General features: G+C 40.5%; 4 protein-coding genes across 4 annotated transcripts in view; all 4 read left to right on the plus strand.

The window, feature by feature from the left end:
* The window catches only part of LOC133991268 (receptor-type tyrosine-protein phosphatase mu-like), a 160752-nt gene extending 138449 nt beyond the window's left edge, over positions 1-22303 (plus strand). Inside the window, exons 25-35 of the mRNA XM_062429790.1 lie at positions 7095-7192; positions 9563-9679; positions 11277-11431; positions 12151-12286; positions 14235-14384; positions 14786-14959; positions 16191-16322; positions 18388-18513; positions 20228-20391; positions 20636-20771; positions 22250-22303. Of these exons, the coding sequence (XP_062285774.1) occupies positions 7095-7192; positions 9563-9679; positions 11277-11431; positions 12151-12286; positions 14235-14384; positions 14786-14959; positions 16191-16322; positions 18388-18513; positions 20228-20391; positions 20636-20771; positions 22250-22303 (1442 nt within the window). The remainder of the gene's footprint in view (positions 1-7094; positions 7193-9562; positions 9680-11276; positions 11432-12150; positions 12287-14234; positions 14385-14785; positions 14960-16190; positions 16323-18387; positions 18514-20227; positions 20392-20635; positions 20772-22249) is intronic.
* Positions 22304-47667: 25364 nt separating this feature from the next.
* LOC133990082 (transmembrane protein 200C) lies at positions 47668-49218 on the plus strand. Its single transcript, XM_062428260.1, has one exon. It carries the CDS (start codon positions 47668-47670, stop codon positions 49216-49218), a length of 1551 nt encoding a protein of 516 aa, XP_062284244.1.
* Positions 49219-53648: 4430 nt separating this feature from the next.
* On the plus strand, positions 53649-107842 carry epb41l3b (erythrocyte membrane protein band 4.1-like 3b). Its single transcript, XM_062429763.1, has 27 exons — positions 53649-53693; positions 72544-72719; positions 80491-80634; positions 86170-86274; positions 87128-87170; positions 87306-87381; positions 87636-87854; positions 89269-89356; positions 90522-90566; positions 91205-91357; positions 91902-91999; positions 92403-92578; positions 93042-93247; positions 93714-94298; positions 95637-95690; positions 96107-96142; positions 96659-96724; positions 97458-97643; positions 98339-98401; positions 98981-99709; positions 100566-100613; positions 100818-100895; positions 102482-102565; positions 103090-103188; positions 103858-103938; positions 104329-104444; positions 106739-107842. The coding sequence occupies exons 2-26, from the start codon at positions 72555-72557 to the stop codon at positions 104437-104439; spliced, it is 3738 nt and encodes a 1245-aa protein (XP_062285747.1). The 5' UTR covers positions 53649-53693; positions 72544-72554; the 3' UTR covers positions 104440-104444; positions 106739-107842.
* Positions 107843-112598: 4756 nt separating this feature from the next.
* LOC133991257 (zinc finger and BTB domain-containing protein 14-like) lies at positions 112599-115280 on the plus strand. The gene is made up of 2 exons (XM_062429764.1): positions 112599-112679; positions 113288-115280. Exon 2 carries the CDS (start codon positions 113309-113311, stop codon positions 114479-114481), a length of 1173 nt encoding a protein of 390 aa, XP_062285748.1. The 5' UTR covers positions 112599-112679; positions 113288-113308; the 3' UTR covers positions 114482-115280.
* The last annotated feature ends 28899 nt before the right edge of the window (positions 115281-144179 follow it).

Below are 144179 nucleotides of genomic sequence, written 5' to 3' on the forward strand. Positions count from 1 at the left end.
TTTATTATTTACAGGTTAACATCTCAAAGCCCACTGGGGGGTAAGGGGTGGGAGATAGAAAAGAGAGAGAGAGAGAGGGAGCAAATCAATGATAAGTGAGTGTACATTATGCCAAAGTCTGCTGCATGTAATATTAATGGGCAAGAGGGGAACACAGCGTATGGGTTTGGCTGCGAGCGTGCATGTGTACACGTTGATTTGGAAGTTTTGCGGCATACCTGGACCGGGGGATTTCTACATCTGTCACACTCGTTGCTTCTGAGGAGGAACAGGCCTACTCCCAAAACACTAGATCGGCTGCAGCAACATTAACTCTCTGACAGCTGAGTGCAAATCTCTTACTGGTGTTCTTCTTCGGTGAAGTGCCTCGACCAAACTTCTCTGACTAAGCTCCTCCTCGCACATCCTACTAGAAACTCAGCTCTCATCTTTTAGTCCCCTAAGTGAGCTCTCTAAGTAATTTCTCTTCGCTAACCTGTGGCTTACATCTGAGACAATAAGCAGCCCCTCAGGAAGGTTCTTCATCAAGGGGACTTGTTTATTTGAAACAGATTTTAAATAGATACATGTGTAAATGTGTTTTGAGTCCTCTTTATCTAACTCTCTAGGACTCATTATTTGCCTTGTGATTTCCATAAATGTACTTTGTATGTTTTATTTTTATTATTAGAATAACTGGAACAAAAATCCATGAGATAATTAGATTATTCAGGCAGAACTCTGTATTTTAAAGGGATTGTTCAACATTTTGTGAAACACTATTCAACCATGGATACTATTTAACAATAACTATGGAGCTTAGTGTAATGATTGAAAGCCAAAAATCTATATCAATATCAATAATGAACACCTGGTAACTCATTTATTTAAAGACTAGATTTACATTTTTAAGTCTTAAAACAACATGCACCCACTTATATATACATTGCATCAGTTTTTTCGCCCCACTGTAATTGTTCCTCCTGTCCGTGGTCGTCAAAAGATCCCTTTCTAATCTGGTGAAAGAAAGAATGCAAACAACAATCTCTAATTTCAAAGTTACGCACTTTGTTGACTTCCTCTTTGCCAACCTCCTCTCTTCAGGAAGCGGGTTTTGGTGCTATCAGAACATTATACTGCTTCTGTCTTTGCTCCTGGCAGACAACAGTAATAATTCACACGCTGAGGTTGTTTTCAGGACAACATACGGTAGTCATAAGTCATTTATGACTTTTGTGTTTGTGTCTTGTGGAGTTTGTATTTTTATTTTTTAGACCTCAGCGGGCCATTTTTTTTGTCATTCTATGATCTGAAGCATTTTCTGAGCAGTCAACAGGACCATTTAACCTGCAATGATCAGGCTTAACTTGCAGCAGTAAACAGTTGGAAGCATGGAGACATAAATCCAAATTTGGGGGTTAAAATGAATTCTGAATGTATTTGAAATCAAGCTATTTTTCTGCAAAGGAAAAAAAAAAAGACAAAACATTGAGCCAAGAACAATTATCCAACTTGTTCATCTAAATTGTTTATGTTTGAGATTGTTTTGTCTTTATACCTATACATCAAGAGCCATACTCACTTCCTCATGAGTGCCATCAAGTTCAGTGCTGCTCAGCATCTCTTTCTCACCTATTCTCTATCTCTGCATGCATATGGAAATATAGATTTGCTGGCTGAAGCTTGGCAAGAGCATCCCATTGGATGATTTACCATATAATGCCAAGTGTTATTGTGTTACTGAAGTCCTACACACCAGCTGTCCTGCTTCTCAGTCTCTCTCTCTCCCAAACTTCCCAGCAGTGTGTATCCTCCCTCAGGGACGAGTGTAGGAGGTAGCAGAGTGGGTGGTTCAATCAGGTTGGGTGGTTATTGGAGAGACTGTAAATGACTGGAATTGGAGATTGAGGTCCTGCAGTTAAAAATCAAGACAAGCCACCGCATGCAAAGCAGAGGAAATGTGGGAATACAAATGGAAGATATTGAGGAGCTTTGGTCCAAATTTCTAGACATCCAGCTGGAATAGAAAAAAGTCAGCAGGAGTAAAAATGTTCTTGTTTTCCAAAGAAAAGCACACGAACAGGCTGGCAGCAGAAACATGGTAACGGAGGTGGTTGTTAATTTAAAATATTTTTAAAATCTCTTTTCAGCAAATACTCAAAATTTCATTGCAGAGTTTTGTGAAAAATAGAAGTGATTTAAACTATGTCACAAGAGGATGTACTGGAGTACAATCAGAGCCAGTAAGTGTTTAGGCACCACATAACGCAGATCAAACATGGCTCGATCAGTCAAGTGACTGAAATGGTTATGACACTTTGTTGATGTCCTTAGGGAAATGAGGTTGTTGCAGAAGACATAAGCCAATAAACAGCACAAACAGTACAATAATGAAAAAGGATGCAGAGGCTGCTGTAACTGGTGAATATGAGCTGCTCCTAGAAGTTAGACACATAAAGGCATACTGTAAGGTAGCCTACGTATGAAATACAACTTTTATTTCATTTTTAATTCATTTTTAAAGGTTTTATTTCTGCCTTTAATTGACAGATGAAAGTACAGAGAGACACTGGGAGTTTTATGACGTGCAACAAGAGTCTGTGGTCAGAATTGAACCACAGATATTAACCAGTAGCCTACCTGAGTGCCCCACAACTTAAGTTTTAACTGTTCATAATCTGAAATAAGGATAAATATTTCTCTTTCATCAAACAGCCAGTGTAAGCTGTGATTCTAGCAATAAGTCGACTGTAGTCAAAAGTGTTTATCCAGGATAAAAAGTCTTGTTCTGGACTGACTTCTGGGAATCATCTTTCTTTTGAGTTTCATATATTTGAAATATATCTTCTTTTTTTTTTCAAGGCACATATCTCTGGGCGGTTTTGGAGCAGGTTGGTGGGTGGATCTCCCTCTTAAAGAGTAATTTACCAAGACACTAAATCCCAAAATGCTTCTACTGTAGTGCCCCAGTCAGCGCCTTGCATGGCCGCTAGTGTGTGAGCTTTGTTCTGCACAGATATAAAAGCGCTATGTGGAGTGCAGTCAGTTTACTAATCGGTAATATTGAGTGTGCGTGCGTCATATTTACGATCGGGGTATCCAGCTGGATTACCAAATTCTGTGATTGTATAATTTCTGTTTGGATTCCTGTCAGGGACCTTTGTTGCATGTTCTGCTCCCTCTCTCTCTCTCTTCCTGTCACCTCTTGAAAAAAAGTGAGTGATACGTGATAGATAAATGATAGATGTCAGTGTTGAATTTCACATAAAAAACTCAAAAGACTGACCAAATGTAAATAGAGTAGACACCAGGAAAAACAATATAACCAAGAAAGGTGACTCAGTTGTTTGTTTTTTTAAATTGCAGGATTATTAATACATTTCAGTGGCCTAAAGGTTGTTCAATTTACTCTGCACATAAATGACAAGAAGAACAATCATATTTAAATGTGTGTCTGTGCCATGTTGTGTCTTGGCTTGTGTCTCTCTCTCTTGTGTGTGTCTGCATAATTCATCATGTCTCCAGGTAATTTGGGGGCGACCGCATGAGAATGCACAACTGCAGAGATTTGCATTCACTAATTAATTTGTCATAATTCTACTTGGTGCTTGATTAAAACTAATATTAATAATTTTAATTAACCAGAATAATAATTAAATTCCTATCAATCCACAATTATTGCTCAGTGAAGTTTTAAATATTGGAGGCACTGAATGGCTCTCTGCTCATTTATTTTGATGCTCAACAGTCACGTTTGGGTCTGATTCGTAGGGAAGGTGGCTGTTGAACAGATGAGGTGGAGTGGTAATTACTTAAAGCTTTGCAACACACAAACACACACACACAAACACACAAGCTTTAGTCTCATCTTTAAAATTTGTGATTTATTTGTACTGTCTTGTTTTCATCTGTATTTAAGCTCTCCGCTGTGGAGTAAGCACTATGCAATGAATCTGTATTGCAGAAAGCACTATAAATAAATCTGACTTGACATGTTTTTCAATGCTTGATCCAAGGAGTGAAAATAGAGGGGAACATTCATTGTTAAACTGCATTGTTGATGTAAGACTGTAATACTGCCAAATCCCCTGTGTTTATATTGTGCGTAAGGTGATCTGACTTTTCCGTCTGCCACTGAAGACACAGAGAGATGCTTTATTAACACCTTCTGATCACAAAACATGTTGCTACAGCGTATATATAAACAGAATAACGTGAATAATACATACAATGACTGCATTTCTTTTTTAAGTAGTGATAAATTGTACATGGAAACAAGGGCTTAGTGGTACAACTTATAAATATATTGAGAGCTACACAGAATAAGAAAAAGGCAGATGGAAAATGGTGCTACTCACCACCCACTGTTCTGCCCATGGGACACTAGCAATATGCATAACTTTCATAAACTTCTAGTACTAGGAAGGTTACATGAATATTAGCATGTAGTACATAAAAAGTATGCAGATACCTCTGTTGATTTTCTATATAGCTCATCATGTGCACAGCCAAACCAACAATGAATTGTGTGTGTAGCCTGATATAGGGCCTAATTTACTAAGATCCCAAATAGTGGGTACTAAATTGCGTGCACGGTGCAATAGATTGCGCGTGCCGTTTGCGTGCGTTTTGCAGGTGATCTACTAAGAATAACTGTAATTGAAAACAGGTGCAACAGGGAGGAGACAGCAGTATTTAAATGAGGGTTTTGTGTCTGAATGGAGAGTTTGGACGAGCAGAAAGCTGCAAGCGCAAAATGAAATGTGATCAGGTTCTAGTGGAAGAGGTTAACAAATATATTGAGTTATAAAAACAAATATTACCATAGAAACCCACATATGGGAGAATATTAGTGACAAAGTCAATGTTAGTAGAACCAAGAATATTCCACTCCAAAATTATTAACACAGGTGGAAAAACTCCGTCCTGTGCGTATTCTGTCATTGTGCCTCCGTCTCCTCGTCTCCATAGTAACAGCCGGTTAATACCTGCCCTTCAAAGATATTATTTATAGTCGCAGTTAGCGTCAGAAATAATACCTTCAGGTTTGGTAAATCACAATGCGCGTGCTAAATAACATATTTGCATTTTCTCCTCCCTGTATTTTGCACACTGGGGTTGAAACGCCTCATATTACATTCATTATGGTAAACTACTAATATTACAGTCATTACGGTAAACTACTAATATTACAGTCATTACGGTAAACTACTAATATTACATTCATTACGGTAAACTACTAATATTACATTCATTATGGTAAACTACTAAATGGACAGCGCGTACTATCTTGCACAGTTGAAAGACGCAAACCTCAGTGCCGCTGTGTTAGTAGATCAGCTTGCACATTTTTTGCAGGTGATGTCAAGTTTGCACACGTTTCTACACACGCAAACCTTTAGTAAATCAGGCCCATAATGTATACCTCTGTGCTGTAGACCGCACTGTTGCTCTGGGTGATATGTTACTTACAGAGCTTTGCTAGCTTGTTGTGCTACATATCACAATATCTTGACTTTTTACTACATCTCATATTGTAAATAACGTTAGTATAAAGTCTTGGAAAGCTTGGAAAGCACTGAAAATGAAACTGGGTTATCACAATTGCACAGTGGCATCTGCCTTACTACTGTCCAGTGACTGTAAATGTTGTCATTATTAGTCTTTGTAGCTAACAGGCGACTAAAGCTCAGGGTAAATGTAAATGTAATGGAGGTCTATGATACAGAGGAATAAGAAATATCAGGCTTCGGATACACACTCACACACACACACACACACACACACACACACACACACACACACAATACTCGTAAGTAGGATCAATTCATTGTTGGTTTGTCTCTGCACATGAGATTTATTGACAATAAGAAAAAAATGAAGATTGCCAGCCACATTCAAATAAAGCAAATCGTAATGCTTCAACGCAATATTGTGCTTCCAGTTCGGGAAAGTTTTTCTTTTGTTTCAACCAGGCGAGGAGTTCTGGTCCTCTGAAATGATGCCAACGCGGAATTACTTAAAACTGCATTCTATCAAAAGGCCACCAGGGGGCGACCATTTTGGTGTCAAAAGGACTTCCGTCTCTATACAAGTCAATGGAGAATTCACCAACTTCTCACTTGATTTCTAACCTCAGTAAACGTTTTCAAAATGTGTTTATGGTCTCAATCGCTAGTTTAAAGCCTTCTTCAATGCAGTATGATGTTCATTTGGGACATTTTGACCTCCCTGATTTTATATGTGACGATAAAGCAGGGTATGCATTAGGGCGTGGCTACGTCGTGATTGACAGGTTGATTGGTTCACAGGTTCAGGAGGGCGCCTCATGCTCCTCCTGATGCCCATATAAGTAGAATCCGTGTTTGTTTTTTACCCAGCATGCAACGGAAATTTTCAAGATGGCGCTGCTCAGATCCGAAACTATTCGCTTCCAAGTAGCAGTCCACAAACCAATGGGTGACATCATGGATGTTACGTCCATTTTATATACAGTCTACGGTTTCAACATGACAGCTTCCCAAAGCCAGCCACAAGAAAAGGCTTCTTCTGAGTTTAGTGTGAATAACTTGACTGACCTGCAGAGAGCCTTGACCTCAACCCCAGTCCAACACCTTTGGGAAGAACACTGACTACATGCCAGACCTTATCACTCAACATCAGCTCCAACATCATGACTGTTGTGGCTGAATGGGAGCAAATCTCTGCAGCCAGGTCCCAAAAAATCTTGCTGTTTGGATATTCACATACTTTTGACCATATAGTGTATCAAATAGATAAGACTCATCTTATTGGTCTATAGTGGTCACTTTCAAAACTCAAACTAAAGAAGTCTGACAATATAGTATTTCTTGATACTATATCCTTGAAAACTTTATTCAACACAAGGCTCTAACAATCAAAAACAGTTTTAATCTAGTTATTACTCAAGGGATGAAAAGGAAAAGCTTCCAAAAAAACATGTCTTGTTAAGCATTTATATATTCCCCTGCCAGCTCTGCCATACAAACAGTTTCACCAAGGACAGAGTAAGCTCTTCTCTGGGGGTTCTTGTAAATGTATTTTATATATCATTTCTTAAATATATCCCTTCTCTCTCTCTCTCCATCCCCAAGGCCCCATGCAAGAGACGGTCTTCGACTTCTGGAGGATGGTCTGGCAGGAGAACACGGCAGCTATCGTCATGGTGACCAACTTGGTGGAAGTGGGCAGGGTGGGTATTAATTACATGTTCACTCGTTAACCATAGATCTCAAATAGGATTACCTTGCCCCCCAGTTGAGTGATAGCTTGATTGTATCTCAAGGCAAACGGAGCCATCTTTTTTTAGTGCCAGTGTGTCTTTGAACATCAGTGCCCAGGTGTGTGTGTGTGTATATGTATGTGTGCTCACGCTGGCTTAGTGAGGCATGGGTCTCGCGTGCCGCCAGCTCTTTTTCCCATCTATCTGATCAGTGAGAAGTGAGAAGAAACTGATTGATAGCCTTCATTACCAGAGAGGCATCCAGGCGACTGACTACTGTTTCATCTGAGTGGCTCTATAACAGGAGATTATAACTGCTGCATAGCCGCCAGCTCCTACCAGGCTCCTCCGAGCAGAAACATCTTTTAATGTTGTCCTCATTGGACAACGAGGACTGTTATTGAGTGGGCAGAATGGTTCATAATGTTCAAACTAATGGTGGAGCCTTGACTATTTTTTTGTTCACTACAGCATGTGGCCTGACTCCGAAAAAAAAAAAACACAGAGCCCTACTTCAGTCCTAATTTGTTCCACTTAACTCGCACTGTAGTTCCTTCTGGTTAGGTTATAATCAAGAGAAAATGAAGGTCTTAATGTACAGTGTAAAGCTTACACTGCCAGGGGATTTTCTCCAAGAATTTTAACCACATTCACACTGAAAGGCCCTTAAACACAGGCACACCTTGATTTTGCTGATATGCATTTTTTTCGTGGGACTTAAATGTAGCAGAGCTGATAATGATTCATGGGCCCATCTCTAGGTACCTCATTAGACCGTTCCTCCACAGTGGCTGAGCCCAGCCAGCCCCGCCCCACACCTTCTCCACACCTGCTTAGCTGCGGTGCCGTCCTCGGCGGGCCCGAGCCCCCAAACCGTCTGTTATATGATCCTTGTCCAATGGCGGGCGGTAGGCACAGTTGGTCACAGTGACGGAGGCTCCGTAGAGGGCCCCATAAAATCACTCCGCCATATCACAGTGGGCCATCTGCTCGGCACAGTTGCTGATGAACTCTGGGAAAACCTGGCACGCACACAGACGTGCACACACAGCCTCTGTCCCACTGGTTTCACACGCAGGGGCGGTGCTCGGCATACTTTGATGTATGAGAAATTTGGTTTGGAAGGCAGTCTGCTGTGTGTGATGAGTTGATGCTACGTGTGCTTCTTTTCCATACACTTTATCCATATGAGCGATTGAGTTAAAGTGCTGTATACACACAGTCACACACTCATAAATGTGCCCACGCAAAAGCACATCTGTGTGTATGCAGGCATAATTTAGCCCAAAGGCTAATTCCCCAACCCCCCCCCCCCCCCCCCCCCCCAAACCAGGCGCCTGATTCAGTGTGATCTAATAAGGTAATGCCTTTTGCCTAATTCAATCTGGCTGGAAGCGGACGGTGGATTTGTGATTGTCATCGGGGATTAGTCATCAGGGGTGTCAGAGAGAGGGACCTGAAAGTCCCCCTCTGTCTGTGTCACTCCACAAACCAAAATCTCATTTCGTTCCTAATCACCGCATAGACTCCAGAAATGAAAATTGAATCTAGTTGTGGCTGATGTTGCGTTTATCCCTCATCAAAAATTATCATTCTCTGATATACCTCCATGATCTCAATCTCTTTTACTAGCCTTGCTCCCTCAGTATCAACAGTTTAATTGAACGGGGGGGGGGGAAAGGAGGAGGAGGGGGGTAATTTGGCACTCTTAATGATACCTAATACAAGTAATATTTCCAGGGGGGTGTTTTAGATTTCTGTTGGGAAATTTGTTTTAAACAGCTGAGGGTTTATTATTTCATATCATTATTGGATTGTCATTTTACCTCCCTCATCTAATTGTAATACACCATTTTTTTTAAATATTTTGCCCTATTTCTCTGCACTGATAGTCAAAAATTTAAGGTGGAGAAATCTGAACCCCCCCCACAGTGCTTGCCTTGCCGTGTTCAAGCTTTCTTTACAGTCTACCTTTAGACTCATTTCCACATTATCGATGAGCGAATGAAAAAGCAATAAAGTGAGAATGAGCTTTCCATCGATACATAAGATTCCCATTTACAGCAGACCCTTGACCGGGGGGCTGAAACTAATATGAAACAAATTTCTTTTCTGACTTAAAAGTAATGCTTCAGAATCTGATATATCAGGTAGCAAATGGGAGGTAATGTTATGTGACAATTATCTATATTGGAAAAAATGATGGCCCAGCACCTACAGACATTGTAATAATGTGTGTGTGGGCAGTGTAATCTAGGCTAGCGCTGTGTGTGTGCAAATGTAAATGAATTGCATTTAACACATACAGTACATCTCATGTTTCTTCTTGTCGCTTTACAGGTGAAGTGTTGTAAATACTGGCCTGACGACACAGAGATCTACAGAGACATCAAGGTGACGCTCATAGAGACGGAGCTGCTGTCGGAGTATGTCATCAGGACTTTTGCTGTAGAGAAGGTAAACTTTTTAACCTTTCTTTTTCCATTGAAAGATTTGAAACAACACTTATACTTTTCAGATTTTCAGTACTTTACATCAACTTTTGGCCATTGAGCAACTCATCTGAAGAAGTTATGAGTTATGTGCTTTGCTTATGAGCTACTCAAAAGTGGTTTCTGAGTGGTCCTAGAGAGAAAAGGCCCTGAAAACACTTTTCAAAGTCAGTTGTTATGAGTTATCAGGGCCGACAAGAACATGAACATTTCTGCAAAAACACTGGATATTTTACAGGATTTTTGTCTGTTCTCTCCTCACTGATATGAAATGAAAGTGGCTTAACCCGTGAAAGACGACCACACGCTTTGCACTAATCAGGATTTACTAACTAATCTAATCGAACCACACCCACACAGTCTTGATAAAGCTCAGTTTTTGAGTATTACACCCTTAAAACACAACTAGGATATGTTTTCTAAACGTTTTTATTGTTGCTTATTTCATGAATATTTAATATTATTGAGAAATACTCGCATTTTTATCAAAAACAACTTAATCTCACCCTATGTCACCCTTTATTTAAGACAACTTCATTAAGGTCTTAATGTGCCTCAACTTCTTTCATCTAGTTCAGCCCTGCTGGACATAATGTTCCATAATGTTTTGCTTTTCTCTTCCTTTTCACGAAAATATACTTTAAAAGAATAACAACTGAAACATTTTTTGTGTAACATGTAAACATTTTAAAGCCACTATTTGTAGGATTTTGAATGGCATTGGTTGTGGAATTGATTGGTTGCGCTACAGATGCACTCTACACACCCCACGCATCCCACAGCCTCCACACCAAGGATTTCACTTGGTGACACTAAGATTAAATGTCTGCCTTATGCCATCAAAATAATTTTAAGGGTGCTATATTTATTGAATTCTACACGTAGTATATTTAAAAACTCACAACTCTCTATTACATAGAGAAAATAAACAGAAACAAGTGTAATCATTACTAATGCATTTCGCAGTAGCACATTAACCTCTAATGAAAAATAGCATGTGCTGTTCACTTCATCTAATGAAAGTTTTTCCATTGGGACCCACGGAGACCCTCTCCAACCATTCAGCTCCAGCAGCTACAAATGTTGTTTAAATAATGCTGAAGAACACACAGTAATTTGTAATTTAGGTTAGTCATATTTTAAGAGTTGTGACAAGTATAACCCAAAGAAACAGGTAATGAGTCCACTTATAGAATAAACAAAAAGTAACAAATTCCAGCTAGATAAAACTGCAAAAAATAATGCTAATGTTAAATCCACAGTGTCCAGATCATTAAACATATAGAGTTATCTTTTGCCTGAAAGGAACATAACTGCGAAGGGCTACATAAAGAAGTAAGGCCACAGCGGCCTTGAGCATCTTTGCTGCTAGATAATGAAAACTTTGCTCAGCCTCTTCTTTACTTTGTCCATGAAGTGTGTGTTTGTATTCAATCCAACTCTGTGTTTGCTTTAGAAGGACCTCTCACGTTGTCTGTACACAGTATCCTCTGGCGTTGTACCACATCCCTGCCGTCTTCCGCTGTGCTCTGTGTGTTTAACATGATGACTTTGTTCCTCAGAGAGGGGCTCACGAGATCCGGGAGATCCGACAGTTTCACTTCACGGGCTGGCCGGACCACGGCGTGCCCTATCACGCCACAGGCCTGCTGGGGTTTATTAGGAGAGTCAAGTCCAAGACCCTGACCAATGCTGGGCCAATGGTGGTTCACTGCAGGTTGGTGTGCATTAAAACATGCTACTTGTGCTTCGGCTCCGTCTACCCAGTCAGTGTGTACTTGTATATACCTGTTCTTCTTTATCAGATAGTTAATAGTTTTCTCCACAGCTTATTTCAGTCTGTAGATTGAAAACTAGCACCGCTTAGTATCCTTGAGAGTAGAGCAATGCGAGACTATATAGACAAATCAGAACATAAACTACAGAATCTAGAGGGCATTATTCTTTTTTTCGATATGAGAGTAACATGTTTGGCTCGCTGTCTGTAGGAAAAGAACAAAACACATTTTGTCATTCAAAGAGCGTTTGTCCTTAAAGGGTCAGTTCACCTAAATTACAAAAACACCATGATCACTTTACCGTGTTGTATCTAGCCATGCAGAAAGTGTTGGAATTGCTTGCCCAGGTTTCAGATATCCTTGTCTGAGAAGAGTTTGTAACTACAGTCTACCAATGAAAGACAAGTCTGTGGATTATCCAGAGCAAACAGGGACACCGATTCTTGAAAAGGCATGTTGTTAAATATACATTTTTATTATTAACACCACAAAAGAAATAACATGCGTCTCTGTTGTATTTAAGCAGAAATATTACAGTCAAACAAATTTTAATTATGCTATAATTTAAATGTCAAACTTTACCTGTCTTACTCCTCGGAATAAAAGCAGCACTTTCTATTGCACCTGTGAGGTTTCTGATTTGCGTGTCTATCTGCAGTGCCGGGGCCGGTCGGACAGGTTGCTTCATCGTCATCGACATCATGCTGGACATGGCAGAGCGAGAAGGTGTGGTGGACATTTACAACTGCGTGAGGGAGCTGCGCTCGCGGAGGGTCAACATGGTCCAGACTGAGGTACGGTAAATCTGGTCCCCCCACTGGCTTCAGCAGAGCTGGGCTTGCCCATAGAGACTCATCATTAAAAATGGAGGAGCGGAAATGCTGCTTGACAGGCTGTTGCTATCAAAAGTGGATTAACTGGAATCTGCAAGTAATTCTAAGCATAAGCCCCACTCCTCTGGCGCTCCAAAACAAATGTTCACAATTAATACCAACGAAAGGAGCCCTTTTACAAACATGTTATGTTGTGGAAAAAAATAAATAATTACCTGACATTTGTCAATAATTCTGCAGCATAAGTGAGTCAGTGAGGTGACTTATTGTTCCTATTTTCGTTGAAAATGCAGCATAATTAGTGCTAATTTATTGTAGTCTGTCACTTTCAAGTGCCAGCTCAAGTGTCAGTAATTAACCTCGGTCTGATGACTGTAAATCAAGTGCTCTTCAGCACTTGTTTTAACCTGCTTGAAATGTCAGGCGAACAGTGTTAATATTTACAGCAGATATATTTATGGCTACACGCGGAAGCAGTTTTTATTGTACCTTTACATATGTGAGGATCATTTCTCACAAAAGGCATTTATTGGAGCACACACCCTAACTATTTCCCAGGGTGTTAAGCGCATGTGCATGGTAATACTGGCTATAATAAAAGGGTTTAAAGGCTTGTAACCGAGAGCATTTAGCTCATATTGATGGCTGAAAACTTCCCTGGCTCATCCTCCAGCTTTATGCCATTGTGGGCTACCAACGGACTGTGCGCTTTCCTGAACACTGGCCATCTGGAGGTGTCCATAGTCTCGTTGAATGCATCATTTCACTGTAATTCCCTTTAAATCACAAGCATCATTGGACTTAATGGGCAAATGTTTCATCGCTGACGTCCGAATTGGGATTTGAGTAACAGGAGACCAAATGTTGTTCACCCCGAGTCGCTCTCCTCAAGTTCAGTGACCTTCAGAGTGTGTGTTTTCCCTCGTAGGTGTTCACGCTCATTGGCACAGCTCCTTAGCCCTCAGCCAGACACTAACTCTGCAACGTGGTTTAATCTGTCCATGGAAATGAAAATCCTTGTTGTTGTTTATAGTATATCAACTCAGATAAGCTCAGCCAATCTGTGGATTCTGGTTTTTCGCAGCGAATCACCAATAACCCGCCGATCCAGCCCGAGCTAGTCAAACTCTCGGGTCAACAGTTCACACTCTGCACAAGACTTAACAAATGGCAACACATGTTTCTCTGTAAATCAGTGACCCCCTGTGCATGTGTGCGGATTTTGGTCCGAAGTGACAAGGAAGTGTCAGCTGAAAATGTCACTTCAGAATAGATTTACATCAAGCCTCAAGCCGTGTCACCATGCCGACTGCTTGACTGACTGACGTGAGGAGGAGCGGTGTCGCGATTTCTTGGTTTTTTTCTCTGCATGACATTAAAGAAAGTTGGATTTATTTTTGTGACTTCAACCGTGTTCACGTTGCAATCAGGCCAATAAGGATGATGAAATCTACAACTTGCTCAGGCCACCGAAGTTGATAGAGTCATGGAAAACCTGAAAAGGTCAAGGCATTGAAGAGAATACCTTCTTCCAGGCTTCTAAATATTTTTAAGTTTTTCTAAAAATGTCATAAAATTCCTGAATTTCTTCTGGGAATAAAATCAGCTATTTACCCCAAAAAAATGCAAAAATATGTAATGTAACCTTTGAATACAGACAATGACAAATATTAGTCATAGGAACAGCCTGAGGGGTAAAGAATAATCGTGGTAAAGTCGTGAAAAGGTCACTGAATTCTTCTAGCAAAAATTCAGGGAACACTGGCTCAGGCATTTCTGCTGCTGGTAAAAAATTACAGCAACAAAAAAAAAAAAAAACGTGTCTCATGGCTGTTTTCTGCAAATGTTGTCCATTGTTACGAGTCATACGAGTTTGATAGATCCGCAATGAGGATGCTGTTTTTTGCAGGAGCAGTATGTTTTTATCCATGATGCCATCTTGGAGGCATGTCTCTGTGGCGACACCACCATCCCCGCCAGCCAGCTACGCTCTGTCTACTACGACATGAACCGCCTGGACCCGCAGACCAACTCCAGCCCCATTAAGGAGGAGTTCAGAGTAAGGAGCTTTTAACATAACAAGACAAATATGAAACAGTGTATGTATATCATTAATAAAGCATTAACTCAACTGCAGGACAAGTTCAAAACAACAGTAAACATGTTGGCTCTTGATGAATGGCACTTCCCCCCTCCTGGGCCAATCAGTAACAAATATATCACATTGCTTTAATCTACAATAGTAGCACCCCTCCTTGGACCAATCAGTGTTATGAGATGTATTGTCCCCCTAAGTTTCATCACAGTCGCAACAGGGGAGTCAGAGCTATCGCTAATGTAACTGATTAAAGAATTGCATTGTTAATTACCATATTGGGAGATAATTAACACACTCAAGACCTAAGTGCCTACCTTCCTGCGTCGTGTATTAAAGCGTGTAATCCTGCTTCAACCTGACAGACCCTGAATATGGTGACTCCCACGCTGCGGGTGGAAGACTGCAGCATCGCCCTGCTGCCAAGGAACCACGAGAAGAACCGCTGCATGGACGTCCTGCCTCCAGACCGCTGCCTCCCTTTCTTGATCACCATCGACGGGGAGAGCTCCAATTACATCAACGCTGCCCTTATGGATGTAAGAGTTAAACATAAACAAGAACATTTTAAACTTTTAGGCGTATTTCCTGTGTTTCCAGTCCAATGTGGCTTAAAGGAGCGTTCTAGCTTTATTGGAATTCTTGCTTATTGCATCACTGTAATTTTAAAGTGGTAAATTGAGTCACAAGGCAGGTAATTACAACTGCCCCTTCCCCTGTAAACTGAAACATCCCCACACTTTGCTTTTTTTTTTATCACGTTAATTAATGTCAAAGCGAGTATTTTGCCTGTTGGTCTACACCCTGTGCTCTGAAAGTTAGTTATAAGATTGCTAATGTTAATAATTAATTTTTAAATACCTGAAAATAGATCACTGCAAATCTATGGTTGCTCAGCTGGATATATCTTAATGCAGAGCTATAGAGTTGATACTTTGACCAGAGGTGGACTTTAAAAAATGTGACCTGGCATCAGCTGGTCATATAATTGACTTAATTAACTGAAAGCAAAAAAACATTTGAGTCTCTGTTTTTTACCTGATAAAAATCAGACAAACCAATTCAAACAACAGGGAGACCTTGAATACCCACATACCTTGAATACTCCACTTGATTTCGGCTATATTACAGATTTGAGATATGAAAGAGAAAATGTTCAAATAGCTTGTATTTTAATGGTCAGCTGAAAGACTCTCATCTTGACTTTCACTTGAACGAATTTGCTTTTGCAAACTTGACCATGACCAGACTTGGACTTGTTCTAACTCACATGATTTGGACCCCAAATTACATAAAACCGTTGTCTTAAGGTGACATCAAATTATCTGTGGTCTGTGAATCTGTAATAACTCAAATTCACTGCAAAGAAAAATAAACTCAGAAATGTAATTTGTAGCATTTTTCTAGTGTTAAATGTATTCAGGGGTGGACCTGATAAAGAACAGCTTGACAGAGCACGTGTCTGATGATGGACTTTTTGGCTCTTGCCCGACTTGAGCAGGTGACCTTATAGGTGCAGTCACCACTGGGCTACCTTTGGGAGCCAGAAACCACATTAAAAGTGCAGCGTCCTAATATAATCTCCCTAGACATGGAATCTCCATTAGAAAAACAACGCTCAATGAGAGGCGGGTCAAAGGATGGAGGTCATTTTAAAAATGGTCACAGGTTTATTCTTTATTCATTATTTAATATTCCGAGAATATACGATAGGCGAATGTTATATTCAGCGGGCGGATTCTCAACTTCTCCCCTCTACCTCTTCTCCAGAGTTACAAGCAGCCTTCCGCATTCATCGTGACCCAGCACCCGTTGCCAAACACAGTGAAGGACTTCTGGAGATTGGTGCTGGACTACCACTGCACATCCATAGTAATGCTCAACGACGTAGACCCAGCCCAGGTAAACCCGACCTGATACGTATGCACAAACACACACACTGTACAAACAACACACAGTATAATACACAAATGATATTGCTAGAAGTGCAATCACAAATAGATGACAGATGAAGCAGCACCTTTCATCTGTGGGAACTAAATTCAGAAAAAGATTGTTTTTTTTTTTTCTTGTTTTCTTCCAATATGAACCCAGGGATGTGTCTGGGCTGGCAAGCACATATATATATGCGTATACAGAATATGTTTGAAATGAGGCAGATGCTGCAGAGTGAAAGAGGACTTGGCATGAAAGCGCAGGTAGATGGAGAGACAGGCCTGTGGAAGAGACTCTCCAGATTTCTCAGCCCGAGGCTCTGTCATAACACCCGGGGATCAAAGCCTGAAGCCAGGCTGCTCTCCCCATCCAAATCCCCTTTCCCTAGGTGACTGACTGACTGGCTGGATAGAAAAGGCCTTTCATTCAATATTCTCACTGTAGCCAGCCAGTCAGCCAGCCAAGGAAGCAGCACAGGTGGGAAGGGAGGAAGGGGGAGGCGTGGATGGAAGCGAGGGAGATGGAGGTTCACTGTGTTTCTCCATCAGCATCTTTATTTTTGCATCTGTTGAATTTGTCAAGTTTTGACAGGCTCTCAAAGGAAGCTAGGAAGTGGTGCTTTTACTGCCACACACACACACACATACAGTATGTGTTTGTGCTGTTTTGTGTGTAAGAGGGAAAAAAAGTGAGTCCATCTGTGTATGCGGTGTGTGAGCGTGCATACTCAGGCCTGTTTGTGTATTTTGCATTCTTCTCAGGTAGTCTTTTTTTTCTTGTTTGCTCATGACTGTGTGACTCTGCATGGAGGCTTGTGTGTCGGTGTACAATCTGTCCGTCTGTGTATGTGTGTGTATGCTTCCACCAGTCTGATTCAGTGCTGCGAGGATGGTGGTGTGCTCTGCAGGTGCACGTCCTTAACTGGGCTTTCTCTCCTGAGGAGCGGAAATAGGGGAGATTTGGAGGTTCTTACAAGGGGTTTATTACTCTGCCTGTACTTATGAACACTATTTCAAAGGAGTCAATAACACTGTTTTATCAATGACTGCTTCTTAGTACCTATGATTATTTTTAATTTAAATTAATCTGTATCTTCTTTTATAATTAATTGACTGTTTAATCTTTAAAATGTCACAAAATATAGTTTCACAAGTTCCCTTAATTCAAAGGTGATATCTTTAAGGAACTTATTTTGTCTGCCCAACACTTCAAAAGTGTTCAATTGCCAGTAATTTAACATCTACACATTCAAAAATCTCTAAACAGCTCTTAATTCGAGTGATTAACTATTATCGAAATAGTTGATTCTTTTTAATCAGCTCGTCTTATGATTACATTTTTCCTCACAAAGAGGAAGAAGAGCCTGAAAAAATAAGCAAAAACAGCTTTTATAACAGAAAGAACATGTGTGTTTCTTTCTGAAGAGCTCAGAACAATTTGCCAAGGCTTTCTGGAGAATTTCTTTTTGATTTTCTGAAGTACGGGTCAGTTGATTAGGAGAAGGCTCTCTTACATCTCACTTCTGTGTTTAGTGTTCAGTCTATCTGAAATATATTCCAGCTTTTGTCTGAAGGTTTTTCCACTGGAGAGGCAATTCATATTTTTTCTTAAGGAAGTACTTAGAATTTATTCACCTTCTATGTCTGTGCCTTTTGTTCCTTATCATTCATTTCTCAAACTGTTTAATCCCACATAAATCTCTCTGAACATCGACACTACGTGTAAGAAATAAAAAATCTGTGTCACTGGCTTCAGTCAGTATGTTTTTTTTATTCCAAAGCTAATGAATCTTCTTCCTTTTCTTTGTTTTCTTTGTGGTGTGTGTGTGTGTGTGTGTGTGTGTGTGTGTGTGTGTGTGTGTGTGTGTGTGTGTGTGTGTGTGTGTGTGTGTGTGTGTGTGTGTGTGTGTGTGTGTGTGTGTGTGTGTGTGTGTGTGTGTGTGTGTGTGCTTGTGTTTGTGTACCTGCATTTCTCTGTGTGTGTGAATCTGTGTGTGTGTGTGTGTGTGTGTGTCCATGCCTATTTTTTTTAGTTGTGCCCACAGTACTGGCCAGAAAACGGAGTCCACCGCCACGGACCTATCCAGGTGGAGTTTGTCTCTGCGGACTTGGAGGAGGATATCATCAGCAGAATATTCCGGATCTATAATGCAGCGCGGGTACGGTGACACGGGAGGGTCATATACACAGAAAATCCTTTATTTTTTTTTAGGGAAAAAGAACAAACAATACATTTAAGTTAGCAAGTTCAAATGTAGTTTTTCTTCAGTGCGGTGTTTATTCTCTGACTATACACCTCACACATCCCACTCTTTCTCTAGCCTGCCATTCAAGCTGTGCAGAGGCAGAGTCATTCTGTTCTTTAACTGTGCCACAGCACCAGTGATTGGACCGAGGTGTGATTATCCGAGTCACATGTCTTTTAGGCAGCTTGAGAAATTTTCACACGTAGTTAAAAAAGGTAGAAACCAAGTTGAACTGCCTGTTGACTGTTCCTTCAATCAACACCTTTTGGGGTAGAACATGTGTCTGTCTTAAAGGGTCAGTTCACCCAAATTACAAAAAAAAAACACATTTTCTCACTTGCAATGAGTCATATCTAGCCGTGTAAATAGGTTTGATTTTATTCGTGTGGGTTTTGGGATATACACCTGTGAGATGGAGCACTGAAAAATCAACAGCTGCTTGTTTTTTCAGAAATTGAGCATGGTCCACTTATGACTCCACATAATAGTTATGTCTGTAGTGTTGACAGGACCGGTGGAGCAGCTCAACCAAAGAGTACTTTTTACCTCTCAGCTTAATTCTTTATTTTAATGACATTTAGGGGGCGAAAAAGGAGATCAAAGTATCCATTATTTCAAAAGAAAAAAATCAAATCAACCTAAATTTTTAATTCCATTGCTGTGAGCAGTTCTTTCACCTGAACTGGAGTGCAGAAAGAAATCTTACAGACTGATACCACGAATAACATCAAATCTGCTTAAGTTGACAGTATGGTAAGGGACTAGACAAAAATGATTGGTGTGGCAAGGGCGGCTTTGGAACCTCCCCCTGACATAGGAAAGAAAACGTAATATCCTCTCCCACTATCTCAAAATAATATATTTAGGAAAACATAAAAGAGCTACTATACAGTTAGGCCAATAACAGCCACCACATGAGTGAACCAGACCATCACAGTTGTTGCTGATGGATTTGAGCAACACAATATTTTCACCCCAGAATATGAACATATTTAAATCTGGGTTGAGGAAAAGTTCAAACACCCTAGACGAAAAAAATTCAAACATACACAACCCTCCTTTTCTAACCCTCTTGCCCACACTGATCAATTTTATACGGCCCCTTAATTTGAGCAAGTTGACCCTTTAAACTTTGAGCTACCACACATATCTGCAACAGACGCCTGCGTCGACTGTGTCACCTGCAGTCACCTGCGTAAGCCTCTTACCCCAACAGTCTGCCCCAGGTTGTCAATAATCGTGCCTCATATTAACATGTTATAACAGCCTCTGGCCGACAGAGGCACCAAGTGGAATACAATCTAATCGCACATGATCACTGACAAGTGTTATTGATCAATATGTCTGGGTGTGATTTAGAGTGTCTGTATCTTAGATTGCTTAGCTATCTGTCTCCAGCAGTAACTGTGCTCATCTATCAACCCGTCTATCTGCACACTCATCTCTCCAATGACTCCTCATGCCCTTATCCATCTCTTGTCCTGCTTGCCACCATTGAGGCTTGGCTTAGCCTTGCATCTTTACAGTCTGATTACATCTTTGCACAGAAGCGATTAACCCCCACCCCCCCCCACCCCCCCACCTCATGTGTTAACCTGGGATAACTGGCGTGTCCTTCCCCTTCCAGCCTCAGGACGGCTACCGGATGGTGCAGCAGTTCCAGTTCCTGGGCTGGCCCATGTACAGAGACACGCCCATGTCCAAACGCTCCTTCCTCAAGCTGATTCGACAGGTGGACAAGTGGCAGGAGGAGTACGACGGGGGCGAGGGACGCACTGTGGTCCACTGTCTGTAAGTTTCCTCAAGACTCAGTGAAGTTCATTCAGCTCTAGCATTAAAGATGAAACATCTCCATCTACTGACCGAAGAGCTGTACTGCATCAATAAAAAAACTAAACTGAAACTCCTTAGCACACTGGGAGCTTCATCATGAACCCTAAAGTTTCTCTATCAAGACTACATTTTGTTTTATTCACTTAATTTATACACATTATATTTCATGTTGTAATACCTGGCTGCTTTATTACATCTATAGGAACGGAGGCGGTCGCAGCGGGACATTCTGTGCCATCAGCATTGTGTGTGAGATGCTTCAACATCAGCGATCTGTGGATGTTTTCCATGCTGTCAAAACACTGAGGAACAATAAACCCAATATGGTGGACTTACTGGTGAGGAGCCCTGCCGAACACTTTAATCCAACAAAAATATTGTGCTTGTAAATCCCTTTTTCATCAGTTTGTTGTAACTTGCAAGCAAGTCACTTAATTCTAATTTCTTGTGGTCAGTAAGTTACCTAATAATGATGTTGTTGCCCAAACCATCTAGTGATTAGATTTAATCAATTAAAAATTATATTATGGACAGTGTTTGACTATTTTACTTATTAAAATCAAATGTTTGTTATCAATATGGTATCCTATCTGATTTAAGCATGTGAATCTCATAATATTTAACTTAATATTCATAAAGAAAGAAATAGTGTTGCATTTGACTGAAATTATGATTAAAAAGCTATCTGTGGGGCATCCTGGTGGTACAGTATATGGGGTTAAGGTGCAGACCCTACATTGAAATATCTTTGCTGAATGTCTCAACCCCCCCATACCACATTTCCTGTTTACTTTTTATTCTTTCCAATTAAAAATACAGAAAATGCTGGAATAAATGCTTTTATAAAAGGTATCTGAAAGTCTTCAAAAATCCAGTAATGCTAATAATTAGTCAAGGGCAGTTGATTCTTTCTTTCTTTCTTATAAGTCTGTGCCTGTATTATCAAAGCCTTCACTGTCTGGTAAATGTTTTGTGGTAACTTTAGTAATAGTGCACCACTGAAGGGCCATAAGGCGGCTGTTGCCTCTTCACTACAATGGGGTCTTGTATTTAACCCTCCTGTTGCCCTTGAGTCAAGGAAGGAAGGGAGGAAGAAGGAAGGAAAGGAGGGAGGAAGGAAGGAAGAAGGAAGGAAAGGAGGGAGGAAGGAAGGAAGGAAGGAAGAAGGAAGGAAAGGAGGAAGGAGGAAGGAAGGAAAGGAGGGAGGAACGAAGGAAGGAAAGGAGGGAGGGAGGAAAGAAGGAGGGAGAAAGGAATAGAGGAAGGGAGAAAGGAAGGAAAGAAGGACAGAGGAAAGAAGGAAGGGGAGGAAGGTAGGGGGAAGGAAAGAAAGAGAAGGAGGGAGGGAGGAAATAAGCAAGGGAGGAAGGAAAGAAGGAATGAAGGAAGGAAGGAAGGAAGGAGGGAAGGAAAGAAGGAGGGAGGGAGGAAGGAAAGGAAGGGAGGAGGGAATGAAAGAAGCAGGGAGGGAGGAAGGAAATAAGGCAGGGAGGAAGGAAAGGAAAGAAGGGAGGGAGGAAAGAAGGAACAGTCAAAACAGATGATGGAAGACGACACAAAGGTTAAAAGGAGTCAATTTAAAAGGGCTCCTTTGTCACCTTTTATGATTTCAATTTACTTCATGTTTACATGGTTTATATTTGTGTTGGATCAATTACCATCTGGGGCTGGATAATATGTCGGTGCACAGTAGGGGGGTGAAAACACCAACAAGGGGAGGTTAATAGGGGCACAGCTGCTAATTAGGGTCCCGACCAAGTTAATTCAACCATGTACATCTCTCTAATGTGTTGTCTATTTCATTTTTGTCTCCTAGGACCAGTACAAGTTTTGTTATGAAGTGGCGCTGGAGTACTTGAACTCTGGGTAACTCAGAGCTACTGTACCAACCAGAGACTTAAAGTTTGGGACATTACAGAAGACTACAACTCACATGTGTGCATTGTGCTAAGTGTGTGTGTGTGTGTGTGTGAGTCACCGACCGGACGGGAGCGAGGTACACACACACAACCATACATGCAGCTCCTTTGACCAGCTCTCTCTTCTTCTTCTTTTTCTTCTGATCTTCAGTTGGTCTGAATGGGAATGGTAGGCAGGAGTTGTACAGTGTTCAGTATCGCAGCCTGTTTCTGTCAGTACAGGCTAAGGAAGCCAGCAGGAGCACAAAGAGCTTTTTTTTATTTTTTTCCTCTGCAGTGAGTCGCCTCCTCTCTGGATCCCTCTTTCCATCCATCTCTATCTCTCTCTCAGCCGCCCGTAGTACTGTGGTTGTTGCCTTGATCCTCATTGGACGACAAACATTAAATACTGTCCGGTTTTCTGTGGAATGCGATACACTGTACATAATGTAATGTGTTCATTTTATTCTCTCCCATTTCTGTTTTTTGCTCAGCTCATGATTAAAAGTCACTAAATTACAGCTGCTCAAAGCTAAATGTTACTAAATGTCCTGTAAATTTATGACTTCTAGATTATTATTGCTTCATACTGTATGCTCGGGGCAGCTGGCAAAGTCTACATCTGCTTACCTTAGTTCCTGTACAGGGATCCAAAGCTTTATTTGCACTTCCATTGAATTCTTGTTGTGCATATTGTACAGATTTCTGTAGATTATTTATTCACAGTATGTACTTTTTTTGTGACTCTCAGTAAGTGACAATCATATGTTATATAGGTTTGGTTTATTGACTGTATTGTGTGCTTTTTTTGTCATTCTGTATGACAGATCAGTTCCATTGTAAAGAAAACAGATATATAAATGTATCTACAATATAAACATTGTATTATGTGTCTGTTTCTTTTTGAATGGAGCTGGATAAGATGACATTAGGGGGACATCTGCTGGAGAGACGAGGTATTACACAATCACTTACGCTATACTTACTATTACTGAGTCTTCACTTATACTGTGTTGTAAAGATGGATTACAATTATTTTACAAAAGATTAAGTCAGTTTTAAAGAATATTTGTTTGAATGAATTTAAACCTAAAGTTCTCCCAGTCAGAAAAGTGACAATATTGGTCCATAACTTAACAACATCTCTAGTTTAGTTAAGTTAAACTCTGATGAGCAGTTACAATTCTGTGTTATTCTTGTCTTATTTTAACTTTAATTAGACCAAAAATGTATGTGTTGTGATGATATGTCATTTGCTATCATCATAATTTAACAGCTTGAAACATAAACAGGGTCAAATTCAAACGATTCTTTCTTTCAGCATCTCCGATCATATACTATATGTATATAAAAAAGCATTATTTGAGATTCCATAATTGGGTCAAATCCACTTTAACCCTTAAACAGGCAATGTGCACCAGGAGATACAGACTCTTTAACACGCTGTTAGGTGCATGATTAGTTAAGGTGGTTATTCAATTGTATGTGCCTTGAATTGGTAGGAATATATTGGTAGAATTGAAGTTTTTTGGTCGGTTTATACTTTAATAGAAATGATTATACTCAGTTTAAAAACTAGTATGTTATATTAATAACCAGAGAAAGCAAGCATGTATCACTTCTCTTTATCAAATGAAGCATGCAATTGTTATTGTTATTGCCATTATGACCATTTTTATAACTTTATTGGAACAACGTATCTTGGAGGAGATACAACTCATTAAAAAAATATATTTATGGAATCTCATTTTCCACTCCAGTCTGTTTAAGGGTTAAATCCGTTTAAACAGTTTTTATTCAGAGTTATTATGACATAAATTGGATGTATTCATCATAAAAAGTCATATGAAATTAATTTAGTTTACTGTCAAATGACAATCCTCAAATGAAAGCTGTAGTATACGAACATTTAGAGGGTGGACAAAATAACACCAACACCTGTAAGAATCTAGTGCAATCTCAGCTGCAGCCCGACCATAAATATTACTTATGTAAAGCTCATATTCTTTTCTTCATACTGTGTCAGAAAGTTATTGATTTGACTTTTTGGTATCGGGATGCACTATATTGTCAAGTTGTTCCCTGTAATTTGATGTGGTGTATTTCAAAATCCATAACCATGACAACCTTGAGGTAATATTGAGTCACATTTGATCAAGGCTTTTGGCATACTCTTATTCAAGTTCCAGATTTAACATAACTTTATAGTGACTTCAAAAACAAAGAAGTTCTTGAATGTTTTTCTGTTTGTTTATTCATTTTTTTTTTTTTTTTTTTTTTTTTTAATCTTTCTACCGACTGATTAACAGAAGTACACCAAAGCTTGTTTTCCAGGTTAAAACAAAGATGCATCTCTAAAAAGCTTATCAAGGACTTGCAGAACATAATTTATTATACACAGATGGGTGATCTGCAAATTATCTTAGTAAGTGTACTGTTGAGTGAAGAGAAGGTCAAACTGTCTGGTTTGTGGTGGATAATTAAATACCTACTGGGTGATATTTAGTGTGGTCTCAAGAGAAACTGTTTGTCTTTTACATATTTGATCCCCCAGTTTGACAACAGCTCAGACGCACATTGTCTCTCAGCTCCAGATTATATGGCATGTACAGCAGAGTTTGAGGAAAATTATGAATAAATGATATAATCATAAAGTTCAGTATGCATATTAAATCTGCTTGATTATATTTTCATGGTTGTTAAAATGTAATATTATAGTCTAGAAACATTATTGTCTCACAATGCATGGATGAGGCAGGCGGGGAGTTCCGGTCCTCTGAAATGATGCGAACGAGGAAGTAACTTAAAACTGCATTCTATCAAAAGGCCACCAGGGGGCGACCGTTTTGGTGTCAAAAGGACTTCGTCTACATGTAGTATAACTGGGCCAATATAAGTGAAACCTAGCATTTCCAAAAATGCCAGGTTTTGAAATTAGAGCTCTGTCATTTGTTTGGGTTTTTCTCCCCCTGGTGGTTTCCATGGGTACAGTTTCCACATCTTTTCCTAGAATATCTAATGCATTGAGTTTTTTTAGAGAGGTAATTCAGTGTCAGGGGTGGCACATGGCACAGGGCAGGGCACCAAATAAGGGAAGGGGCACCAAATGAGTGGGATGTATTTTTTTCCCCATATGGACTGGTATGCTTGCTTCTATATAGCTTTTGGAAATATGCCACTGCATGGATTTTCATTTGGTTTGATTTTCAAAACCTCACTGGTCAGTTTTTACACCCGACAGCCACCAAACTTAACGTGCTTCTTCAGACCATGCCACCAAACACTCACTGAACGGCACCATAACCTCCACTTGCCTTTTGTCTGGAGGACTGGGAGAATTCGTCGAGGCTGGAGGTACCATTGGTGCTCTTAATTTTAGTGTGAGGTCATTTTTAAAGTAGTTGGACTGGAGGTACTATTGTTTTAACTTTTTTGGGACATCCAATTTAAATCTGACCAAGGGCAACAGCATAGCCATGGCTGGCCCTGTTCACTGTGACATATAATATTTAACATCCTCAGGCTGTGTTTCACTGTTACATGCCAAATCATTCAATAGTAATACTGTAGAAAATGTATTTTTGGATGTAAGCTACTTTTCCCTGCACTGCTGGAGGGGTCAGAAAGTCAAGATAAAACTTAATTATATAAGAATCCTCCAAGGGACAGAAGATATGATCATATCAGCATTAAAACCTGCAGGATTTTCTGCTCCAAAAATAATGAAATAAGAAATCTCTAATAATGTCTTCATATTGCAATTTTTAATAATGGATGCCTCCGTCTTTATTTATCTACTTGCCAATAAAGAAAGGCTATTCCCTGTATGTATGTCAAATAAACACTAGCTAAATTGCAGCTCTGAAATAGTATTTCAGTCATGGTTGTGTGCCACAGTATGACCAAGGCTGTATATATTCATTGCATTACTCTTAATAAACCTAATTATGGGCAGAAGGTTTGTTGGTTATTAATTGAAAAATAAGTTTTATATAATTGCTACACATCATGTGTTTAGGTCCACTAGTACATTATATAAACTAAGCGAATCAGCTGACTGCAGTATGAAAACTGTGCGGCAAAATATCAGCACTTAAATGTCATGTGTCTTTGACAGTTCATGACATCAAACCTTTAAAACTTCAATCTGAGAACATAACATGATTTCCTGATGGTGATTTCTCTTAAATTAAAGTATCTAGACAAACAACTGGTACCTCACCAAAAGTTGAGCATTTATATTATATTACATTGTTGATTCACCTTTCCATATCATAAAGACATATAAAGCTTTATTTATCTCGGCTCAGCTTATTGATAGTCAATGTTTTGTTGTTTGTTTTTCAACCCTCTTCCTCTCACTCTTGCACACTGATTCCAAGCTGGAAGCTCCTTGGTCTTACCAAAATCTCATCTTTTAACCAATGAACAGCTCCTTGATATATTGCTCAAGGGCACATCAATGGAGGTAAATAAGGGAGGAACAGAGACACACAGATTCATCCTGCTCAACTGTGGATTGAATTTGGAGCTACCTGTTGTGATGTTGGAAGCACTAACAGCAATAGAGCAATTCCTGCTCTTTCTGCCATGCACATTTGTGTGTGGGAGCAGCCCATTGCTAACAAAGATTTGTGTAGTTTCCCACTTAGGAGATACTCCAAATGGCTTCATTAAGAGCAGTTCAATCTTACATATGACAAAAAAAATCACTGACTTTCACAGTTGTAGACCAAGGATTTAAACCAGCAAACTTCTAGTCACCTTCATGCATTTAAGCTTTAGACTGCTGCACTTTTAGACTTTAAATAAGGTAAGCATAACCTGTTTAGTTTGGTACTCAATGCAAAGCAAATTCTAACATAACGATGCATTACAACTCCACTTTTTTTTTTTTTTTAAACCACATGCTGACTTTATGATTTCAACCACAAGAGGTCAGTGAAATTATGCTTTTTTTTAGCATACATTTTAAAAAGCTACACTTTTAAAAAAAATAATGAAATGCAGTGTTCTAATTAAGCATACATTATGCAAACACTATGCATCTCTTGGCAGTTCGGTTTTTAATAGTCCAAGATATTAAACCCTGTACTTGGACTCCTAATTAGCAGCACACTATAAACCCAGCATCATTTCAAGGTTTCCCTGCATTACATACTGTGGCTTGAATGAGAGAAACAGCTTACATTCCTAAAACATGTGATGTGTTTTTATTGGCTCTTAATTCTTCGGTCTGTCTCTGCAGACTGCAGCAGTTACTTAAAGTACTCTCTGGAAAGGAAGGAAGGAATATTTGGAACATCTTCATGGAAGCTGAAGGTCTCATCTTTTCCTTTTTGCAGAATGTTCCAGCTGGTCAGAACTACAGGCGCTGTGGCACCAGGGATGGTTTCATATTTCATCGCAAGACTGGTGGTGAATTATTCCTCTGCTCACACACGAAGGCCGGGGGGGGGAGGATGAGTCGGAGCGAGGAAGGGAGGGAGATGGAGGAAGCTGGGAGGTGCTCCTGTTGCTGGGAGAGTCCACACCAGATGTCCAGATGCACAGGGACAACATATGGACACACACACACACACACACACACACACACACACACACACACACACACACATACAGACAAATCAGACCATGGTCACTGTTAGGGACATTACATAGACTTTTCATTTTCTGGATACTTGTCCTAACCATCACCACTACTTAACTACCTAACACTTACCTTTACCACAGTCCCGAAATATCTGCCTTTTACCATTTGGGGACACAACTTTTGTCCCCAATTGTACAAGCCGTCCCCAATTAACTGCTCCTAAGTCTGAAATTTGTCCCCAAATGTACCCTGTGACAGAGCACACACACACACACACACACACACACACACACACACACACACACACACACACACACACACACAAAGACACAAAGTGACACATACTCATTGTAAGAAGAAAATGAAATGAAAAATTAATAGGAAAGAAATTGCAAATACTTGTCAGTGTCTAGCTCATTTATTTGAGCTCAAATAATTAATATAGAAAAATGTGCATAACTATATCAATAGTGATATGAAAAGAAAAGACTATAATGTATCTAAATATAGGAATCGGGACTATGTGCTCAGGTTTACATAATAAATACATAATTTAAATAAATACAAGAATTTAAAAAAAAGTTAATAGACGTTCCAAACTTAATCCTGCAGCTTCAGTGACAATGTGACGGTGACTTTAACTTCCCCAACATCATTTTATGAGAATCAAGTTCCACATTTTCCAAAATGGTAGGCATTACATTAGGGAATGAATTTTTAATGAGCTGCAATGGAGAGGAGCAAGGTTGCTGCAGCTGATTCAGCCTTGAGCACATTGTTTGTGGCATTATATGTCCAGGAGATGGCAGTGTGGAGAAGGAAACACACAAACACACACACAATGTTAGCTGGAGTCGACAGCAGGCAGTGAAGACTGTCTTATAGACTCAATTTACCTTAAATCACTGCTTGTAAGCTCACATTCAAGTCATGGACATATTTCACTGCAAAACAGGATTTCATGAAACGTAGAATTGAAAAATGAGTTATTTAATGTGTAAAGGGACTTAATGATGATATGAGCAGATAGTCTATGTCAGATTTGTATTCATACAGAAAACACATGTATTAAAATGGCAATGATTCAGCAGTTCTGAAGTGTATCATAGTCAGATAGATAGATAAGACAGACAGCATTGGTATATACTATGTGATTATATTTATCTTTGTCTTCATCTTGCATATGCATGTTAAATTCATGAGTATAATATTTTCTCACACCCAGTCTCCTCTGCACTGATGTAACAATGTAATGAATAACCCGATGAATAATTAATCTCTCCGCAATTGCCGATGAAAGATTAAGTGGTGTATTTTCTTATAATCAAGATGCTCGCTGAATCCCAAGCATTCAACAACAAGAACAACAACAGTCCAGTACTCCACATACATCACAGCGGACTCTCACACACGTGCCCACACACACACACGTTCAACACAGATCCACACACAGGTCAAAGGGTAACTGAAGCAACTGGAGCACAGCAGTCTGTTTCCATCTCCAGGGACTGGATTATTCTCTTTCTCCCTGCCTGCCTTCATCTCTTTACCATCTTCTCTCCCCCTCTCTCACTATTCAACCACAAACAATTGCACAGACTGGACTGTAAGTAAATCTGTGTGAGACATCATCTTCATTTGCTTGCACTAATATGGCTCTCTATTCTGCACTCTGTCTATTGTTACAACAGAGTGGGATACATGCAGCTGCAGATTCATCGCCTTTAAATGACCGCTGACATCTCTCAATATGACAAGTTTCGCCTGTGATTTTGAACATTTTAAATCTTCGAATCTTTCCTGTGCCATCCTCGAGAATGATGCAGCAGCTGCTTTGAGCTGACTTCCAATAATTCTGCGTATTTGCTTTCACTTGCAGCCCTGCCATCGAGCGTTTGCCAAGGGGGAGCGAGAGATCAATCAATGGACCAGCTCAACATACAAAAAGCGCCCCTGTCAAGCTCTCACATCTGAGGCAGATCCATATTTCATATTTCCTCCTTTTTTCATGCAGATGGAGGGGAGAGTAAGAATTCTCTGCTCTCCTGACATTGTTTCTATCCCCCTGACAGCTTGATGTGATTGCATTGTCAGCCCGCCGAGTCTGCTGGTGCTCAAATGCTCTTGGATAGAGGCTGGATGTGAGGAGGCAAAAGAAACAGTCTTCCTGGGCACAAACATTGCATACATATTTCAGTAGTTTCAGACTACATATTTTAGAAGTTACAAGCTTAGTGTCAACCCACAAGTGGATAGCCTAGTTTGGTGTATGGCTGGCATATTGCATCACGCTCTCCCTGTTTTTGTCCAGTGAGCACAAATGCATGCTCTCTCTCTCTCTCTCTCTCTCTCTCTCTCTCTCTCTCTCTCTCTCTCTCTCTCTCTCTCTCTCTCTCTCTCTCTCTCTCTCTCTCTCTCTCTCTCTCTCTCTCTCTCTCGCTCTCTCTCTCTTTCACACACACAAACACACACACACACACACACACAAACACAGATGTCAGAACATTCAATCTCCATCATGTCAAAAATCCTCGAGATTCAAACCGATATTGGAACCCGCCTGAGGTCAAGTCCTCATCAAAGTCAATCTAATTTCCTGCAACTCAAGGGGAAAGTGACGACTTGGCCCCCATGTTGCCGTGGCAGCCAACAGCCCATCTCTGCTTATGATCAGTCTGTTGCCATAGCAGCCCCGTGGAGCTTTCCTGCCAGTCAGTCTAGCAAAGAAGACGAGTGAACCAGGGGTGCCCCCATCCAGAGAGGCCTGCATATCTTCATCTGTTGCCATGGCACCGTAATAGCGTTCTGGATAGATCTGGCATGGCAGGGAGTCAGTTCCTTTATCTTCCAACGCATTATATCGAGCTGAGCTTGCCAGTGTTCAGTGCTCACAACATGGTGAGCAGACAAAGGGAGCCAAAAGGGGAGAAGGTGGATATCAAGATAGTGTATCTTTATTCAGATCTAGAGCTGTATGCTCATCTGTTGCTAATTAGGAGGTACATAGAGATGTTGGATGTTAGGGAGACATACCTGACAAAGTAATCTGGAGTGGACTCTCCTGCTGACTCACTTTGTATTAGAATAAGTAGATGTACGCAGTCCTGCAGTGGATTTGTAGTAATGATGTACTGACTCAAATGTGTGCTAGAAAGTTAGAGAGCCAAGCATTTCAGTTCAAGTTCCACTTGATGAATTAAACTGAAGTGGACAATGAAATGAAAGCATTTAAACAATCATTTCACTCCTATTACAAATTTGAATTTCAAAAAAAAAAAAAGAAGAAAAAAAAACTGATGAGATGTTGCTGCTGAATATTTCAAATGTAATTTCAGTGCTTTCAGCTCCACAAATGAAACTGTAGTCGCCTTTGCTGAATTGAGAGGGAGTTTTTGTTTGTTTTTTGTTGCAATTTGAGTGATCTTGAGTGAGTCATCTTCAAAAGCTGTCGATTGAAAGTGATATTCAGTGAAAGATTATACTCATCCAAGTAGCAGTCCATTTTCGGTAGATGTTAGAATATACTTCAAGGTTTCGCTTTTAATTAGTGTTGGACAAAGCATTCAAGGTACATTATATAACTTTTCACTAAAGCGATAAAAAGTGTTGCAAGTTTCTCTCTCTGCTTTCCTCTCCTTCCCTCATCAGATCATCACTCTAACTCAAAAGACATATAAAAAGGCAGTGATAACACCATCACATTGCTGACTTTTCTTTGGATCCGAGGAGGCCATAAACTGACCAGTTAGTGTCTTTTCACTGCTCTGGTTTAAGTCCAGGCGAACTCCACGACAACTACAACAGCTCCAATAGCGACTTTATCAGCTGCCCGTGCTGGTTGGTCTCTGCCAGCACTTCACATGCCAGAGTGTGGGGACTGCCAGGCTTTGCCTCTAGGGACATGATGGAAATGCTGTGACTACATCTATCACTCACACCATTTGGTCACCTCAGCGTGAGGATAGAGAGGTTGTGCTTGGTGACCCATGACAGGCTCCTCTTTCCCTCGCCCAGTCTGACTGCTCCTGCTGCTGCTGTTTGCCCTTTCAGAGCAGGAAGATGAGTCCATGTTGCTCTGGGGCAGCATAGAGTTGTCTTACTTCACTGCGGCAGCATCTCTGTGTCCTCAAATGACGTCTGACTCACTTTGTTGGTGAATTACTTTCTCCACATTACATTTAAAAGTTGTGTCTTAGCTGGCTTGCTAACATTACCCACTAGCGAGGCCGCAGTCAGGAATCACCTGGTTTAGTTTGGAGTTGGAGGGTCCGAGAACAAAGCATCTAATGTTGTCTAACGAGGTAACATTAAGCTAACTGTTAATGATTTGTTAATACCTCCAAACTGTAGGCTGGCTGCTTGTTAAACCACAACATCTCATTTTCTTCCTATACAAGTGTTACACACAGAAGATGATGCATGTGGGTGTGGAGGATTTGAAATGTTTAAAAGGCATCTTGTTTGTATGTAAGAAAAGTAATTAATGTAACTCATTAATGTTGCTGTTGATTAGTTAAAATCACGTATAAGTGATTACATTTTTTTAAGAAACTTGCCCGGCACTGGTGGAAGTGTCATAGCAAAAACCTCTCCATAAGGCTCCTATCTGACTCTTCAAATTTAACTAAAGGGGGAAAACCAAAGCTCAGCACTGAGGCAATGTTTCCCTGCAGACCGCAGTTAGGGGGGTGGGAAATTTTTAAGGAAATTATTCACTATGGCAACTAAAGTGCCAGCCAGTGCTTTAGCGCTGCTCAGTTTCCATGTCTTAAAGATAGATACTATAGGACCCTGTTAAACAAAGACTTTGTGCTTTGACATCTTACATAGTAAGCAAAAGCTCAAATCAACTGTCATCTTCTTTTAGCTGACACTATGCCTCTTTCAGCCCCTTAAGAGAAGCCCCTTTTAGCTCAGGAGCCTGGGGGTGGTTCTTGCCATAGTCGAAAAAGCTGCTATATGCTTTCCCTGCCTTCCATGTGAGCTCCATCTACATGAAAATCTGTCCACTTTGACGACCTGCAGGACTAAAACTAACACATACTACCATGAAATGTATACATCAGCAATCTATTCTCGTCATGTTATGCTTGCAGAGAGCTTGGTCCTCAGCCACTCTGTCTTGAGGCATTTCTTTCCAGATGTTTGGAGGGAACATCTGGTGTTACATTCCTCTGTCTCTCAGTGGGAATTACCTTCAGGAACTCCTTTGAAAGGGGCCATTTAAGCCCTTTAGGAAAATCTGTCACCAATGGATGATGCACAGCGACAGCACTGTTGCTCTCCTTAAGCTACAAACAAGTACATGAGACTACAGTGGCCACACTTTATCACCAAGACTGGACAATTGAGTGGAAAATGTTCGCTGGTTTGATGAATTACAATATAAGTCACAGCCTGTTGATGCGAAGGTCAGAGTATGCTGTTAACAGCGTGGACTGTTGGATCTGTCCAGCCTTGTGTCAGATGTACAGGCTGGTGGCTGTGATATAATAATTCTAACAAGTCTTTTCTTGGCACACAGTGCACCTCTTACTAACTGTACACCATTTAAATGTGCATAGCTTTCATAAACGTTGTTGTTGACTGAAGTAATGGGTCTAGGAACATGACAGTGATTTGATTTCAGTCACAGCTCAATACAGCAAAGCATCTTATTTTAAATTAGTCATGATTCACTCACGATATGTGAAACATTTCAAGCTGTTCTGGATGACAGGAGAATAAAAAGCATCACCTGTGTGATATTGGAGAGGCTGAAAATTAAATGCACTTTTTGTCTGTTATATCACAATCCTAGATGTAGGCTCTATGCCTGATGAGTGTAGGCTTCAGTACCTGTTTACAAAATCCTGGCTCAGTTTCTGTTAAATGCTTGTGAAGGTGCTTTATGTCGTATGTGATGTATGTGCTACATGTATGTGTTGTATGTGCTAATGGCACCGTCTGTGCTTTAGATACGTCTAAGTGCTGTTTTATAGCTGTAATGTCTAAGGAGCAGGACTGCATTCACATTTGGTTTGACATTGATTGACATGTACGGAGGTGTATTATATTTGTTCTTTCGCTCTCATTAAGTTGCCTGTGGTGTTTGTAGTGTCTTGTAAGCCCATGCAGGCTGGGCACCTTTTGTGGCTTTGAATAAATTACCTTATCTGGCTGAGTGTTAGAATTTCATCCATAATACTCTCAGTGCCATTGTGACAGTACTGCAGAACAAATAATATGTCAGTGACAGATTTAAACCATTTTCATAGAGTTGTAGAGTGCAAAGAAACTGTGAGGTCAAAAGCTAAAACATATTGAAGCTTACAGCTGAGCAAAGACAATGATGTGAAAAATTACTTCAGCATATTCTTAAAGATACCCTTCAATTATGTGTTTCCTTGTTATGTTTTTTCCTCAAAAATAGCATAATTACCATGTCAAAATCCTTAAATTTGCATCTACTCCTTCCAGAATCTATGAATATGCTCATTTCAATTTTCCATTTTTTTAATTTATTTGAAATACCTTTATTGACTATGTCACAGAGAGGCAAAGATTGACACTACTCTCATGTCTTTGTGGTATATATGAAGCTACAGCTAGCAGGCAATTAGCTTAGCTTAGCTTAGCTTAGCTGGTGCTGGTGGACAGATCAAGTTCATTGATAGTTCATTCTGACTGTAGCTTCATATTTACTGTGCAGACATGACAGTGGCATTGATCTTCTCATCTAAGTCAAAATGACAATCTGTAATCTTAAATACAGAAGATACATTTTTATGATTAAGTAACATCAAGGGCAGTATGTTCATTAACGGAGTCAGACCACATAAGCAACTGTTAAGCTCTGCTCTGCCTGCATTGATAATGTATTTAAAACAAAAGAGTCAATAGGTCATTGTTCTGCCACACTCCGCTGCTCTAAGTGCAGTTTCAGAAACAGAGGAAAGTGACGAGTAAGCACTCTCACTGGACAGTTTGGTCTTGGGCCAATGTACACCCTCTGTTGTTGTTGCGTTTCCCTTAGTTTTTCTCTCTCTGGCTCTTGTGCTCTCCTCAGCAACAGAAGGTGATAATTGTAGAGCGTACAGCGTGTCTGAGTGGTTTGACACAACATGTTCTGCTGCTGACAGTTGGAAATGTTTACTATCATGACAAGTAATGACTGTGACACTTTTTTTGTTGAGAGGGCTTTGCTTATTTTACGGAAAATATTATAACAACACAGGTCAGAAATCAAAGTGGGCTTTTTGTCACAGATACAAGGTGCAACCAAAATGTATGTAACAGATAGAAGTCCAAATGCTGCAGCCAGAGAGTCCTACAAAGAAAAGAGCGAAGTTGATCACATCACATCTTTCCTTAGATCTCGGCTTCCAGTTTTAGAAGTGATTGTAAAATTTTAGTCCAATGCCGCCTTTCACCACAGTACATCTCTGATCTGTTTATCAAATATGAGTCTGTGAGGCCTCCTAGTTTTTTCCCAAGAGTCAAATCAAAAGATGGTGAAATGTCTTCTGGCTGCTGGAATATATTGCCAGATTGCATTAAATGTGCTTCAATGTTAACCCTCCTGTCGTCCTCCCGGGTCAAATTGACCCCATCTCTTTTGACTGTTCTTTCTTTCCTTCTTTCCTCCCTCTTTCTTTAATTTTTCCTTCAATCTCCTTCTCCCCTTCCATACTTCTTTCCTCACTTCCTTCCTTCCTTCCTCCCTCCCTTCCTTCTCCCCTTCCTTCCTTCTTCTTTTCCTCCCTCCCTCCTTACTCCTTCCTTCCTTCCTCTTTTGCTCCCTCCCTCCTTTCTTTCCTTCCTTCCTTCCTCCTTTCTTTCCTCCCTCCTTCCCTCCTTTCCTTCCTCCCTCCCTCCTTCCTTCCTTCCTTCCTTCCTCTTTTGCTCCCTCCCTCCTTTCTTTCCTTCCTTCCTTCCTCCTTTCTTTCCTCCCTCCTTCCCTCCTTTCCTTCCTCCCTCCCTCCCTCCTTCCTTCCTTCCTTCCTTCCTTCCTTCCTTCCTTCCTTCCTTCCTCCCTCCCTCCCTCCCTCCCTTCCTCCTTACTCCCTTCCTTCCTTCCTTCCTTCCTTCCTTCCTTCCTTCCTTTCTTCTTTACTCCCTTCCTCCTTCCTCCTTTCCTTCCTCCTGTCCTTCCTCGACCTGAGGACAACAGGAGGGTTAATACTACTGCAGAACAAAAACATTGTAGCTCCATAATATCTTAAATAAGTAAAGTTAACTTGTTGCTCTTTGATCAAAACTTCTCTTCTTTGCTTTACGTTGGATTTTTTTCCATCAGTTCGCCTCCTTATTGTCACATTTTAATGCAAGAGATGACTGACAGAGCAGGTTGTGTAACAGTGAGCGCTCTGACTCTTCTCTGAACCTTACAGATATGACACATAGCACATAATTAATACTCATTAGATCTTCATATTATGGCTAGTGTTTTCAACTGAGGTCACACTCATACTCTTAATGGTTTTATTATATTACTCAATGGTGGTTTGTGGTTTAAAAAAAAGGTCTGAATGTAGGTCAACAATGCAATATCAGAGAATAATGTCACCCACTGACCATCCAAATACACTTCTCATATGTCGTTACTCATTTTATATCTTTCCATTTGGAGAGGCAATATCACAATCCCCTGAATCCGTTTGGATAGGGTCGGGTTTTCAACCGTCCTTCCAGCAGTAAAGGTTAATATGCCCGATAACGCAAATGAGTCTGAGCTCTGCAAAGCTTTAATTCATTGGGAAATGTTGATTAAAACATTAGCATATGAAAAGACTAATGACCTCAAAGATGCTCCAGATAAAAGCAGTCAAAAGTGGTTGTGTTAGGTCGACCACCGAGATGAAACCTTTATGATTGAAAATACTTTTTCGGGCAGCTGCTTCACAACTGGGAATGTTTTGATGGCGATAAGTGATTAATGTGCTAAACATATGCATTGAAAAACACTTTATTGTCAGGGGTGGGGGAAAAATCAGTTTTGGACAGAATCCATGTCTTCAAATTTACTGTATGTTCGATTCTCCAAAGACAAAATAAAACAATGTGGTCAGACATCCTGAAAGTCAAACCCACCTATCACTTTCTATTGTTTTTGTGTGACTCACTCAGGTGACTCAGGAGCCTTTTAGGATTATTAAAGAGCTTATCTAAAGACAAAACACTTAGGAGAGTTTGCTTGTTGGTCTCCGATCACACCACTTAGTCTATAAAACCCCCGTGACACAGAGCTGAGGTGACACCATATGTGTCATATAACTGAAAATAGAAATAGGAGTAAAGCTGTGAAAAAGATAAACTGGCCAGTGGCCACATTAGCCTAAAATCCTCTTATAAGATTCAACTGACTTCTTTTGCCATAGCCTGTTTTTAATACACTGTGTTCTTGTTTTGTTTTTTTCTTTTTTCAGACCCAATGTTCTTGTTTTCTCGATTTTCAGTTTTACATTCCTCCATAAATCAAGCAAGTTTTAGCTTTTAATATTTGGAAAGATAACAAAAATGTCAATATCTTTTTTTGATGACAAACAGATGCTTCATCATTCTCCAGCCTTTGACTGTTCTGACAAGCTGGGGCGTAACCGAAGGTCATAAAACCTTGTGCAGCCAATGCCACGACGCCACATTCTTTCCACTTGGTTTACCTGTTCAGGTAATATCATGTGACTGTTGCTGTATCCATGGCAATGAACCCCTACAGATGCCCTCAACCTGGGCTCCTCTGATGGACTGATTAGCATGCATGGATGAGGCCTGAGCTCTTCCCTGATTGGTCCTGTCAGCTCCTGGCATGGGCTCTGGCTCACCCCTGCAGAAAACCCAGCTGGCTATGTGCTCCCCTCCCATCATGCTCACGCCTGCTGTATTCCGCATGACTAGACTCGGACTCTAGGTCCCAGAGACCATGCTCCTACACACTGAACGTCAGTGCCACAATGTATCACACATGCAGTGATCTCCCTATGTAGTTGCCACATTTTTTTAAAATATAAAAAATATTAAGCTGCAGCAGCAGAATCCATGAATCTGCAAACAGAAGACGTTTTTCTTGGACGTTTGGCCTTGCTGCAGAAAACTGACATGCTCTTATATCCGTGTTTCATCAGTTTCTCAGGATGAGTTCAGGATGGGGGTCTGTCATTGACTTTTAGGGAGAAATTTCAGACTTTAGGACCTTCAGGACCAGTTGACTGAGGACAACTTGTTCAATTGGTGACAAATATGTGTCTCCAGTTGGGAACGGGTGGTGGCATGTTAATATGTACAATACAAGATATGCTCTATCTCCTCTCCCCAGGCATATTTGTAATTTTAAGAGGCATTAAACTCTTTGAAATCTTCAATTACAGAGTTAAACTTCACTGAATGTGCATCTGTGTCTCAGCCTCACCTGTCGAACAGTGACCATGTATTCTGTTTTTTCTTCTGATTGCTGTGAATTTTTGTGTCATCTTTTTTCGATTTCCAATGTGTGGTCACTGAGCCTGTACTTGGTTAGGATCTAGCTCTGCTTTCTATCTCTGACAGTAGAGAGATATCCTGCCAAATCTATAATTTGGCTTCCAGTTTCTTCTTTCCAATGTTCCAGATAGGTTTCTTTACATTGCATTATAATTTGGTTTACTCTGATTGGTGTTTGGAAAGCAGTGCTGGTGTGAAACCGGTCACAGTGTGTCTGATAGGGGACAGTTAGTCTCAGCACTAAGCCTTTCAATTGTGAGGGCTTTGAATTGGAGGGTGTCTGGTGGGGCCGGATTTAACATTATTAAATGTTTGAGTCCTCTCTTTTGAATGCTAATTATCAGTTGGTATCTGCCTAATTCTGCTCTCCATGCATTTTTTTGGTGTTTTTCTGTGTATGTGTAAAATGTATCTTCAGAATACTGCATGTGACTGAGTGCACCACATACTTCACTTCCAGACAGCACAAGTAATACAATGAAATATTTTTCTCTTAATTGCATTTAGAGCTCTTCAAGCTTTTTCTTTTAGTGCATTCACTGCCAAGTTGTAACTCCATGATGCTGTTATGTTTATACCAAGATATAACTCACAGTATGCTCAATGATATGATTATTTATGGTAAAGAAATGGTATTTGCTCTCCTGACATCTGGGGTTTGTTATTTTTTTCATATTTACTGCCAGGGCCTTGTTCTGACAGTACTTTTTTTACTATGTCCAGCTTCACCTTTCTAGGAGGGAGACACCAAGAAAAGCACAGTGATCCAGCTGAACAGCTAGTTCATTTATATACACATTAAATAAAGTTGGATGTAAATTGCAACTTTGACAAACACCTCTTCTCTTGGTGAAGAATTTAGCACAACTATTTTCCAAATACACTGATTCAACCAGCTCATACATTTTGGCCTTATAACACAATGTAGGAGTCTGTTATAGAGCCCTCCATGTCAAATAAAGTCAATAAAACAATTGAATATATTAGCATTTTTTATTTGGTGTGCGTGTTTGTTAATTCAAGTGTGAAGGGTATATACATGGTCAGTGGTGCAGTGCTTTCAGAGGAAGCTAATTTGGGTTTTAATCTAGATGTGCCTGTGAAGGAAATCTAATATTTGTTTATTTAGAATATTACAGAGTAATGAACCTAGACAACTGCTGACACAGATGCCACAGTAGTTATTAGAGTCTGATTTGTCCGCACTCATGAATTGGGGAATCGGGAAGCCCTTTGCACCAGATGACAGGAAAACATCCTAACTAAAATATGATATTAAACAACATAAACACTGCACCCCGGATCTCTGGGCTGCTGCAGTTGAGCATTTCATTTTTAATGCTGTCCTAAGCTTTCCTTGGCCGGAGAGATTTTGTCTGTGTGGGCAATTCTTCCCAATTAATTGGGATTCTTCCCAATTAATGGGAAGAATCTTTAATTGTTTCTTCTAAAGTTTGGAGTTGTTTGTTTATGTTACATTGATCTGAATTAATTAGATTTATTGATATTCTTTTCATTATTTGCCCTATCCGTTGCCTTTTTGCAAGTCACCATCTGAGGGGGGCGACAAACAAAGACGTCGACTGAGGAATATTCTTTGTACATCCCGTCAGCTGTCACTTTTGCCCACTCGTTTGATTCTCTGCTGCCTCTGTCCCAGCCCTCCAGCCCAGATAAAAAGGAACCTCTTCTAAGGTGTTTTGCGAGGCATTATAAAATGGTTGCCATGGATACCCAGTCTGAACAGGCTCCACATACAGGCAGCAGAATAGGAAATGACAGATGCAATATTTCACATTTCAAAAATTCCTCTTTCTCTCGCAGCACAGGCTGATGGACCGTTGTGTTAAAAATGCCAACGATCAAGACCCTGAGAATAGGTCTGTAAGGCTATTAGTTGTGGTCCGTAAAGCTGCATTTGAGGGGCTATTTGTTTCTTGCTCCACAGAGGTGGGTTGAATGGTATTTTCCGCCTCATTTGGTCTTTGTTGTTTCTCCCTGAAGAGATGACCTATATTATCTAGGATGGCAGATCAAAGAAGGCTTTCTCACTGTGATCCCATGAAGCTTGCATCTTACAAGCCCAGAGAAACATCCCTGATTGCACAACTGCCTCGCTGCACGGTGTAAAAAAATCGCCATGAAGCGTAACAGTAGAAAAACACCTTCTTTGCAGCTGCTCAGCCTACAGGGTCCGTGATCCTGCAATTTAGGAGAAATCGAGCTTTTGATGTTGAGGACCCTAATTACTGCCTTTCCTTAAGATATTGCACCCTCTGCACGCTGTTTTTATTATCCCCTTTATAAGCATGTTCAGAGGCATTGGTGGAGAAGAATTTTCTTCTGGCAAACTTTTGGCACAGTTCCTGAAAATTCTGTCTTAAAAGAGTTGTCTGTACTCCGTATCTAGGGCTGTCTTCCATTAGAAGAATATTTAATGTAACCTCCCTACTTTGGCCATGAATTCCCATTAGTGCTGCTAGCAGATGATATGTGAGCTAATGCTGGCCTCTATTCATGTTGAGGGCTCCGGTTGCCTATTCATCAGCCATTTATAGTGTGGAAATCATACGAGGTCACCAGTGGGAACCAGCTACCTGCTGGGAGCAAATGTTCACCTGCTGCTCTCCACTCCCACCCTCCACCCCAACTGTGCTCCCATGATCCTTTCTCCTTAGCAACCCAACCACTGGTTCCTCTACTGGGTGTCTCGTTCCATTTCCAGTGCTCCCAATAATGTCAGAGACACATGGATTCTGAACATAGAAACAGAAAGGAGCAGAAATGCCCATATGTCTCCATGACCTGTATCAGTCGCTACATCCTCACGCATCTCATTAGCCACAACCGAGAGCTGCAGATGGGCCCTAATGGTCATTCATCAAAGAAAGATGTTCTCCCTACAGTACCTGAGCAGACAATGGTGCAGATGCTGGTTACTGTGGTAATACTGGTGTGATTTATGAGGAGGTTTTTCCACTCCTATGGATTGACATTGTACAAGTTAATTAACGTAGTAGCCTGAATCCAAAAATGAAGGTCAACAGATTGATGTGGTTGCATTTAATGAATTAATATTGATATCATTTTGGTTTGGTGAAGAGGAATACTTTGGATTTCAAACCTATGTTTTCTTCTTGGCTCTATATTGTACCATGAGAACACCTGTAAGGATTTACACATGAAGATGTTTGAGTCTGATAGTGTGCATTAATGCATTAATAGGTTCTAATGGATGATCCAGGTTATATAATGTATCACGTGTAAAAAAAAAAAAAAAAGAAAAAAAAGAAAAAGAAGAAGTGTTTTATACTTGAAGAATTTGTCTGATAGTCTATATTTTTCTTATTACAAACAAATCATATGAAAAGGCCATAACCAGCCATAAGCTGCTCATACTAACAAGTACCACACACACTATCCTGGTGCTGTAAATGTGTATTAATCCGCAGATGAAAATAGTCCCCAACAAATTCACAGTTTACACCTGCTTAAGTAACATTTGCTACTGTAAAAATAAAAAAAACTACAAAGTTGTTTTAGTAGATGACTTTGGTTTCATTGAAAGTCAAACTACAATATTTAAGACCCTGTTTTTTAATCTTCATAAATAACCAATGGGCTTGGGGTTGACTGCCACAGACAGTGTAGGGAGATAATAGTATAACATCATAATAATTATACCAGCTTTATCCTTTCAAGAGGCAAGAATCTTCAGTCCTGCGACAACTCAGACCAGAGAGGTTGTTTTCTGTTTAATCAATGCCTGCATCATCTCCCTCAGATCTCTAAATGCTCTGAGCTACTACGTCTGTATTTCTATGGCCTCAGAAGGGAGTTCGGCTTTCATCCCTCCAACTGCGAAGCTCTACCGACTTCCGCGGCAACGAAAGCATTAATGATGACAATGTCTCTTGAAGGGAGTCGATTTCTCACTGAGCCTGCATTCCAAGTTTCCACATTCCTGATTAGCCAGTAGAGCCTGGGCTTTAAGAAATGAACCCCCCGTTGCAGCTCCTGATGATGCTTTGAGATATCTCGTAGCTGCTAACCATCACATTACAGGCAGAAATAATGTCTAAAGGAGTGCAGGGAGCTAGAGGACGGAGTGAAATGACATGACTGTCTCCTCTGTGCAGATAACAAAGCCGGTTAGATTTCAAAGTGTAGAAAACGGAGATCCACTGGAACTATTTTTGACACTACAGTATATGTGAGTCCTACGGTGGTGCATCATCTCCTCGGATGCATGGATGTGTGAGGGATGATCTATTTTTTGATAAGCATCAGAAAATGGTATGAGTCGATCTGATACAGCTGGGATAGAACTGTGAATAGGACACACATCATTCAAGGTGGACAGGACAGGAGAATGGTGTCTTAAATAACCGTGACAGACATGATATGATCTCTGAGGAATAAATTGAATTATTGAATTACTGCTGCACTGTGGATGGGAATGTCCCTCCCAAAGATGAAATCCCCAGTATTAAATTTGCTCAGCGTCTCTTTTTCTTCTGTCATATCCCTCTTTTCTCTCTCTCTCTCTCTCTCTCTCTCTCATATTCCCTGTTTTCTTTCTTTGTGACAGTGAACATCCACTGAAGCCCCTAATTCATCAACATGCTCTAGGTGGGTTTAATTACAGTACCTGGGGATGTCTTGATAATAAATGATTAAGTGTGTAAGAGTAAAGTAATTAGTGAGAGTTGGAAAGTCTGCAGCAATAATGTAAATGGCTTTGGAGTTTCTGCAAGAGTCTGCAATCTGTTATGCTTTCATCTGTAGGTCACAGAAACGATGTTCCCCATAACAATGAGACAATACAACAACCTGGATATTTCTCAATATCAGCATCATAGCCGAGAACCCAAATATTTCTCAAAAGCCCCACACTGTGTAAATGACTTTAAGCTTTTCCTCTACTTTAAAATATTGAATTAACTAAGCAGATCAGGTGCTGGAATGTTTTTTTGGCACAGAGCACATTAGCCATTGTCAACAAAGATGCATTTGGGGGTTCATCAGTGAATCCCAGAGCTCATTTGATGGGTAGCAGAGCTAAAGACAGTACAGAGGAAGCATGAAATGTGTCAGTCTAAACTTTAGATGTAAATCTGAGACTGTGCTCTCAGGCTGATTGCTGATTGAAATCAAGATCCACTGAGTAATCTCTTGAACAGGAGGTATTAACGGAGAGATTGATGTGTTGCTGATGCTGATGATTGAACGAGGCTGTGGACTTGCAGTGTGGTTTTTGTTGGATTCTGCAGTGGAAGTTACTTCCAAATTGATATATAAAAAGTCAAAATATAGTACTATATTGATGGCATTTTTGTGCAAAGCTGCTTATCTACAGCTACTTAACAGATAAGGGCAATGGGACGCTTGGTCAGGCTGGTGTGACTTCCACCTGAGCTACTGCAGTGAGATGAACTTGCCAACAAGAATCAGCCATATGGATGTAAAACCTAACTCTGTGTATTAAGTATTGTCCAGAATACTAAATTATTCCTACAGACTTGTGACAAATTAAAGGACAAACCAACAGAATGTGTTTAGTTAGTGGAGGCTGTAGACTATGATTTGCATTATTTTAATACTCATCAATCTATTCATCTGTGATCCTTCATGCCTTGTATTGATTATGTGTTGTTATGTCTCTCCACTCATTTGTTGTCAAAATGTATTTCTGCAGAATTATTGTTTAAAAGATTAATTTCAGATGCTAATTTTGTAAGAGTTGCTCTCTTTCTCATTTGGATAACTTGGAGCAATGTACTTTGGAAAATGTGTTCACTGTGACAGTTTTAAGATGTTGTAAGCCTCTGTCAGAACCTCAAACATCTGTTGTGTGACACTGCATCTTCCTATATTACACAAGCTTAAAGCTATACTGAAAGCTGCTGCAGACCTCCAGACCTACACAGCAGCATGGATTAAAGACAGCTCTTTAAAACCCTCTGGATTATTTCCTATATCCGTATATTTTGACTCAAACTGCAGCATGCACAGTATGTGTTTTCTCTGTTCCTTACACTAATTTATGCTATAAACACATTTCTGGACCATACATTCCCTCCCTTCTACCCAGTGTAGTTGCTACCTCTGTCTCCAAGCTCACATCACTGAAACACATCTGGACTGTCATTTTTCATTTTGTTAAACATGCAGACGCAAAATACAAGCAATTATAGGAGTGTAGCCCAAAGGAATAGGGGAGATGCGGTACATGATGTAAAAGATGATACATTTGGTGCATTTAAATGTGCCTTTCTCTGACCTCACCTGAGCTGTGTGCAAATTGAAAGCCATAGAATAGTAATGTATTCATGCATTGTGTTTTTCATCTATTTCTCAGAGGTATGCATGCATATGTAAATAAGCTTCTGCCTGTCATTTGTCATTGCTGGCATAAACATTCCCATTGTGCAAAAAAAACGTATATGGCAAAAACGCAACTGGCATCTGTATGATAGCCAGTGAAGTTTAATTCCGCAGGCTACTGCATTTTCTGTCCAGAGAGGAAAGAAAACCTTGAAAAAACAATCTGTAGCTCTGTAGGTGTTTGTAGTATAATACACTGTAAGATAAATGTGCTGAGCAGCCCTCGTTCCTCACGTTGCCCAATAATCACCACCAATGGAAATGCAGTTGGCCCGCCCCTGCCGGTCTATTGTGAATGCGCGTTCAACTGGAAACCACTCTTCCAGCTTTGGCACCAAAGTGGCGCACCACGACATGCACAGCTGAACGAGGAGGGCGCCTTTGAAGATGCTTCATTGTCGAGCCACAATTTCTGGTAAGACACGCGATGGGGTTTTTTTGTTTTTTTTTCTCCTATGGCCACCAGTTTCCTGTGCGTTTACCTTCAGCTGAATATCCGTGCTTCTTTTGTGTTTTACAGTCGCATCTGATTCCACATTGGCTCCTATCAGGCTGTATCGAGGTGGAACGGGGTTTGATGAGTCTTTTAATTTGGTCACAGATTGGTTTAGTTGGGGAGAATCTTCGATCTTGGATAAATCGACGGACAAGAGTTTGTTGTCAGGAAGGCGTTGGACTTGGAGCAATGCGCACTACAGTCGGTTCACTTTTATTCGTGTGATGATTTTGTTGCAATTTGATAATGCATATTTCGGTTTGCCTTACATTTGTGACGCCTCATCTGTCAAACATGCGCAAGACATGCGTAAAAAAAGGTTATTAAGCCAAACAAAAAATACGAATTTATCCAGTTAAACTTTTTTGTGGCTGTAATATTTTCATTAAATACCGATTTCTAATAAGTTGGCAAGACAAAGCAGTCGAGAGTGGCATCATTCGTTTATAAAGGGTATCATTATTATAAAGCTCTGAGTTGTAGTGGTAGTTATGAAAGCATGGGCTTCGTCAGGCCGTGGAAGAGGTGTGGATGTTTGTCATTCTGTCTGCACCTTGTGAGCCCAAATATTCAGTGTTTAGCTTTGCGTTGGAGCGAGATTTGTCGCTGTGGCTCTGGACATTTTCAGGGCAACTCAAGCCTCACAGCAGCTCATATTTGCTTCACGGGCTTTCCAGCAGAAGGGAAACAGATGCGCCGTAATGTCAACAGTCGATTACTCATGCAACATTGCGCGAAAATATGAGCCCCCGCAGCTCGGACGGAGCTTCAAACCCACTCTCCTCTGCATCCTGCTAGACGAGCATCTTCTAGACAAACCGAGGACTTGGCAGCTTCCGTTCAGCACCGCAGACAGAGACACAATCCGACTTGTCCACACCCACTTCTGGTCCACGTTACCGCTGCCCTTTTCTCCCCAAACGTAGAGAGAGGTCCGCCTACGCGTTATCAGTTTTAGTGCAGGTTGACTTGCTTTTGCCCAGGAGGCATTGGAGAGGATATTGGATGTGATGTAGAAAGAACAGCAGCTGAGTACCCGCGTGTTGTTTGCTGAGGCTCAGGTGCAGAGCTCTGTGTTCTACTTTCCGTGGGAACTGCCTGTGATAACTTGGATCATAAAGGTATTTTAAAGGCCTTCATCATTACGATTTTGACTGTTAAAATTGGGAGGCCATCACCAAAAAGTATCCTTTTGAAAACGTCATATTAATTGCTGGTCTGAAAAGAATTTGTGGAATAAGTTATTCATGAACCAAAGCCCTAAGTCACAATTACGCGTGATTAATCTAGCTGCAGCGCAATCAAGGAGGCAATGCTAGAGTCGAATTAATCAGCCTTATCCTCCAATTATTATTCACCCCATGTGGCTGAAATTCATCAGCAGATGTCTGGTATCAAGATAAGTGTTGGTGGCTTTGTTACCCTTTGGACCAGGGCAGGATTATCCCAAAAAACCAAACACAAATGCAAACATCTTATGAGGCAAAGAATGTGTTTGGTGTGTGTAAACAAATGGCTAAAAGCTGATATTTGCCTTTGTGATGTGCTGTTTGTGAAGGATGCTGTCATCTTGAAGCACAGTTGCGTTGGTGCATGTTGAAATGGATTTGGGCAAAAAAGCAAGAGGGAGAGAGTCCGTAGGAGAGATTGGTGGGAGAGAGCAAAGCCAGAAAGCGAGTAAGGAGGAGAGAGTGAGGTAGATAGAACATGCCTGCTGGCCTCCTGTCTGGACACATTACATTTTCATAGGCTGATATTGTACCGGCACTGCTGAATATAGACAAATAGCACTCCTTGTTCTTCGCTGTCAACTTAGGTATTTGTCTCTGTTTGGCTTACATCATCATATTTATAGATTCAACACTAGCGGATGGATGTTAGCTGTCGATTTTGTGTCCATCTGATGACTAACGTTGGATCTGCATTTAGCTGCACCCATGCCGAAAAGCAGTGTACAGTATATTCTACCTGTAGGATCATCTTTGATAATCTTTGGCTGCTACTTGACTCAAGGGCAAACATGATCCATGGCCCCTCATTAAACCCCCTCTCCCCTTTTTCTTCTACATATTTTGACCAGTATTCCTAGTTCTATATCTCGTGACGAATTCAGATTTAATCACATTACAGTAAAGTAGTTGCCACAGAGTGAACCTGGGGCCTTTCCCTGAACATCTGTGGTGCTGGGGTAGATGCCTGTTTTCCCAGTTGGTAATCCAGCCCTGCATGGGTGATAAATCTGGATTACATGTATAATCTCTTAGTGAAATGAACATATTTACTGGAGCTGTTCTAAATGTCTAAACCTTCTGCTTATCATGCATATCATGAACCTAATGTTCTCTCTCATCTCTTTTGCATCCTGCTAGGTTGAGTGACAAGCCTGCTGTCCAACTGCCACCATGATAGCCACAGGTGGGCTGCTGCGCATGAACAGGCGCCAGGATTCACTCCGGTCCAAAAACCGAGCGGAAAACAAACGGAAGCGGAAATCCAAGAAAAAGAAGAAGAACGATGTGGTAGTGGTTAAGGGGAAGCTCAATTTGTGCTCCCCAGCTGGTTTGGTGGCTGGTGTTGGAGTTGTAGTTCTCATGGTTGGGATTTCCATGGCCGTGCTGGGCTACTGGCCTAGCCAGAACCAACATGAGTACCAGGAGCGCCGCAGAACTGGAGCATACCACCCCAACAGGATGAGTTATTCCAAAAGCCCACCTGTTTCCTCCAACACCACCAATGATAAGACTCCTTCTGGCCAGACACAATTATTAAATCATAGCCATTCTAACAGCAGTGTCCCCGACCCCGCTCCTCACTGTGGCTTCCTCTGTGACTTTATGAATAATTACCTGTACTCAGACAATCTGAAAGTCTTCGGACCACTGGTAATGGGAATTGGCATTTTCCTCTTTATCTGCGCCAATGCAGTCCTCCACGAAAACCGAGACAAGAAAACGAAAATCATCAACCTGAGGGATATCTATTCCACAGTTATAGATCTACACAGCATACGGTCAAAAGAGTACTCACCTCTAAACGGTTTAGTGAACTACACCCAGTCAAGAAGTGCTGAGGGCCCATCGGGCTCGTTCCCTGCAAGTGGGATGCTCACTCGCAGTTCCTGGCCTTCCACTGGACTCGGTTTCCAGAGCGAGTTAGGTGGTGATGAGGTGTTCAGACGTCCGTCGCTGGCCAGCAGGCCACGCAGCTGGTCCAGAGATGTCCAGACCTTCACAGACACTGTCTACAGCATCTACAAAGACTACAGCAATAGCAGCGAGCAGGCCCCACAGCCCCGACAGTGGGAGACCACCTCCATCGTCACCTCCTCTGTGAACGCTTTCACCCTCCCTGTCATCAAACTGAATAACTGTGAAGTGGAGGAGTCTCAGAGAGCGGAGGCAGAGGGGCGCTCAGAGGAAGGGGTTGTTATTGAGGCAGCTGCTGAAGACATTAGAGAGGAAGGACAGGCCAGCAGCAGCCAGATTGACGAGACAGACAGGAAGGAGAAGGACGTTTCAATGACGGATTCACCCCCGCCCCAGCAGAGCCATGAGGATATATCCACAGACACAGCTGACCAACAGGAGGCGCAGCAGGCCCAGACACAGCTCCAGTGGACCCCACTGTTTCCTCCATCACCTGTTGCCAGGGCAATGGGGTCACGGCTGTCACTCAACTCCCTCACAGATCAACCCAGGTCTGCACGCCGCTGCAGCCTGTCCGTGTCTGTGTGTCGTCAAGGCGACAGAGCCAGGCGCTTCAGCTGCCCTCGTCTGGAGCGCACCAACAGTAAGGGCTACATCAAGCTGACTGACCTGGGGGGCGAATCCTTCGAAGCCCCTGACACAGACACTTCTTTAGTGACCACTGAACAGAAAGTAGCAAAGGACACAGCAGCAGAAGCTCAGGGAGAGGAAGACTTGGTGTTACCCGGCACCTCTGCAGAATCCTAGACTAATTTTTTGCTGATGAGCCTCTGAAAACTCTTTGATGTCTTGTTCTTTGCTTCATACCTTCTTCTGAGGTTGCTGATGTGAGGCTTGCCATTACAGAAGAAAGGAAATGCGGAGAGTAAGCAGCTAAGGACTATTGAAACATAGCCATGAACACTCAAGAGCAAGGCTCTTTATAAATAAAACCACATCCACAGCTCAATATTCAGATGTAATTTTTCTATTTTTTCAATGTAGCAAGAGCAATACTAAAGACTTGTAAGGAGTTTTAGTAATGATTTGTAAAAAAGAAAAAAACCTAGACCAGATCAGATTTGAAAACAAAGTTGAGGTTTAGCTTTTTTTTTTTTGTATAAGAGTACGGCAAACATTGTAGCTTGTAGAATTGCCAAAAAAGTCACTGAAAACTACTGTACCACCTGTCGTACTGTAGCATTAATATATGCCACAGAAACCTAAATAGTCTAGATTTGTTTCGCTAAGTCGTTATGTGAATACCACGTGAATAGGTGAACTGAATTGAATCTCAGGTAGACATTTGGTTTAGGATCGGGACCTTGAAGATGAGGTCATCCCTATGTGCACACTTGTTCATATGAAAATCCATGGTTGAATAAACTTGACTGTAACACCTCTGTCGGGTCTAATAGGTATCCTTGTGTGATTAGATTTAAAAGCAGGGAATGCAAAGTAGATTGTTTGCTCCAAATAGTTTTACTTGCTTTGAGAAAAATTAAAAAGATGAAACACTGAAACAAATCGGTCTACAAGTGATTGAGTGTGTTTCAAGCCTACAGACTGTAACCTGTTATCCTGCGCTTTAGCTGCACCTCTCCTTATTGGGAAATACCGCAGTGGTATTGATGTTACATTATCTGTGCTGAACTGAGACCAGCAACCTATAACTGACCTTTACAACCTTTCCTTAAATAGCTGCCTTCAGTATTTAACCCTCATGTTGCCCTCGAGTCAAGGAAGGAAGGGAGGAAGAAGGAAGGAAAGGAGGGAGGAAGGAAGGAAAGGAGGGAGGAAAGGAAAGAAGGAAGGGAGGAAGGAAAGGATGGAGGAAAGAAGGAAGGAAGGGAGGAAGGAAGGAAAGGAGGGAGGAAGGGAGGAAAGGAAAGAAGGAAGGGAGGAAGGAAAGGATGGAGGAAAGAAGGAAGGAAGGAAGGTAGGAGGCAGGAAAGTAAAGAAGGAAGGGAGGAAGGAAAGGAGGGAAGAAAGGACGGAGGAAAGAAGGACAGTAGAAAGAATGAAGGGAGGAAGGAAGGGGGGAGGAAAGAAGGAAGGGAGGAAGGAAAGAAGGAGGGGGGGAGGGAGGAAGGAAGAAAGGAAGGAAGAAAGAATGAAAGGGGGTGGAGGAAGGGAAGAAGGAAAGGAGGAAAGAAAGAGAGAATGAGGGAGGGAGGAAGGATAGACGGAAAGAAGGAACAGTCAAAACAGACGGGGTCAATTTGACCCGGGAGGACGACACAAAGGTTAAAGGGGGGAATTAGCAGAGAGAAATCAGCTGATTTAGATGGGTGCAAATTAAACAACAAAGAATGTGAAGTGTTTTAAAGGCATCGGGTCATGATAAGCCTCCAGAACAACATCAATACTTCTTGGAATTCACAAGTCTGTATGTCTAATACCATTCTTCCTAAAAAATACTCCCTTATTTGGTGCTTTAATTATGGTTGTGGAGAGCAATGTGTTACACGTCAGACCAAAATGTTCCATAGTTGTGCACTTCAGTTGAGCTCCGGTGATTACAAATGCCATACAGTATACTCATGAGCATATGTGTGTGACTCACATCACTTTAGTCAGTAATACTTTGGTTCTTGTATGGAAATGTCTGCATTCATTGTTTCTCTACTCGTGTACTCTGCTTCTGCTTTAATTTGAGCATATTGTAATGGGAATCTTTGGCACTGACTTTGTTTATCTAAACGTGGTCTACGGACCAAGAAAGATCTTTGAGAGGCTTCAAGTGTGGCCGCGGGAATTTGAGTTGTGGTGGAAACTACATTTACTGCACTCAAGTACAATTCGGATCTATGTGTACATGAGTATTTCCATTTTATTCTACTGTATGCATCTACTCCACTACTACATTTGAGGTGGGAGTGTTGTACTTTTTACCCCACATCATTTATTTGACAGCTATATTTACTAGTTATTTCACAGTTTTAGGGTTTTACATATAAGATAATAAAGATATGAGAGATTGTTATTGATTTGAGCTACCCAACTGGGTACAAAACAGCTCAAATTAGCAGTTCCTTGAGCAGCACAAGATTAAACAGCTGCTTACACATTTCATCAGGTAATGATAATCCAATATAAAACAATATAACACTGACAGGAATCATTATGCTGCAAAATGAGTGCTTTAATCTTACTGACAATGCAGGCAGGGAGCAAATTAACCCTCCTGTTGTCCTTGAGTCAAGGATGGAAGGGAGGAAGGAAGGAGGGAAGGAAGGGAGGAAGGAAAGGAGGAAGGAAGAAGGAAAGGAAGGAGGAAGGAAGGAGGGAAGGAAGAAGGAAGGACAGAGGAAAGAAAAAAGGAAGGAAAGGAGGGAGGAAAAAAGGACGGAGGGAGGAAGGAAGGAAGGAAGGAAGGAAGGAAGGTAGGGGGGAGGAAAGAGAGAGAAGGAGTGAGGGAGGAAAAAAGGAAGGAGGGAGAGAGAAAGGTAAAGAGTAAGGGAGGAAGGAAGGAAAGAAGGACAGAGGAAAGAAGGAAGGGAGGAAGGTAGGGGGGAGGAAAGAAAGAGAGAAGGAGGGAGGGAGGACAGACGGGAGGATGGAAGGAAGGAAGGAAGGAAGGAAGGAAGGAAGGAAGGAAGGAAGGAAGGAAGGAAGGAAGGAAGGAAGGAAGGAAGGAAGGAAGGAAGGAAGGAAGGAAGGATAATAAGTATACCAAATGTGGATGCTCTCATACAGGCTACGAGAAAAATCACTGAATGGTTTCATAGGTGTATGAAAATAATGTGAGTCATACTACAGTCACAGTCACCAGATCTCACCCAACTGACCCAATTTGACCACTTATGTGAGATGGTGGAGCTAATGAAAGTGCTCTCCATCATCATCATCATCATCTTAAAAACAGAAAAATGAAGGAGTATATTTTAGAGGAATGAGTAGAGTTCAGACACTTGGAGAATCTATGTCAGGGACCATTCAAACTGTTATTATGGGCTTGTGTGTCTTACTTTAACACATTATGTTGGTTTTTTCCCTTTCATTTATCACCCATCTGTATATATGTATATTTTTCAAAGCTTGAGACTTTGGGCCTCCCCTCAGACAAAGCTTGGAAAAAGGCAGCGTCTCTCCCCCCTTAGTTTACTTGCCTTGTTTTGCTCACTTCCTGGATGCCTAAGGGATCATGATTATATTATTTAATCCCATAGACTCGCAGCAATTTAGCCAAGAAAGCCTGATATTTCTATTTGACATGACTTCAGACTACAGCAAATAAGGTCTGTCATAAAGCATTTATTAGTTTCTGACTCTGATATAGTGGAGAAAAAATGGTAAAACTCCCCAAAACTAGGCCTACTGCATTTCTGAACTATCTCTTTAACCAAATAACACACAGTATATTCTACATCATCTCCTTATATAACTAATGTAATATTTTTCCACTTCCATTCACTGAGCCTCCCCCTGGAACTGTTTGAAGCCCCCTTGGGGACGCCCACCTCCCACTTTGAAAACCCTCTGGTGTGTAGTGTACTTCTATATTTATATTGGAGTATTACTACTGAACACCTCCACTGAATTTCACATGTTCACACTCAAGGTTTCCTTCAAGAACATTGTCCTTGGTTTTGCAGATTTATCATAAACGCATCAAATGAAAGCTCAGCCTAACATGGCCATCTAGTGGTCATGTGATATGGAGATTAATAACACCACTGCCAGCAGGTGGCACTGGAGCCGTGCTGGCTGAGTCGTTATCGTGGGCGTGCCCGTTTAAGAGTACTACGGGGGCCGTTTTAGAAACAGGAGGGGCGGGGTTTACCCAGGCCGTCTCCAGGAAGGTTTGCCAAAACTGGCGCTTACAGGTGTCTGGTCCTTTCCACCCGGACGAGCCCCACGTCGGGATTCCTGCTCCGCGGTTACACTCTCTGAGCTCATCTGGTATTAAAGGAGCTGTCATAAGAATCAGGTAAAGTGCTCTGTGGTGTTTATTATGTTTATTTCACTTTGTTTGTGCGCTGTTAAAAGCCGCAGAAGCTCTTTACACAAAGTATTTAAACTGTTGTTTGACAGTGAATGAAGTGCGCTTTGCGTAATTTACGCAGCATTAACCAAAACTGTGAACATCTGGAAAGGTTATATCCTAAATTATGACATAACGTGTGTCCCGTCAGTAATGTTTTGGGTTTTATTTTTCACTTGTCTTTCTGTGTCAAACACCGGGATCCTCAACACACACTGTGACCTGCTGATCGTCTGCTGACTCGGAATGTGAAACGGTGAGTACCAGCTCATTGACACGAGCGCGAAGTAAACACAACAATTAACATACAGTAGTTTGAGGCAGTCACTGGGTCTCGTGTCTACACCCAGTAGCATAACTACACAAAGCGATATTCATTTCAGCTTTTCCAATTAAGGCTACGGACAGAAGGCCTAAATGTCATTTGAAGGGTTAACAGAGTATCACAACTGTTGCTTCTCCTTAATTTTTTTTAAAATCAGGAAGTTCATACAAAAAGTTGATGTAGCAGCTGTTTTAAAGCTAAAAATCTATCACAATCAATACTTCCTTTGCTTTTCTAGTGTTAAAAATACCAAAACTGACATTTGGTCCCAGTGTGTGTGTGTGTGTGTGTGTTTGTGTGTGTGTGTGCTCTGTCATAGGCTACTTTTGGGGACAAATATCAGGCTTAAGACCAGATAATTGAAGACAGCTCGTCCAATTAGTAAAAAGCTAATTTTTGGTTTAGCTTAGGGCAAGTGTTCGGCTAATGAATGTATGTTATGTCCCCAAAAGTGTCCATTATCTGATATGTGTGTGTGCGTGTGCGTGTGCGTGTGTGTGTGTGTGTGTGTGTGTGTGTATGTGTGTGTGTGTGTGTGTGTGTGTCATGGTGGTCTGTAAAGTGTAAATCAGCATTTTACTCATGCGGTTTCTTAACTGTCCTCATAACTGCTGAGCAAACACAACTAGTTTTTCTTCATACTTCCACACACACACTCTCACACAGACACACACACACACACACACACACACACACCTGATCAGACTGTGCTGGGCACAAGCAGACTGTTCGGAAATGGGAAGTTCTCACAGCATGTGTTTCCGCTTATATCCTCCCCAAAAATAGAAACGTGAATGAATCAAAGAAGGAAAAGCTCTTTGTTTTAATACCCTCTTTCATAGCTGCACATGTAGAGTTGGAGAGGTCCTCCAACACATAAATCAGTCTCCAAATATCATGTCATTCTTCTGTTTATCCGAATTTTACGACATCCGAAAGGTGCTTTCATTAAGACTTAAGTAATATTTAATTATTATAAATCCTCACGTTTTAGGGTGGACTATTGATCTTTATAATGCCACATGCCTGATGCAACAGTTCAGTAGTTTTAACAGGTTTATGAGCTTGAATGATGAAGGTTAATGTACAGGACCAGCGAGATAAGACCGGGCAAAGTCTGTGAGAGTTGTAATGTTCATCAGCTGGTGGCGACGTGTTACTCACGTTTCTCTTTAAGTGTCCCTGAATAGATGATCGAAAAGGATTTGCTGAGCTAGGACTCCTGCAGTCACCATGATTGAGTCAATTATCTTAAAGGAATCCTAGTTTGGAAAATGTCCTTGCTGTGTTTCACACTATATATGCAGGGGGAGGTAATTAGTGTAATTTCCCTTCCATAACTATTTTATATAATTGTTGTATTTTGACTCGGCATCAAAGGTTTAAAAATAGATAATTAAAAAAAAAAGGCAGGAAGAAAACTGATTGATTGCTCCTTGAAAGCGTAATTCTTGAGATATCATAAAATCAGAAAAAACATTTTAAGTCTGAATCGCCTATCTGTAAATATACCATTACAACTATGTGATTTTATCTATTAAATTCAAAATGGAAAGCTGCACTTTCACTTGATAAAACTCAACTATACTGTAAATGACATAACACTAGCTGTAACATGGGAAGGTGTATTTAAATTTCGTGGGTGACCGTGTTTCTTGCCTGTTTTTTCCAAGTCGGACCACTGGAACACAGGAAGGTTGTAATTATGGGCAAGCAGCGGGGAATTTCCAAATTCTGACTCTCACTGGAATGCAGCGAATGCATCGAAAACTGTATTTTTCAGCAGGTATGAAGTCTGAAGATGTTGGTTTGGCATTACAAAAAGCCCGATCTGTTTGACCTGCCGTAGAGAATATTTTGTGATCCCGTTTCATTCCAACACTATCTTTTTAGGCATTTCATACACAATGACTGAACAAGATGATATCTCATTTCTATGGCTCAAGGAAAGAGGCTCTACATGAGTGATTTCCTACGGTTGTTTTGATGTAATATTCCCAGTGATGAAGGCTATCTCCGTCTATTCATCTGAGGAATTTAAATCAATACTACTGTCAGTTCAGTTCATGATCAATAGCACTTGCATTGTGCTTTAGGAGAAGACATTTTACCTGTGACTCTGACAAAATGAAGGGACATAGAAGGGCCGTGTGTGACTCAGAAATAAGGGTTAAAGGTTAAAAGTAATAGTTTGCAAATCACTGTTGCTATCATGATTCAGTGATAAGACATGCAAAGGTTGTAGTAAAGTAATGTCTGTAGGCATTCTTTGGATAAAAAGGGGGCTACGCTAAGTATTGGGTTATTACATTAAAACCACAACCTTCCCACAGTGCACTTATGACCAAGACAGTGCCAACTATTGATTCCTGAGTGAAGGGAGAAATTACATTTTTGATCTCTGTGCTGACAGTAAATGTAAAAATATTCATAACTTTTACATTTTCACTTATTGGATAGCAATATTCATCATTTGGCATACTGTTGTAGTAGCAGGCAAACCAAAAAAACAAACAAAGAGTACAATAATACATAATTATAACAACATTCTCTGTCATTGCAACTAAGTAAAAACTCCTATGACTGTTTAAAAAGTTACATGAGCCCAAAAAATCCTGATTACTTTCCAAAAGATTACACAGATCATGTTTGAACTTGAATTCTTCTGAGTAGTTGTTTATCGAAAACTGAATTACATTAGATTATGATAGAAAACAACATGATTTATTGTGAATTTAAACATGGTGAGAGGTCGTCACACACCAGGCTATAATGCATCTGTAAGCTAAACGACCGAAGTGTCCATCAACACGTCTCGATGAGCAAGACTCTGAACCCGCACACTTGTTATTTTCACTGTGACATTAGGAACCTTAGTTCAAAAAAATGCACATTAAGCCATTAGCACAGATTTTTTTTTTTTGCCCTCAGGTGCACACTTGTTCTCGGTCAGTTAAAGTGAGCTGAGCTCGACACGTGAGTGCAGCACTGCTTACGATCACCAAAGCCTTCGGGGGCTGGGAGAGATAACACGTATGACTCAATCTTGTTGAGTAGAGAGATAAGCTTGTTGGGAGTCTTGTTATCTTCCAGTGTTGCCTGATCACTTGTGAGCGGTATGGGGCTGTCTTTGCCTTATAAAGCTACACTTCCTGGGATGGCACCCTGACAGTTGCCGGGTATTTATAGTGGAAAGCGCAGGGGTTAGCATTGGACTGTGCAGAGTATTATAAACTAGCATTGGGTGTCATTCTTCATTCTTCTTTTTTAGGCTGGATTAGCAAAATACAGGGGGAAAAAATCAGTTTGCATGAAGGAATATAGCAACACTTTGTTTTTAGCCATGCTAGCAGCATGGTTTTAGGGATGCTATGTTTGTCTTGATGGTCAGTTGGTTTTATCACTTCCTGATTGAAATGTTTTTAACAACTATGAGATGGATTTGCATGAAATTCTGCAGAGACATTCATGGTTTTCAGAGGATTAATCCTAATGATGTTCCCCTGACTTTTCTTCTAGCAAATATTTGTAGTTATGAGTGAATTGCCTTGATCACTATTGGATGGATTGCCATCAAAATATGGTACACAGCAATATAATCAAGTCAAACCTTCCACATCGCAAGACTAATCCGACTAATCTGATCAACCCCCCGCTATACATTGTGTTTATAATTACTAAATTTTAGCCTGTTAATATGCTAAACTAACATTTGGTACATGGCATTGTGAGCATGGTAGCAAGCTGACGTTAGCGTTTAGCTCGAGGCGTTGCTGTGCCAAAGTACAGCCTCACAAAGCTACTAGCGTGGCACAGTAATCATTATGTTGTGTGTTACTTTGGCATTAGAACATCAAATTAGATCATTTAAGTTTAAGTGTAGATGAAAACTGTCATATCAATACTTATAGTCGGGTTGACAACATTGTGTTTTTATGTTTTGGACTATGTTGTCAAAGGGAAATCAAATAAGCTTCATGTGTTCATGCTACTACTTGAACACCTTGTCAGCTGTAATCTTTGATGGCATGAGTGATTCCTATTACTACTGCAGTTTTTTTCCCCCCCCTGCCACACACTCCACACGTGCAGCTCCTCCCTTTCTTTTGAAAATGCTTTCACTGCAATCACCTGAAGAGTGCAAAGCTTACCGCTTACCAAAGGTTAAAATTACACATTACATTTATGATTCCTCAAGATAAGACGTGCTTCCTACATGCAAAAAAAAGAAGGGAGTGCTCGCTATTATCTTAATTGCTTTGCTGTATGTTTGTAAAAAAAAAAAGCTTGACTTTATATCCAGTTTCTGTTTTGGGAGACGTAGAGTAACAAGGATGTGCTCAAGGTAGGGGGTTGATTTGGGAGCTTTGGCCCAGTTTGCAGTGTCAAAATCAGACTGTAATTTGGATTGCATGCTTGCTGACCTGCAGCCCTTTGGGAGTCGAGGCATTTACAGCTGAGTAGATCCTGACAGCAGGGGACAGTAGCTTTGGCTGGTTAGAGGTGAAATACAAAGCAGAGCTGGAGCCAGTTCACTTTGAGTTCATTCAGTTCAAATGTCATTTCTAATTACAATTAACGGCGTCACCATGAAGTCATCATCATCATCATCAATAATATATTAAAGATTGGACACTGGAATCTTTTTTTTAACATCAGCTGAGAGTATTAATTTTAGAGCCACGTAGGTTGGCATAAATGCAGCATACATCATCTAGTGCACACCCTGAAGACAGAATGGAAATGTATTTCTGTGTTTGGGCAAAGATCCTTTTTAGTCGAGCAATTATTTTCCACCTGACCCCAGGGATGGCAGTGAATGCTGTGCCTGGACTTGTTTTTTTTTTAAATTGGATCACATGGGTGATTTGACATGTATTGTAAGGGACATGCTTCAATATAATTATATATTGATGAAGTGCCAGGCGGCTTGTTCTGACCGCAGCACTGAAAATTGGATTGCTGTAATTATGTTCATAAGGTGACTGATTATGGAAACTGAGCATATACACATATTTATACACACACCAGGGTTTGCTTCTTAAAATTTGAGGCAAAATGTTCAGCTTGTTGAATCACCTGTAAATGAGAAAGTGATTTGAAATTAATTCATTATATGGACCACAGCAGCAAACAGCTTTAAGTATCATTAGTGTGATACAACTTCCCTCCAATTTAAAGTTTCAAATCAAGCTAAATGAAGGGGGAAGTAGCAGTATTAATAGTTAATGTGCATGAAGGGAAACAAAGTTATGTTCTCCAATTATACAGATACTTTTAAAGATTGTAAAGACACTGGAGGAGTCACTTGGGTGCCGGACAAGATGGCTACACAAACTAGCAGAGTTCTGACCACCCATCCTAAAATTTTGTTAATTGGAACATATTTATTCCACCTTTTCCGGATAAAGCTCTCCCCCTGCAGTTAGAAAACTGTTTATTCAAATCACCAAAAGTGTCAACAACTTTGCAAGATGTTTAAGCCTTCAAAGGGCGCTGCAGCAAACCCGCATGGCTACAAGTCAGAGCCCACTGCCAGAAGAACTTTTTCCTCTTAATTGGGTTACCACATCCAGTAACGCTCCATGATAGGAAATGAACCATTTTCATGTCCTAAATTTCATGCACTCATGCACAAACATACATTTTCCAGAATAGCTGCATCTAAGAAGTAAGTTGCTCTACTCCATCTCCATGTTGAGTTATTACTATTAAATATTGCAAGTGCTGCACATATAAATAATATACTCCACGATGAAGAAATTACATATTCCTGCCAGATGTTTATCAATAAACAAAAATAAACAGGCAGGATTTAACCCCACAAAAGAAAAGGAACATTGTAAGGTCTGTGCTGTGCCAGCTCATAGACCTCAATCTGACCCAGGAATCACCGTCCTGCTCCTCTCAGCACCCTGTCATACCCGAAAACGTATTTCCGCCTGTTATTGCCATCACATCTCGTTTATTCCCCACACTGCTCCTTAATGAATTTCTCTGCTTCTGCTCTGTTGGTATAGAACTTGTTTTTTCTCGTTCCATGTAAAGTGTAGAATAGCTTGATAAGCGAGTGAGTACCTCATGTTGATTTCCTGATTTGTGCAGGAAAAACATTTCAAAGATGTCGCAGTGCTGAAATTTAGAAGATTTTGGGCGGGTCAAGTATTCTGCTCGTCACTTTATAGCAAACAAGATGGAGTAATGATTCTAATTAACACTAAGACTTAGTTTTGTACTGCTTTGGGAGCAATAATTTGTATAGATTCCCTTATTAACAGGGTTAAAGTGGGGCTCTTTAATATGTAAGCAGCTAATAAGGACGATCCTGATTTATCAATGAGCTGAACAATACTTTAGGCACCAAATGACACATTATGTTGGCAGGAGATTTTAATCAAGCGATGGACCCTTTTACAGATAAAAGTACATTTCATTACTGGTACTGAGTGATAGGGCTGCTTAACATATGCTCACAGTGCATTTAGATCTCATTAATATGTGGCGGTAGGGGAATCAAAGTGACAAAGAACGTACAGTACTGTCCTCACTGCCATCAATCCTACTGTAGAATATATTTCTTTATCCAATCCAAATCCATTATTGAACAGGTGATAGATTGTCAAATTGGTCTGATAGCATTTATCTGGTCACAAACCCACTGAAACTCAAGTTGACTTAAATGGTGACAAAGGGAGGAGGGGGAAGATTGTGCATGAACACTATGCTGTATGGAAGATATTAAGGCATATATGAGATGAAAATGAATAGTGCATACAAGGATATAGCATAGACAAGGATAAAAGAAAGTATGGGCCATATAAGAAAGTTGTGAGAAAGTGATATGCCATATCTAGATAGAGCAGATGAAATATAAAATTGTAAGTAAAGTAAATATCTGGACACTGTATTGGTAGTAAATTCAACCGCAGCAATGAATCACTAAATAACCTTTTAATTCAGTACTTCATGTTAACCTCAGGAGGTTCATAATGTTTCAATGTTTTACAAAGTGTTCAAACACCCCACAGGATGAAATATGGCAGAAGGGCCTTGCAATTGACACTGAAGATAATGAATGGTGAGATATTTAAAAAATGGGGGAGAAAAACATCAGAGAAGCTAGAAGGGAAATGTACTCAACACAGGAAAGTACACAGATATTACTGGACAACCAACTAGACTTCAATACTGGAAGTACAAATGCAAGCTGAGCACATATTTGCACATGATCCGGGAGTGCTCACTCATTCTGGTGTAAAATCTCAGCAATACTGGGAAATTTGGCCGGGTTCCACTCTTCCTCTCCACCCACGGTTTTTGTCTCCTTGGTGACAGGACAATGATACCAAATATAACAAATAACACATTCAATATTTCAAAAGTGTGTCTCATCACAGCTGTGTAAGACTTACACTGCAAAACTGGAAGAACCCGCTGTAAAAGGAATGGAATAATGAAATGATTAAGATTTCATCATATGAGGACATGTTACGGAAGAAGTTAATAGTGAAAGTAAAACAACAGAGACACAAGTTCAAGTTAAATACTTAATTAATGACAATACTTTTTTCTTTGGATTCACGGTTACTAAAGGTCAAGGTTAGACTTCATGCACAATCCGAGCAGATGAGCTACACAGGAAGTAAGTGTCTGTACACAGCAGAAAAAAAAGTGAAGACTTAAGCAGCCACATAAGCTAAGTAGAGTCCAGAGATCACATGTTGTCTGTCTTGTGTGGTATTAATCATTCTGCTGACCAAGGGGCTGTTCTGGAGGAGCTGTGAGGAGTCACAGATCTGTACTCACACTTATCTGAGAGTCACTATACATACAGAGACAGAGGACTCATAGACAGTAGAGACTCACTGCGTCACATATCATTGATATTTCTGTCAGGCTTAAGTTGAATTTAATGTAATCTAAACTCCTCGTATCCACTGCCATTATCAATCAATCACAGCTGGTGATAATGCAGTGTGACAAAAAAAAAAAACTTGCTGAGTAAGGGAACAATTGAATATATGATTATTACTCAAATCAGCATGTGATAACAACATTTTATTATAGTTTTTATTACTGTAGTAAAGAAATAGAAATGAAGTATGTTCTGATATGTGTGAGGACTTTTCCTATCTAGAAATCTACTGTGATTTTTCAATGAATTGAAGCGGTAAGCTCAGCCTTCTTTTCAAACGTCATTTTATATATATTAGGGTCAATGACGTATAAGGATGTGCAACAACTCAATTGTAGAATAATAAAAACAAGCATATCTAATGCAGTAGTTCAAACATTCAGAATGTTGTGTACCTGAAAGTTCATATTATGCATATGAAATTAAGTGATTTTAGTGGGTTTTTCAAGATTAATTGGCACTGGCCTTAAAAAAGGTCATGTGGTGCGACCATGATTCATCTTGAAATATCTTATATAAATAAAAGATCATCATTTACAAAAAAAAAAAAAAAAATGCAAATACTTTGTTTCCAAACACTTTATATTACTGAAAACTTGTAAAAAAAAAAAAAAGATGTGAAGCGTGTTAAGTAAATTCATTTATTTCAAGACGAATCATGGTCGCACCACATGACTTTTTTTAAGGCCAGTGCCAATTAATCTTGAAAAACCCACTAAAATCACTTTTAAATTTATAATATGAATTTCCAGGTACACAACATTATGAATGTTTGAACTACTGCATTAGATATGCTTGTTTTTATTATTCTACAATTGAGTTGTTGCAAATCCTTATACGTCATTGACCCATAAACACTGAATCAACTGACTTTTGGTTTTTTGCAAAGCTATGCAAGTCCTGCACTGAAAATTGTCACTTCAACAGCTGTCATCCACTATTAGCTCATTGTTTAAATTCTCCCGACTGACAAAACCAAAACAATGCCATTGATTAAGACTGAACGCAAGAGGTCACACAAGTCAAATGCTCATCAGTACAAAGTGGATTAAAGCTGAAGTAAACAAGTGACTGGTGAAGAAAAATGGAGTGAAAGCAAAGAGAGACACATTTTTTTGTTGTTACTAAGCCAAAAAAAAAGCCAGTGATAAGTACGCTGAAACTTAATAAGTGGATAAAAAGCACTCTCAGGAGATGCACATGCTGCTGTGTTGTTGCCAGATGTTTAAATAGGCAGAAGTTGGTACTTTGACATGTCAATTAGTACCATTAATAATGGCTGTATACTGTTTAGGTGTGCATTCCAGGTCCACAGTGTTGGTGTTTCTGGCTCAGTAATTGCTTAGTGACAGACCTACTATAAATGGGATGGAACCATATTTAATCTTATTAGTTACACCTGTGTTTTGTCTGCTTTAGCGATCAAAATATATGCTGTGAAATGTCACATTTGCCGAGAGAGTTTGTTTCCGGACAGCAATGTTATAACAGGAATATCGACCATTTTTCTCTTAACATGGCTATAATGGTAATGACTTATCTTCAAAGGAGGATGTTACGTTTAATACAGTCAAGTAGCTCAGCAAGGTCTTTCTCCTGTATACTTCCTTGAGTCTTATGCTTTTATTACCTTGTCTTTCATCTGTGAAATACTTTGTTTTTATTAGCTAGAATCAGGTTCAGTGGGTTTAGCTTTGTAAAGCACCTTAAAACATGCTTGTATGATCACCAAAGGATGCAGACACGTACTGTAAGCCACACTGGACTCAGTTGTCTTTAACGATGCAAGTACATAAGCATGGATATATCCTTTGGAGACGGGCCAGTGCGTAACCTCTCACATCCAATTAAAGATTGTTTACTGCTGTTTCAGGTGCACACTCACCACCCACTGGCCAGACAGGCCCTGATGAGCAACGTCTGAGACGCTCAGTCAGGTCATGGTAGTACTGCGCCAGACTCCACCTGCGCTCAGTGTACATAACTATTGTTTTGCTGAACAGAGAATCGACACCCTTGTTAGCAGTGACTACTACTACTGTTGTATATCTTGTAGTAGACCTCAGCGTGGTTGTATCAATTTGTTTTGGTGGTGTAAACCTGAATATCATTACAATAATGTCTGGCCTTTAAAAAACAAGAATTATGGGGAAATGAAAGAGCCTGAATTTGGAAAAAGGGAAGAATCAAAGTATGTACAATGTTCACAACAATCCACATACTATACTTAATGGTGCTTGAAACTGTAAGGCTGTTTTTTCATGCAGTGTCTCACATCATGCTCAGAATGACAGCTCAATAAGTTATTGCACCATCTGAGATCCCAGGTATTATTCTCCTCCCTGCATTGAGGGTTACAGGAATATTTTGTTACATCAATTGTTAAGCTTCTGTAGCTCTGATCCTCGCTCTCCTTACTGCTGTGTGTTGGTAACTTTGGTGTTGTAGGAATTTAAACTGTTGATTAATCACTTTGGATTATGTAATTTGGAATATTTTTCATGTGGAACTGCAGCACCAAAAAAAAATCTCCGAAGCTGTAATGTGCATTCCTGTGTGTTCATATTTGTGTACTGTACAGTAAGTATTGGCATGCAGTATACTACTTGAGCATGAAAGCAATTAAATGAAATAAAAGTCAAATGGGTGACCGACTTGGGTCAAGTTCCCTTTGGGAGGCGGGAGGCAAAAACCACAAATCCCTAGAGGGAACAACCCAGACACTAATTAAAAACTTGCTTTTATGTCTGTATTTGTGCACGCACGACCACATGTACGTACCTAGAGGAGGGCAGCAGATGTGTGTGTGTGTGTGTCAGTGTGTTCATGTGCTCACCATTTGGCTTGTGCTTTTATGTCTTGCGTTGTGTTTTCAATGGGCAGAGTATCATAAACCGCTCCAGACTTTGACCAATCTCAAAGACCAGTCTTTGAGACATCTGTTTGAAACTATTTTAGTATTTTCTGCAATATTCAGTTCCAGATCCAGTAATGGAAAAAAAGATCTAAGTTAAAAAGTACTCATTATGCAGCAGAATAGATTCTGTCAGTATTATAAGATTATACATTATATTACTAGATTATTGTTCATGATGCATTAACTTCTAAACTCCCCCCCCCCCCCCCCCCCCCCCCCCCCCAAATGTTTTGATGTGTCTGCTGGTGAAGAGTGAGCCTGTTTTTTCATGTTAGGCTGTTGGCTAGTTTAAACTACCACACAATGTACCACACGTTTTGCATGCAAGTTTTTTCATCTGTGAACTAATAACTGTTGCTATCAGATAAATGCAGTGAAGTAAAAACTGCTTTATTTCCTTTTGAAATGTAGTGAAGAAGAAAAAAAGGTGCACAGTTGAGAGCTGGTCAGATTGTGTGAGCTGTGTAATGTTGAAAAAGTGGAAAGTGAAATCAGTTGTCTTTTGCACAGTACACAGTAGACCACAACATTTTTTTAATGGCCAATTAATCGTTCTGAGTTACTTTTTAAGGGGGAAAAATGCTCAAATTCTTTAGTTCCAGGTATTTAAATGTGAATTTACTGGTTTCATTACCCCTTTGTGATAGTAAACTGAATGGTATGAGAACTAGACATTCACAATGAATCCTGCAATTTGGGAAATGTTGACATTGTCTAAAGACCAAAGGACTAATTGATTAAGTGATACAAATAATAATAATTAATAGATTAATCTGATGAAAATAGGCTTGAATTGGAATGGCTGTGTAATTTTTTTTGTCTTTAAGTTTGTCGAATTAATTTTGCCTCAAAAGTGTGGGAAAGAAAGCAAGACTCACTTTTATTTATTCAATTTTCTTAGGTTTTTTGTGTGTGTTTGGTAACAATCTACATGCATTCTTGATCTGGCTTTTATGAATTTGCGGTGTTTTTTCACTCTCATAAAGTAGCCTTAATAAGAACTACTTAAGAACAAATACCTCAAAGTTGTACTTGAGTTCATCTAATTACATTTCCTTGTGAATACAGATTACTGGCACTGCCTTTTCCCTGTAAAACAACAAACCTCGTGCTATTAATTGCTGTGTTCCATAGCGCGCGCGCGTGTGTATGTGTGTTGGGTGGATGGGGTGGATGGGGTGGGGGGTGCTGCTAAAATAATACCCCGGCTGTCTTGGTATCCCACAATTCTACTCTGAGCTGCATAGTGGAGTGTGATAGGCTGGCGGGGAGGGGAACTGCAGCAGAGTAGCACCGCTGTCAGGAAACAGGAGCCCACTACGAATGCAACTCGCTTACCCAGCTGAACGAAGGGACGGTCTACCTGGTAATAAAACCTTTCTTTTCTGCTGCTTTCCTCGCATTATCATACACAGAGGTTGTCTTTAAAGAGATGCACACTTCCCTCGGTTCGTACAGCTCTGTTTTACCTCTTTGCATGCCTCAGTCGGGTCGTTTTTTGACCACAACACCCGCGGCCGATGACAGATAATTAACATTTTTAAAAAAAAAATACACTTCCACTGTATCCACTGAGGCGGAAAAGTCGACAGGACGTGGCTAACCGTGTGGGAAGCTTTATCCCGGTGTGGGTTTTTTGCATTGTAACATTTCTGTGTCAATTTGTAGCGATGTGTTTCGTGGTTGTTTTTTGCTGAATGAGCTTCCTACGGCTGTGGTTATTTTTGTAGCTAAAAGTCAGAGCTTTGGACAGGTATTTGAAAGAATGAAACAGCTTAAAGGTATGCTAGCTTGTTCTAGTTTCGAGGCAGAAAGTGTGTTTTAAAAAATGGGTGAGAACAACACGATGGAGACGCTTTCACAACCCCAATTCCTCGCATTTGACATCAGTGAAGGACAGAGCTGAGTCACTTTGCACACACCGGGATTATTTTCGTAGGCAATTAATAGATGAAAACTGCCACATTGTCGGAGGTGAAGACGGTATACTTCGGGGTGTTTTTGATCTGCAGTGCGGTAGGCGTGGTTAAGGGGGGCAGGATGACACAGTCTGGATCCTCTTTTAGCATCTTCAACATCCTTGCAAAGCAGGGATTGCAATGGCCGGAGTCTGACTTGACAATTTAATTGAGATGCACAGTAAGCTTTGCATTAGGAGGCAGCAAACATTGTAGGCCTTTATTTGCATGTTGCATGGTTGTCATAGCCCATTCATTGAAAGTGCACCTCTTGATCACAGCTTTAATTTACTTCAATCTGTGTAAAGTGAGTTAGAGAGCAGCAGTTATCTTGTTGTCCCACTTTTGTTAAAGAAAGCTTATAATGACAATATTTATGTATACTAGCAGGATCAAGTAAGCAAAACATAAAGCCTGTTGGGAAATTGTAGCTCATGTCAGATTTGTTTTTTCTACATCCCCACATCAAGAATTTGTCAAAGTTGTGACACCCCTTTATCCTGAGACTTGTGATTTTGGAAAAGGAAACACCCCACCTATATGATTATGTCACTGTAAACTTTATGTGGAGCACCACAGAGACACAATTGGGTCATGTAAAGGGTTGAAGTAGTAACAGCCTCCTTTCATTGTTTTTGTCAGTTAAAGATAATTTTCATTTTATGCTCATATTTGATATAAACAAGATAGCTTCCTCTCAAACTGTGAGTGTTTTGATGGGGTAGTTTAGGCCCCGACAGCATGCAAAACTCATTTTCAGTTGCATACATTTATATATTTTTGCATTTTTGTGATGATTCAAAACTGGAGCTTCAAAGGCCAAGGGCTTGAATATTTTCACATGAGGAGACACTGTCTAAACCAATTTCAAAAGCACGGTGTAGACCTGGCCCAGCAACACAAAGGCCCCATTTTAACATAATGTTTTTCAGCAGACTTTTATTGGTAATTAAGTCACAGCTGATTTACTGATTAACTATAGCTAATCTCATAAAAAGTTTAATCTCTACTGGCCCCTGTTTAAAAAGTTATTAGCTCCTTATCAAGCTGCGAAGACTTAGTTGTAAGCTTTTACATTAAGAGAGGATTTTCTCTTCTTTTTTTTTAAAGGAGCAGCACAACTTGATTGAGAGCCGTTAACTCTTCACAAACATGTTTTTTTTCTTTTACAATAACCGCTGTCCTTGTCGGCGCCTTTGGGGATGTTCGTTCCAGGCTTTTAAGAAAAAACCAACCTTGGCCTTGAGCAGAGCTACACTGATATCGTCACACAGTGAGGTGTACAATTAAGACGATAAGTAAGTCGGTCTGTCCGTTGCAACCCCCGAAGGTCTAACTGCAAGAGAAGAGAGAGTAATGCTAAGAATGTAAACGCAGCAAGCTGACAGGATTTATGGCGTCCTCAGCGAAATGCTCTAAGCAGAGATTCACCTCCTCGTTACCCCCCCCCCCCCCAAAAAAAAAAAAATACTGCTGAGAAGGTGTGGATCGTTTCGTTCAGTGACCACTTTGAACGTTAAACTTGAATTTTTGGAAGTCCAGATGAAAATGGATGTGCTACAGCGACCAAAACGACCAAATCAAACGTGCAACAAATGTATTGTTTCACCTTTTTTGTGAGATTGTTTGGATGCAAGTGTCAGGAAAGATTTTCTCCATCTGGATGATATGAATCTATGCTGAATGTGTCTTCAGCCCATCACTCTAACAATGATGTGAAAAAGCAGCTCTGGGGGTGTTCTGCTGACTCACTGATGTTATTTGTTTGACATTTGTAACTCGGTAGGAACATTTACATCACACGAAAGGGGGTTGGTTGAATGTCTCTGTAAATAAAATACCAGTCTTGCATTGCCAGAGGTTTTTATCCACACTCAAGTTTGTGCCGCACCAGAGCAAGAGAGAATGTTCTGGCTCAACACACCGAAGAAGAAAACAGATCCGTGTTGTTTGGATTTCTTGAATAGTCGAGGGCCAGGACGACACAGCGCTAAAGCAGTGACCATGTAAAATGTTGTTGAGGAACATTTTCCCACATGTCCAGTACGTCCAGTTCAACCTTTGTCAACAATCCGCTTGTTTAGCTTGATTATCCTAAGTAGAGTCAGACTAACAGGTATTTCCTCATTTTGTGTCATTGGCTTTCAGGTAAAGACACAATGGCCTCTGTTATACTGTCATTTCCTCTGCTGCCCAGTCCAGCTAAATGTAAGCTCTGTCCTCTTCAGTGCTTCTTCTTTTAACTGTTCAAGGTGCTGGAGAGCATATTTGGCACAAGTTTTAAAGGTGTAAAAAATTGTGGGGCTGCAACTAACAATTATTTTCATGATAGATGAATCTGATGATTATTTTCTTGATTATTCAATTCATCGTTAGGCCTATAAATGGTATAAAACAAGCAAAAAAAAGCAGCAAATCCTTACATACAATTTTAAAGGGTCTCAAAAGCAGTACCAACCTCTGTTATCGGGGCAGCACTTCTTCTCACCACTGGTTGCTTCTAGTAGTGGCACTCAATGCATGCTGAGCTGAATCTAATGTTGCATCTATTATAAGTCACTGTTGTAAAGAGTATTCACTGAATGCTTCATATATAATCTAAATGTAAAACAGCAACAAATATCAGAAATTAGTGTTTCTGCCGAAGTTCACGGTTTCAACTTGCAGCTCAACTTTCATGACGAAACATGTCAATAATTTTCCCAGTGTTGTTGTTTGGAAGTCAGAGGAGTTAATAGCACTTTGGGGAGCAGTGGTATCTCATTGGAGTTGCCATACCAGCTACATGGTATCCTGTTACAGTGGTTGGGGTTTGTGTGTGACAGCTGTCAGCCCTGCAGCAATGTAGAGAGAGGCGCATCATATACGGTAGGCCTACTCAGGACGAGCCTTGACGTGTCAAATAAACGACTGCCATGTAACCTCCACAAGCCCCCGGGGAGGGGGGGGCTGTGGGTGTGGGGGCAGGGGTGGCAGGGATGGGCCCAGCTGTGGTGTACTCTGGCTAATAGCACTCAGCACAGATGGCAGTTTTTCATCCTCCTGTGTCAGTATATGGTGTGTGTGTGTATGTGTGTGTGTGTGTGTGTGTGTGACTCCATGTGCACAGGCAACTCTCCAACAGTGTGCATTACAATCACAAATGGACCTTAAAATGGAGGTTGCATGCACGGGACAGCACCAAGGCATTTAGTGTCAGCCATCAATTATGTTATGCAGCCACATACTGATAAGCCTATGCTGAGCTTTTAGCATGGACATGAGTATCCACTGCAGTGAGTGGTCTCACCACTCCATCTGAATGTAATTTGATTTGTGATTTAATTGGTTTACTCAGTAGCAGGACAGCAGGCCTGACTGGTTTGATTGGGGGTTACTTTGGGTTTATATTGGAAACAAAGAAATGAGGAAGTAGACCTAGTGACATAATTGATCTCCTGAGGATGGTTTATTGCACCAGAGGGAGACATGAGTAGATGGATTCTGCCTGCCCTACCTTTCGAAGTCAGATCATTAAGAATATTAGCTTTTATCAGGTGTGACTGAGGAGAATATATCTGCTCTCCATCACATGACACTTAAAGATAAAGAGATGCATTTAATGGCATCTTTGGTGCTTAGGCTCCATTTTTGCTGTTTTTGTTTTGTCAGCATCCTTTTATTTTTGTCAGTGTTGGTGGCTTCCATCGTTCATAACATGTTGCTGATGACAGAAACTTGTGTCTTCATTTACCTGGTTAAAAATGACCAAACACAGAAATGTAAACACTGTCATGACCTGAGAGTTTGAATCTCTGTTACTCAATATTAATCAGCAATAGAGCAGCAGAGCAGATATTCATTCATTCAAGTTGAATCTCTCACTCTTTATGATAAGCCTATACTGGTGCCATCAGCAGCAGCAGCTTCTGTATACAAGCAGAAATCCAAGGGCACTAAATGAGTTGTGAATGCAGCTTTCTGAATGCATAATGTATGTACCAGTCCATGGTGAGAGCCACACACAAGGCCACTGTGTGAGCTGTTGTCTGGCCCCGTGAAGAGCGCCTGTCACCAGTGACTGAACGTATTCTTCCTTCATTTCTATGGTGCTAAGATGTTCCTTTCCTCCCCTCCTACCATAGTTCCTGTTTCACAGGGCGCAAAGAGAAGCAAAGCAAAGGTTAGCTGTGCAGTCATCAACTGTCAGCTGATTGCTGAGGCGCTCTTCAACTCTGCCACACATGACAAAATAAAGAAGTGGAGAGGCTTTGACTGGATTCTGGTTGAATTCGCCTCAGTGGTTGGAGTTACTTATCTCTACTCAGAAAACATCTTAAGAGCTGAGGTTGGAATTTGGGTCTTGTGACTTTATCACTTCATTCAAATTGCTGCTAATCAGACATATAACTGAGATTTGATAATCTACTGTACAATAAATTGACTTTTTATAGCATCTGAAGTTACTGATATTTGAAAGAGTTTAATCAGCGTGTTAAGTGTTTAGTGACCTGTGACGCTTCACCCCGCACTCTTGTTTTATTTCATTTTTCTAAGTCCAGATTTACCGCTGCTGCTGTAAGTCAACCTAATTCTGATCCACTGAAACACTAACAAGTGCTTTTTTTGCTACTTGGCTAAGCTCGATTTGGCTTTGTATTGTAATCTTCTTTCAAGTAATTCCATAGGGATTCAAACCCACTGCTCATTACCAACGAGAAATTACCCTTTGGCGTTCCAAAAATCAATTTCCCATGTAAAAATGGTATTATTCTAAATGATAAAAGGCGGTAATATTATATTAAATGATATTGAATCAAGAGGTTCCTTTTGGTTCATGGAGTCAGGCTAATAATCACACCTTTGGGACTTTCTCTTGAGTGAGCAAAACATTCAGATTGGTTCAGCTTGAGGAAGATAGAAATAACGCGTCTGTCGCTGAGAGCAAGAAGAAGAACAAAACAAGACGGAGGCATGAGCAGGGCATGGTCTCCAGCTGTTAATAATCCAGCTATGTGCCTGCCAGTTCTGTTCACAGCAAGACACGTGGAGTTAGGCATGTGGGTCAAATTTAGTCCTCGCAAAAATCCTCTGTAAATCTAAGTTTTTCTGACGGAGACAGGTTTCGTATTACAAATCGGAAAATATCTTGACCCACAAAATGCTAATTCTAGCATGTGGCATTTCCATATAATCGATACCAGGCGGTTTTCTTTCATGTTTTCTTCTGCCTTGTCTTTTCGGGCACAGCGCCCCATTGTAGTTATTTTGGCGTTTTAGGCACCGTGTCAAAAGTTTTGGGGATCACCTCAGCTCACAGTGTGGGCTTTGTTGATGCAGAGGCTGCTGTCCCCGCGGCTCCGGCTGGAAGTCAGAGATCCTCCCACCCCAGAGTAAACACAGCCCTATAAATAGAGCTCAGGGAGAAGGAGGCCTGCAGCAGAATGACAGGCATCCAGACTACAAACCTTCAGACTCTCTTTAGCAGAGGCCCACTGTCCCACGCACACGCTCCCCTAACCCCACATCCCTAGTGTCAGAGCCTGTGGGTACGGTTAGCACGGGGCCCCCCAATCTGCAATCGGTCCTATCTGTCATCTTTTGTTTGGCAAAGCTGGCCATTAGATGTTTCCTCTAATTACCCAGTTGTAGGCTCTTGGGATCGCATCTGTCACTGGTATGCTGCTATTTACAGAGGGAGAAGGTCATGCTATGAAAGACATTTACTGGCGTGGTTCAGATATGGTAGACGGTTGTGTGTAAACAAAAAAACTGTCAACTATGAAATCTGTTATGTCCAATACTGAGGAAAATGCTACTGTTTTTATTCATAGATCAAGAATAGTTGTAGATAATGAAATGAAGTCATTGTTTGAGTTTTACTTTGAAATCAACTGAAACTAGAGAGGAGCTTATTAAACAGAGCTGAAAGTGACAGTAAATCAATTCATAACAAAGTCAGCTGACTCATCAAGTTTCCCCTCTTCACTCTCCTCTTTCATCGAACTGCAGCGTGATTAACCATGACAACCGAATCAGGCGCCGACTCGGAGGCCAAGCAGCAGCAGGAGAACAAGGAGACGGAGAAGGGGAAAGCTAAAGCAGCAGCTGAACCCGCCTCACCTCAGAACCAGCCGGAGCAACTTCCCGCCGCAGTCGGACACAGCACGCCGGCCAGGAAAGAACAGGTCAGCCTACTCATAACCACATGCTCTCCCTCTGTGTGAAATGGGCCTGCAAAAAGGACTACACAGCTAGTTGTCATGGAAATATTACTTCAAACATATCTTTACAACTCATTCATGTAAAATATTATTTAAAAATGTATCAAAATAGGTTTTTTTTTAGGTGTAAACACTTTACATATCTCTCTAGATAAGGTTTGAATATGAGACAAACATTACACATCATGTGTCATCTCCTGAATGAATTGTGTCTTTGTTTGAAAAATGGAAATGAACATGCAGAGAGAGAGAAAAAAATACAGACAACATGACCAGTGTCCTCAGTGACAGTTACAACCCTGCGTTAGATGTAATCTTGTCTTTATGGGTGCATACATGCTTTTTGTTTTTGCCATCAAGTAAAAACACAGATTTGAGAAACACCTTTACAGAGTGGGGATGTTTTCATTCCTCATTTTATGTCAGCTGACAACACTGATTAGCACGACTTCACATTGCAGTGGCTGTAATGAGCAAGCTGTGTAAGTCAAACCTCTTGGCTTTTAGTAGTTTGTGATTTTAAAGGTGCAGTGTGTAGAATTTATAGGCATCTAATAGTTTCTAATAATACGGACTTGGCATAAATGGAATATAATATTCATAAGTATATTTTAATTAGTGTACAATTAAAATATATCTACATAGGGAGCAGGTCCTCTTTCAGGGACGTTGCTATGTTGTTCCGCCATGTTTCTACAGTATCCCAGAATGGACAAACCAAACACTGACTCTAAAGAGGGTCTTTCTCATCTTTTTTTGCAAGTTTTGCAGCGAGTTTTGCACACTTGGAAGGTGAGGTATTATATTAGTGGTAATCTGCAACCTCACTGCTAGATTCTACACATTGGTCCTTTTAAGGGTTTAGGAAAATAAAATGCCTGATACGTTTGACTCTGTTTGCCCTTGATGAATATATAAAAAAAGCATTTTTTAATATCAGAATTAGATTTTTAAGATTCCCACCACTTTGAAACTTAAACATCTCTCATTAGTTGCAGACCTCATTTTATTAAAGAAAAACATCTACCATGTACGTGTAACATTGTGGACCAAACCACTATTTTCATGTAATGGAAAAAGCCTGCAGCCTGTCTCCTGTTTATGTATTAGACAGTCCAGGTAGCTTCAAAACGTTATCTGAACACTGAGCTGCTTGTGTGCAGATTTCAGCCTAAACAACTTTCTGGACTCACTAATCAATCCGCTGATTGAATTTCCAGTTCTTCCAAGCTGCAGGGAGACTGTCTCACTCTGATTCCTGCTTATTTACTAAATTGTTATTTGCAGGAAAAATTAATATGACTACCTATACATGCATACACATTTTGTCTTTTAATATATGTAGCTTTGGTAGTTACAAATATGTTACTGGCATAGTTCCAGGCTCTGTTTTAAAACAAATTACTTCCATTTGATGTTTATGCACAAGCTTGAAGTCACACTAAACCAGTTGTGACACAAAGAGTTACAGAAATAGGTCGTTAACTCACTGCAGCAGGTTTGAAACCCCCCTTTTCATGTGTGTGTTTTTCATCTGCTACAAGCTAATAAGATGTCCAAATGAACAAAGGTTGAAAGATGTTTGAATGATTTTCTGTGTACAAAAAGTTCCCAGAATGCATTAGTGTATGGGGATTAGCTCTGAGCTGTCATGTCTCATTATTTTAACATCTTTGGTATGTACTAGCTGACAGTCCTACCTGAGAATTTAAAATAACTGCAAAAGCGGATTTAGTTCAAACTTGTAGATTTCTGTCATTTTACAAGCAGATAATATTAAAATAGCCAAAAGGTCAAAATCGCCACAGCCAGACGTAGACATGCAGAAAAAGTGGAGTTGACTCTGAGATTTGTTTTGCCTTCTTATGATCCACCGTGTGTTTGAGCACGTAACTGCAATTTGAGCGTGCACAGGTTCACAAGCCCTCTGACCCAGCAGTGTGGCTTTAATCACAATGTGGGAAAACGGAGTATGGAAATAGGTTGTTTGATGAAGAGAGGAAACAGAGTGTGACTTTATACGTGGTAGGGATGGGAAATCGTCCCTATTTTCAGATCATCCGATCGTAGTCACTGGCGATCGCTGATAGGCGATCCGATCGGCTGAGGGGGCGGGCGCAGTTACGTCAGCTTAAAAAAAAAAAAAGAAAAAAAAAAAAGAAACTCGCCTGGCGCTAACATGGCCGAAAGCAATTTGGTGCCAAAAAAGAACGCGAAATCGGCTATTTGGGCACATTTTAAGTTTTACCCGGATGTCAACGGTGAGCCTAAAGACCTAACGCAACCTATTTGCACAATATGCAAAAAATGTGTGCCTGTGAAGGATAAGCAGACAACAAATTTATTTGGGCACATACGAGTTCATCACCCCTCCGAGGCCGCAAAACTGCCCCCAACCAGCGCTGCTACATCAAGTGCTGCAACCCGATTAAGCACAAATGCGTCTCGGCAGCCCTCAATATCGGCAGCTTTTGCAAAATCAATAAAATACAATCAAGGCAGCGAAAGATGGGCCCAGTGTACAACGGCTGTTGCAAGATATCTGGCGAAGGAGTCCGTCCCATTTCAGACGGTTGAGAGAGAAAGTTTCAAGAATATGCTAGCTACACTGGATGCGCAATATGAGCCGCCTGGCAGGAAATATTTCTCGGAGACCGCAATACCGAAACTATATAATCAGCTGAGAGGGGAAATTACCAGCGAATTAAAAGAGGCCAACTTCGTTGCTCTGACAACCGACATGTGGTCGAGCATAAACATGTCTCCCTATATGTCCATAACCGCTCACTATGTTTCCAAAGATTGGACATTAAAATCCAAATGTCTTGAGACAGCTTTTGCACCGGAGAGTCATACCGCAGCGGTGCTCGCTGAAGCACTCCAGGATGGGTTGCAAGCATGGGGAGTAGGAGAGGAGAAAGTGGCCTGCATCACAAGCGACAACGGAGCCAACATCGTTGCAGCTGTTCGTGATCTGAAGTGGCCATGGATCAGCTGTTTCGGGCATAATTTGAACTTGGCTGTCAACAATGCCTTAAATAAAGAGAAAGCCAAAACGGAGCGGGCTTTTGGCGTGTGTCGCCAAATAAACGGAGCCTTTTCGCACAGCTGGCAAAGGCGGCAACAACTCAGGAAAGAACAAGAGCAACAGGGGATAAAGAAACCGCTTTCTTTGATAACTGTAAGTATAACATAGCCTAAAAAATACAAATACAAACAAAAGTAGCCAAATTGTGGCTTTTACACTGCTACAAACATAGCCGTTTTTTTAAACCAAGCGATAGCAAACTGTTTCCATCTGGTGTTTTTCTGTTTAAAATTATACACCATTGCTCGCCAGCGTGGAGTATTGTCATTCAAAAAATAAAAATAGGCTAATGTAAATGAATAACCAATGATAAAACATATAGGCTATTTTGATCATTATGTCTACGTCTACATACAAAAACAAATAGCTAAAAAACTTTTACACAGGGGACAGGGCATTTAGAAAGTATCAATACGCCTATTTGCTCTTACGTAGCCAATTACCATATTTCCCCATTATGTTTTCCCTTGTAAAACAGGATTGCGCAACGCGCTGGGGCAGCAAGTATGCAATGACAGAGAGGATCCTGGCCCTGCTGCCTTACATCAGAAGGGTTTTTGCCGACGACAGGAGCCGGCGCACACTACCAACCATAAGCTGGCAAGATGTAAGCGTGCTGGAGGCTGTCAAAGAGGGACTGAAGTCTGTATCTGAATTTACAGACATTATGTCGAGTGAGCGTGACGTCACCATTTCATCGTTGCTGCCTCTGCTGCACTTGATGAAAGATACCCTCAAGGAGAAAGACACTGATGTCAAACTGACGGCATATATAAAACGAACAATCCTGGAACAGCTCGACAACAGATACGACAACGACAAGACCATCCAGTTAATGCGCACAGCTAGCCTCCTTGACCCGCGGTACAAGGCCCGTCACATGAGTGCTGCCGACCTGGACTATATCAGATGCCAGCTGGAGGATGAAATGGTGCTGTTCTGGAAGAGGGACACCCCCAGGCCACCTGTGAGAGTCACAGATGAGGAGGATGCAGGAACCACCCAGCCAACCAAAAAGAAAAAAACACTGGGCAGTCTTCTTGGCACAGTCAAGCCTGCTGTCGTTGCAACGCCGGAGCAGCGAGCGCACGCTGAAATGGCAAATTACCTCCAAGAAGAGGTAGCTGATGGAGAAACCAATGCCCTTGAATGGTGGAGGAGGAACGAAAGCCGCTTTCCCTTCATGGCAAAAATGGCACAGAAATATTTGTGCATTCCCGCGACTAGCACGCCTTCGGAGCGCATTTTCAGTAAAGCGGGGAATGTTGTAACCCGGTACCGCAGTCTGCTAAAGCCAGACAAAGTCAACATGCTTGTCTTCTTGTCAAATAATTTGTAAGCAAAAGTAAGCAAAATATATTTTTTATTTTCACTTGTTTTCGTACAGTAGGCTGCAGTGTTTTATTGCTTAATGTTTTGTTTTAAGCTTTAAGTTTGTTCGAAATAATGTCTAATGATAGACAAACCTAAATAGGCCTATTATTTTGGAGTGATTTAATGTTGGTAGCATTTATATTTTTGTAAGACAATCTACCCTTGTGCTGAGCTTTTTTGTTTGCACATTATTTCGTTTATTACAGCCTATTATTTATTTAGAAATATAGACTAAAAGTAGGTTTCGCGCCACAGCCTGTTGGTGAATAATTTCCAGGCTGTAGGCTCTTTATTTTTTTGAAGTGAACTATGTTGACAGCTGTTAGCAGTCGCTTATTTATTTACTTATTTATTAAGTCTATGTAAGACAAAAGTGTCTGTGACTCAAAATTGTATTTTGTTTTGGTTATTTGTGTGAGGAGCATTTCATTTACGCAGGCTGATCTCTCGATTTAAATGTGCCGTGTAAAAGTAAAAGTTACTTGTTGTTCAAATGTACGCGTGAATTATTATATTTTGTGATTAAAAAGAAAGATAATATAGCACACCACTTGTGGCGCACAGAGAAAAGTGTTTGGTAAGCAAGCAAGAATATGAAGAACAGAGGAGACGTGAAAAAGAGAGATGGCGTCCGTGGCGCGGACCTCTGGAAAAAGTGAGAAGGAAAAAAAAGACGCAACAGGGTTGTAATTAAGGGTTTAATATTCAGTCCTCAGTTGCACCGATCAAAGGGCTCTGTATGCAGACGTGTTGCTCCACCAGAAACATTTTCAAGTACACAGTAGGGCGCAGGTTGTAGAAATTATTTCTTTAACATCGAATAGCAGTAAATTATTAAAAGATCGCCATTTGAAAAAAAAAATCACGATCCTCCCTTCGATCGCCGATAGACGATCCGATCGAAAATCACTCCATCCCTAATACGTGGATCATAATGGGGTTTAATGGGAGAGCAGCAGAAATATTCATCATGTCATGACTCTGTTTCCACCTTTAAATCCCGCCTGAAAACGCTCCTATTCAGAGTCTCACACTAACTATGCAATCACGTTATTGCTTATTTATTGTACTGATGCACTTTATAGTCACATTCATATTTATTCTTTATCTTTGCACTAAATGTTACCTGATTTATATTGTTTGATGTACTGTTGTTGTGTTTTATGAGCCTTGTAAGGTGTCCTTGTTTGCTTTGAAAGGTGCCTTTAAATAAAATGCATTATTATTAGTATTATTATTATTATTAATATTATTATTATTATGGGATGGGCAATGTTGCAAAAAAATTATAACAAAATATTAAATGTCTTAATGTGAATTGACAAAGCTGCACCGGGTTGAGAAAGGTCATGATACATAAGCTTGAGATGATTAGAAATGAATCTTTGTCAGAATCACTGCATCACTATGATACTGCATCAAGTACCTTGATGAGTAAAATACTATTATACAATATAATATATGTTTTAATTTCATCTCGTAGTCTCATTGAGATTAAGATCTCCTTTTCAAGAGAGACCTGAGAACACAATCAGCAAACAGAAACAACACAACTAAGGCCAGATAATGACAAAAGACAGAAGAATGATAAAAACAAGATAACAAGAGTCACAAAAACATCAGATAATAAAGCTTTAATATATCTTGGTGGTATGGAAGAGTCTAGGTTTAGGGTTTAGGGCATCATCCCTCTTTAGAAGATACATAGCACCAGACACCAGCTCTGCTAACAAGATATTAGATACAAGATTAAGTTAAGTTCTCACTGGATTATGTTTCTGTAGTTGAGATATTAAAATGAGGTAATTTAGAAGCTTTACAGATGAATATAATGATATGATTATCTCTTTATGTCCAAGCTGGTGATACAGAGAACAAAAGAGGACACATTTGGTCATTAGTGATAAAGCGTAATGTACCATGACCAACCGGGTTAAGCAGCTCAAGCATTGATTTTGTCTGCAGACAGTTTCATAATGTACTGTATGTCATCATTTGTATTGTTAAATGACTTCTACCATGTGTCCATGTTGCATCTAATGAGCTCTTAAATTTAACGTCAGGGCTGCAATTAACCATTTTTTTTTCATTAGCAATTATTCTTTTAATTTATTTCTTGATTGTTTGGCCTATAAAAAGGTAAAATCACTGTTTCCCAAAGCACAAAATGATATCCCTAACAACAGTCAACAATGTTTTTTTCCTGAATAATATCAAAAAAGTAGGCAGTTAATTGATTTTCTCTATTTCTTTCATTCACATTTGCTATTTTTAAGCCATTCGACTGTGCATGCATTCGGCCACATTGCGCAACGCTGATCATGTCACACTGAGGAATGATGGATGACGCACTGCCATTGTCAGAGCTGTGTGAATCGGCAAGAGCAAGGCCGAGAGAAATCGCACCGCTCTGATACGACACCGTCAGCCCTTCCACAGTGCACTCATGAATGAAGCGGCACACATTTACATCTCCTCTACTGTGATTTCAGACATCTGTAGCGCCTGTCTCGATCCGTTAGAACTCATCTGCAGGCTTTGAGGGTTTTTTTGTTTTTTTAAAAACTCGAACTACATCAAATCTAAAAGATTATGCTGTCACTTTCATGTTCTCTAAAAGTGATATTAAGGTGATAATTTTCTGGTATGGTGAAGCACTTTAAATATGTCGACAAGGGGCTACAGTAGACACGAACAATGTGATAAATGTAGCTTGAAGAACCAGATAAGAAATATGTAATATAAGAATAAAAAAGGGTTTTAAATCCACTTTAAAAGAAGGAAAAATGTCTCAGAGCCAAAGCAGAAAGTCACTCAGGAAGAGCTTTGTTTTCAGCGAGGTGGAAAATTGGATTTTCTCTATTTAAGACAAAATGGCGGTGCACCTCTAGCTCTTCTCAGTGGGACCTTATTACATTCACGCAGGGTCTCAGTCTCTATTTATAGGTTTTTAGACATGTGACAGAACTGCTGGTTTTGTCAAAGACGGCTACATTAAGTAACTGAGCTGTAGGGCCGGGGAGACAGTTGGGTAAGAGAGCAGAATGTATTTTTCATTCCTGGATCTCTCTATCAGGATGCCTTCAGTCATCCAGTAAAATGAATGTGCAGGGCTTTATGGTCATAAAAATGCAGAGCAACTTAATAGCTTGCTATAAAGGAAAACGAGTCCTCACATACATTGCAAAGATATAAGAACATGCAGAAAGCAAACTGGTTTATATAGAAATAGAATATATATATATAGCTCATCATTCATTTTTCTGTTGTCAGGAGCAGCAGGAAGAGGACCAGGTATCCCACAGGTCGTCCACCAGTCGTCTCTCCAGGTCTCCTTTGAGAGGAGTGAAGAAGGTGAAAATCATGCAGTGCAAGGTGACACTGCTGGACGGCTCGGACTACACACTCAACGTGGAGGTGAGACGTTGTGGAAGCAGGAACCTGTTGTCATTTTTCATGCACAACATTTTATTTTTGTTTTTTAACGTTCCAGTGGAGCAGAGGTCAACTTTAAAGATGCTGCATTGTAGGATTTAACATCAGTAATGGAGTAAAAAGCAATGAATCCATACTGTAAGTCATTAAGCAGAAAATTCATCTCCAATTATGTTGATATTCATTCTTCAAGTTATTCTACAGGCAAAAACACCAAACCTTCTCTAGTTTTAGCTTCTCAACTGTAAGGATTTTCAGCTTTTCTTCATCTTCATTTCTTCATTTGACAGTAAAATAAATACATTTTGGTTTTGGACAAAATTAGCTGAGACTAATTTGAAGGCCTGAACCTGGTACGGCTTTTAAATTCAGGTTAAAACTGTTTTAAAATGTGCAAATAGTACAATTAAATGTATAATTCTAATTTCTTTCTTATTTAATCTGAATGCATTTATAATATTTAGCTAGTAAAGTAAAACCAGAGGTTGAGAAGGACTCTTGCCTTCTCTTTGCTATCAGTTTGGAGCAGAAAGTTAATTTCATTTTTAGAAACAAAAAAATGCAACGTGGTATAATTCATGCTTTGGTTCCAAAACATTAAATTTATGGTCACAGCAGCTTTTATCGCTGCATTAACTTATTAAAACAAAAAAATCATCCCACCTTCCTGATTTTAAGACTTCTGGATTTCTCTGAGTATTAATCTTGAGCTATTTGGTCTTTTTTTACTAACATAAAATCAAAATGTGCTATATTGACAACGCCTTCTTAGAAGCAGGGATTTCACGGCACATTTACATTTGCATTGTGTCAAACTGCTTTGTGGGATTTGTTTTTTGTCGTGAGAAGGAGAAAAAGAAAATTCATCATAGGACGATTTTTTTTATGTTTTATAGTTCTTACTTCAAAGCTCACCCACCATCCGGAAATAAACCCTGTGAAGAAAAGAGAGGGAGTAATCAGTGAAAAACACGTGTCTTTGTGTTGTGAATGTAAAGCTCATAGCAACCAACTACCCTCGCAGTGTGGCTTTTATCATAATGTGTAAAAAATTAAATATGGTAATGGGATGTTTCGCTGAAGAGGAGAAATACAGCACGAGTTGTTAATCATAAAGCGTTAGAATGAGAGAGGAGGAGGGCGAGGTGTAGGATTCATTATGTTCTCGGCTGAACCGCGTCGAAGAACTTTAATGTCTTCATTTAATCGGCCAAAATAAACTCCCGGGATGAAGCTGTTTCATAAGGAATCAGTTAGTAGGTTAGTAGCACCGTGTAACCTCCAGAGGAACAATAACTCTTATGATCTAAAACTCCTAAACGTCCACTTGGTAGAAATAAACCCACGGATTGAAAATGGATTCCAAGTCAGTCAAGAACATGTGTTGTAGTGTAGAAGCTCCTCCGCAGTATAATAGCTGCTTTCTGCCTTTTAAACAATCATTCTTTCTCTTTTTGAACATTATAAATTCAGGAATAAATCTGAATAGTGAACTCGTTTGACATTTCACCCTTACATATTTTCTTGCTTAACAATACAAAGTTGAGCCTTTTTCTCAAACTTTGGAGCCTTTCAACTTTGTACATTCTTAAAAAAAAAGTGTGCAGGCAGCATGGGTGGGGGGGGGGAGGGAGTACCAGACCCTCCTCCTTCTCCCCAAATCTCCTTTTGAGCAGATTCCTCCCCACCAGGGGCTTTGGATGGAGGGATTAGCCGACTGTTTTTGGAGGTGGTGATGGTGGTGAGATGAAGGGTTCAGACCGTGAAATAGGAGCATTTGTTGGAGGGAATCAGTGTCATTGACTCTGTGTGTTGGCATGGTTTACTCCGTGTCCCACCGCGCCACTGGAAGGATTCTTCAGGACGGCGCTCTGAAAATGGGCGTCTTACCCTTGAGACAGACCTTGAATTTATTTCTGCACTGATGATTATTCAAAAGCATTCCTCCGAGTGATGCAGCCATGCTCTGAAACTGAACTGAACTGACAGCACATTAAGATTTAAACCTAAGAAATAATGATTCTCACATACCTTGCATATTATATGCATAAGAGCGTACTCATTTATCCCAAAAAATAATTAAATCACATAATTAAAACCTGCTGCAGCTCCAGTTGAAAAAAAAAAAAAAAAAGTTCTGCAGTTATCTAAGTGAATATACCGAAAATGTACCATATATGATAAGGACTATGGCATGACATTACATTACATTACATACCCTTAAGTTGAGTGTTTACTGCATCCACAACAACTTTCCTAATTATCACTTAATGTAGTGATTTAGACTTATGTAATTAATTTGACTAATCTGTGTTAGTGTGCAGCTCTTGTAAACATCACTACGCTACGGTGTGTAACAGCAAATGCAGTGTATTGAATGACCACGTCCCATCTGTTTACTATCCTGTAATCTCTGTCCCCCTCCTACCCCCCCTCCTGCCAAGTATCACCCCCACCTCACTATGTCCCAACACCGACACACACTAGATGAGGAGTACTTAGAGCTGATTTTAGATTAGATTGGAGTGTATCAGAGGAAATGTGAGCAAAGAAATAAATAAGAAGGAAAAATGCAGAAATCATTAGGAGTTACCCATCGAAAACATAAATGGTCTCACACAGTGATCTGATGCTGGTGCTGAAACAATTAAGCAGCAATCATTTTGATAATATATAATTTTTTAAGTAATTTATCAAGCAAATATTAAAACGCTTGTTGGTTCCAGCTGCTCAAATATAAGACTTCATCCTCATCAGCATCACAAGTACACAGAGATGAACCTGCAAGTCTCACCGTTTCATATTTGATTAGCTTGCCTTTTACTTCACCTTCATGAGAGGGTTAGACACAGCCAGCACCTTTTGGGGGACTATTTACTCACATGGGTTTGAAATTTGACCTTTTTTTTTTTAACCACATCTGCACATAAGGTTTAAGCAGCATCACTAACAAATTACCATGAAATAATATCACTGTCATGCCGCAGTGTGAAACGCCGCAGTTCATCATGCAAATATTTGATTTAGCATGTTTACTGGAGATCATGAAGAATTATAGAAGTCACCTCTTTTCATTTAAGAGCAATTTTAAGTCATCACTTTAGAAATTGCTCATTATATGCTGACATTATTATTGAGTTAATTGATTAATCGACCAAAAGACTTTTAAAAAATCAATTTTAAATTCTAGTTAGTTGCAGGTCGACTGGGAGCACTTTAGCATGCCTGTTGACTTTAAGTAGCACATCACTTCCCAGAGATGGCAGTCTCTTCTGCTGCTCCATATGGTGCTCACACAATCAGGCACCTTTTTTTTTAGAGCGCTGTCGTACACAACCAAGTGGTGCTAATTGGTACAGCAGTGACACAGTAGTCATGAGTCACACCTGAATCCTGCTACCTGTAATCATAGTAGCAATATCATTACAGATGTTGTGCACATTTTATACAGTAGTCACTAATACAAACTTGAATAAAAGGCAATAGAAAACAAGATAGGTGGATAAATAATAGCTGGTTGAGTCCTACTGTAGCAGCTAAGAGTGAAACACAGCCGACACAAGCCAAGTTAGCTTATGGTGTTTCACACAGTGATGCAATTGAGGTCAGAGGATCCTCAGATAGTTGCCAGGGATTCCTCCTTCCTCCTTCCTCCTCCCAATCCCATTTGAAACCAGTCCAGAATGTCAAGATTTGACATTTTTATCCCCCTGACCTTGTAGTTTTTCCGGCTCAACTCAATTTCCTCCCGAGGGAAAAATGTCCTCAGTAATGGTTCTCTATCATTTTTTCTGCGACATGAAACTGCTGAACCTCCTCCACTTCACTTTAGAGGGTGTTAGGTCTCAGAGGAGGAGGAGGAGGAGGAGGAGGAGGAGGAGGAGGAGGAGGGGGAGGTGGGGGAGGGAGGTCTCACATCAGATTGTCTTTAATATTATAAATGATGAATATAGTTTTAAATAAATACTGTAAATACTTCAAGTTTAGATGCACATATTTTTCTTACCTCATGGAAATGCATACAGTATCTTTTCAATACAAGCGCCAGTTCCTTCATATAATAAAACATCTCCAAAATACAAGCCAGATCAACCGGCGTCATCTTCAGCTCACATTTTTGCTATTTTTTTTTTACATTTGTTTGGCAAAAATGTGATTAATCCTAAAGAGAGGTTTGCAGTTTAAAGCCTTCCTTGTGTGTGTGTGTGTGTGTGTGTGTGTGTGTGTGTGTGTGTGTGTGTGTGTGTGTGTGTGTGTGTGTGTGTGTGTGTGTGTGTGTGTGTGTGTGTGTGTGTGTGTGTGTGTGTGTGTGTGTGTGTGTGTGTGTGTGTGTGTGTGTGTGTGTGGAGGATCTGACAGTAAAGCCAGGGTTAAGTGTTCGTTGAGAAGCTACTGTCACAGCGAGGGAGCGGCAGTCTGACAAGACTCTTGCTAATTCCCTCAGAGATGTTCTGGTGAGGATTAACTCCGCCACCATCGACTTTATTGCTCCGTTAAAATCACCAACCTACTGCACACACTCCAGAGTTTACATTAACAGGATGTGTGGAAGCTTCAAGTGTTTGTGTGGATGCTTTAAACACATACATGTATCCTTGTCGCTACTACTTCTATACACGTGCCAGGTCTCCATGTGTATTATATTGATGCACAGAGCGTGTTATTGGTTTGATTCGTCCTGCTGCTAGAATAGACTGTGGCAGTGGTTTTTCAGCACATCTACACATGAAGAGCTGGCGTTAGCTCTGTGCAGGCCTGGAGGCGTCTGTGTTGTGACAACTCGAGCCTTAAAATATCCCCATCTGAGCTGGTCAAATGAGTCCGTGTAGTCCAGCCTCCTGCAGTGGGCAGATGACTGCGCTCCAGCTGATGACATCCGGCACTCAAGGCAGAGATGTGTCATCGATCGCCCCTCAAATAGCCGACGTTCACCTTGGGCTCAGAATTTGAAGGCGTATTTATACTATCGTGCTTTTTATAGAGGAATTGATCCAGTGTGATCTAGCTGGGTGAGCGTCGCTGCAATACTACGAGGGTTAGATGATGTTAGTTTAATGTGCTGCATCATCATGACGTTTCTCTAACTGGAAAAAGAATTAATTTAATGCTGCTGTTTAATTATCTTAATTTAATTAAAAAGAGAAGAAAGGCAAAAAGGGAGGAGTATAATCCTAAAGCATCACACACAGCCTGGGCCTGAGAATGGTCTTGTTATCTTGTTTTATTTCATTTTAATTGAATTATGTGTTGGTAAATTGTTCAATATAGTGTTCACGAAGCACACATATGTGACTTCCTATAACATCCTCTCTATAATTTCATCATCCATTTACAAGGTGCTAAAATTTAACACTTCTAAATGAATGACACATGGAAAATATCTTGATTAAACAAACCTTTTACATAGTAGTTGCTTGATCACAGGAAGGAAGAACAACCACCTTACCAGCTGCAGTGTACCTATCCGATAACTGTGTTGAATAACACCCCCCCCCCCCCCCCCCCCCCCCCTCACAGAAACGAGCCAGGGGCCACGAGCTGTTTGATAAAGTATGTGATCACCTCAATCTACTGGAGAAGGACTACTACGGCATCACATACCGAGATGTAGAGAATCAAAAGGTAACGGAAAATCATATAATAACAGATGTTAAGTTACACAGTAGATGAATAACGATAGAATTGTCAAAGTGTGAAGCAGAGTTGGGAAACAATCAGATATACGGGTCCATGACGTGACTATGACATTTTCAGTCTAACTGCATTTTTTTCAGTTAGAAAAAGGTTTACATTGATTAAAAAAATACCATATATATGTCCTACCTTTCCTTTATATGTACTCACTTTAACTTTTCAAAAACCCCAAGTTATTAGTAATTTTTCTGTTATTTAAAGTGACAAAATATCATGTGGTGCGACCAATAATACCAATAACTGTATTAAATTCAGAGTAAAATATCACTTTTAATATTAATCACTGATACAGTATGCTTAACTAATTGTATTTTTACATTTTTTTAAAATCATTTTTAAGCAATTTACAGGAAAAATAAGTCTTACATACATTTAAGAAGTCAACTGTGACATTATAGAAACATAAATATGAGATTATTATTTACAAAAACTTAAAAGACATGCAAATAATTTGTTTCTAAACACTTAAATTCATTTATTTTAAGATAGATCACGGTCGCACCACATGACTTTTTTAAGGTCAGTTCTAATTCATCGAGATGGAAAAACACATAAAACACCTAATTTACTATTTTCATATGTATTTATGTATACTCAGCCTTTCTTAATGTTTGAATTACTGCAATAGATATTCCCATATTTATTATTTTTAAATAAATCCTTATACGTCATTGACCCATATGCTATATAAGTGTTGGATTGAATTTCTTGGATTTTAAGGCCAAAAAAATGTGAAAATCCGTGATGATTGATGTTTCCTGTGTGTGGTTGTCTGTCGTAGAATTGGCTGGACCCTACCAAGGAGATGAAGAAGCAGATCAGGAGTAAGTACAGTAATCTAATAAAGCCACTCAAGTATTCTGACTATTCCTGTTTTTTTTAAACGGCTAAATGAAGTGTATGCAGTTATAGAAAAAAGCTGCTTTTGATAATTTAATGTTCTCTCTATGTCTATGCAGCTGGTCCCTGGAACTTTGCTTTCAACGTAAAGTTTTACCCTCCAGACCCCGCCCAGCTGACTGAGGATATCACAAGGTGAGTCGGCATTAATTTAGGCTGATTGCTTTGTGATCATTGGCAGGCATTTGCTTCTTTCATGTTTGATCATGTTAAACTGTTACTTGTGGACTTATAAGATTCACCTCTATTGGTTTGGAATGGACTAAAAGTTTAGTTTTTAAAGGAAAAAGATTATACAGATACAATTATATTAAAAAGCTTTCAAAGAAATAAGAAAGAAAATCCAAATGACTCGATTGTTTATTAATGTCTCTTCCCCGCCCTCTTAGGTACTATCTGTGCCTGCAGCTGAGAGATGATGTGGTTTCAGGCCGTCTGCCCTGCTCCTTTGCCACCCACACAGTCCTGGGCTCGTACACAGTGCAATCTGAACTTGGAGACTACGACCCCGATGAACTGGGCAGCGAGTACATCAGCGAAGTGCGCTTCGCACCTAACCAGACCAAAGAGCTAGAGGAGAAAGTCATGGAACTCCACAAGACCTACAAGTTAGTCTGAGTGTCATTTCTAAAAGTCTTTTATGCTGTAGAGAAGACAGTCATCATACATACAGCTGCCTGATATAAACAATGAATAAACCCCAGAGAATATATAAACTGGGTGCTCTTAAAACTAGTACCTTAACAATCAGTCACAATACATAAAGCTTTTTTAATTCATTAATGGACAAATTGTAGATTGATGATTATTATTTGGATCGAACTGCTTTGGATCTGCTCGGTTTAAATTACATTTTTCATTTCATTTGTTGTTGTTTTTTTAAAGAAAACACTCGTGAGCAGGCTGGCTGATGAAGTGGTGATTAACAGTTATAGACAGAAGACAACGAGATGCCTTAAAGACAATAGCAACACAATGAGTTCTCAAGGCAGTGTAAAAGCCATGCAGAGCAATAGGAAACAGCAACAGTGTCCACTATTCAGTACATGTGGCATTGCAGGCAAGGGAAGGCATGAAACACAACCAAGCAATGCTGATTGTAACCATGCAAACATGCAGAGCAACAATAAGCAATACGAAATTAATAAAATATGATATATATATCTTGATAAATGTTGTAAATGTCCCCCACTGTGGGACTAATAGAGGAATATCTTATCTTATGTTTAAAAAAATGCAGTTGCAATTTAGTAAAAATGTAATATCATACATATCAACACAATCCAGAATTATAATTATCTTAAAATTCAAGGAAAGACTTTTTGCACAAGCACCTGAATGACTTTTATAGTCATTTAAGTGCATTAAAAATATTTTCCTCACAGCTGTATGTTTAGGATAATTTCTGATAGTGTCTTTCAATTTGAAAATGTTCAGTTTTAATATTACAGTTGTAGTTTTTATTATCCAGATGTGCATCTATTCACTTAAGCCCTGAATCTGACAAGTCAGTTGTTCAGGCAACCTGAGCGAATGTTTAAAATCTAGGATAATAATCCATTCGGAAAGGCAACATGTCTCCAGACATTTGATTTATGTTTTCCTATAAATGGATCTAGCTGGCTGTCCTTTGTCTGAGCCTCCCATTCTCTCTGTATTACAATGATTTGTGAGTAATTTAATGCGGTCCTGTCTAGCTCAATGGGCGGAGCCAGACTGTAGCAGTGCCAGGATTAGGTTCTCTCTCTAAAGGCTATCTGTGCTAAAAATTGATGCACTCATGGTACTCTGTGGAGGTTCAGCTAAAAGCAACCATTACAACAAACATGCATCGTTTTGCAGAATCTTGTATGCAGTAAAGCTTTACTGCATTGTCTGTTTTAGTTCTTATTGGTATCAGTTTTACTTCTCCAGTGTTCATATTCACATTGATCGGAAAGCATCAAACCTCCCTTTGCTTTACCTGCTTAACTGCACTTTGTTGACACTGCATGTCTGATCTGTTGCGTCCTGTCCAATCAGGGGGATGACACCAGCTGAAGCAGAGATTCACTTCCTGGAAAATGCTAAGAAGCTGTCCATGTACGGTGTGGACCTTCACCACGCTAAGGTAACAAGTCTTAAAAAATATATATATTAACCTTTTAAAATTATGATCTCAAGTCAAACTATAATTTGCAATAGATTATTTATTAGTATACAACATTTTAATGGAAGCAGCTCATCTCAGCTGTAGAGTCGAGATTGGTTAAAAACTTTTCATCACTCATCTATTAAACATGTGTTACAGTTTGGGAAATGCTCTTATTCACTTTCTTGTTGTGAGGTGGAAGAGGAGATTTAAACCACTTTCATGTGCGTTAAATATGAAGCTGCAGCTGCAGAGTAAACACTGGAAACAAAATCCACCCACCTGTAATGATCCATTATTGACTAATTATATTTAGTTTGTTAAATCAGCACAAAAGCTGACGTAAAAAAGAAAATGGTGGTGGTTTTAAAGGGGTAAGCGTATTTCCCAAAACAACAAAGTAGTCTTACTAATACACTGCTATTGCTTGTAATTAAAAAAAAAAAATGAATCTATGATTGTGCAGGTGATACTTTAAATATAAAAGTCTGTGTTCTCTTTAAGCAGCGAACATATTCCACTCACGCAATCAGTAGTGACGCTTGCTTCCACAACACCACTGCTTCACAAAACCTCATGGCTGCTACAGTAATGCCTCAGTTTAACATGCCACTGCTGCACCGCTGATTGACTGTCATTATGTCACTGCTTCCTCTGTGAATTTGAAAAGGGGTGGAGACGGGGGAAGGGTGGGGTGGAGTGGGGTTGGGTGTCTGGAGCCCAGCTTGATTTTGAATGATTTTCTTGCCATTTGTAATCCACCGGCCAGCTGGGATCAAACGCAACATTATTGCACAGGCATTACAGTAAAGAAAAAAGTGGATTACAACAGCAGGACCACTGTCATCACGAAGGCAAATTACAGTCATCAGTCTTGATATGAATCTAATATCAAAAACGCTTTGAAAGTTTAAAAAAAAAAGGGTGTAGATGCCAGCGATGGAGAGGATATTGCCATCGTGGATTTATACCCATTAGAATGGAGGAGATGACAGAGATGAGGAAGTGGCATTGATCAAAATGAGCAAACATCAATGCTCGCTGGTGGATATGTGAGTCATCGTTTTTATATTAAAGGAAAAAAATGTGGAAATCAGACCAGCATCCCTCTTTTGTCTTCTCTCCTCTCTCATTAAATGCAAAGTTGGTAGGGAGTCTCTATGAATGCTTGGCTCCAGGTGAGGGAGAGGTAAGAGGCTGCCTTCCATGTGCTTACCTGAGTGTACATGTATGTGTGTTATTATGAGTGTGTGCGTGTGTGTGTGGTTGCTACTCGTGCATGGTTTACGTACAACGTTGTCATTTAAACCTCCTACTGTAACTTAAGGCCGGTTCTTCCCGCTTTGGATCAGCACTCCCCTGTCAAATCGTCATTATTGGTTTCACCTGCTCATCTCAGGCTTTGTGCAGTGAAGAGCATCATTTCGTGCTTCATCCACCATTTTCCCCTTGAGACTTCACTGTTGCTTTTGCCATTCAGTGCTCCTCCAGTCATTATTCAACGGCACCGCAAGCTGCATATAGAAGATAAGATTACCATATGCCTGATTCCACTCTCCACCTGCCTGCTTTACCCTGTCATTATCTCAAATTGGGCTCTGCTCAAATCTTCTTTATCCTCCTGTGCACAGACTCCTGAACACCTCCCATAACAGATTGTGCCGTATAGTTTATGACGTTTAAGTTGTGCAGCACACACAATGAAAGAGTGTTGTTGTGCTCAGTCACAGGGACGAAACTAACACTTCATGGAGGAGATTCATTAGACTAATTAATGACTTTTTTTTTCCTTTTTCTGTCATCTCCTGGCGTGTGTCTCGTCCTCAGGACTCTGAGGGAGTGGAGATAATGTTGGGAGTTTGTGCAAGTGGCCTCCTCATCTACAGAGACAGGTTGCGGATCAACAGGTTCGCCTGGCCCAAAATACTCAAGATCTCCTACAAGAGGAACAACTTCTACATCAAAATCCGACCCGGCGAGGTGAAAACAGTAACAGTTATATTTCTTTAAAAATCCCTACTTATATTTATTTTTGGGAACGTCTCAAGTTGATAAGGCTGGATTTGTGTCAATTTGCTAATGAAAGCTTTTTTTTTGGGTGTGTAACAGCTTTAAAAGCCAGTTCCTTGCGGCTTTGATTTTTCCTTTTTGTTGTATCCAGTTGTATTGTAGCCAAATCTGCCTCTAACCAAGCAAGATTTCACAAGTGCACCATGCCTCCAAATTATTGCTGTTGGTTGAAAACAGCATCTGAGCTTCAGTATTTTATTAATGGTGGGAAGGAAAAGAGATTTTCCACATTTTCATTTCATTTCATCAAAGAAAATACAGATATCAAATGGAGACTAAAGTTAAGCAGTTTTCTTAAAGCAAAGCTATTTTAGAAAACGGTGTAACAGCCATTAAAACATTGAAATGCTTATTAATAAAAGAGAGGTTAAAAATAGATCAGTAACGCAGGTCAGAACAAAGGACAAAGTTGGGAAGTATTCAGTGAATCTGACATTATTTGTTTCTATTGCAGTTCGAGCAGTTTGAAAGCACGATCGGTTTCAAACTCCCAAATCACCGGGCTGCCAAACGGCTGTGGAAGGTCTGTGTCGAACACCATACCTTCTTCAGGTAAGAAACAGTAGAGAAGCTTTTACAGGAAGCACCTTTTCAAGCAGATGTAGGCAGATTTGTAAAAAGATATCGTATATCCAAACTAGTCAAACTAAAGAAAATAATCATCATATTTGGATGTTAAGTGATCACAGTCATCCCAGCCTTTACTTTACATGAGTTCTTTGTAGGGAAATAGAAACAGTGATGAGACTGTTAGTCATTGTTGTCATTTGGACAACAAGCAAAGTTGTCTTAAAGCAGAAAATTGTCTATTGGGTTCTTTCAAGTAGTGAGCAAAGCCTCAGGGCTCTCAAGAGAGGATTAAAATGAGAAGGAGTTCTAATGTTTTGTAGCACAAAGCTTTAATCTGTGTTTTATTCCTGCTTTGATTAATGCGAGTGTCTGTAACCTGTGGCAGGCTCGTATCCCCGGAGGCTCCCCCGAAGAAGTTCCTCAGCCTCGGCTCCAAGTTTCGCTACAGCGGCAGAACGCAGGCTCAGACCCGCAGGGCCAGCTCTCAGATCATCAGACCTGCTCCGCTGTTCGAACGCTCCTCCAGCAAACGCTACAACATGTCCCGCAGCTTAGACGGAGGTGAGGAGCACTTAAGGGTTATGATTAATGGCTACAAGTGTTGACACAAGTTAAAATGCTGTCAAACATGGACTCCAGTTTATTTATCCAGTATATTTTAAACTAGGATTATATTTTTAATTGTGTCATGTTGTAGATTCCTTACTTTAAAATATGAAAACAAAAAGTGCTCAGCTGGTTTTACTCAGAAGTCATTTCTGAACTGTTGGGAGGGGGAAAAAAGCAGGTTAGTGTTCCTGTCTTATTTTATTTCAAAAGGGGAAAAAAGTGTTATTGGCAAAGCTACTGACGAATTCCTGGCACATTTGAGCATCACAATGACAATAGGTATCATAACAAAAATGTGCACAAACAAATCATACTCTTTATTGCACTGCTCATATTTCCCCTGTTATTATGATTGTCTATAAACTGACACTGACTCCAGTCCATCATATCCATCATTGTCTTCTGCTTTTTCCAGCTCCAATCACAGAGAACCATGAGACTCTCATGAAAGACAGTTCCGCCGACGGGGCGGCCAAAGTCATCGCCAAGGGAGACATCATCACCACGGTAACGACAGAGAAGAAGGCAGAGGAAGAGAAGGAGGAGCAGGAGGAGGCCCAGATGGATGCCGCAGAGACGCCGGAGCCTGTTGTCACAACACCGCTCAGACAAGACACGAAGGTAAACCGCTGGACACCGTCAGTGCAGTCAAAGCTGCATTTCATGTGGATAGAAGAAGCGTTGGGAAGCTTTCATTGTTTCTTTTGTGTGTGTGTGCTTTAGAGGTAATTTTCATAAATATGCCTTTGGATTGTTGACAAAACGGATCGTGTTTCTTAGAAGCTGCTGCAACTTTATCTTTTGAGTCCGTTTTGTGATTTTAGTTTTGATTTTGTTTTTTTCTTAATGGATTTCTTAATGGCTGATCAAAAAATATCCGAGTTGCTTTCAGCTTAACCCACTGCAATAAATATAGGCCTGAGTGCTTTTCATCTTATGTGCGCTTTACTAATTAGCTTTTCTTTTCTTGTCCTTCCTTTGACCCTACACTATACTCGTGTGTGCTCATGCGTATTCGCCCCCTTCCCCTTCGCTCCTCTCCATTTACACACACGTCATCCCTTCATTGACATTTTCCCTACATCAGTGCTCCCCTAGTGTATATACAACCGACCCCCTCCGTTCAGAGCTCTCACTCCCTTCATCTCCTGTCTCATCAACTAAAGTGCGGCGAAGGCGCAGGGAGAACGCGCGTAAACGGGCCTCATCGGTTAGTCCGGCCAAAAGCATCGCTGGCTGCCGCCGCCGGCAAGCCCGAGCCGACCGAAAGGCCGCCCTGCTGGAGGAGCAGGCGCTGCTGCTCACGGCCCGCAAACAGAGGCTGGAGCAGGGCAAGAGCCGCGGCGGCACACTTTTCTCCTTCTCCCTGCACCTGCCTGACCTGTCCTCCTTCCTGGATGAGGACGGCTACATCACCTTCCCCGATCTGTCAGAGATGCGCTTCCTCCCAGAGTGCGCACATAACTTCCTGCCCATTAAGTCTCCTTCACTCATCCCCTGCTTCCTCTTCATCTTCTTCTTCCTGCTCACCACGTCCTTCTCCGTCCCATACGCTCTCACCCTCTCCTTCCCCCTGGCGCTGTGCCTCTGCTACCTGGAGCCCAAGGCAGCATCCCTGACCGCCTCCATAGCCCAGGGCTACCATGACCATGACAGTTCAGAGGAAGAGGAGGTGTGTGTGTGTACGCCTGTATGTTCCAGTACCCGCCTCTGGCTTAGAATCATTATAATGGTTAACCCCACTTTATCCTGTCCTGTATCTCGCTCTGCTGTTTCACCAGTCCAGAGCCGACCTGGAGACTTGTGTCTGTCCCAGTGTCTTTGTCAGTTCACCTACTTTCAGAACCTCATCTCTGCCCGGTCACACTCTCATCCCGTAGACTTCATCCTCATCAGCATCACAAGTACACAGAGATGAACCTGCAAGTCTCACCGTTTCATATTTGATTAGCTTGCATTTACTTCACCTTCATGAGAGGGTTAGACACAAACAGCCTGCACCTTTTGGGGGACTATTTACTCACATGGGTTTGAAATTTGACTCTTTTTTTTTAACCACATCTGCACATAAGGTTTAAGCAGCATCACTAACAAATTACCATGAAATAACATCACTGTCATGCCGCAGTGTGAAACGCCGCAGTTCATCATGCAAATATTTGATTTAGCATGTTTACTGGAGATCATGAAGAATTATAGAAGTCACCTCTTTTCATTTAGTCACTAATCTTTCACCAAATCCCATTTTTAAACGACAGCTATGTGCCTAACCCATCTCAGTATAAACCCATCGACATTCATTACTGTAGACAGTGAATGCTACAAGACCAGCTGCATGCAAACACATTCATATTCTTCTGAAGCACTCCGTCTCTCTGCATCTCTTTCTGAGAGCTAAAAGCAGCTTACAGCTTTCTGTAGAGTGCCAAGATGTGATTTTTTTCTTTCTACCTCAAGTAACACCCTTTTGAATCCCAAATGATCAGTGTAATGTAATGCAGAGAGACGGCTAAATGCATCAAATCATCCCTAGTGTCAACGTGCATGAAGAGGAGGGGGGAGGGCCTGAAAGTCAGGTTACTGTTTATCAAATTAAATTCTTCGTATCAAGTGTTATATGTTTGCACAGTGACAACACAAACATGTTTTACCCAGAATAGATTTTAGCCTTTCCAAAATCCAAAGCAAATTTCATATTGCGCTTAAATTCCAAAGTGACTGACCGAAGGTTTCAACTTCCTCTGAGTCTGTTTTTGCTTGCTTACTTTTCATTTGCTTTTCTTTCTTTTTTCTCTCTGTGTTGTTATTTTTGCGAGCCTAATCTGTAGTGTTGTCTGATAATGTGTAACTTACCGAAAAACAGCCAGAGCATTTCCATTCGTTCCATTTTTGTGATTTTTGCGAAGAAAATCTCTGTTGATGAGAAATGCATTTTCGAAGGTTTACAAGTTGGGTTTTCTCATTTTCTTGCTTGCCGCTCGGAACGGTTTCGGTCTGTTTGACAAACCAGACTGACAGCGAACAAACCGACTTTGCCTTTGACGGAGAGATGACTGCCACAGAGGTTTGTACATCGAGGAAAGCTGCAGTGTTTAAGGCATGAAAGAAGTAGTGACGGAAAAAGGGAATTAAAATCTCGCTGAATCGTAGGTTCAATGCCCATTTAAATGTTAAGGACAATTTATGCACTTGAAGTTCTGCATGTGATGCATGTATTGCACACTGATGACCTTTTAGACTTTTTACACAGTACTTTTCTGACACAGGTTTTCTACTCTGCCACCCTGTCTGTCATTTCCTCAATATGTCTTTTTCTCTGGCCTAATCCCAATTTCTGTAACGTCTCTTATATCTCTGCTTGCTTCCTCCTTCCCTTCACCTGATTTACCCTCCTCCACATCTCATCTCTTTAATGCCCCCTTTCCTCCTTTGTCCTTGTCTCACACTGTCTCTGTGCTTTCCTCTTTTACTCGCTGTCAGTCGGAAGCCGACGACGACTCTGAGATGCGGACTCAGGTACACTGGGCAAGCTTTGTGGCCCTGCTCAGTGCATCACACCACCACCAGATGCACTGAGCCACTCAGATATCAACCATCAGTCACTTTGTGCCGTCATCTCCTCTTTGGCTTGGCTGCTGCTGCTGTTGGCACGCTCACTATCACACACACACACACACACACACCAGGATGACCATTCAGTCTCGCCTGAATTCACTTCACAGACTGCTGCCGCAAAGCTTCCGCTGCTTCTAAATGTGCCATTCCAGATCATTTCTCAAGTGCTTTTGCTCGTAAATGTTGGAGTCATGTTCAGATTTCTTTTCCTTCTGCAACAGGACTTCAAGTTTTAAAGTCTTGTTTATTTGTTTTTTTCCATCCATTCTTGGTCCAGTGACTTCTCAGTGGCCATCATGTCATGTCACAGACATACGATAGGACAAATCTCCCAATTCCTCCTAACAAGAGTTCAAATTGAACACTCCATAGCACCTTTTTAACTATAAATCCTCTTCCCTTTTTTTGTCTTTACAGTATAGTTTCATAAGACGAGTAAAAGGGGAAAACGTTTTTATCAAGCATAGTAATCTGATGCTAGAGGTTGGTAAGAAAACAAAATGCATGACTGAAATGTGCATGCAGGTGCTTTTGGTATAAAGAGTCCTAACAGGACTGATAACAAATATATCTAACCTGCTAGTGTATCTCCCTCAGTTTTATGTAGTGTTTTTTTATAATTCTGTGTGTGAATTGGAGTCATAGTAACACATATTTTCTAACAGAGTTCTTGCTGTGAGCATCCAAATTAATTTTTGTAAGAAATAAAGCAACAGAAAATAAATCGGTGTCTGTAGAACTCTAACGAGACTTGGGAGTGTTGTGCTGAACTGATGCTGTCAAACTAAATCTGTAAATCGGTGCATGAGACCATTTACTTTCATGCTCGTCCTAAATGCTCTCTTAGCATTTAAGCACGAGTTTTTTGTTGACGTTACTACAGCCGTTATGTGGGTGTACCCGTTTGCTGTTGTGCTGTAGTATATGTGGTGTATGTGCCAAATTCACACTGGTGCACAGGTAGCCTGCAAAGCCTCCTAAACACAACTGTGACCAATCAAAATAAGGAAGCACATAATGCAGTTTATTTAGGTCTGTAACCTTTTACATGTTGGTTCTCAGACCTATTCAGAACTGCATTCATGCTACCCCAATGTATTTTTGTACTGCACTGGATATGCAAGCTACCATTGTGTACGTAAAGCATGGCCGTCGTTCCCTCCGCGCTGCTCCCCGTCCTTCAACTCCTTGTGTCATGGTTGACCGGCTACTGTAGGACACCGAGCCTCCGGCAGAGATGGTCAAACACCAGACCAACATCAGCGAACTGAAGCGCTCCTTCCTGGAGACAGACGCCCACGTGCCAGGATTGACAGAATGGGAGAAGAGACTCTCCTCGTCCCCCGCTCACTCACCCAGAGCGGACGAAGCACCAATGATAGAGCCGCTGGAGCCGCAGGATGTAAGCCGCAGTCCACAGCTGATTAATGACGGCATGTGTGTGTGAAGCATGACATCACCGAGGATTATAGGCATCAATCCGAGGAGTGTTTCTGTGTAATGAGTCGTAGTGCAATAAATTCAATATTCACAATGGCTATAGAGCCATATTGTCTACATCAAAACGAGTCTGCAGCAGTATATTTTATGTCGTTAATTGATTCAGTGCATATTAACGGAGAATATATGCACTTTGATAGAGGAAATGAATCTGCAGAGTCATTCAGAGTTACTGCGCGAATAAAGTTGCACGTAAAATCCAGTGAGTGTGTCTGTCTTTGCTACCATCTCCGTATCTCTTCACCATATCTCATCAGCAATTCGATAACATGAATTTGTCTCAGTAATGGTTGTTTCAGTTATTAATCAGTAGTATGATTGTTGTTCTCAGTGATATTACATGCTTGAGTTAAAAAAAATAATGTTCTTTTGTGTTGCGCAACATAATCTGATGAAGTCACGCAGGACAAACGAGCGGCACTAATTACAGTCTTTGAGGACTAATCACTGACATCAAACATGTCCGACTGGCTGAAATGAAAAGACGATCCTCTGGTGGAGCTCTGGGACATATAACCACACTGGATATCTGTCCTTTCTTGTGTTTGTCTCACTCTGTGTGACCTTTTGTCTTATTTTATTTACTTTCTCCTGCAGATTGAAGATGAGCAGCCTGCGGGTAATGAGACAAAGGAGGAGGTGGAACCTAAAACCACACAGGTAACCTACATCTTGCTTGTTTGACACATTTAAAAGTCAGTTTTTTTGTTGGTGTGGTGTTGTGTTGTGTGTGCTGCCCTTTTGTATTTACCTAGCTCCAGACGTACGTGGACACTGGGACACTCTGCGGTATTTCGGCTCTTACTCTTTTTCTTGCCTTAACCTTTCCTTTTTCTTATCTCTTGGAAAAGAACAACTCTCTTGTTAAGTGCAGCAAAACAACATTTTTATCATGTAAAGTTACACAATATTCTTAATAAAGGAACCACAGTCAGTTTTTATTAGTCAATATCTAATATTACCAGGTGCTCATATTATTTCAGACATCAATTTATCATTTTATATCTGCTATAATAGACAGCACTAAAATATCTTTGCAGAGAAAATCTTCTTTCAAAGCTAAGCTACATCCAAACAGTGCATCTCTGTCCAAGTACTTATGGAGCTCAGTGTGTGTGTGTGTGTGTAATTTGTAGATGAATTGTCTCAAGAGCTTATTCTCACACTATATCGGCTGTCGGATGCCTTCTGTGTATTAACTTGAACGATCCGTTTTCAATAAGCCAAGTGTCTCCCCAGGCGGCAGGATATCTGGTGAAATACGTGGTGGATAGTACCGTAACAGATGGGGCCACGTCCTCAGGGCCACACGGGATTAGCCTGTCAACCACTATGGATGACGACGTCTTCATGGACGGCACCCTCAGGGAGGTTGAGGAGAAAACCCCGGACTCCCAGGAGGAGGTGTCTGAGAAGTCGATGCTGAAGGTCAGCCCCGGATCTGTCAGACAAGAAGTGTCCCAGGCCATCATTGACAAGAAAGGGATGCTCATTATCTTAAAAGAGGCTGATGACAAGCTGGAAACAGAGGGCGAAGAGATGTGTACTTTAGTTGAGAAAGAAGAGCCTCTAGTGTCTGGAATGGCTGAAGATGAGGAGAGCGAGTTGCTGTCTCCCTCTAAAGAGAAAGAAAATCTGAAAGAAGACACCGGTGTTGTCATAGAAGCCAAAACAATAGTTGCCAAGACTTCAAGTCCGAAGACTGATATAAAAACTGATGACAAGACTCAGATTAAAGGTACCGACTCGCCTAAGAAGGCCATGGCTTCGTGGATTTCAGAGGTGGTGAAGACAGAAGCATCGGAGGTCATCAGCGTGTTGACAAAGGAAGTCAAAGAGGCGAAGACTTCTGAGGAGCCACAGCAGATATCTGAAATCTTCACCTTTGAAGAGACCCAAACTGAGCAGTCAAAGTCCAGCGTGAATCAGATTACCATATCTGAATCTTCAACGACATCCTTAGCAGTGGTACTGTATGAAAACTAAAAGCAGCAATTCAGTTTTGGCTACCTCCCTTCACATGTCCACCACCCGCAGCCTTCCCCCATTGCCTTCCCCTCCAGCGGCAGCCCAACCAGTCTAACAACAATGTAACCAACTGCTGTGCATGGCTAACGGTCCCTTAACACCCAACGTTTATTCTCACACTTGCCAAACCGTCGGTTTTCTGTTGCAATCAAGCCTGCCGCTTCTTTTGATACAACTGTTTTGGGTTTGTGTTTGAGTTTGTTGACAGCTAAAACAGTTCGACCGGCCTTAGCAGCTGGCTCCCACAGCTGATAAGGAAAGAAAAGGGGCCTCTGACTGTTTTTTTTTTGTTTGTTTGTTTGTTTTTTTGCTCAGCTGCACCATTCCTTTTTTTCAGCTCTGTTATCAGTTGGCTGAAAGCGGTGACTTCATAGCTCTGGCTCAGTGCCACCGCTGCAGCTTTCCTCACCTCATCCTCCAAAATCCCCCCCCCCTCTCCTGCCCCTGTAACAAGTCCAGAAAAAAATTGTATGGGTCTATCTGAAAAGAGATTTGACAGTTTTTCCACACACAAAAAAACCAGATTAGCTGAAATTTGCTGCTGGTGAATACAACTGTAGAAATAAACTAAACAGATTTCAGGATTTGTTCCACTCTGCACTAATGTGAGCAGATCAGATTAAGTGAGCAACATAAGGGTTTTTCATACAATCCATACAATATATACTTTTCAGACTTTTCATTGTCCACCTCTCTTAATGCCCCTTGTTTGTAGTTGACTTAGAATCCATTTTGACTGTCCTCTCTTTTCCTTTTCTCTCTGTCCTTTTGTCTGTCCATCCTTGTGTCCCATCAGTCTACGCTGGGATGGGTTTCCTCTTCTTTGAGTCCCACCTCTCAAAAGGTGACCGATCCTTTCTGGTCCTCCTGAATTAACTTTAAATACACGCCCTTTTATTATATGCAATTCAATCAGGTTGTATGCAGTGAAACCAACGTAACCTTTTTCCTCTATCAGGTGTGATCTGAAACTGCAATGTGTACTGTGTGGATCATTTTGTAATGGCGATGCAAAAACATAATGTAACGGTACAATTATCATTCACAGGCATCAGCTGATCCGGAGGAGAAGGCGGCGGTTGCCACGGAGACAGAGGCAGCGCCAGCCGAGTCAACAGGGCCTACGGTGAATATCCAGACCACAGAGGCTGCAATGGCCGAACCAGTGCACACCACAGCAGCAGAGCTAGAGCTCACAGTCAAAACAATGACGGCAGGGCCCGCAGAGGGGGGGCTTAACTGGGGGGTAGTGTCACAGGTGGATATACACAGCAATCATTTAGGAGATCAACCAGTTAGTTGTGAAAAATCTAGTATTTCTGACTCTGCTCCATCTGAAGAACAAGTTCAAAAACAGTATGCATCTGTGAAGTTGGTAGCAACAACGTCAGGGTTAGATAAGAGCCTGGCCGACAGCAGTCATTTACCACAGGCTGCAGCAGAAAAGAGATTTGTGGAAGTAATAGATGTGGAGGGAGAGGATGCACCGATGATGGAGGAGAAGCCACTGATGTCAAAAAGAGGAAATTATGATTTCAGATTTACTGTCGCTCCTGCTTACATCAGAGATTGTGAAGAGGAGGAACACGGCGAGGAGGAGAGCAAAGAGCTCACTTTGGAAGAGGAAGTAGCCAATGTAAAAAATGCAAGAGAAAGAAAGCTCTCAGAAGGAGAAGGCAAGAGAGTCCAGTTCTCCAGTGAAGTGCAGTATTTCGAGGTAGACAAGTTTTCCACAGAGTTAGAAGATAGTATCGAAGAGGTGGATGAAGAGGAAGACCAATGTCCACTAGCCTGCAACTCAAAATGTTCACCGTTTGAAAAAGAGAAATACCATTATGTACAGGCGGACAGCTCGGAAGATGAAACAGAGAGAATAGAGGAGGAGGAAGAGACAGAAGGAAAGGAGGAACCAGAGGAAGAGTTTGATAAGAAAGAAAGAAATGTGAAACTGGGAGAAGGCTGTGTTGAAGAAAAAGTTTCAGAGGTGAGAGAAGATGGAAAGAAATCAGAGGAAGAAGAAAAAGGCCGAACTGAAGTGTTAAAGAAAGAGGAAACGGAGGAACCAGACCAGAAGTCCAGCTCACACCATGTGACCCTGACTGAACCCCTTACCCCAGAAGCCCCGCTCACCCTTTCACCTCCAGCCGTGTCTCAGTTGGAGGTAACCCTGCATCAGCTCCAGCAGCCTCGGCCTGGGCCCTGTAACCTCACCTCCACCCTCCCCTTCTGCCGGCACAATCTGCCACTAATAATCAAAGGGCAAAAAACCTCCAACAAAAGCATGGACGTGCGTGTTGACTTGCTAACATCACAGTTTGCCGCTGAGCAGATCGGGGGAACCTTTTTGATATGATGTGGTGCTCACACTTGATCGAAACCTTGTGATTTGCATTCTCCGGTTTCCTCTCCTTCACTGGATTAGGGACTCTAATGCATGACTGCATGCTCGTTTAGAGATTTAAGCCCCTTCAATGACCGTCTTTGGCTTAGTTTATTAGCATGCGACATTTATTTGTGTCAAATTCAATTTCATGTACAACAGCGCTGAGCTATTTTAAGAACAAAGACGTACAGTGAACACCAACAGTAACGCGTTTCAGACGTGTCATCTATCTAGAACACAGATGGTTTTGGTATTGCTGTGCTCTCCCCTCTGCATGTGTTTATTTGTGCAAATTTTACCTTCTTTTTTTTCCTTTTTTTACCCACCAGAGTCCTGAAGTTGCCGAGGTTAGTTCCAAAGAGGTGCCTGTGGTCCACACGGAGACAAAAACTATCACCTATGAGGCTGCAGAGGTATATAAGAACATTTTTGACCCATTTTTACCTGCATTTTAAATCTTGCTCCACTTTAAAATGGGATGAGATGATTTTGAATAAACTTAAAGCTGCATAATCAGTATTTCCTTATGTAACAATGGACCATAACTACATTTATTGTGAAAGTTTTTGCCATCACCTAACTCGGCAGTTTTATGACAGAACATTTTATCTCATTGTGTTTGTTATGCATCCCTCAAACACTGCTATCATAAAGCTCACATTCACCCAGTGGGCCACTGTTTTTAGCCAAGAAAGCTGTGATAAACCCATCGTACCAGCAGCAAACAGCAGATAGGCCAAAACTAAAAGGAAAGTAAATATTAGACTCAGTCGGACACAAATTAAACTCCAAATGAATACTAATGTTGCTCCCTATCGGCCAACTTTGTAAATAAGCATCAGCATCAAATACATACCCGTAACTGTGTTTTTATGGTGATGACGTGTCAGATGTGTCGAACACGAAATGTCAAATGCAGAGTTTTGCTTATCAACAGGTCGACACTAACGGTGACGCAGACCCCGGGGTGTTGCTGAGCGCTCAGACCATCACCTCGGAAACCACCAGCACCACAACAACCACACATATCACAAAGGTCAGGGTTCATCTGTTGTCCCTTTTGGCCTCTCAAACATTTCCACAGCCCCTATGCGAGCCTGTTTTTAGCTGTTCTCTGCTTTCTGCTGAATTTAGAGCATTAAAAAAACTGGTGAAGAGTGGGGGGGAATAGTAGTGCATGTGCCTGTGATTTAAAAGGAAAAAAAAGACGCTGGGAACTAGAAACACTTGTGGTGCTTTTGAGGCTGAAATGTCTCACTCTCCACCCACACACACACACACACACTCACATGCACGCACACACATTTTCACTTCTGTTTTTAGTGATACTAGGTGACGTGTTACTGCATGCAGGAAGCTTTGGTTGATAAATCTGACCACAAATTTGATTGCTTTATTTAAAAAAAAAAAAAAAAAAAAAGGTAAAGAAAGGAAAAGAAGATTATTCTTAATGCTATCGGAGACTGTTAGAGACCTTATTTAGTCCCTGGTTGCTCCCATACGAATGCAGGTAAGATTCCTGCCTTCCCAGTGAAAATAAGCTACAGTAATTGTGAACAGACACATTTCATTACAGCCTCACAGTTTCCTCTCTTCAGGATTTAGGCCGAAACAAAAAGGTACTTTTTAAAAGTACAAACGGGGATGAAAATGGTGTTTGCTGCCGTATGTTTTGTGCAAATACTGACTCACCACTGTTGGTCAGACGGTTAAAGGTGGAGTATCAGAGACGAGAATCGAGAAAAGGATCGTCATCACAGGAGATGCCGACATCGACCACGATCAGGTCTCTCGGAGTTTTTAACTTTTCACCTTGTTTTAGTTTTAGTTTTTTTTTTAAATCCCCATTATACTCATTATTATTTTTGTTTGCTTGTAAAGTCAATAATTGTATTTGAGCAATGGAGAAAAAAAATGGACCTTAACATTTCTCAGCACAGTATAGCCACATGATAGAAAGCGGCTTAGCATGTGACATTTTAAACAAAACATTTACATCTTTTTATTAACTCGTGATGTGACTTTAACAAATACTGAAAGTATGAAAAATGTAACTAATAGTGACTTCCTTGCTGGCATATTGACTTACAATCCAACATCCCCGCTCCCTCCCTGCCCTTCCCCGTTCTCTGTCTCCCCCTGGTGACCCCTCCTGGCACTGCACCCCTGTATATAGGCTCTGGCTCAGGCCATAAAGGAGGCTAAAGAACAGCATCCTGACATGTCAGTGACCAAAGTAGTGGTACATAAAGAGACAGAGATCACGCCAGAGGAGGGGGAGGACTGACCCAGGTAAGCCAAAGAGGTCCCAGTCCTGGTCCTGGCCCTGTCCAGTTTAGTCTAGTCTGGCCTGCTTTTAATTTAGTAGGACTGGGCTTTTTCAAGCTGGTCTCCATTTTCGGGCATGCTGCTTTCCCATCAGCACTTCCTCACAGACAGCCCTGCTTCTGTAGCACCTACAGCTAATGCATCATGCTGTTGTCATTCCAGCTCCCATCCCCCTGCAGGGAAAAGGTCGACTAGTGCGTGTGCACACAAACCGGATATTATAGTCTAAACTCGTAATGACAAGGCTTAAAAACCTTTACAGTAATGCTTCTGGCAGTCTCAGGCAATCTCTTGTAATTTGGTGGCAACGCTCCCCCTGCTGGAAAGAAACCCAATCCCCTTTTTATTAGAGAGCTTCTGTTTGTATATGAATCTGGAAGCTCTCTCTTCAGTTTAATCACACACGTTCGCCTTTTTTTAAAAACTCAAATTGCAGTACCAATCTTTACAAGAACTGCTTTCTAGATAAGAAAATGTGGAGACAGTTTTTATATATTCACAACAAAAACAAGTTATGTTGACATAGTTGTGCCTGCATATACAGCACAGTGCAGTACAGTACAGCGATATATCGTGTTGTCTACATTGTGAAGCCTCACAAAGGACACTGGCAGCGATGAGCGATTAAATACCTGCCGAACTGGCTTCTGCTTCTCAGGGCGCGCTCAAACTGTGGCTGCTTACATATTGACTGAAATCTGATCTCTTGTGTACACAGACATGGTTTAGTCTATTTTCAACTCTGCTCATAAATGAAAAATCAAATACTAAACTGGGTAACTGCTTGTCATCCTGTGACATATTGATAAATAGAAAATTAAGCTTCCAAGAAATATCATGTGACATTTAACCAATATTATGAGAAAAAGTGAATCATTTGCAGAGCTGCATGGAAGATCTCTGTGCAAATAGGATCAGTGTGTTTCTACCTAATATGAACACCAGGATCTTTTTATATAATTAAGACTGATAATAAACTGGTATAAGCAAAAGATCAGTAAATTGCACCAGCTGGTAATCCAACAGTGTAAAATGGGTGTAATGTTCTGATCATTAATGCAACACAAAAGCAAAAATATAAGAATAAAAACAGTGGAAATTTACAGCTTAACTCAGCAGTTATAAAACGAACGAGGTTTTTTCTCCCTGAAATGTTAAAACTGTGTTTCCAGGACGCTCTGTTTCGAGACAACATGTAACATACTGCTCCTTTCAGTTGCACTCTGCGTTCTGTGTTTGTGTGCGCGGGGGGGGGAAATAGGTCAGCAGTCCTTGTTGCAGTATCTCCACAAACTTCACAAAGGCAACGATTTGTGTTTCAACTTGTCCGCTTGTCGGTATTGTGAGGATTATGACAGGTGTGGAGCTGCGTGAGGGAACCTCTCATTCCATTGTACCCACAGCATGTCATCATAACCTCGCCACCTTTTTCTCTCAAACATTTTATGTCTGAAAAACACCCATTCTCCAGTTAATTCTTATTCACCTTTGGGCTCTAAAGCTTATATTATTTCATTAGCTTTTTTTTAGTGAAACGCTCCCAAGGCGCAGGGGTTTGGGGATGAGCAAAGCGTGCATGTGTGTACTTGCGTGACTCACCAGATGGGAATGTTTGGCTTTGTTCTGCTGCCTTGCCCTCTGTCTTCTCTCTGTGTGTGTGTGTGTGTGTGTGTGTGTGTGTGTGAGTGTGTGTCTCTGTGTGTGTGTGAGTGTGCTGTTTAATATCTGTTAGTAAGAACAGCTTTGTTTTACAGCCTTATTAACATGATACTAAATGTTTTCTTCGTGGTGTTTTGGATGCTTTTTCTTTTTCCGCAGTAGATACACACAGAGCCGTGAGGCAAATATAGTATCATGGGGGGGGGGGGGGGAGAGAATTGGAGTAGCTGCATTCATGGGTGTAGAGATTAAAATACAAATCACATCATTACAGATAATGATGGTGTTCTGTTTTTGTGCTGGTCTTCGCCTGCAATAGAATGTAAAATAGGTTGAATTAATTTCTGGGATGCCACTGAGAGCATTGATTGTAAAATACAGCTACTGCCCAAGAAGCCTGTGTGTATCTATGTTACATTTCTGTAGCTCAGTAGTCCTTCTGTGCATCTAGTTACAGAGATAAAACCTGCTGTAACGTTTCTTATCAGGCTCAGTTTCAATCTCTGGCTCCAGTGTCCCGCTGTAAAGCTGGGTGCACTGAAGGTTCAGATGTGATTAAATATACAGGATGTACTAAGTGCTTTCCTCCGCTCTTCCAGGAGTAAAGCTGAGGGCTGTTTTCTGTTCAACCTCCCAGAATCCAACATCCAGAATTCTACATATTACGCCGGGACTCTCAGAAGACTAGAAAAAGGCTCCTACTCTCCAAATGCTGCAGCTCGCCGCCCGTCGCAACCATCACCTGCAAAATAAATAAATGCATTTTTGCATGAGAAGGACGTAATGTTGCATTATCAAACAATTGCAAGATTATACGGAAAATCGTACGATTTTTTAAAAATGGTTCTCGATCCACCTGCACGCCGAATCCCTGTGTGCAGCAAGCAAATCATTTGCTTTCACTGCCTTATGACTTTGATGCATTTTTATGATTGAGAATAATTATTGTAGCAACATTTTATTTATGAAATAAAGCCATCACTCCAGAAACTTAAGATTGCTGTAGGCTGTATATGTTAGAGCATACACTATTTAACCTTGCTGTTAGAAGTGCCAACCTCATTTGCCAGCAAGCATCGCCTCACTCACTCCATCAATCCAATGATTCTCTGTCAGGTATGCCACTACAGATATCACAGCCCAGTACTGTACATATCAAAGCTTTCTTAGGAAAATAGCAAATTATCTTTCACAGTTGATTTTTGTCGTGTCTACTTGAATTGTGTTTTTCCTTTTTATGATTATTTCGGTATTTTATTGCTTTTCATCGATTTGATTCCACCACTGCTTTTTTTGTTTTGTTTCTCTTTTTCTTTGAGAAGGTCTATTTTTGGCAAACGCCAAAGAATCAAGATTTCTGTGCAAGAAATAGATTTATATGTGCCTGCGCAGGATGTGAATGTTCGCCAGGGTAGATGATCGGCTGCAGCACTAGTCCCAGGTTTGTGTGACTGTGAGGCAAAGGGCTCAAACTGCCGAGCTCTGCCCAAAACAAGATGCAAAGCCAGGAGAGATCTGTCCCCCCCCCACTCCCCCCTTACCCACCCACCCATGTCAGCTGTATGCCTCCGTCATCTGTTCAACTATATCTGCATAACCGAGTATTGTTCATGTACAGCGACGTTTTCCTCAAAATGGTGAAATAAAAGTGGCAAATGCATTTTGTTTTAATTTGCTGTTTTCTTCTCAAATAATAAAATGTTGACAACAGTACTGAAACTTGTGTTACCAGCTGATGTCACCTATTGATGAGCACAGAGAGATGGGCTCAGTGTCAAATTACAGGGTCAAGAAAATACTAAATGATAATTCAAGGGTTTTGGATATGGTTTTTTATGGACTAAATTACTTTTAAATGCAGATATATACATACATACACACTAGTTTTTACCATTTAAATAAGAATTCACCCTTAACAGCCTACAAATAATGTAGCCAGTGATACAACATAAATGACACTCAGCTTTAACCCTCCTGTTGTCCTCGAGTCAAGGGAGGAAGAAGGAAGGGAGGGAGGATGGATGGATGGAAGAAGGAAGGAAGGAAAGGAGGGAGGAAGAATAAAGGGAAAGAGTGAGGAAGAGAGGAGGGAGGAAAAAAAGAGAAGGAGGGAGGGAGAAAGGAAAAGAGGAAGGAAGGAAGCTAGGGGGAGGAAAGAAGGACAGAAGGAAGGGAGGAAAGAGAGAGGAAGGAAAGAAAGAGAAGGAGGGAGGGAAGAAGGACAGACTGAAGGAAAGAAGGAACAGTCAAAACAGACGGGGTCAATTTGACCCGGGAGGACAACACTCAGGTTTAAAATAGACTCACCATTTTATGGCTTAAAGCAAAAAATAAATGTGTTGGTCTTATTTTTTTAATATAAAATTGAAAGTAAAGAATATATGCAATAACACACTTTAAGTTAGCAAGCAGTAAAAAGACAAAACAGGTTTCATAACTTGACCTGATGAACAAGGTGTTATTATTATTACTAAAACCATAAAGTTTTTTTTAATAATTCATTATAACAGAATAACCAGCTGCAGCCTATTTATTATTCATTGAGCCAGATGCTGTAAACACTTAATTGATTGGTTAAAATGAATACCGTCGAGCTAATTAAGGCGGGATTTTTATGGCTAAAGGTAATTATGCTGAATCCGCGGGTTGCCCCGCCCCCACGTGGGGTACGTGCCCGTGTGACGAAGAGCAGCACGAGGGTAAGAGGTGTCACTCTGTCTCTGTTGCTGGGGGCTGAGCAGATAAATGCAAACAGCATTACGCCTCATCTAAATAAACTCTAAGTGTTGGGTCTATTTGCTGTTTTCTGTTCTCTAAATAATTACTTTGCAACCACTTTTCTACTTTGGATGTACTTAGTATTACACTTTTACGGCGCTTTCTGTTTCTACTGTGTTAAGTGCATGGGGTAAATATTGTACTATTTACTCTTAAAACAGTTACTTAGACTTTACATACAAAACAAATGAACTAAACATGCATCATTATTGATTGAAGGTCCTTCATAGGCTCACAGGTGTTTTAATTTATGTGGATGATTAGACCGGCTCAGGTCTGATTTATGCAAAGCTCTGCTGGGATTTGTGTGAGCTCCCCAATAATAATAATAATAATAATAAAATTGTAACATGCCCTGCAACAATACGAGCAAATGGCCTCTGACATCATGGAGAAATATTTTATCTTATGCCCATAAGATGAGGATCTTGTGGACTTTGTGATTTAACACTGTGAAAAGTGACTTCATGCATAAATAGATTGAATGTTGTACGTTTTGCATGCTTTCAGAACATAGATACATACACACACATACATGCAGTAGTGTCCTTTCATACTGTACCTGCACACTAATGCAAAGTGTTATCTTGTGATTAATGGCAATGGACGTTTTAAATCACTATAACAGAGGGGATCAAACTTCTGTATCTCCTGTAACTTACCTGTATCTGAGACCAGATAGGAGAAAAGGAATCTCATAATTACTTTTTAATTAATTTACTTTAAAACCGTAAGCACATTTTAATGATATTACTGTTGTACTTTAATCGAATTGAATGCAGAGTATTTTTACAATGTCATACTCCTGTTTTGACATAAGTAGCAAAGTGATCTGAATGTTTTCCACCAGTGTGCATAACCTTAAAACATTAAAAACGTTTTTAATTAAGGTTTAGTCTATTTTCATTTCAATGTTTGGTTTATTTTGTGTTCTTATGTTTGTATGATTGACTTGCATAAATATGAATATAACATTATTACATATTATATGAAATGCTGATATCATGTTATTATGTTAAATGTACAATAAACCTAAAATAGATTATATACACTGTCCATGTGGTCAGTTAACAGTCTAGCAGGAGTTTGAAAGTTTGAAATAAAGATTTTAAATTAAATTAAGTTAAATTAACCTGTTGTTGTCAGACGTTTGGGAAGATGAAGATGATTTACTGATTGAGTAACAATGAATCTGAGAGTTGGTTTCAATATATGACCTGAAATGAGGGGTAAGGGCCACTCTGTCATTTTACAGGTGACAGACACAGATTTCCTCATGTGCTCTGTTGATATATATTAATATGTCAAATTTAACTGTAGCTTTCCTAAAATAAAAAATAATCGAATAGTTGTTTTTTTTAGATGACATAAATTAAATGAAAAAATTAATTAATCTTTAAATTGTTTTATTTCTGAAATAAATTGTGCTATGTCGACTCTTACAGTAGTCATCAACAGTGTTGGAGAGTAACTAGTTACATTTAGTGGCATCCTGTAATTTAATTACAAAATAAATATAACTGTAATCTGTTACAGTTACTGAGAAGAAATGTGTAATTAAATTTAGTTTAATAAAATTAAAATTTTGCATAGGAGGGTTTTTTCCTAATTTTTTAAATATTTAACATGTTACTGAATACATATATTGCTGTTTTTAATTATTTGAAATCAATAATTTTTTAGATAAATTTCATAAATGAATCATGACGTGGTCGTATTTGCAGCACACATGGGCTTAAATGGTGTCACAGTACCAATTAAGCCCATGCCAGACTTTATTTTATATTCCAAAATCTACATGAACTAATGAATACATTTACAAATGAGAGATAAATGTTGCTTTATAAGAAATGATCTCCCTTATAAATAATGTCAGTATCCATGAAAAACACCTGAACTTAGATTTTGGTGTTTAATGGATACACAGTTAGAAAATTAGAAAAGTGACCAAAAAAGTAATTAAATGTAATAAGTTACATTACTTTGATTAAGTAATTGAAATAGTAATATCAATCAATCAATCAAACAAACTTTATTCGTATAGCACTTTTCATACATCGCGAAGCAACACAAAGTGCTTCACATATTCAAAACAAACAAACAAACAAACAAACACAAAGAAAACATCAAACATAAAAACAGGAACTCATTAAAAATAGGAACTCAGGAGATGCTATCATAACTCTCAAGAAACTGCAATGAGGAAACACCAGAGGTAGGATTAAAATGTTAAAATAAATACATAAAAACAGAATAAAATAAAGAGCTAATAAAAGATTAATATAATATAAAAAATATACTAAAGGAAAGAATAGAATGAAGTCACTTTAGAATAAAGTGGGTAAAACCAGAGATGTTAGGAGTAAAAGTAAAGAAGTAAAATAGACATACAAAGTGGGTTATGAAGAAGAAACAATAAAATAGAATAAACAGAATAGTCCAAGTAGTAAAAAAAAAAAAAGAGGCTAAAATAGAAAATAAAAGGCAAAATAATAAATAAATAAAATTCAAATCACTTATTTTATTTTATTTTTACTTTGTCTTTTTTTTCTTTTTATATTCTCATTATCTCCTTACTGTATTCCATTGTCCTCTACCTTCATCTTGTTAATTTCAGTTTTGTTACTGCTAATCTTTATATTTTGCTATTTTAGTATGTATAGTTACCGTATTTAGTATATTGTAGTATATGTATCGCCACTATGTGTCCGTGTAATGCTGCTGCTACACTGTACATTTCCCAGCTTGGGATCAATAAAGTATATCTATCTATCTATCTATCTATCTATCTATCTATCTATCTATCTATCTATCTATCTATCTATCTATCTATCTATCTATCTATCTATCTATCTATCTCTCTCTCTCTCTCTCTCTCTCTCTCTATCTATCTATCTATCTATCTATCTCTCTCTCTCTCTCTCTCTCTCTCTCTCTGTCTGTCTGTCTATCTATCTATCTATCTCTCTCTCTCTCTCTCTCTCTCTCTCTCTCTCTCTCTATCTATCTATCTATCTCTCTCTCTCTCTCTCTCTCTATCTATCTATCTATCTATCTATCTATCTATCTATCTATCTATCTATCTATCTATCTATCCATATATCTATCTATCTATCTATCCATATATCTATCTATCTATCTATCTATCTATCTATCTATCTATCTATCTATCTATCTATCTATCTATCTATCTATCTATCTATCTATCTATTTATCTATCTATCTATTTATCTATCTATCTTTTGCATTGTCTTGTCAAAGCACTTTGTAAACTCTGTTTTTAAAAGGTGCTATATAAATAAATTTATTATTATTATTTCTATTATTATTATTATTATTATCATTATTAGTATTATTATTATTATTATCATTATTATTGTTATTATTATTATTATTATTATTATTATTATTATTATTATTATTATTATTATTATTATTATAACAACAAGTCATCTGTAACCTATTACATTGCCAAAGAACCCTGGTTATAAATAAAATAAATATATTATCCTTCCATCATCACCTCTCTGCTGATTTAACACCTTCGTCCCCCTTTTTCTCTGCAGAGTGACTCCTCTCTCGCCTCCATAGACGATCTGGGTGGCGTACTTGCTCCGGTGCTGTAGGTGGCAGCAGAACAATGCAGCATTTCCTGTGCAGCCCTATAGTCACAACAAGAGGAGGAGGAAGAGGAAAAACGACAGCTCTGGATCGTCGTCGACTACCTTGCGTGACAACACAGGGATCGCGTTCAGGCTTCGGGTATTTAACATTTTTTTTTTATTTTCTCTCTTTGTCACGTTGTTCGCTGCAGAAAAACGACCCGGCGTGTTTTTAGCGAGCGGCTCTCGTGCTGGCCGCCTCGCGCTGCGCTGTTTGTGAAGTGCTTTAAAGACACCGAAACATGCCAATGGAGGCTTGCTGACCAAAATGGCTGGGCGCAGTGAAATGTGAAATATTCTTGCTAAGGTTATCAGGCGAACAACTCGGTAGAAATGCATTGCTCGACATGTAAAAAAAAGTGCGTTAGTGTGTTTATGTTGTTGTTTATGTTTTTATTTGCATTAGTGCGGGTTTTACCTCTAACGGGCCTATCGTGTTTTTTTCTCAAAAACATCTCTGCATGATTGGTTGAGACACTTTCGCTTATTCTCTGTGTTTTTGACGCTCATCTGCAAACAAACGCGTTAGTTGCACGTAAGTCATGTAATTGTGTGTGATTGGATGCTTCATAGTCGACCTGTATTTACTACTGTAAGAGGCATGCAAATAGCGCTCCACCCCTCAGCTGTGCAGATTAAATACATGCCCAGAGGTTTGTTGTGAAAATAAAAAATATGTGACTGGTTTGCTGTTTTTTTTTTCCACAGGTTGCCAATTTGACCTGCAACATGTCAGACTTATTGAGATATATCGACTATGACCACAAAGCCACTTTTCTGAAGATGCTCAACCAACAGAGGATGGAAGGTGAGCACTGCGATGTCGTGGTGGTGGTTGAAAACATCGAGTTCAGGGCTCACCGCTGCGTGCTGGCCGCCTGCAGCAACTACTTCAAAAAGCTCTTCAAGAAGCAGAGCGACGAGGACAACTCCATCGTGGAGTTGGACTTCATCCGCTCCGATATCTTCGAGGAGGTGCTCAATTACATGTACACGGCACGGCTGGCCGTGAGGAAGAAGGACATCAATATGATGATGTCATCCGGCCAAATCCTGGGCATCAACTTCCTGGATAATCTGTGCACCCAGAAACGCGAGCTGACCAACATGAAGACCCGGGAGAACCAGGCACCCGGCGACCACGGGATGCGAGCCCAGGACGCCATCCTGAAGGAGCTGGCCATGGAGGAGGTGAGGAAGAACAGCTTCTATGACCAAGGTATGGACGGTATGGGTCCTGGCGGCTCTCACGTGTCTCAGCCACACAACTACAACACCAACATGAGCAAAGACCCCCACAGCCACGGCTGGGGCTCCTCTTCCTCCAGCGACATGAAGCTGGAGTACCTGCTGTACGGCCACCGCGACCACGGCTCCTGCCAGAGCACAGGTGCGAAGCCCATCGACCACAACGCCAAAAAGGAACGCCTGCTCACCGCCAACCGCCCCTACGGCTGCGAGCACTGCCCCAAAGCCTTCACCACCGCCGCCCACCTCAAAGAGCACCTGAAGATCCACTCCGGCTTCAAGCCGCACCGCTGCGTGGTGTGCGGAAAGGCCTTCATCAGGGGTCCCGACCTCAAGAGGCACGAAAGGGTCCACAGCAACGAGAGGCCCTTCGCCTGCCAAATGTGTGAAAAGGCCTTCAAGCACAAGTCTCACCTGAAAGACCACGAACGGCAGCACCGGGGCGAGCGGCCATTCAACTGCGGCTCCTGCGACAAAGCCTTCATCAAAGCGTCGGATCTGAAGCGCCACTGGAACACCATGCACAGCGGCAACCCCCGCAGACAGATGTCCCTGTCTCCCGCCGCTTCCCAGCACGGCCAACCAGAGGCCGCCGACCAGAGAGACTGGAAAATGGAGACCGGGCCACACTCGCACAACTCGGGGGACTGTTGAAAGCCTGCAGACACACCGAACATAAGCACACATACTGACATACAGACACACTCACACGCATCACGTAAACATGTAAACACACTGACACAACACCCTGTGACGGGCCGATGGGGCCTGACATCACACGGACAATGATCGGAGTGAGTAACGAGAGATCATAGCATGTTCATAAGACTGTTGGGCTGTATTATTATTCTAAAGAGTTATGTCAAAAACGATGTTTTCTTTCCACTTGTAAAATCATGTAAATGTTTAGTTCACTCTACTATACATATATTTTTCACAAAGCATCGTTGCTATCTAGACTGGGGGTTCTCATAACATTATTCTCTTTTACTTTTATGGGATATGTAACATTTAAATGTTTGTTTAACCTTTAATGAATTTTATGGAGATAAAAGAGAGAAACCGTTGGGGGTCGGGGGGGATAAAAAAAGAGTTTCTGCATAACATTTGTTGCATTGAGTATATTCATGTGGATGTTTTTAATGGATGTGTTTAGTTGTATTGATTGATATTACACTGTAAGAGTAAGAGTCACCATTTTGCATTTGACACAGATGATACCAAAGTCTTGGGCCTTTGATGGATTGTCTTTAAACGGCTGTCCTGCCCAAGCAACCGGCCAACTAGATTTACTGTTATACAGTATAACTGTCATCCAGCTATCAACAGTTAATGATAGATGTCTGTATATACTGTAGCTTAGTTTGTTGCACAATTAGAGTACACAATAATGAATTATGCACATATAACATTGTCCTACTCCTACACTTTGACAATAAACACCATTTGCTGTGTTTTATTCCTTTTTCCCAAGTTTGGTTTTTGTCGAGGAGAGCTCGGTGCACACGGGAGTCCTGCAGGTGCTGTCGCTACGCCACGCCCCAAATCAGCCTGAAAGCACCTTAAAACTCCAACATTTCTCCGTCATGTTGAAAATGTGGAACAAAATCAGTAAAAGCAGGGGGGAGGGGTTTTAAAGGGTGTTTGTGGAAATTACAGAAGTGTTCAAATGTGCTATAAATATATTCTGCTGTTACTAATTGGTCATAAGTTAGTCACAAGTGAGGTTTTTTCGGGGGTTTTTTAGAGGTGATCGTAACTTTCCAAAGTGAGCACATTCCTATCGATGTGACATTTGTAGAGAAAGGAAAAAAAATGAAAAGCGACGAGTTGATCTTTAAAATAAAGAAGTACCTGGAGTTTAATTCCACTTGAAACTTAACAGTGAAAGTGGAACAACAATTGACATTTTTGACATGACTCAACCACCAGGACACAAGGGAGCTATTTGAGTCATAGCTGAAAAATGTCAAAGTGTTTAAAGTGAAGCATTTTAAGAGATGAGCTGCTTCTAAAGATGGAGTAATTGGTTTGTCAATTTTACGACTACGTCATAAAAAAAAATCTAACTGGCACAAAAATACTATAACAAGGACGAAATGATGAAATAATTGATTTAAAAGTGAAGTCAACTGATGCTAAATGCTAAATATTCTCTAATTTAAGCTTCTCAAAGGTAAAGGGTTGCTACTTTGTTTTGTGTATTTGCATATTGAGTATTTTAAGGTTTTGAACAATGGTTTTACAAAACAAAAGCTACCTTCTGGGCTTTAGGACACACCTTTTCTGACAATTTATAGATGAAACAATCACAAAAACTACCTGGAGATGTATTAACGACGACAATGATAGTCATAGCTCTGCTTACGATCATGAATCCAGAGTTCAAGTTGAAACTTTCCTCCATCCAGAGATGTAGCAGCGCCTCAGGCTTCGGTTTGTTTATAAGCCCGGCCTATGCAAACAATCACATCTGCTGCCCAACCCCCCCACACCACCCCACCCCACTCCAATACCCCCCACCCCACTCAACCTTGAAGTCCATTGCACTCTGGCAGCCTGTTTTATCCCTATAGTTTGGCACTAAAACTAAACCTCTTAGTGACCTGAGTGTTTCATGAGGGTGACACCAGAGCACGGGACATAAAACCATCAAACACACACTTAACATGGCTGTACTCTCCTAAAAAAAAAAAAAACTTTCCAGCAGTCACTTCCATACTCTGCATGCAACACTAGATGGTGCCCTGTTCATAGTGATTGACCTGTTGCTGCCCAATTTGACCCGCTCCTGTTGACTGTCCAGGCCTAAAAAAAAAGAAGCGCTGAAGACACCGGTGGAAACGGTAGAAAGAGAAGTCACCGGGGTTTGGAAAAGGAAGCTGAGCTCAGTGAAAAACACATATGGCGGCTGTGTGAAATGTATGCGCTCTCACACCTCAGTGTTTTCCATATATTTACATACATCTGACTCCAGTGGTTGGAGTGAGGCCAGTGCAGTATCAGGCTTTCACAGTCGCTGCTCTGTTTGGGTCGACGGTCAGATGGAGATACTCTGCACCTATTTATGACTGTTTGACCACACACTCAGCGGGGGGTGGGGGGGGGGGCGGTGCATCTTTAGCTCCTTAGCAGGGGTCTTGTTCCCAGTATCTATCTTAGATTGATCTATTCTTGGCTGTCAACAGAGGAAGGGTTTAATCGCCTGTAATTTGAGGTGAAACAGTTTTGTGGAAAACTGACATCAGTGTCCAAAGGAAAAGGCGGGCCGTGCCTCACTGATGTCAGCAAATGCCCAAGATCTGTTTTCTGCATTTCCTGGTCCTGCGGTAGTGTGTGTGTGTGTGTGTGTGTGTGTGTGTGTGTGTGTGTGTGTGCATGCATGTGTGCTAAAACTAGAGAATGATGCAGGATATGTTTTGTATCACATTGTTGGACTGATTGGGGCTGGGTGTGTGCCTTTGTGCCGTGACTGCTTGTGCTTGTGCGTGTGTGTGTGTGCGTATTTATAGAGAAGGTTGAAATGTAGTGCGTGCATGAATCGGTGTGTGTGTGCCAAGGGATTTGAGTGATGAGGGCTTATTGTGTGCGTGTATGTGTGTGCTCAAGCATGTGCCTAAGCGCATTTATATGTGTGTGCACGCATGTGTGCGTGTGTATGCATGTGTAATGACTGGGAGAGGGAGGGAGGGAAGGGGGGGGATCGGTATAGAGTGTGAGTGTGCATCCATGCATGTGTGCGTGCGTGCATGCACTGGAGAGTGTTTATGTTTGTGTGTGCTATATGTATCTATAATGAGTTCTGTGTGTACGCACGCACATCAGTATGTGAGTGACAGGCGGGCGAGTGAGTGTGCATTCATGCATGTGTCTCTCTGCGTGTACTCATCCATGCCTGTGCGTGTGGATTGTGCATCAGTATGGAGGAGGTTGCGTGTGTGTGTGTGTCAGTTCTTATTTGTTTTTATGTATGCATGAGCTTGCATTGCATGTATGTGCATGCGAATGCACACATCATCACTATTTGGGGAATTTACATGTCAGCAGGCTGAATTCTATAATGCAGGTAGTCACATGAATGAATATCCATTTGAGTGTGTGTGTGTGTGTGTGTGTGTGTGTGTGTGTGTGTGTGTGTGTGTGTGTGTGTGTGTGTGTGTGTGTGGTGTGTGTGTGTGGTGTGAGGCATACATACATTTGTGGGGGTTGTGCATCGAGATTCATGTCTGCATAAGTTTATGTGGCTTTCTGAGAGTATATGCACTCTTCAGCCTTGGTTTATGTGTGTGTGTGTGTTTGCATGTATGTGTATATGTGTACGGTGAACACCCGGTTTCCATTACCCCGGCCGGCGTGGCTCCCTCAGCCAGACCACAAACCTCCTGTCTCCACTCTGGCTCCACCCAGCGCTGCCACAGGCTTCCCAGAAAAGAACAGCGTCTAATTAAAAAACTTTAATTACATTCATCTCATCTCTCTCTCTCTTTCTCACTCACACACACACACACACACACACACACACACACACACACACACACACACACTTGGGAAGAATAAAACAACTGTATACAAACAATTCGATGTGATAAATGGGCATGAAAGGCAAAGCCAGCACTTTTCTTTCTCCCCCTGAATGGAATAGCTTTTAATCAGAGCTGCTGACATTCATGAGCCATACAGTCCCCTGTGATGTCGTCCTCCACTTGAGCACCATCTGGATTTTTTCCAGTTCTTAAGGACTTCATGATCATGGTGTCTCTCTGTCCTCCGCTGTCTTTCCTTGAGACGTTTTATATCCTTGATCTGATCTCCAAGGCATCTTAAAACTAGAAGAAAAAAAAAGCATAAATCATCTTACAACTGTGTATCTCTCCTGTTACTGTACAAACACACACTTAGGCTATTAAACTGATTTGCGAGGCAGCACTTAGGGTATAACCCAAATGTAAAATAACACTCGATTAATGGCTCATCTTCAGAGTGGATGTCACATTAATGGAAGGAGGATCTCTAAGGAATGTTCCCTGCGGGTCTCACTCATCACCTTGAACACAGGAGCTCTTATCTGACCAGCTTCTTCCTTTCCCATCAGACCACATAGAAGCAAGGTTTATTAAGGGTGACCCGCCGTGTCCACAGACAAGGTACGTCTTTGTGGATCGGCATTGGCGTTGACCCGCAGAGTCAGACCGGTGGAGGTGGGTTATCGGGCCATCTCCGCAGGGCTGAGAGAGGCGGCCGGATCGCTGCGATCTGCCTGCTGGAGCTCATTGTTCAGGGCCGGACCAGATGTTCCAGCTGAGAGATTACCATCGCATCACTCCTCAGTGTGTAGTCCAGGTCAGCTTTTCCTTTACTACGTCACCGTCCCCCTCCTCTTGCCCTTACTCCTCTCCTCTTGTCTTCTTCTTTTTCCCACCTGCTGTTTTCTCTACATCCTGCTCCACTGTCCTTTCCCCCCGCCCATCTTTCCTCTCCTCCTCTGTGTCCCTGTAACTTGTCCTCTACTACCCTCCTCTTCAATTTATCTGCCCTTTCTTTTCCTCCACGTGTGCTCCAGTATTCTTCCCTCACTCCTTTCCATCCATCTTTTTTTCATTCCTCTTTTGCCCTCCTTTACGCTGTTATAATTTTGTTAATGTTGTATTCTGTAATTCGTGTTCTGCTCTGTACACACATCTATTGTACATCTGTCCTTCCTGGAAGAGGGATCCCTTCTCTGCTGCTCTTTCTGAGGTTTTTTCCCTTTTTTTTGCTCATTTAAAAGGTTTTTTTTAAGGCCTTTCCTCATTCGAACCGAGGGTCTAAGGAGACTGTAAAGCCCCCTGAGGCTTTACAGTGATTTGTGATATTGGGCTTTACAAATAAAATTGACTTAACTCCTCTTCTCTCTTCTCCTTCCTCCTCATCATCATTTTTCCATCCTGTTCCCCCGCTCTTCTCTCCTTTTCATCCTTCTCTCTGCTTTGGCTTTTATGTTTATGATCACACTGTCATCAAACCCTATCAGTTAACATAAGACAAAACTTTATTAATCCCCGAAGGAAATTCTTGTGCCAGATATCGCTCAACAATTTCCACATAAGAATATAAACTATAGGGTTATAAATGTAAAGCGCATAAGGAGTCAATGTTAACTCCAGTGCCTTATAGAATAACAATAGAAATAAGATACATATAGTAAATTATAGTAGAAAAGTATTATTACACATGATATTGATATTATTGTCCTTACTGCTGAAGTGGGAGGTACAGTTTAATGGTCACTGGTAGAAAAAAGACCTCCTATGGTGGGTTATAGTGCACCTCTGTGGTCTCAGTCTATGGCTAAAGGTGCTTTGATATGACTCCAGGCATTGTCCATAATACTGAGTAGTTTCCCAGCATCCTCCCTCCTCTCTCTGACACTTCTACCAAAGACTCCAGCTCCACTCCCAGGACAGATGAGCTTATTGAGTCCATTAGCATCAGCTGCCTTTGCTCTGCGGCCCCAGCACACTACAGCATAGAAGATGACCGGCCACCACTGAGTGATTAAACATCTGCAGTATGGATTCTGTAGACATAAAAAAAAATGTCCTGAGAAAATACAGGCAGCTCTGACCTTTCTTGTACAGAGTCTCTGTGCTTTTAGTCCAGTCCATCTTTTTATCTATGTGGACACTCAGGTTCTTGTATTCCTCGACAATGTCCACCTCTGTTCCCCTGGTGCTGTTCAGCTGTAGTGGAAGGATCCTAACTAAAAAGAGGGCACTAGTATTTTTTAAAGATATTGACTTGATTTGACTTAGGTAGCTGAAGTGTTATCTTCAAATAAACTCCAAAACCATTTTTTACAGAGGAGCATTGCATTTTTAAGCATTATGAAGCCATCTATTAATGACCAGTATGGACAATAGGAATGATTACAGCAAGAAAAAACATGTTTCACTGTTCATTTTGGCACCTGACAACTGACCAAGGCAGACTTGAAAAATTGTGAACCTACCCTTTAAAGTCAGGGGTAACGTTAGCTGGTTAGCTAGCTAGCACTGTTGATTATTTAATGTTAAATAATGAATAAAGAGAGCTCACAAACATGCACTGTTTTTACTGACACTGTTTAGTTTTTGACACTATAAAAAATAAAAAAAATCTCCATATGACCGTCCTCTGTTTTGTAGTCAGTGCTGCACATTTTTTTTGACAAAAATGATAATTTAGCTACTATAGCACTAAGGACACTAATGCCAGTTACTTGGCCTACTTGTTGGTTATAGATAAAGTTAAAGTCACTTTAAATAGGGAAATCTTGATGCTCTAAGTAATTCACAAATTCATTAAAGTCATACTACTTGTATGGCATGAGCTGTTAACACAACCACGATTTGCAAAAAGGCTCGCTGATACCGTTAGTGGAGACTGTGTGTAGCATGCAAAATTAAATGCAAATAAAAAATATGTAGAAAAAAGTGAAATTTGTTTATATACTATAAAGTTAAGGCTAATTAAAAACACTTATTGTGAATATAGAATTCAAGAATTCCTTAAGCCACTTCAAATATTTGAAGGGATGCAACACCTCTGTCTCCGCCCTCTGTATTGCTCGAGGTTATGCATGTAACCAATGTTCCCTGAGCAACGGAAATGATCAGTATGGAGACTACATCCTCACAAAACTGACCTGAAGAACATTTTTCAAAATGCTTGTCAAGGCCAATAAGACAAGGGCAGGGTAAGTCCCGCCCTTTCCCCCGGGGCTACAAAAGACCCTGCTCAGTCTCTGCTCCTCAATCTAAGCTGCACTTCACCGAGCCAAATAGGCGGTGAAGGGTGACTTGTGTTGTACCTCGTTTCCCTCCCTGTGGGAACATTGGTTATATGCATAGCTTCCTTTCGGTCGGTCCTCTTGGTAGAACACATCAGTATGGGGATATAGCATCACGCTCCGAAAACGGTCCTCCAGATAGACTAAGATGAGCTGGCCCTGATACAGTGCAGGGGTGACATCACCTTCCTGCTAAGAGCATGGACTGAGTGATATCCTAGGCTGTCACATCCCGGCTATTATATTTTATGAATGTATGTGGAGAAGCCCAGCTCGCAGCAGATCACACATCCTCCACTGAAATCCCCTTAAATTGGGCCCAAGACGCCATACCCCTGGTGGAGACAGGCCCTGGATTTTCTCCAGAGCCTGTCTGAATAAGCTAGCTGGCTCAATGGCTTGCTGGAAAAACTTGGTGCACTGCGTCTCTGGTGTCTCTGGCAAGTGTCCACCGTCTCAGCCTCGCCTTTACCCAGAGTGATGGCCACCATGCTGGAGAGCCCGAGGATGAAATCTGCTGTCCTCTGTGCTTCATCAAGCAGCTTGGCAGGACCCTCCTACTTTGCCAGGGTCTCTTGTCGATCCTGCAGCTTTTCCATTTAATAAGCCTGCAGAATTGAGGCCATGTTTAGTGCACGATCAGCCCCTGTGCATAGTATATTTTGTCGAGCTGAGAGTTGGAGAATCTGCACTGGTTACTGGGAAGAGTGGGTTTGGTGCTTGCGGTGTTAGACTTCGGTGCCAAATTGACAGACTGTGTAAGCTCATACACAAAGTTGGAGAAAACAGGTAATTTATGTCTCACTGCTGAGTTAGCTAATGGCCAAGAGTCTTGGTTGGAAGATCTCCAGCTCCGAGGACCTGGGAAGTCTCCTCTCTATCTCCAATGAAGGATATTATCCATGTGATCTTCCCATGACTGTCATACTCCCTCAACAAAGTTCACACCTTCAGGTTCAAATTTAGCAGAAGACAGGGAGGCTTCAGATAGATTAGGATCTCTGGAGTTGGAAACAGTGCACGAAGGTCTCCAGGTTAGCAAGTGCTGCTTTAGCACGTAACATGCCGAGACACACTGGGCAGGTATTGTGGGTGTCCGTTTCAGATAGAGAAGATCTGCAAGCACTGGGACACGAATGATGTTTTGCATTCACAGCTTTGCTAGACAACCAGGAAGACCTTGCCATCCCACTTGGCAAGTTAGCTAGCTTAACACATTGTCAGCTTGCTAAATAGGTGTGGAAAGCGGTTTTGTTAGTGAGGTTAAAAAGCCGCACATTAGCTGGATTACATGCAGCAAAGAAGCTAAGTTAGCGTACTAAACAAGCTCTGGTAGCAACACCTTGGGCAGGGTGTTAGCTCACCACCAAGCAGGCAGTTAAATCACAAGCAGGGGTCCTACAAGAGTCAGGCTATAAAAGGTGAAGTGCAGAAAGATTGAGCAGCAGAGAGTGTGTGTAGAGTCTTTTATAGCCCTGCCTGCATCAGTCTCACTGGCCTTGACCAACATTTTGAAAAAGGCTCTTGAGGTTGGTCTCACAAAGACACAATCCCCACACTGATGAGTTGTACTGAGTGAAAGGGAACTTCTCTTCTCATCTCCTTTATCTCCCTCATCCTCCCTTATCTTTTCCTCTCCCCTGCCATCTCCTTGTCTCCCCTACTCTCCCCTCCTGGCTCTCCTCCACTTTGTCTCTTTCCTCTCCTCCCCTCTCTTCTCTCACCTGACCTCCCCAGTCTTCTTTCCACCCCTACTCCTCCTCCTCCTCCTCCCTCCTTTCCCTCTCCTCTTTTCCTCCCTTCCCCTCCTCCCCACCCAGTAGAGATAACAACTGAGGGCTGCTTTTGGTCAAACACAGAGCATGCTGTTGTCCTCCGTTTCCCTCCTCACCTCCTCCCTCCTTCACTTCTGCCCTCTCCTGCTGTTATCAGTCTCAGTCATGGAGGTCTCACTCTAATGAAATTCCCCTGCTGATCACACTGACGGATCTAAAGGCAACGTTTGGAGACCACATCTGGGGAGTTGCTGAGGGCATATAAAAGGAAAAAGCAGCTGTAATCTGATATATAAAAAATGTTACCTGTCGCCCCAATCTGGAATCTGTTACTCAGACGAAAACACTGAACCGATTACAAAATATTTGAGTCAAAAGAAGAAGTTACTTGTTGAGTTATTCAGATTACTGTTTTTCTACCTACTGTAAATAACAGCATCATTTTACATTTCTTTTAGATGTTGTGTGGGATTACACATATATTATCATATATTTAATGCTGGCTGTATATCACAGAGTACCTTGAAATTACTTAAAATAAATACTTTGTTTTATGGCAAAGAGCACTGTAGTCAAATGTCATTATTGTAGTAGTTTGCCTGTGATTCAACAGATAATCATTAATCTGTAACATTCGATCAAATCTATAAAATTCAATAAGGGAATGCAGATTGTAGACTGATATGTTGTCAAATAGACCACGTATTACTTTGTTGGAGTTTACTGCACAAGTTAATAAAGTCATTCAAGTTGTTATGTGCAAAAAAGTACACATAATTTAAAGCAGAAATACTCTTCTTCTTTAATTTATAGAGTTTTGAGTTACACAGAGAATAGTGCCAAAACTTAAATGAACAACAGAACAGAATAAAAAACATACAGTATCTAAACATTCAACACAGTCTCATACAAAAACATACATGTTGGGGGGTATTACAGTGTTTCTTAAACTAAATCATATTCAATATGTCCACTACCATAAAACCATGCATCTCCAAAATGTCAACTTTTTCATAAGCTAAGAGAAACAAGTCTGTTTTCAGTTTCGGGGGAATGTAAATGGTTCATTTAGCTTGAGAGGAATTTTTTTTTACAAACTTTGGAGAAACGTGGTTTTCATTGGACAGCAACACAGCAGAGATATTCTTGGGATCAACAGGTAACCCGAACAGGAGAAATCCCTGCAGATATTTTCACATCATATCAGGAAAAACACAGGTGTTGCTAATAACATTAATAACAACTTCATTCCTTGTACGTGTTCCAGTTTCAGGGCCCTGATGTTTGTGCAATGACCAATTATTAATGTTATAAGTAACACCTGTGCTTTTCCTGCTCCCTGCTGTGAAAAAGGTCTGATATCACTTTGAATCTGTTTTAAATGACAAAACAAACAACACTACATGTTCATGACTGATAAAATCAAAAGTTATAGGACTAAACTATCCGACACGTGATTCCTTTCTGGCCTTTAAGTGTGGGTTTATACCAGGCAGGGAGTTCTGGTCCTCTGAAATGATGCGAACGTGGAAGTAACTTAAAACTGCATTCTATCAAAAGGCCACCAGGGGGCGACCGTTTTGGTGTCAAAAGGACTTCCGTCTCTATACAAGTCAATGGAGAATTCACCAACTTTTCACTTGATTTCTAACCTCAGTAAACGTTTTCAAAATGTGTTTATGGTCTCAATCGCTAGTTTAAAGCCTTCTTCAATGCAGTATGATGTTCATTTGTGACATTTTGACCTCCCTGATTTTATATGTGACGATAAAGCAGGGTATGCATTAGGGCGTGGCTACGTCGTGATTGACAGGTTGATTGGTTCACAGGTTCAGGAGGGCGCCTCTTGCTCCTCCTGATGCCCATATAAGTAGAATCCGTGTTTTTATTTTTCCCAGCATGCACCGGAAATTTTCAAGATGGCACTTCTCAGATCTGAAACTATTCGCTTCCAAACAGCAGTCCACAAACCAATGGGTGACGTCAAGGATGTTATGTCCATTTTATATACAGTCTATGGTTTATACTGTATAGTACACTTTTTTCTCAGCCTCACCTAACTAAAACCTACCATCTAGTGTAACTCTACATACCATCTAATCATAGAGAATGCATTTTTCAGTTTTCCCCTATACCTCAACCTGACTCGCTCCATAATTCGCCTAATGAGATGCACCTGTTGTCACTTTCACTGATTAAAGCAGACGATCTGGGAACCAGAGCCTATAGTGAAAACTGGGGAGGTGCACCCTTTTCATACACATCAATGCAAAAACATGAAACAGGTTTTCACATAAAGCCTGCAAACATTAAAGGCAAAGGCTTTATGTATGTATGACTTGCCAACTGGAGACTAGATTGAAGCCTTTACTGTGGTGTACAAAGCCTATAAATTCAGTTAAGATGCTATCTGATTATCAGTAAACTAATGCCTGGAGTGTTTGAGCCATGAATGGTTACACTATGTATTCACTGACTGATGTAATCTGTTTATGTGTTACAGTACAGATCACTGTATATTTGCATCCATGGTTTTAAGATTATTAATTTATATTTGGATCAGTAGATTGATTTTCTGCCAAACAAAAAATTATATCTAACTCTGAACTAATTTACACAAGGATTTGTATACATCTTTAATTTAGATTTAGCTGATAAATGTTGCGTATTACTTAAGAAGTTCATTTTTCAAACGTCTTCCATGTTTGAAATGACCTCTTAGACCAGGTGGTACGTCTCTTAACAATAAACGTACAGCAAAGCATGTTTTCTTTCAGATTTGAGGGTGTGTTTTTTTTTTAAAGCTGTCAAAAGTATTTCAAATAAAACTGAGGAGGAATCAATGATGAATCCCCAATGGAGCATTTAACCAGTCACATAAACACAATGAGTTAAACCTATGAAATGATTTGAATGATTGCCTTTTAACCTCACACTGTAATTTGTTTCGAAAGACGTCCTTGATTTACTTGCGTGACATAGGAAATGATCCAAATTGCATTTCACTTACAAGGTTCTTGGAAGAGTAAGATCCTTTTCCAAATCATCTTCGTAATCGTCTCCAGACACAACTCGGGGTAAAGGCAGCCCACTTTCTGTCTTCCTCCACCTCATGGATCACGACCCCACGATCACAAGTTATTCTGTGGTTTCTCCCTTCGGGGGGAAGAGGTCGCAACTCTTTACAGAAGAAGTGAATCTGTGTGTTATTCTGAACCCGGAGAGTTTACTCTGACGCTCTCTGCTTGAGATGCAGATGTGTGTCTGGCTGTTTTCGAGGAGCACGTCAACCCGAACGACCTCAACAATATTGTCATTAAGGCCTGTCAAAGCAGAGATGGAGGTGAAGCAAACATCTCATACAGCTGAATAATAATTGAATCCTCTATGGTTGCGGTGCAGAGAACAATACCTGCACATACCTGTTGAAATGTTGCTTTATATCCTTTTTCCTCTGCAGGTGGTCAAATATCAATTATCAGTGGTTGTTTCTGCAGTCTGTCGGCAGGAGTCTTTTTTAATTTAGTGTTTAATATGAGGACGCCCCTGCTGAGGCTTCAATCTCTCGTCTGCTTGGCCTCTGTCTGTCTCGTCTATGTCTGAAGATGAAGGGGGAACTTTGATGTCAGCCAGCCACGTTGGGGTCTGGGTTCATGAGAGGGGCCTCTGTTTTCTTCTGCCAGACGCTCAGACCGCAGGACCCTCGCTGGGCAACACACAAGGTTAGAAGGAGTCCCTGAAAACATTGACTCATCACTAGATGTGCACTTTGGTGTAATTTAATATGAAAATACATCTTACGTGCATAATTCTCTGTTTCTTTTTTTAAAGGAGAGAACAGAAAACAATGGGCAACAATAATGACACACAGTTGTACAGTAAGACCAATTTTACTCATTTTCTGGTGACAGTGGCCCCTGCCCTATTTTACCTTGTTTGTGTTCGTGTCTCAAAGGGACACTTTAGTGCCTCATTTTTGCCCTTATGTCACACAAAATGGGCACGTGAACAACCAAAGTGTCTCCTAAATGCTCCTCTGGTCAACTCAAGTGCCACTATGCTGTTATGTAATTGCAAAAATGAACCATAACCCTAAAACCCTACATAGAAAAATGTCCTTTTTGCCTCCTTTACCTCAGAGGGCCCATCACGTAACAGCTACCAAATGCTGTTTTTTTCAGATGTTGAAGAAAGAAAGTTAAGAAGTACAAAGACAATGTGTCTTTTTCATTTGAATACATTTCCATTTAAAACTCTCTCGCATGGATTAGCATGAAACAATGGTGGTTTGATTAATCCTTGGATGAACAGCCAAATAAAAGAGCAGCACACAAAAATCTGAAGCAAAAAGAAAATCCATTAAAAAATCCAATAAAAACAAGCAGTTGATGCAGTGAATAATATATGTTAAAAAAAACAACATACAAACAGACATGATCCTCCCAAAAACAAACAAGAGAAGCCATTTTTCAAGGGTAAATTCAAACTTGCTAGAAGTTTATTGGGCCAGTGTCAAGCCGCAATCACTACAGCTGACTTACCATCTTATGAAGTTGGGGCCAAAACGTTGGCCAATAGTAGCTTATTAACTCATCCAGAAGACAAGAAGCAACCCTACTATTTACTTACAGTCATGTTTATTTCAACCTAATGAATATAAATCCAATATCCACTGGAAAACGGGCTGGAAAACCAAAACCAAAAGAGGCTAAAAAGTTGTGTAAAACTGAAAGGAACTGCAGAGCTAGGTGATGAGTTTGTTACAACTACTAAGTGCCATCTCTCACATTACACATTATGTTCATTTGATCCATTGTTAAAAAAAAGAAGATAAGTGCAGCAATAAATGGTGATTTTGACTTTGTATAATACACCTGTCACACCTGTTGCTCAAAAATGACATGCATGGCATCACTTCCTCACTATCTTACTGCCTGTTTCATAACATTTTGCAACCTTCATCATATTAGAAGCTTTAAAACTAAGAGCTTAAAGAAAGTGAATTTTCCTTTCTGACATTTAAACCATTTAACTTCACAGGAAATGAACTCTCTGCATTAAAAAAACACCCCAAAAAACACCCCAACAATGACCACTATGCTCTGCAGTTGTCACCAAAATCTAAGCAACACAAATCCGGAGACAACCACTTTAAACTTCACCCTGAATGCGTCTGCTTTTATCCCCTCACACATGACTCTAATCAGTCCAGATCCGGCGTTATCAGCAGCTGTAGCCTCCTCTGATCCGCAGAGAGCGGCGCACATGAACAGCGAAGGCCTTGTCTCAAAACCATCACAAGTGGTCAACAGCCAGCACCGCAGCCAAAAGTTTTGAACTCATTATCTGGCAACAACCACCCGACATCATGTAATGTGGTGGCTCAGCAAAGGCGGTTTAGCGGTTATTCAATCAGAGCAATGTTGTGGCTGACATTTTCAAAGGAAATCTCCTAATTTTCTAGGTAGAGCCTTGCCAGCCTGCTAAATGAGGGAAAATAGAACAAAGCGAGCGAGTGGAAAGATATGCAACCGTCAGAAGAGTTTGCAGTTGTTACGCTCACATACTTTCCTAGGAAATCATCTGAAGCCGTGTTTATCACCATCAAACCAAACGACTGAGTTCTTTACACTTGAAGACCCGAACGGGGATTAAAAGCTGGGACATTTATCTGCCATATTCCCACAATCTAAGATTTCAAACCGAGGCTTAGCGGTGGTAGGGGCTCCCGTCGGAGGAATGAAAGGACTGTTTTTACATTTGAGTGTGGGATCAGTGAGGGTCACATAGCTCAAGTGCCTAAAATCCAACCTGCTGTCATAAACACCTCGTATGGGAGAAGGTCAGCCGCCCGCTTTCAGAGGGATTTCAACCCCCTCCAGCCCCAACAGTTGCTGCACAAAATGGACACAGTGTGTGAGGAACAGGTGGAGTGACGATGACGATACCGTTGTGAGAGGTTAAAATAGGGTGTCATGTGCTCAAGAAGGGGTGATCTATTTCTCTACACATCTGCGAGACACTAAAGCTGAAGATAATGCTGCTTCGGAGCAACAAAAGCGAGGGGCGAGGGGACAGTTAGTTTGATTTATACCAACGACACACCAGAAACAGCTTATGGGAGTGGAGCGTGTGAATGTAAACAGGATACTCTAATTCTATACACACACTCACTTAGTGCATGCCTTTCCCCGCAGTGTACACACACCTATGACACGGCCCTGTTGGCTGTCGGGCGGGCTTTCTGAAAAGGTTAAGAAACTCAGATGATTAAATGGCTCCTTAGGTGAATAATTCACCAGCTCGATAAAAAAGTTGATGCGAGCCGAGGGCTTGAAACTCAAGTGCTGGAGGAAAAAAAAAAAAGTGGATAAGCTTTGAACGTGCACTCCCTGCTCAAGCATCACCACCACCTTTCACACACACACACACACACACACACACACACACACACAGATACACAAACGGAGACGTGCACACATAAGTTAAACATGTGCATAGGTGTCTGGCAACGGATCTTATATCTAAAGCACTTTAAACATAAACACGTGATCTCATGTGTTTCCTATCCGTCATGTCATGGACCCAGATGGATGAGGACGGTGGAGGAAGGGTTGTGATTTATCGACAGCTCCTTTATGACTCTCCACACCTTCATTAATTCAAATGTTAGACTGTTATTTTTTTCCCTCCAAGGTAAGGTAAAGGAAAATGTCACTGCAAAGATGAATGAGCTGACACTGACACATTTGTTCCTGTCCCAAGGGAAGATTTGTCATTATTAAGTGAGCTAGTTAATAATTGATTTCATTAGCTCTTTTATCAACCTACCCTCATCCATCACTGCCCATTACCTGAACTAAGTGTAAAACTTCAAATTTAAGCGCTAACTTTTTAAGTTTTTTCCCTTTATATCTTCTTACAGATATTTAAAGGGTTGTTTCACCCAATTACAAAAGTCATATTTTATCATTTATCCTTCATGGTCTTATCTAACCTTGTAGATTAAAGTATATCTGTTGTGGTTTAAGGATAACTATATCGTTTTCATGTGGAACTACCAGAGACTGTATATAAAATGGATGTAACATCGGTGACGTCACCCATTTGTTTGTGGACTGCTGCTTGGAAGCGAATAGTTTCAGATCTGGGCAGCGCCATCTTGAAAATTTCCGGTGCATGCCGGGTAAAAAAAAAACAAATCTACTTATATGGGCATCAGGAGGAGCATGAGGCGCCCTCCTGAACCTGTGAACCAATCAACCTGTCAATCACGACATAGCCACGCCCTAATGCATACCCTGCTTTATCGTCAAATATAAAATCAGGGAGGCCAAAATGTCCCAAATGAACATCATACCGCATTGAAGAAGGCTTTAAACTAGCGATTGAGACCATAAACACATTTTGAAAACGTTTACTGAGGTTATAAATCAAGTGAGAAGTTGGTGAATTCTCCATTGACTTGTATAGAGACGGAAGTCCTTTTGACACCAAAACGGTCGCCCCCTGGTGGCCTTTTGATAGAATGCAGTTTTAAGTTACTTCCGCGTTCGCATCATTTCAGAGCACCAGAACTCCCCGCCTGGGAACTACTGAAATTTTCAAATGTGGACTATTCAGAGTAAAGGCCCCTGGACAGTGTGTGCAGAGTGATCTTGCAGGTTCATGGAGTGTCACATTGTGCAAGATGGAGCTAAAGCATAAAAATCTTGCTCACAATCTGTTTCAGACTGTATGATAACAGTTTCGAGGCATGTCAGATTGTGCAAGCAAAGACACGTCGTATATCAGCGCTGCTCTCATGTTTTGAAAATATAGCAACAAAAAAAAGAACAAGGTTTTGGCACTGCACTGACACCTTTTTCATACCTTTACAGCAGTTAGAATCATTGTTTTTATATTAAAGGATAGGTAATCAGTTTTTCAGTCAGGAGCCCAAATGAACACTGAAAGAGGTTTTCCTCACTGTAATCATTCCTCCTGTTTATTTTTGTCAGTTAAAAGATCCCTTACAATGCACAACATGTTGTAGCGACAGTCACATGGTGAAAATGTGGTTCTAAATTTCTGACATGGTTAGAATCTTGATGAAGGCTGTCTTTGGATATGAATTGGCAGTCAGCTGACATAATGTTATCTCGAACCACCATTTTGGATTGACAAACAAAGATTTCATTTTCATTCAGGAGAGCCCAAAATTGCTCAATGTGTAGGCCTTAATTAATTTAATAATTAATTATCTTCGTTACTGAAATTCCATTTACCTTCATCGAGATAAGTTTAGGATGACAGAGATATAAAAACCTGGGCAAATAAAACCAAAGCCACACTATTTATGTTACTAAAAAACACTTGTGGTAAGTTAGTACAGTATTTATGTGGACTAATCCTTTTAGTGAGTGATTGCATTGATTTGCATCTTGCAACAATGACCAATATGATTGAAATCCTGTAACACATCCTGTTACATCCAGATCTGAACCCATTCAGACACATTGAAAACATTAAGGGTTTCAACTCTTTTTTCTTTCTTTTTTTGTTTTGTTTAATTTTTTTTCAAAAGATTCTACGCAAGGCGAACGCCCACTCCAATCTGCATCTGTGGGTTGCTGGTACACATTGAGGCGGTCCTCTAATGAGAAGCATTCCTGCCTGAGAGAGCGGAAAAGATGGCCGGTCTGCAAGTCCTTTAATTTCCGAGATTTGTACCTTTGATTTTGGCTTCCCCCTAATCGCCCCACTCCAACGACACCAGGTTGCCTGTGTGTGTATGTTTGTTTGTGTCTAAAGGGGCGGGGGATTCACACATGTGGTTCTGGCTAGCCTTCAAGGGTAGGCCACATGTTAGTGGAGTTGCTATCTGCTTGGCGAGGTGAGGTGGTGCTGAGGAGGAAATGTGATAGGCGAATGCTTTTTCTGCCTCCGTCCCACGGCGAGGAATGCAGACAGTTTGGTTGGGGGGTATGTCATTACTCCCAAAATGAGAAAAAAAAATCTAATGTTGCCATTACTGATGTCAGTGAAGTCTGGCTCCTGTACTGTATGTCATAGCGTATGATTGCACACGGGTCAATCCAGTGCAGAACTGAAAAACATCTGGTGACATTCGAATGACTTACACACACATACAGTGAGCTGTTATGCTTCAATGGATGACCACAGTCAGAAAAAGATATAAAGGTAAAATCAAAATAAAGGAATGTTCTTTCCATATAATTAATCATACACACGACAGAGGAACCTGTAGTCAAAAATGCATATTAACCTTTTTATGTGATTTCACCTCTCAATCCCCTTAAATTTCCCCTCTAGTGGTTTAAAGTAATGATTGCTTGTTCCAACACTTAATCAGTATTTTTATGGCTCCACCAGATGTGTTATACATCATTTTATGCAAAGCTCTTCTAATTCAGTTTGACATTTGCGGTATCTTTGGAAACTTTGGGGTCTCCGCTAGAATTTAAGAACAATGTTTTGGCCACATGACAGTTTTGCAGCATTTCAAGGGTTCAAGAGGGTAAAGTTCAAAAAGCCAAATTGACTTGAACAAGATGTATATTACATAATGCTCTTGCTCTATTTACACAAGCTGATGTAAAATGATATTAGTAATACAATTAGTTCAATTATCTACTAAAATGACTTCATAAGATATTTTATATGACTAAAACACATTTTATTAAACTTATAGTAACCCACTCAGGCTAAATCCATTTCTGTGTCAGTTGGTAAATATCCTACATTTCCCAGGATGCATTTTCCCCAAACTCGTTCCATTCAGCTGTGTCCTACAGGTGTTTCTCCAACTGAGTCAAGTCCACCAGGAAATTAAAACACAGCTTGTGACTGCATCACATTAAGGTAACTTCAGTCTCTCCTCCATTGATTTCTCTTCAAACAGTTGCACAGTGCTTAATGCTAAATGTTGAGTCTTTTGATTCTGCTGTTTGCTGTTGATGTTTTGGAAAGATGAAACGCTGTGTGTGGTCAAACTGCATTTTAGGTGCAACAGAAATATCTCATTACTGTCTGTGTTCATAGAAATAAGATAAATGCATCCAAATAACAACCAAATGGAGGAAGGGCTGACGGATTAGCAGCAGGTATTTGGTTGGTGCTGAAGTGTTTAAATGGGGATTTCTCCAGTTTTTTCATGATGTGTTTTAAGACTTCTAATCCATATTGGCTTTAATAATTAAAGTATGAGATTTTATTCTTGATCTTGGGAACAGTAGTTGTAAGTAGTAGTAGTCAAAACTGTCCAAACTAAAGGTCCACTATTTTCAGAGCTTCATCTATAGCTCATCAGAAAAGATGAGAAGAGAAGAGAAGAGCTTATTACTGGACTATTAGTTGGGATTGATTTGTCAGACTGATGTATCCATGGTCAAAAATGGACTTTCATGCTTACATGCTTCTCTGTAATCATGAACTGATATATTTTTAGTGTCCTTTAGCACATTAGCACATTGTGAAAGTAGTTTACCTGTCCGGTACTGTGTGGAAACATCTGGGCTCGCTCGTTTAGCATCTGCTGGAAGAGAAGCAGTGTCAAGTCAAATCTCATCGCTCTTTGACACTGACCCAGTTTTGCAACATTTGGCAGGAGACAGGATTGTTTGTGGCTTGGATTGAGTGTTCCTCTTTTTTTTTTGTTCACCAGGATTTTACAAGATATGAGGGATAAAGGCATTTCGGGCTTGTTTTAAAAGACTGTGTGTGTGTGGTTGTGTCTAAACAAATGTCATCTGTTGGAAAATGGGGCATTGAATGTAGCTTTCTCAGACTTTGTAGAGCTATTAACACTTAAATTGGTTGCTTTCAGAGTGTTTTAGTGTCTTTTAGCTCTTTGTTTTGGTTTTGGGATCTGCAACTTTGCTGTTTTGGTTCACTTTCACCTCTCTCATCATCACCATTTCAGACACATAAGACAATTTTTCACAGCCAAATTAATAGCTCATTATAAAAACATTGTATTGTACACTAAGGGCCTGATTTACTAAGATCCCAAATAGTGGGTACTAAATTGCGTGCACGGTGCAATAGATTGTGCGTGCCGTTTGCGTGTGTTTTGCAGGTGATCTACTAAGAATAACTGTGTAAATGAAAACAGGTGCAACAGGGTGCAGACAGCAGTATTTAAATGAGGGTTTTGTGTCTTTATGGAGAGTTTGGACGAGCAGAAAGCTGCAAGTGCAAAATGAAATGTGATCAGGTTCTAGTGGAAGAGGTTAACTAATATATTGAGTTATAGCAACAACAAATATTACCAGAGAAACCAACATATGGGAGAGTATTAGTGACAAAGTCAATGCTGTTATTCCACTCCAAAATTATTAACAAGGGTGGAAAAACTCTGTCCTGTGCGTATTCTGTCATTGTGCTTCCGTCTCCTCGTCTCCATAGTAACAGCCGGTTAATGCCTGCCCTTCAAAGGTATTATATATAGACACAGTTAGCGTCAGAAAAAATACCTTCAGGTTTGGTAAATCACAATGCGTGTGCTAAATAACATATTTGCATTTTCTCCTCCCTGTATTTTGCACACTGAGGTTGAAACGCCTCATATTACATTCATTATGGTAAACTACTAATATTACATTCATTATGGTAAACTACTAATATTACATTCATTATGGTAAACTACTAAATGGACAGCGTGTACTATCTTGCACAGTTGAAAGACGCAAACCTCAGTTCACTGCGTTAGTAGATCAGCTTGCACATTTTTTGCGGGTGATGTCAAGTTTGCACACGTTTCTACACACGCAAACCTTTAGTAAATCAGGCCCTAAATGTGCAGCATCAGACAGCAAAGTTAGCAACTAGCCTGTGAACACAATGAAGTAAAGACTTAATTTCTCTCAGGAGTGGAGAGTGGAGCTAAAAGGGGTATAAATATTTGTGGGGTGATTAAAAAAACACAAATGAATGTGTGTTGCTTTCAGTCTGCTGGATGTGAAAATAGATATTTATCGCTGACTTCTTTATCATATCAACTTTATGAGTTAATAATATTTCTGTGAGCTACAATTTGAACCACAACATGCTTAGAAAACCAGAAAAATTGCAAAAGATTTCTATAATTGAAGCAATCTTTAAGGACAAGAGGCTACCTTAGTTTAAGTTTGTTATTTCTGATTTTACCCTTTGGTTTGATTTTTCTACTTAAAACTGACAATTGGAGATTAATTTGTACATTTGGGCTTAGATGAAATGCTCCACTGAGGTCACGACATTAGCTTGATAACAATCTCATAAAATCAGATTCTTTGGAAGGAACATCTGCTCCCACAACCTCCAAAATGACAGTCTATCCCTCCATGTGGCTTTGTCAACAGAATTTACCAGAGAACTTTTTCGTCCAAACACTGAGTAGTAATAATTTTAACAGTCTTTGGGTTACTGGTCGGTGCTCGTTGCATGGCGAGGTAGCTGGCAGAGCGAAACTCCTACGGGTCAGAAGCCTCAGAGCTGTGGAACAGATGCACACGATTAACTCAGGCTACTTCAGATTAGCCGCCTTTTGAAGTTCAAGTTCCTTTTTTTTGTGACATTTTCTTTTGGAGACCAGCGATGCCTTGTAACCCGAGACAGAGGGGAGGGGTGGGTGGGATGGGAGGAGGTGTGGGGGTCTTTTTGGGTGGTCTGTCCCGGAATGAGGAATGCTGAACGTTTGCCTTTGAGCTCATACAGATTGCTGTGTCGCTCAGTATCTGATCTGGCCCTAAACCCAAACCTTACCACCTCTAAACATGCACACTGGGTCTTTGCAGCAATCAGCATTACTGTTTTCATCAGCCAATACTGCTTGATTTATTATCGCCTTAACAATCCTCTGACTGTTTTCAGTATTGTTTGCAAAAAAGAAGATCCATAGCAAGAATCTCAGTGCAGCATGGGGACATTTTACTTTTTAAAAGGTTTCAAAGGATATTTTTAAACAGTTAAAGATTTAATTAAATACAATCAGTTACAAAAAATAATCACAACTGACAAATAATAATGACTTCTTTGGTTCAGACAATGATGAATGAATTAAAACGTGTCATTGAATTCATTCACAGTCATTTTAATCAAAAGTTAGTGCCATTTTTCAAGTTAAACTACTGGAGATTTACAGTATTTACTGACTTGGAGCATCTCTCTATTTGCATATTTTCTGTATGTTTACACTACGGTTTTATTACTGTTGTAAATTATTGTTTATACCAGCAGGTGAAAGCTAGGTCGTTTATTTAACCCCAATCTATGACCTTATCCTCACACTTTCCTCAAAACTATTTTTGGGTCAAATTCTCTAAAATTGGAATTGTTTTTTTATTATGACCTTTATTATAATAAGCCTTTCAAATGTACTTTGTCCTTGATGAAAGCAGGCTACACTCTCTATGAGCCTTTTTACCCTTGATCAGTCCTTTCATTGCCACCTTTTTATTACTGAAGAAACCAACACATGTTGACGACAATCACCCCTGAAATACAAAATGATGACAGGTTTAATGTTCATCTGGCTTCTGTTAGATCTCCTGCAGCAGTCAGGGTGTGTTTCGACGGGCCATTTATACAGACACACAGACATTAGGGTGTCTACAGCACTATTAATGGTCAAGGACACAAAGCATAATATTTCTTCGACATCCAGTTTTGTGTGATCAATACATTTGTCATGAAACAACAATACTGTGTGACATACTGTATATATCAGTGGTAAGCTTCAGGATGTTGCTAGCTGAGCTGCAGTTTGGCTTAGAAGTGGAGTTTCCTGTTCAACAAGGCTATACATAGTTGTTTTATGTTGTGTGTTAATGATAGAAATACTTTGAGTTTCACTATGAATGAAAAGCTCAGTACAAATTAAATGTATTATTATTACTATCAGTTACATTCACGTTGCATCCCAGGTGACAAACATAAGCTAAACAGATAAAAACAATAAAAAACAGCACTGAGGAGTTAGTACTTTAAGCAAACAAAAGCTCTGGAAGCCTGAAGCCATCATAAAATCTTAATAGCCTATATAAATGTCAAGATATATAGGTTAATGTAACATGCGAATTTCCGCTCTGGGGATCAATGAAGTCTTATCTTACTGTGAATAAACATTTTACAGCCTTGAAACATAAAACCTATAGACCATCACATCCTGCTAGTCTCTGCAGCATCAGCCCAAAAAAAATGATGAATTTCTCTATTTAAACATGTGAGTGTACAAGTGTACGACAGCCTGAGAGCATGTGGTGGTGCAAAGTGACACTGAGGCAGAGACAAACACTTGGTCTGTGCTTGTGATCCTTTGCCTTTGATCTAAAATGAGAGATACGTATTTCCTCTCTGCAAAACTAAAGCTGTACATCACACCTAAGTTAGTAGGTACAGGCAGGCAGTACTTAAAGGATGAGTGCATAGTTTGTTTATCTTCAACTCTGATAACCAGTCACAATCATTTTAGCCTCTAGCCGTCTAATATTTACCAAATGGTTTTGCAGGGTTTTTTTTTTAATGTGACAAAGTGGTCGAAATGGCTTCTCTGGTGTCATCTAATGAAGCTTAGCGAAAGTTCAGTCAGAAGACATACAGGCATAACTGGTAACTTCTGCCTCCTTCAAGCATGCTCATCTATTACCTAGATTTCTATGTCTAAGGGCGTTATTTTAATTGTTGCCAGTCACCTGTCAATCTCAGCAACCAATAGCAAAACGCCACACTTCAGCCTTAGCCAATCATCCTGTAGCGGTCCGTTTAAAATGTGCCTCTCTCCCTTTGCTTCAGTCCTGTCATACAGCTGTTCCTGCGCCCCACCACCTCCCCATCTCCGCCATTCTCTAAAGGATATGCAGTCTATTCCCATCTGCCATCTTCTCTTCAGTCTCATCAGCAATCACCACCACCAGTGTCTGGACTTCATAGGGGATCTACATATATATATATATATGCAGCCGTTCAGAGATGATTCCTCGTGGAGTTCAAGCGCCAAAGACTTTGTCATTACTAAGATTTTGTTCATTATATATTTACAAATAAATATCTATTTACTTGTCTCTCCTGATTGAAATAGTCCTGCCTGTAAAAAAAAGCAGCTTTACATTGCAACACCTAAATGTACAATCTATATTATTGCGTTATTTTCACTAAACTATTGAAAATGTTAACTTTTAAATCTTTTTCCAATAGCAAGGCGTGCACACACACACAGTATTTAAACCCTGCCTGTAAGTGTTAGTGTGCTGTGGTGATTAAAGTGAGTCTAGGACAGTTATTAACCTATAGCCCTGCAAGTGAAAATACAGGAAAATGTAGACTGTTTGGAGCCGATATTGCATAATAGTATTAATTCATAAAGTGTGTAAGCAAAAAAAAAAAAAGAAAAGAAAAGAAAAGAAAGAAAAGATCCTTGGCTTTGAAGAAGAAACAGTCACCGTTCACAAAACGTGGTGCTTCATTTGTCCCTTACATAAATCTGATATGCAGTTATAAAATGGAAACCAAATGTTTATAAATGATGAACTATTTGGTTACATCTGCTAACATATGTGTCACAGAATTGGATAAATGTGTTCCCTCTTCTTCTTCTTCTTCTTCTTCTTCTTCTCCGTAACAACAAAAAAAGAAAAAACATACCAAGCGTTTAAAGGGTTATGTTTTTCTGTGCATGGTTCTGGATAATCCTAATAAAATTAAAGGCAGAGAAGCTAGGGATAGTGATGGAAAGCCACATGAAAATAATAATGCCAGTTCTCCATGAAGTTGTCCTGATGAAAACATGACTGCATCCATTTAGAGCAGCCAAGAGGAATTTTGTGTTGCTGCCCACTACTTTTGATGAGCCCCTCTATAAATAGCGGTAAATAGAACAATTATGAGAGGATTGTTTTTGCTTTACTGTAATCATAATGTGGGTTAACAGAGATGATAAAAGCATTCATCTGAATCTGCTTAGTTATTTGAAAGCTGAAAAACAAAATTGTCCACCAGAAATGTAGATTTTATCATTTTTAGAAGTGCAGCCTACAAAACAGTAAGAAAAAAGGGAATAAACCAATTTAAAAATATATCAATTAACAGCAGTACTTTGAAATATAACCTTACTGTTAAAACTTCTATGCAAATTGCAGGCACTTTGACAGCTTATGAGGCAAGTGTTTGAAGATAGTTTAGATATTGTCCGACATTTTCCTCGGTCACTCCTTCCATCTGTTTCCAACCTGCTTGAGGAACCAGACGAAACTGTCCTGCCAAGAGATGGAGTCAGTGAAATGTTTGAAAATCCATTGCCTCGCAACTCATCAGTAATGAAGTGTTTGAAACACTGCGGTCTGGAGAGGAGATTGGGGAATGAGACGGTTTCAGGCTCTGTGACAAATCCTCTGCAGGTTTCTAATGGCTGAAAGAGTCGTAAAACGGCCTCGGTCTGGTCATTAATAAACTTAAACCTAAAGCAATGAGACACTTTTGTTAATATCTTCTTAAGTCACATTAAGACTTTCTCAATATTTCACTTAAAATGGCGGTGAGGGAATCACATCTGGACTTTTCTGACGGGCGGACATGTTAGCATGCTGAATTAAACCCCAAAATATTTCACTGTTGAAATTAAATTATTCAAGCCAAGAGTTAAACTCTGCTTCACAGATGTATTTTCATTTCCAAAGAAAGCAAATAAAAGGTTTAACCAAGAGTTGGACATCAGTTAAGAAGACAATTATGGCTTCGTCTACATTCTTTTGATTGTCTATACTGGTACTAATTTCTAACAGGGCATACTCTATGTTTGGCAGGAAGTTAAAAGGTTGGAGTTGGAATATATCCTCACAACTATAGCAAAAATAATCTAATCTTAAAAGTCTGTTTACTGGTTTATGAAGCATTCAACCACATCAGCACATGAAACTGGCTCAGATGTCTTTATGTGGCCCTAGTATGAAACTAGCCGTGTGATAAGAGGTAGCTTTATTAGAGACTCCTGGTCAATTAAGTCAGTGTTGATGCCGTGACTGGTTTTGATCTGGTGTTTTCAGTAAGCTGATGTTGCCTGTCTCCGGTCTTCATTCAGTATCTTGTCCAAGTTTCATGCCATTTCATTGATAGAGTGTTTTCCACAGCTGTCACATGTGTTACGCATCACTTTAGTCTTGTTTTCAGGGTGTACGAACAGAGATTTTAAGGTTTTCAATGGTTTCTAGTACGTGCTGATTCCTCGTGTCTTCGAGAGTCTGGCTGGACGTTCTGATAGGCCAGCTGTGTACAGGAGTCCTGGTAGGATGGTTGTGGTGGCTTGATGCTTACTAACAACGAAACAGGTCATTTTTCACTGCCTTACAAAATAATCCATGAGAGCAATTTATGGTCTACCACCCCTATTCTCAGGATTGCTTGTTAGTGCCTTGCAAAACTTTACAAAAAGGATCCATATGAATGTTTTCTAATCTGCCACCTCTTAGTCAAATAAAGGTGTTTTACGGCCTGCACTGATTAGTCCTGTTGAGTCAGACTTGGATTCATTTGTTCAATCAGTGCAATTCATTTTGGCAGATCTGAACACAACAGTCGATCTCAATCTGGTCCTAAACAAACTCTGCAGCAGCTTGTTTGTGTCGAGGACATTATCCAACCCAACTACTAGGCGTACTCTGCAAGTCCGAGCTGAGCGTCTCCCGTAGCCAGGTGGGCTTAGCATACGGGGATGACCTGAACTGTTGTAACCATAGACTGTATATAAGAAATGGACGTAACATCCGTGACGTCACCCAATGGTTTGTGGACTGCTGCTCGGAAGCCAATAGTTTCGGATCTGAGCAGCGCCATCTGGAAAATTTCCGGTGCATGCTGGGAAAAATAAAAACACGGATTTTACTTATATGGGCATCAGGAGGAGCATGAGGCGCCCTCCTGAACCTGTGAACCAATCAACCTGTCAATCACGACGTAGCCACGCCCTAATGCATACCCTGCTTTATCGTCAAATATAAAATCAGGGAGGCCAAAATGTCCCAAATGAACATCATACTGCATTGAAGAAGGCTTTAAACTAGCGATTGAGACCATAAACACATTTTGAAAATGTTTACTGAGGTTAGAAATCAAGTGAGAAGTTGGTGAATTCTCCATTGACTTGTATATAGACGGAAGTCCTTTTGACACCAAAACGGTCGCCCCCTGGTGGCCTTTTGATAGAATGCAGTTTTAAATTACTTCCGCGTTGGCATCAATTCAGAGGACCGGAACTCCCCGCCTGGTTGTAACAAAAAAACGTTGTATTTGGCCGTAGGACCTTCATCGGGGACCTTCTTCCTGTGTTCTTGCTATCACTGCAGACAGTTTAACCAACATATCCACTGATTCGGACCAAGCAAACTACAGGTTCGAAAATGCCCTAAAACTACGTAAACATTTTGGAAAGATTGCAGTCATTGTTAAAAGAAACCAACATCGTCTTTTCGAATCGTGTGCCACATAACCACAACATCAGCGGTTTGATTCCAGCTGTGTGAAATCGTTGCATGTCATCTCCCATCTGTCTCTCCCTTTGTATTATGTCATCGCTCTACTCTTACTATAATAAAGACCTGAAATGCCAACATTGGCTAATGTTAAGAGACAGGACGCCAACTGCAACTGTGGTGTCAAAGTCAAACACTTTGTACGGCTGATCTCCTCACAAGAGGTCATATCGTCTTCTTTTCAACAGTAATCCCGCCACCGAAAACGTGTTATGTTACTTAAATCTTTGCTTGAACACAGTAATTATTATTTAAACAACTATAAGACGCTCCTCATTAGGAAAATATTTGAAAAGCTCAGGTTGTTTTATGCGTTTGAACAACCAATGATGTTTTTCTGCTTCCAGTGTAACTTGCTTTTTTGTGCTGTTGCAATCAAATCTCAGTATCTATAGTAATATAATCCAACTGGTTTTCCCAACTAAAAGGCTGAATTGTGTTTATTAATGATCTATACAGCATTACTAAATGATTCACCAAGAATACGCTCACAAACCTATAAACCTTAAGTGGTACCACTAAACATTTATGTACTTGTGGGCAAATAAAAACCACCTTGTGCCTAAAAAAAAGCTCTAACAACAAGCCATAAAAGTACTTGTGGATGCCGTTTTATTCAGCTCACAAATGAGGCTCATATTTTATGTCCTCAACACACACCCACTGCTTCTGCTTCACATTCACTGTTCAGTGCACAAAGCACCAAATACCCCACAGTAATACATAAAAGAATGGGGGATTATCTTTTCAATTTAGCCAGCCCTTGATGTTATGCAAACAAGATGGAGTGAAGAGGAGAAAAATCCAGTTAGTTGGACACCATGGAATCTATTTCGTGAAACCAAGAAAAGCCAAATCTGTCAGGCTTTAAATTGTAATGTGCTGCAGCTGACCCCCCTTGCTTTCACAGCCTCATTCCATCTTTCAATCATAAGATTATTACAGATTCTTAATAGGACACAGGCTCCACATTCCCCAAGTTCGTAAAGGCCTACAGTCATCCAAATCATATTCACATTCAGCTTGAAACACTCTGAAGATGACAAAAAGTCTGTGACACACACACACACACACACACACACACACACACACACACACACACACTGTTCCCATCAGGCGATAGCCAGGAACAGAGTGAGGTGATGATCTGCACATTGTGCTCACAGTTTCACTGGGAATTGTTTGCCTTAAGGGAAACATAAGAGTTGTGGAAGGAAATTTGTTTGTGATATTTGGCTGGAAAATGTGCCCTGAGAAAATAAAGTTAGATCTTTGGAAACGTTTGAGGAAATTACCAGTAACGCTTTCCATTCAGTTTAAATTGGAATCTATTTAATGACTGTCGGTTATCTTTTTTTAGAAGAAGAGATTGTAAGTAGCCATGTAGCGTGAATATTAACTTAATTTCCAGAAATTCAGCATAATAAAGTGCAAATTAATGTGTCTCCATCTACTTGTGTTATGCAAAATTAGGAGTTGAGGCCTCATCAAGACAAGCGGTTAGTGTTGCTAATTCTCCAGCCTGATGCCATTAAAATAATAATAATAAGAGATAAAAGTATCATGAATAAAAAGCACCAGACAAAAACCTCAATCCATGGAAAGTCATGTGGAAAACATAATAGAAATAAGTCATTTATCTTTGTTTAATGTATCCGTTTGAGGAAAGTTAAAGTCTCATGAGTCCACGCAGATGTTTTCATCTCTTTGCTGAAAGTTTGAGTTTTTAAGTCACATGCTTTATATATATTATGATTTATTTGCTTAGTCTGTTTCCACTCCACTTCATCGCATTTTATTTTTTATCAATACACCAACTTGTGCCTGAACTTCAAGATCAGAAATGGTTTTAAAGGTGCAGTGTGTAGAATTTAGTGGCGTCTAGTGGAACCGACTTGAATGGAAAATAATATTAAGTCAAATATGTTTTAATCAGTGTATATTCACCACCATCTTTCATTATGTTAGAGTGATCTATTTATATGTACATAGGGGGGCAGGTCCCCTTCCACGGAGGCCACCATGTTGCACTGCCATGTTTCTACAGTAGCCCAGAATGGACAAACCAAACACTCGGTACGTTTACATGCAGCAAAAAATTCGAATTTCTGATCGTATCAGATAAAGACATGCGTAAGACCGGATCACTTGTCTGAGTATACATGCCGTTCAGAGAATCGGATAAATGGCCGTAGCATGGCTGACTCCGTTACGCTATGTGGCGCTGTAGCCCTCTCAAAAAAGAGCCACTTCCTCTTTACCTCTAC

Source organism: Scomber scombrus, chromosome 11 (genome assembly GCF_963691925.1).
Source record: "Scomber scombrus chromosome 11, fScoSco1.1, whole genome shotgun sequence".
Classification (NCBI taxonomy): Eukaryota; Metazoa; Chordata; class Actinopteri; order Scombriformes; family Scombridae; genus Scomber; species Scomber scombrus.

What these genes read in the sequence shown, in the direction of transcription:
- LOC133990082 (XM_062428260.1), top strand. Translation starts at nt 47,668, where the DNA reads ATGATAGCCACAGGTGGGCTGCTGCGCATGAACAGGCGCCAGGATTCA.
- epb41l3b (XM_062429763.1), top strand. Translation starts at nt 72,555, where the DNA reads ATGACAACCGAATCAGGCGCCGACTCGGAGGCCAAGCAGCAGCAGGAG. An exon ending in CAACGACATCCTTAGCAGTG is followed by an intron (nt 99,710 to 100,565) that starts GTACTGTATGAA and finishes GTGTCCCATCAG; the next exon opens with TCTACGCTGGGATGGGTTTC. An exon ending in CCGACATCGACCACGATCAG is followed by an intron (nt 103,939 to 104,328) that starts GTCTCTCGGAGT and finishes CCCTGTATATAG; the next exon opens with GCTCTGGCTCAGGCCATAAA.
- LOC133991257 (XM_062429764.1), top strand. Translation starts at nt 113,309, where the DNA reads ATGTCAGACTTATTGAGATATATCGACTATGACCACAAAGCCACTTTT.